Source organism: Xenia sp. Carnegie-2017, unplaced genomic scaffold (assembly GCF_021976095.1).
Source record: "Xenia sp. Carnegie-2017 unplaced genomic scaffold, XeniaSp_v1 HiC_scaffold_6, whole genome shotgun sequence".
Lineage (NCBI taxonomy): Eukaryota > Metazoa > Cnidaria > Anthozoa > Malacalcyonacea > Xeniidae > Xenia > Xenia sp. Carnegie-2017.
In genome coordinates, this window is record NW_025813526.1 from 17,682,222 (window position 1) to 17,816,442 (window position 134,221).

At 32.9% G+C, this 134,221-nt stretch overlaps 10 protein-coding genes and 3 long non-coding RNA genes across 19 annotated transcripts; 7 read left to right on the forward strand and 6 right to left on the reverse strand.

Moving 5' to 3' along the window:
• Positions 1–5,739: 5,739 nt before the first annotated feature.
• On the reverse strand, positions 5,740–11,236 carry LOC124458243. The gene is made up of 2 exons (XM_047008298.1): positions 11,195–11,236; positions 5,740–6,961 (listed from the first exon to the last, which is right to left on the reverse strand). Exon 2 carries the CDS (start codon positions 6,787–6,789, stop codon positions 6,145–6,147), a length of 645 nt encoding a protein of 214 aa, XP_046864254.1. The 5' UTR covers positions 6,790–6,961; positions 11,195–11,236; the 3' UTR covers positions 5,740–6,144.
• Positions 11,237–12,551: 1,315 nt separating this feature from the next.
• Positions 12,552–14,340, forward strand: LOC124457216 (protein ANTAGONIST OF LIKE HETEROCHROMATIN PROTEIN 1-like). The gene is made up of 3 exons (XM_047007497.1): positions 12,552–13,437; positions 13,681–13,786; positions 13,894–14,340. Exons 1-3 carry the CDS (start codon positions 12,893–12,895, stop codon positions 14,014–14,016), a joined length of 774 nt encoding a protein of 257 aa, XP_046863453.1. The 5' UTR covers positions 12,552–12,892; the 3' UTR covers positions 14,017–14,340.
• A 9,799-nt stretch (positions 14,341–24,139) lies between these two features.
• LOC124457419 lies at positions 24,140–44,342 on the reverse strand. The gene is made up of 3 exons (XR_006952569.1): positions 44,329–44,342; positions 34,097–34,103; positions 24,140–24,285 (listed from the first exon to the last, which is right to left on the reverse strand). It is a non-coding gene; the product is annotated as an uncharacterized LOC124457419 (long non-coding RNA).
• LOC124457417 (ETS-related transcription factor Elf-4-like) lies at positions 26,050–36,582 on the forward strand. 3 transcript variants are annotated; one of them, XM_047007679.1, is made up of 10 exons: positions 26,064–26,333; positions 27,889–27,994; positions 29,797–29,950; positions 30,672–30,701; positions 31,560–31,601; positions 31,762–31,809; positions 32,251–32,343; positions 32,462–32,509; positions 33,596–33,652; positions 35,313–36,582. In XM_047007679.1, the coding sequence occupies exons 3-10, from the start codon at positions 29,842–29,844 to the stop codon at positions 35,606–35,608; spliced, it is 723 nt and encodes a 240-aa protein (XP_046863635.1). In that variant the 5' UTR covers positions 26,064–26,333; positions 27,889–27,994; positions 29,797–29,841; the 3' UTR covers positions 35,609–36,582. The 3 variants fall into 3 exon arrangements, with proteins under 3 accessions (XP_046863632.1, XP_046863635.1, XP_046863633.1); XM_047007676.1 differs by lacking the exon at positions 27,889–27,994 and having other exon boundaries at positions 26,050–26,333; XM_047007677.1 differs by lacking the exons at positions 26,064–26,333; positions 27,889–27,994 and adding an exon at positions 28,929–29,022.
• Positions 36,898–42,474, reverse strand: LOC124457414 (kelch-like protein 20). Its single transcript, XM_047007673.1, has 4 exons — positions 41,713–42,474; positions 38,865–39,167; positions 38,563–38,758; positions 36,898–37,686 (listed from the first exon to the last, which is right to left on the reverse strand). Exons 1-4 carry the CDS (start codon positions 42,395–42,397, stop codon positions 37,197–37,199), a joined length of 1,674 nt encoding a protein of 557 aa, XP_046863629.1. The 5' UTR covers positions 42,398–42,474; the 3' UTR covers positions 36,898–37,196.
• Positions 37,496–38,428, forward strand: LOC124457418. The gene is made up of 2 exons (XR_006952568.1): positions 37,496–37,581; positions 38,216–38,428. It is a non-coding gene; the product is annotated as an uncharacterized LOC124457418 (long non-coding RNA).
• Positions 38,811–39,469, forward strand: LOC124457420. Its single transcript, XR_006952570.1, has 2 exons — positions 38,811–38,928; positions 39,058–39,469. It is a non-coding gene; the product is annotated as an uncharacterized LOC124457420 (long non-coding RNA).
• LOC124457416 lies at positions 43,904–67,583 on the forward strand. Of its 2 annotated transcripts, none has more exons than XM_047007675.1 (6): positions 43,904–44,069; positions 46,094–46,320; positions 47,979–48,096; positions 48,358–48,394; positions 48,953–49,082; positions 66,538–67,583. In XM_047007675.1, the coding sequence occupies exons 1-6, from the start codon at positions 43,931–43,933 to the stop codon at positions 67,045–67,047; spliced, it is 1,161 nt and encodes a 386-aa protein (XP_046863631.1). In that variant the 5' UTR covers positions 43,904–43,930; the 3' UTR covers positions 67,048–67,583. The 2 variants fall into 2 exon arrangements, with proteins under 2 accessions (XP_046863631.1, XP_046863630.1); XM_047007674.1 differs by lacking the exon at positions 66,538–67,583 and adding an exon at positions 54,623–55,323.
• A 607-nt stretch (positions 67,584–68,190) lies between these two features.
• On the reverse strand, positions 68,191–82,919 carry LOC124457961 (sushi domain-containing protein 2-like). 2 transcript variants are annotated; one of them, XM_047008093.1, is made up of 17 exons: positions 82,748–82,917; positions 82,083–82,230; positions 79,650–79,933; positions 78,416–78,526; positions 78,158–78,323; positions 77,611–77,859; positions 76,930–77,158; positions 76,469–76,641; positions 76,033–76,171; positions 74,563–74,795; positions 73,739–73,950; positions 73,311–73,524; positions 72,983–73,078; positions 71,662–71,931; positions 71,050–71,196; positions 69,542–69,682; positions 68,191–68,654 (listed from the first exon to the last, which is right to left on the reverse strand). In XM_047008093.1, exons 3-17 carry the CDS (start codon positions 79,716–79,718, stop codon positions 68,476–68,478), a joined length of 2,628 nt encoding a protein of 875 aa, XP_046864049.1. In that variant the 5' UTR covers positions 79,719–79,933; positions 82,083–82,230; positions 82,748–82,917; the 3' UTR covers positions 68,191–68,475. The 2 variants fall into 2 exon arrangements, with proteins under 2 accessions (XP_046864049.1, XP_046864050.1); XM_047008094.1 differs by lacking the exon at positions 82,083–82,230 and having other exon boundaries at positions 82,748–82,919.
• A 5,887-nt stretch (positions 82,920–88,806) lies between these two features.
• Positions 88,807–89,334, reverse strand: LOC124457217. The gene has a single exon (XM_047007498.1). The coding sequence runs from the start codon at positions 89,332–89,334 to the stop codon at positions 88,807–88,809; it is 528 nt and encodes a 175-aa protein (XP_046863454.1).
• A 6,463-nt stretch (positions 89,335–95,797) lies between these two features.
• Positions 95,798–104,195, reverse strand: LOC124457857 (40S ribosomal protein S10-like). The gene is made up of 6 exons (XM_047008029.1): positions 104,132–104,195; positions 102,690–102,834; positions 101,341–101,413; positions 99,949–100,050; positions 99,127–99,239; positions 95,798–95,887 (listed from the first exon to the last, which is right to left on the reverse strand). The coding sequence occupies exons 2-6, from the start codon at positions 102,831–102,833 to the stop codon at positions 95,834–95,836; spliced, it is 486 nt and encodes a 161-aa protein (XP_046863985.1). The 5' UTR covers position 102,834; positions 104,132–104,195; the 3' UTR covers positions 95,798–95,833.
• Positions 104,196–104,980: 785 nt separating this feature from the next.
• On the forward strand, positions 104,981–113,208 carry LOC124458060 (L-fucose kinase-like). Of its 3 annotated transcripts, XM_047008166.1 has the most exons (13): positions 104,981–105,111; positions 107,496–107,546; positions 107,897–107,962; positions 108,041–108,138; positions 108,203–108,237; positions 108,429–108,544; positions 111,048–111,391; positions 111,502–111,620; positions 111,693–111,792; positions 112,192–112,257; positions 112,334–112,393; positions 112,605–112,702; positions 112,781–113,208. In XM_047008166.1, exons 7-13 carry the CDS (start codon positions 111,190–111,192, stop codon positions 112,874–112,876), a joined length of 741 nt encoding a protein of 246 aa, XP_046864122.1. In that variant the 5' UTR covers positions 104,981–105,111; positions 107,496–107,546; positions 107,897–107,962; positions 108,041–108,138; positions 108,203–108,237; positions 108,429–108,544; positions 111,048–111,189; the 3' UTR covers positions 112,877–113,208. The 3 variants fall into 3 exon arrangements, with proteins under 3 accessions (XP_046864122.1, XP_046864120.1, XP_046864121.1); XM_047008164.1 differs by lacking the exon at positions 107,496–107,546; XM_047008165.1 differs by lacking the exon at positions 107,496–107,546 and having other exon boundaries at positions 111,502–111,613; positions 111,686–111,792.
• A 5,579-nt stretch (positions 113,209–118,787) lies between these two features.
• On the forward strand, positions 118,788–120,242 carry LOC124457520. Its single transcript, XM_047007753.1, has 2 exons — positions 118,788–119,479; positions 119,576–120,242. Exons 1-2 carry the CDS (start codon positions 118,798–118,800, stop codon positions 119,584–119,586), a joined length of 693 nt encoding a protein of 230 aa, XP_046863709.1. The 5' UTR covers positions 118,788–118,797; the 3' UTR covers positions 119,587–120,242.
• The last annotated feature ends 13,979 nt before the right edge of the window (positions 120,243–134,221 follow it).

The following is a 134,221-nucleotide window of genomic DNA, read 5'->3' on the forward strand; positions in this document are numbered from 1 at the left end:
AGGTGTTATTATAACACCAATATTGGTGTTGATTTAACAACATATGACCTTAAACATATTGTAGCGTGTTAAATTTACACCTCAGCACTTTAGCACCCAATTAATGGTGCTGAAATAGCACCTTGTTCTGCCACGAAGGTGCTAAAGTAACACTGTTTCTTGGTGTTAAGTGGTTGGTGTTAAATTAACGCCATTAGCAAGAGTTACAATAATTTATAAAGGGCGGTATTTCTGCACCACTCTCCTTGTAAAATCATGGTTGTCAAAATAACACTCATTTTAACTTTTTTAACTTATTTTTATACTTATATCAAACTGCAGCTGTTTTCGTTCTGACACGGATAACAGAACAGTTGACTTATGCGTTCATTTAAACAGTTTAAAAACTTCGTAAAAAATAGCGGCAATACATATGTTATATTAACCAGAGGTGGATTAAGCATGGATTTTATAGGGGAACCTTGGCTTTGTGAGTTCATTGAAACTTAAAAGTAACTCTTCTTCCTGTTCAGGGTCTGTATTATCAATCTCATGATTTTGATTAGCATCGTCGTTCCCTATCAGTATTCTACTCTGCGCTGTTCCTTGTATTGCGCACGATGTTATGTTTTCGAATAAGGTGATTTCTCAATGATAAAAATTTCTTAAACGTCCTGGCACAGCCATCGATGCCACAAACAACAGGAAAATTTGGTTCATCACGATGAACACGGCCAATATGTGTTATTAGTAATTGAAGAGAATCTGAAACGAATTCTAGGCAAATATTTCATCGATATAGACGCTCCATGACATAATTCACTTCAAGAATACAATTCACTTCTGAAGAGTGCCGACTCAACTCTGTTACCATATATGGTGTGAAATGTGATATTAGCGACTATATGCAAAAACGCGGTAAAATGATTATAGCCTACTGTCACTGTCACACTGACTCATATTTCATTTCATGATTTTCATCGTGATTTCACCTGTTTGTGCAGCGTTGTCAAATTATATTTTATTGTGAACTAAACGTAAAAGTCAATATTACCAGGCTAACAGAGCCATTGGATTTAAGTTATTTGCTTTCGACGATCTCCCTTCTTTTCAAAAGGTAAATACAAAGCTTTTTTGAATGTATTTTCTTATGAAATTTCTTGTGACACATACTTCTCCTCGTGCTTATATTTCATGTAGAAATTTTTGTATTTGTGTTTTACAAATTTTTATGCGTTTAAGGTCGGATGGATTCCACGTTGCTTGATAATCTTAAGAAGGCAGGGGTAAAGGACAGTGTAATTTCTGTTCTTGAAGATGAAGAGGTATGTGTATAAAATTAATTTTAGCATGAGTGCATGAATTTTTGCGTGTTGACGTTGTGACTAGACGACTTTTTGTTGCTTTTGTTAACACTGCTTGGTAAATATGGACTCCATACCGAAAAAACAATACTTGAATTTAGTGGGGAAAATTATTGAGGGAAATAAAATGTAAAGATGAAAAATGACTAAGTAATCTAAGACGTCAAGCATTATGAGTGAAAGTTCAACTGCTGTGGTTCCAAACTACATTAGACTATGAAGTAAAAATACCAAATCATTATTATTGCAGCATGCTAAGTTGATGTTCGAATAAATTACTTCATTTTTTTTACTCCGGTCCGCGGAATCCTGGCAAATGTTAAAGCCAATAAATTAAGCTGTTTTAGTAATTTAAAAAAGATATTTGGAAAACGTTTTTAACAAAGGATTTGAATGATAGTTTGAAACTCGGAAAGCGAGTTTTACTATGCCGACGAGCTTGGAAATATCGTGGAAAATGTTAGCGAAAATATAGCAGAAAACGTAAACATGGATGAAAGGGACGAAAGTTTTACGCATGAAATTCAAGATTACATTATGGCACAACTGCCATAACCGATTGACAAAAAATAAATACGTTATTTACCGTTTATATTTTGGTCCGAATAGAAAAATAGTTCCTCTCGACATAAAAAACGGCCTTTGGCCTCTGGCCGTTTGAGACATCTGAAAAACATTTTTACATTTATTTCATGTGCGTTCTGATTGGTCACAGCCCAATCCAAACATCAAATGGCTGCTCTTTTTTCGCTTGAATGGACCTCCCCAAAGTCTCAGTCAGTACAAGCGAAAAAACAACTCGATCAGTATCCTCCTGTACGAACCTCTCACTCAGTCATTAACATATATATATCTTTTTAATTTAATTTTTATTTTTTGTACTTGAATAGTTTGATTCAGCTGGTATTTTAAACAATACATCCGATGAGCTGTTGAAGGCATGTGGCATAAAAGGAGGGCAAGTTATACGAATCAAAAATGCATTGGCAACGATTAACAACTTGGACAAGTTTCTACCATTAAGAAATGTTGCATCCACCATTGAACCATCCACCCAGAAGATCGCTTTATCCACTAGTCATTCCTTTGCCATAAATGACAATGTCAGCAATTCTTCAGCGTCAATTGAAGAAGCTCATTTGTCAACAGGCACACCGTCACCTACAACATCCAGTACACCTCGACATACCATAGCGTCTGAAAAGAGTGATCAACCTTCACCAAGCTTTGCACTTGTGGAAGAAAGGAAACCGAACAAGAACTGGATAAAAGGTTTTAAACTTCCTATTTCTGTATGTTAAATAATATATGTTTGTAATTGATGATCGTCCAGGTTAATACAATACAATGACGTAGGAACCAGATAACAAATACGGCTAACCTGACGTTTACTCCTCATTTGACTCTGAAGATGACTACTGCTAAGGTTGTCGAAACGTCAGTCTACAACAACAAAAACAGTCCTTCTCAGGACTTTATTAACCTGGACGATCATCAATTACAAACATATAACGATACTCCCGGGTTCAAACCATTTACTTTAAATAATATACCTCATAATAGGTCACATTCTAATGTTAAAATTTATCTTTTGTGTTTTACAGTTTTCTCCAAGAGTGAATGAAGCACTGCAAGCAGGAAAACTTAATGGAAACCTTAGGATGAGTTTACTGGGCACATTTGTTCTTCTATTAAGGCTCATACAATGTTTCCATCCAGAGAAGAAAAACAAAGAGTGGCGTCCATGATTGTAGAAAAATATACTTTTCTTGTCGATTCACTTGGAGCTGGTACAGTAAGTCATATTCATATTATTTAATGCATAAGATAATCTTTAGAAGAAATCCTATAGCTTTGCTCGCTATCTCTTATAATGTGTAGCATGAACTTTCTTCGTTACAGGGGTCATGGTTGAAAGCAATCACTAATGGATTCACAAACATGCATAGAAAGAAGACAAATTCAATAACAAGATCTGTTTGTGTGTCTCAAACTACACAAAAGCAGCCAGAAACAAAGATGTTTCTAAGATGTTTTATATATTTAATTATATATATACATTTAACTTTACTTGTTTCATATATAGACTTTTTTATAGTATGTTTTATGTTTTGTATATATTTATATGTGTGAATACATGCATATAAATCATTTCATTTTTTTTTAATATATTTATTGCTCAGCATTTTTGTGTCGCGTGTTTAACTGGCCTTACATAAAACAATAAGAAAAGGGATTACAAAATAACACCGAATTTAAGTGTCATTTTGACACCGGACGTTAAGGGCTAAATTAGCACTTTAACAAGTGCTATAATAACACCAAGAATAGGCGCTATTTTAGCACCAAACTGGGTATTAATTTAACACCAGTAAGAAAATAACGCCCGAAATGGTGTTATTCTGTACCTTTTAATTTAACATGACTTTTTAGTGTTAAATTAACACCTTAAAATTTACAGTGCACTTATTGTTGTTTCGATATTGCAATAAAGTCAACGTTATTAAATGCAATAAAATAATTGGCAAAAAGTTCCTAACAAGCTGTTTCAATAGATAAATTAAACTACGAAGTTAGTTTGTAGTGTTTTCTTGCGGCCATCGCCTCGTCTACCTGTTGCCTCCACTGTAATACTTCTTTCATTCAACTTTTAAGTCCACAGTTTTCCTTTTTCAAATTCAAATTCTGATCTGACGAACGGCAAATCTCGTGACTCAAACGTGCTGTCTCCTTTTTCAGATGCGAAATTTCGTCGATTAAACAATTGTTGTTATTCACCATATAACCCCATTCACCATGAGCAGCAATCTGTACTGTATAATTCTTTCGTCATTTGAATTCCATCATTTAGTTTTTTTTACTTTTTCAGTGATTTCCGTTAGAGAGGTTTCATTTAGACTTAAAATGAGTTCATACATTTGGATGCATGTTAATCTACAAAGCTGGTGATGATGGTTAGGATCACGTTTATTTCTAATATTTTTTAGGGTATTGAAAATATCAGTGAGGATATCATTTGAGGTTTGTCAAAAGCAAGGTTAAATTTGAACACATTGCCTAGCGATGTCTCTCCTTTGAAGGAAATCTCTTGTAATTACGCATATTTGTCGTTTCTCATTTCTCTACATTTACCCTCAATGCTTCTTGGCATATATCATTATGCATGTGCTTTAAATGGGTTTATTGTGTTTCAATTTACACCAAACTTTTACCATGAAAAACGCTCCATGGATTCATAAAAACACTTCAGCATCCTCCAAAGTTTTTGGCGAAGTTAAAAAGTTACTTTTTTATTTTGAAAATTTATCCATTTTCTTTCCTATACAATCAAATCATTCACGATTTTCTTTCAAATCATTCACGTTTTTGTAAACGATCAAACGATTTTACCTAAGAAAACCTATTAAAGTAAACGTTGTTTCTTGAAAGTTTTCTACCGTTACAGCCACTATGATTAATCGATAAAGGTTTTTACAGCTAAAGCAACCAAGATTGTTCGACACACATTTTTCCTTTGTATTTAAGTTTAGTTATGCGTTACGCCTTTATCTTAAGAAAATCGAATGGCAGTAGAGGACAGACTTTTCAGCAAACTTGACTTCAATTATATTGTAACTTGTGTCAATTGGAAGTGTAGCTTCTATAAGCAAGCTATAAAACTATGTTGTACGCTTTGGTTAACGAACCATCAGTGGATTGAAACATGCGCTATACATACAACAATTAAAACAGATCTGTTAATATTAACTCACATTTCCTTTTTTCAAAGCTTCTGATTTTAGTCTTGTATGAGATGCTGGACTGCATTTACCGTTTAAATTTTTCGAAACGTAAAAATGTTGCATACGTATAATATATTATATATTTCAACGGTGATAATTTGAATGAAAATGTGCAATTGCACAGTAAAAGAGCGGTAACTGCTTCTTAAAATGTGTAATTTCCTTTTAAGTAATGTAACCTAATTGATAATTGAATTGTTGTGAAAAACGACAAAAATTCTTCTTAATTCGAAAAAAAATTTTCGCAACAGTTTTATGATAACAAAAATTTCCACAGTTACAATCGTTTAAGATTAAACAATTACTAAGGAATGCAAAGAATAAACACAAACTAGCGAGTAACGTTTTTTGGATGAGTGTCCTTGGCAGTCATAAGATGGGTAAAATAGGTTTTCCTTAAACTAAAAAATGAACGAAGCAAGACAGAGTTAGTAAAGTCATGAAATATCTCACAATATATTATTATCTAGCAATGGTAAATTTTCTTGTGCATTGATTGCTGCTAAAAATGATAAACAAAAGCGTTTTCGAGCGTTTTTAAAGACTGCAAATAGCGCTTTTTTTCGGACTTGCTGCAGTCTTTAAAAAACTCACAGATTTATAAGTAATTGCACTTCAAACTATACTATTACTTATATTGATCATGCAACAGTTACATTTTCACATCTTCATAGCAATTTATAATTTATGTTGGCAAAGGAATGTTATGTGCCTAGCACAAAGTTAAAGATATTTACAAGAATACAGAAAAATTTACTCAAATTTTCTTTTTCTTTTTAGCATTCCCAAAGGTTATACTTAATATTTTTAAACGAACCGCACGATATTATATTCTGTACACTTAATCCATAAACTAATATACCACTTATACATTAGAATAATATATATTAGTCCTCACTTAATCGCCTCAAGCACAAAAGTTTTAGTACCATATTATGAATTTTGCAACCGTTATGCTATATATATGGATTTTGTATGTTATTTTACCAAACTAGAAGACTTCCTTTTTATATACAGTTTTACTTAATTTTTCCACCAAACCACAACTGTGTGGTTGCATTATTTGACGAAGAACAACGGTGTTGTCTATTTCGACAATTGTAAAATCCGAAATTATCTTCTCCTCCTGAACCGTCATCACATTTCATCGGGTCAAAAATACGTTTTTTTTCACAGTAATCCTTGCTATTTTCACTGTCTGTATGGAATATAAAATCTTTGCTTTGCCAAAAAGGAACAGAACAGTTTCTACAAAAGTTGCCTCTGATATTAATAAAGTCAACATTTAGGCACATTGGAAAAGGCATGTCTTTTTTCATAATTGGCGCATTTTTATGTTTTGCAATAACAATATCTGTGGTATTCCAGCCATTATTGCCGTAGGAACATGTGATACACCATAATGTGTTTCCATCTTCTTTTATAGTTTTCATTGAGTTCAAAGAAAGCCTATGATCCTCCCATGTTTCAATCATTTCGTTTCGTGGAGAATTTGTAAAGTACGGACTATTTTTGTAATGTTCATTGAATTCTAAGCTATAAGACATAACCAAAGTCCAAATTCTGTCTGATTCAAAATGACAGTAGACTTTCACTTTGTTATCATCCTTTGTAATTATTTTGTACCAGCCATTCGAAAGACCACTATAACTTTGACAAGACATTGCTTTCTTTTCACAACGCTCACCAACAAATCCTTCTTCACACTGACATGTAGCACGAATCTTACTGTTTGGTGATGTTGATTTTCGGCAATTTCCATTGTTATTGCAAAAATTGGAGGTTAGACAGCAATTTATTACGACGAAGCAGCTTTGTCGATTGTGCTTTGATGGACTCTTAAAAAAGAAACAACTTATACTGAGTAAAGCGTTAATATTTTTTTTATTTTGCAGCGTTTAATAGGAAGATTTAGTATCCTTGTAACGAACTTTGTTTGCAAAAAATGGAGCCACTATTTCTATTTTTTAAATCGAGCTGTGAAAAAATTAAATGAAAGCAACAACTGTAGTTTTGCCATCCCATTTTACCATAGTTATTTATTTTACTTCCAAAAAAAACAGTTATCTTTTATAGAACAATTATGCATTTTTTGAAGAACGAAAATCTGCATTAAAATTGAAGTTGAAAAAAGTGCAGTAGGGTGTAATAACAGCTATGATCGTTCGTTATATGTTTTACTTAGGTGTTACTTAAAGGCTAAGTATTCCTTACAGTCCAAAATATCAATTGTAACAATCCTTGTGACTCAATGAACAATCATATCATCACCCTTGCTCAAACTCGTAATTACGATTGCTACAATGAGTTTGCTTTCATGAGTTTTCAAAATTTATAATTGCCAAATATAACATAACATTGTTTTTCTATCTTTTATGCATTGTATATAAACTTGTTCGTAGTAATTTGATAAGTCAGAAAGTAACGAATCTCTACTTTTTTGTTCTCCGCTCTTTCTCTAATGCAATGTATCTTTGTGTCTACATGTTTACACGTCTTTTGCATTGCTGAATTGCAACAGAACTTAATGCACCACTTGTTATCAAATTCGAAATCACTATATTAAATTAATTCAGAACTTTTTGATGTACTTTTCTTGATGCGCTATGATCTTCTTTCCAAATTGAAAAATTTGCATTCTAACATACCAATGCATTTCTATGTAATGATCTAATTTCATTGAGAGACATATTTTATTTATCAACACTTAGATGTATTTCAACGTCAACACTTAGATGTATACATCAACACTTAGATGATATATCAACACTTAGATGAAATTATAATATAAACGACTCACATTACAATGTGAGAAAACTTTCCCTTTTTTCGTTCATATACAGAAGGACGATAGGTTTTGTGACTTTGTTTAAAATATTCGTGCTAGGAATTCATGCCAATTCCTTGCTTCTTGCTTCAGACTTTATGAAAGGCAAATTATATTGTACCAAAGTGTTCAAGATTGTTTCTGACATTTTCTCCTCTGCTTTTACATGTTGAAAGATTTAGGCCATGTGCCGATCGCAATTTGTCGTCTAGAAATAGCATCGGCATGCGTCCATTGAAGAACCAGCTAAATTTTACAACATAGCTAGTTTATATTTTGTTAAATATTTTGCAAAGGTACGTCATATCTGAAAGTTCACATTAAGGAGAAAATGAGCGTTGTTTGAATGCGTTGTTGAACAACGATGTCTACCACCTCGAAACAAAAAATCGCTACGCTTGCATGCTTGCACCACATAGCCTCGGAATTATCACACAAGAAATGAGTCATCAAAGTTTTTAAAAATATAAAATGCGCACCAGCTTAGAATTGTCAACACAAAGAAATATATACATAAAAGATAAAAGTTTCTCCGGATTTTAAGTGATTTTTATTGAGCTTTCGACTCGTTGCTTCGAGCCTTCATCAGAATGAGGATATTTATTTACACGTGCTTTTAGCTTGGAGACGTTTAGAGCGTCTAATTGGATTAGTGGGTTGATTAATGTGATTGGATGGGGTGAAATGCGTTGCCATGGGTTTTGGTGTATTGTGAATATGATTGGTGTTAATAATATTAGAGTATAGTGTTTTAGTTTTGGTGTTGTTTGTAGTTTTTTTGTCCTTTTTCTTGAGTTGTGAGTATATGAGTCTCCAAGCTAAAAGCACGTGTAAGTAAATATCCTCATTCTGATGAAGGCTCGAAGCAACGAGTCGAAAGCTCAATAAAAATCACTTAAAATCCGGAGACTCTTTTAACTTTTATGTATTAAATGCCGGGATTACAAATTTTCAAACTTAAAGAAATATATATGTATATATATATATATATAACCGTACGTCCTGTGTCCCAAGTGCAGGAGTCACCATTTTACCATGGTGATAGCCGGGAGAGCCCATTGTAGATACACTTTGTATGTACATGTATAAAGACATACTAAACATAAAGACCGAACAACGACATTGGACACAACCAACGTGATCTACATGATACTATGTAAAGATTGCCCCAAACAGTACATAGGACAAACATCCAAGAAAATTGAAACAAGACTCACTGAACACAAAAATGCCATCAAGCGACGCGACACAAAATCACTACCAGCAGAACATAACTATGATACCAACCACACATTTGACTGGAAAAAACACAACTTCTTGGACGTGCACAGACAAAACGCGCACGAGAATTCAAAGAGGCATGGTACAGCAAAGACAACAACACAATAAACAGACATATTGACATCCCCATCATCTATTCACAACTAAAGACAAAACGAAAGCAAGAAACTAATAACACAACGTCTAAAATAAAACACTCGAATTTCATTAACCCAATCCATACACCAAAAACCATGACAACGCATCTTATACCATCCAATAATATCAACTCTTTTACTAACCAACCAATCAGACGCTCCAAACGCCTACAAAATCTTTGTAAATAATATATTCTTACATTCTGACGAAGGTTCGAAGCACCGAGTTGAAAGCTTAATAAAAATTTCAAAATAAAAATGCAGAGAATCCTTAACATTATCATAATATGCCTGTGTTACCAATTTTCAAATATATATATATATATATGCATATATATGACAAAATTGATTTACCTCATTTTGATTAGTTACATTAATGGAAAAATGATTGCATTGATCTTGCTCGTTTTCATTCCTTGATTTGGTAGTTATCGTTGTGGAAAGAAGTTGACATACCGAACCACAAATTTGAAATGATAAACATGAACAGTCTTTTAAGCAATGCTGTAGACATTCATTAACTTTTGAAGTGCTGATGCTTTTAAATATAAATTTTGACTGCAACGAGGCATGCTGAGATTGAAGGTTGACATTTCCATTGGTAAAGATTAAAGTTGGTGTGCACAATATGTTTAAGAGAAGATACGAAATGAGCATTTTCACGTTCACTTTAATCTAAAAAATAAAACGCATTATAATGTTTTGCAAATCAGGCAAATTTTTTGAAATGTTTCATTGCCGTAGTGTCATCATAATTATGTAAAATAAACAATACAAAAATATCTGAAGAAATGCGAGCACATAAAAACGCTTTAAAGCTATCATCAGTAAAATTTTACCACACTATATATAGCGTTTGTAATATGGAGCTCATTATATTAAATCTTGAACCGTATGAACTGCATGCATAGATAAATAAGGTTGTGAATTGATACACAGCAATAAAACGACATTACCAATACTTGCTCTAAAAGTGTAGATAAAAACGAGTCCTGCTTTTTATGCCATGACTAGTTTAAAGCTTTGTTAATTTGTTGGTATATAAATATTAACTGTAGCATTTTATTAAAAAGAAATGCAATATTTTTGCATTAGTCGTATTTATTTTACATTTTCTGCTCATTTCAAATTGCAAATTTTTAATTGTACATGACATCACCAGACTACTATGCAATATAAGGAAATTTTGTTTTTGGTATTTATGAAAGACTTTTCTCCTTATTTTAAATGGAAAAAGTAAACAATAGCTACATGTGGTGGTTATTGTTTAAAAACCTCCGTCTTTTATAAAGAGAACAGCCCCTAACACTGAAATGTAAGTTTATAAGCTATAAATATTTATGTATTAATATGATTAATTGCAAACAGCTTTTCCAGTGAGAAACTCTCTAGTCTGAAACTTGTTTACTAAATCATGGTAAGAAAATTTGTCGTTGAAAAGGACAAAATGGTATTGTTTATTGCATACTATAGTCTTCACGATATATATTAAGTAAATAAATTGCACTTATAACTTTTTATATTTTTCCATAATTTCGTAAAAGCACTATTGCCAATACACATTTAATATACACGACAACTTTTTTGAAAATAAACATGTTTCGACATCTCAAAATACGGAATTCTTTAGCCCTGCTGAGGTAAATGAGCAGTACCGCGAACAATATGCCATTGGTTCTTTTATCAACTAATACATTATTACACAGTAAATGGAATTAAGGCATAGACAGCGTATTCAATTAGGTCATGATTATAATAGTGTTGCTGCTTGATAATTTTTGCAGATTTTTAAAATGAAAGGTGCTATGAATCAGTACTACTTACGTTTTCTTTAAGCGTGTTTTCTTCTTGCATAAGTTACTTACTTTAAACAACTAACTCAAACCAGATGACCGAAGCTATCTGAAGGAAAATTGAAGTAATTGAGAAAATTACTTTCACAAAAATCTTCAATCTGAATGTAAAATTTTCCTTGTGCATGGGCATACTCTCAGTAGAGCATAATGCCAAATTTATATGCTAATAAAATCTATATTTGTTAATTTTCTATTCTACGACTCCAATATAGTATCTAAGACAAAATGTTTTTGCGCTGCAACTTATTTGTTTTTCCATTTAATTTCGGAAGTTTTATGACAAAAAAGAACACTATGATTACTGCAAACTAGATACACTAAACTCTAAATCTTTTGTATTTACCACAATCTCTTAATCGTATACATTTTAAATATAAAATACAAAGATGATCTCTCTTTGTTTATATCAATTGGCGAATATTTGAAACATGATTATCTGGTGATAATTCAAACATATATATTTCGATCTAAACATTTTCTTAAAATAATTTTACCACATAAGTATTTCATTTATTGCTGTATAGTAGTGCTCTTTTTAATCAATAGACTTCGGTATGCATTAACAAATATTTTTTGTTTTTTTATATGGTACGGCACTTATATACTTATATACTTATATACAGCTTAATATGTAGTACCGCGAGCTATACGCCATAAGTTATTAAACGTCTTTTTAAAAGCGTGTGTTATTAAAACTCTTTTTTGATAAACATTTGTGTTGCATTTTACCAGAAAACAACATACAAGCATCAATAATGTACTGACAAATTGAACTGTACAATGTTTTTTAAATGAAATTCGAGCATCGACAAAACATAGTAAGTTTAATAGTCAAGGCAAACTCTGAAATTTAGGCAAAATTTACAATACTTGCATTAGAAGATATTTAAACAAGAATACGAATCATATACCTATTTAGCCTTGATGTTTCTTTCACAGTGCTTACTTTGTCTTTTAATTGCGATCGACGTTAGGAAACCCTGTTAAACATTTTAAAACGCCAAATCAACACAACCACCTGTCTCTCGTCCAATACATAATGTATTATCGTCGCGACTAATGGAGTGTGTAAGTTTTTCTTGTAAAAGACACTGTCAAAAGATTTTTTAAATATTACCGAAAAAGGTCCAATTTACCATGCACTTAAACTTATGTATCTCTTCCAAATTTTAATAACCATTATAACACCATTAACGTATTTCAGCTATTTCTGTCACGTCAATTTGCAATCCATCCGTAAGTTTGACAGGTAGTAGCTTTATTAAGAATTCTGTATAAATATTCGTTTTACCACCAGCAATGTTTGAATTTTCTTAGGGCCTGTTCACACTTAGCTCGCTTTAAGATCGATCCGAGAAGATTGATCTGAGATCGATCTTGTGAATGACCAAGCTCAATTTTGTGAGCGTTCACACTTGACTGACGCTACACGTACGCCGAGCTAGTTTCCTTGACAACAAAGTGTAATATTTATATTATTGCAATCCAAATATGTCGGAAGAAGTGATCGCAACCATTTTCAATATTACATCTGAATACCACAAAAAGATGCGAATGCGTCGTGAAAGAAGAAAGAAATATTTTTTGAAACTGAGAAAGCAGCGAAGTAAAGGATGGGAACGGCCAGTTTTATTTTTTGTTTATTGGCGCTCTAGGAAATAAATTAATGAGTGAAAGCCGTTTCTGGGTGGATGCAAGCATTTGCTCCGATTTCTTCTGGGAAAAAACTATCGATATGTGGAAAGATGATGGGTTGTGGCCAGAAAATTTTCGTATGTCTAAGGGAACATTCGATTTCATATGCGACAAGATCAATAAAACTCTTTTGCGAGAAGATACAAATTTCAGAAAGGCTATCCCTGTGCCAAAAAGAGTAGGAATTTGTCTTTGGCATTTGGCTACCAATGAAGATTTGCGTTCTTTAGCTTGGCGTTTTGGTATAGGAAAAAGTACAGCCTGTGGAATCGTGAACGAGGTTTGCCAAGCTATTTTTGACGTGTTACTGCGTCTTGTTATCAATTGGCCAACAGGCCATAGACTGCAAAGTATCGTTGATGCCTTTCTATCGAAATGTGGCTTCTCTCAATGTGCTGGAGCCATTGATGGCACTCATATTCAAATTGTAGCACCTTCAAATTCTACAAAAGATTACTACAATCGAAAAGGATTCTACTCTGTTGTTCTCCAAGCTGTTGTTGATCATCAATACAGGTACCAAAACGTACTGCTTTTGTCAAGGTTGACTAAATAAGTTTTTGCATCCCTGTTAAGCAGCTGACATTTTTCACCTTCCAACAATTTTTAGATCCCATGGGGGAGTTTAACAGTGACTGATGTAAAATAGGTTTCTTATTAATTTAGACATGTGTTTCAACTAGTTGAGTAAGTTACACAAAGTGAACTAAATTACACACACTTAAAAAGTAAAAAATATATATTTAAAAAATTTTGAAGATTCACTAACATTTGCATAAAGTGGCCAGGTCGAGTCTATGATGCAAGAGTTTTGTCAAACTCTGGAGTGTTTGCAAAAGCTGAAGCAGGAAAATTTTTCCCAAATGTAAGTTTTCTGTTCTTATAATAGAAAGCTTATCTTAGGTCAGAGGCAAATTTTACTACATTTTTGATAATAGCCACTAGAAAATTCATGGTCTTGATATACTCTAGGGAGGAAAAGAGATGCTTATTGGTGATCCAGCATATCCACTGTTACCATGGTTGATGAAGAGGCATCCTAACGATGGCAATCTCAGTCCTGCTCAAAAGAAATTTAATTACAACATAAGTTGAGCAAGGCCAGTCGTGGATTGTGCATTTGGCCGTTTAAAAAACAGATTCAGATGCCTACTTAACAAGAATTATACAAATTTAGATCATTTGCCTATGAAAATTGCATCATGTTGTGTTGTACACAATATTTGTGTAAGTAGAGCTGACGAACTTTTTGCAGATTATGTTGAACTTATTCCTGATGATGAAATTTCAGAATTTGTTTTACAGAATACAGACACAAGTGCATAGCAAATTAGAAATTCTTTAACTGAGTTTTTGATAACACAATAAGCTGATGATAGCTAAATTACTCATGTTCTTAAATTAAATCAAAGTTTGTAATATGTTTGTTGACTTTCAGCATCATGGTGAACATTGTAGAATGGTTGTTGCACAGGCTGAGACCTCATTGCTATTGCATTTGCAAGAAGTGACATTGACTCCTTATAAACATTAAGCTCTTCCTTTCGCAACTCTCGCTCTTTTTCTGCTTCTTTTTTCATTTCTGACAAAAACATTTCATCGGACTCCTTGAGATATTTGTAATGCTCTTTCATTGCATTCTCGAATGCCACTTGCATGACGAAATGGCTTTGCCATTCCCCCTTGGTATTCTTTTCCTTGGCACTGATTTGTTTTCACTTTGAGATGGTAGGGTTTCCTCATTTGCTTCACTAGGTAACTTCTCATCTGCGTTACTGATATCTACATAACATATCTCATAAATGTTACGACGTAATAAAAAAAAAATTAGTACACACATGCAATGCTCTACTATTCACCTGCTTCAATGTAATCGCAATATGGGCAAACAAGTCTGTCATCATCAGCGTATACTGCAGTGCTGTTTCCAACATGGGCTCCAGCTGTCCTAAGCTCCACAAACTCATCGCACTGAGGACATTTTTCGTCAATGATCCTCCCGTGTCCGTATTTTCTTGTAAGCTCGTCTGCTATGAAAAGCAAAACCAATATTTTCATTTGCAAAAAAAAACCACTCGATATCAACTCATCCACGATAACTTACCATCATCATGATGCACGTTAATGCTTTTTATTTCAGCTTTAGCTGATGAACACGTTGATTCATCAGATGTATCGATGACGTTTTTTAGACCCCTTGCTTCTGGTCTGTCACCCAAGAAACTGTCCATAACGTTAAAGAATTTGGGTTCCTTGCCTCTCCCAGCTCCTGTTCGTGATAATGTGTCTTTGAGCTTTTTGTATTCAGATTTCATATGTTTAAATTTAGTTCTACATTGCGTCCAATCACGATCTATCCTTTTTTTTTCATTATAATGCTGATTTTTTTATAAATATCAGCGTTTTTGTGGGTACCTTTCAACCTTTGTTGAATTTGTTCTGTACCGTACGCTGAGAGGAGGGCTAAACAGTCTTTTTCTGACCAAACCTCTCGTTTTTGCGCCATTTTCCAAGCTTTTTTCTTTGATTTGATATTAAATTTTGAGAAAAATGTCTGCGTTTTTGTTGAAACGGCATGGGAGCGAAACTGTTCTATCGAAATAAGCTCACTTACGTTCACATATAAACCGGATCGATCTCAGATCGATCTCAGACCACCTTTCGAAGCGAGCTGACTGAGATCGATTTCAGATCGATCTCAAATTTTTGCGAAGGTTCACACTTAGCTCGCTTTAAGTTAGATCGATCTCAGATCGATCTAAACGACCAGTGTGAACAGGCAGTGTCTTAAACAATGCCGTAGAACCTTTTTACATTACTAATTTTTTTTGTACATCAAACTTTTGTAAATGTACCACTTTGTAAAATTTGTAAATCAGTAATGATATTTCATTAATTATTCCTTTAATTTAAAAGTATATAGCTACCCCTTTTACATTACGTAGCAAGTTTTGTGAAGATCAAACATAGAGGACAAATAGCTAAAAGCCATTATTATTTACTTTGTAAAAAATGTCAGTTGTGGTTGGTCAGCTACCTGCGAATTATTCTCGATGTCTGTAACTATGAATTCATATCTACAAATAATTATTGATGCATTAAAATCTAGATTTCAAAAAAAAATCAAATAATGGTAAAGCCATTAGTTCACGTTCTTTCAATGGTAAAACCTTGGATTTTTGTACGTGCTAAATATGTGTATATCTAACTAAAAATGAAAAAAAAATTGTGAATAATTTTCTTTTATCTCAATAAATTTAAGTAAAGACTCATTAGTTGCTATTTTTCTTAATTTTTGCTAATAAGATATGATTGAAATAAACTCGTTTCAACATTTTTTATTTTCTTTTGTTAATTTTTTAGGTGTTTTATTTTTATAAAGTCAATTAATTTCAACGAAAAACAATTTGGTCTTTTAATGGCTTAAAAAGCTTATTGTGAATTTCTAAGTTCCTTTTCATTGAATTGATGAAAATGCGATTCAATAAAAAGAAACTTAGAAGTCCAAACCGAAAGTTATCCTTCACGGAAAATGTAATTTTCAATACGACGATAGCAATACCTGACAACTTTCACTCAAAGCTTCCATTTAAAGAAATGATGATCGTGAAGAAAGACAAGCATTAAAAAGACGAAAAATTTATAGTTTCTCTCATTTAATGCCATATATTTTATACAAATGTCTATATCAGGAGAACGGTAATCAATGCTTAGCACAGCTGCTTCTTCGACATGCTTTTATCTCTCAAATCCCATGTCGCACGGTTTAAGCCATAACATTACTTCGGATAAATTTCACGATGAAAAATAACAAAGGAGAAATCAAATTGGCTCTGATGTTGGAGATGAATGTTCTGAGTTAATGCCTATTCCTTTCGACTATGCTTCGAGAAATTCAAGATCTCAGAATGACTTTGATATGCTGCAAATGTTTAGAAAAGGAAGGTTTGCTTCACTAGTCAATTTAACTCATTGTTACATACTTCTTTTAAAAAGACGGTAACTTGGTCTTGTAAAAGAAAACTTGTATGTGTCTTGTAAATGCTTTATATACGCTTAAGTACGTAATAAGTTTTACCGCTGTCTCTATGTTATGCGATCAAAAGAATTTCTTTTAGTCTGAAAAGTGTGCTCTTTAATTGCAAAATTACTTTGGAAGAGAAGTTACTTTCTAGATTGAAGGTAAAAAGAAATCCACTATCCAAAATGTATCGAAATTTTACAACTTAAGGGATGAAAGCGAGGTTTGTTTAGACGATACAAATTGCTGGTTTATTAAATGTTGTCTATGCATAAACTATTATACTAAATTAGATAATCACTTTTTTTCGTGAAGCCCATGGTTGCTTTTGTTCATGATGAGAGACCCCTTTTGTATTAGAAGGCTCTCGTTCATCACTAAATGATTATGAAGAAGTTACATTGTAAAAGAAAACAAGTAAAAAGCGTATAAACAGGCTTAGAGTTGTTTTAAATTATAAGTCAAAAAGGCAGAAGTTGTTTGAACCTTGCAGTATCCTAGTATATTTTACTTTCTTTCATGAGAAAAATTCTTGTAAAGAGAAAAAAAGAAATATTAAAAACAAAAATTTAGTTTTGGAATGACGACTTCCCATACCCTGAGATAGATGAGCAATAGAACAACATATGTTAATTAAGCGAACCAGATAATCCTTGTTTGCTATTAAGCACTTGTATGGTTTGCTCGTTATACCTGAGATAAAGTAAATTAGAGATTTAAATAACAAAGGTATAAACCATGAAAAAATGTATAAAACATGTTAAATGTTGTCATAAATTATAAGTGCCTGATGATGGCACAGTGTCAAAACAAGTTAATTGAAACGTTGCTTGGTTTATTTAATTAGAAGAAATCTTGTAAACAAAAACATAAACCTCGACAGCAAAAAACCCCCGTTTTCGGTCCATGCTTCCCGATACCTTGTTAAGCGTAAGGCACTAGAACGCTGCATGTTAACGTTTCGGTAGGAGATTTCGGCCCCTTCCACGCTATCCTACTTGGGGATGTCAATAGCAAGCTTCCGCCCATCAGACCCCGAGATCACCTGCGATAGGCTTTGCTCGGGGTACGCAGGGAGAGTGCGGTCGCGACCCGAAACGTCTGGACCCCTAAGCCACTGCATACATATCGCACCCAGCTTCCACTGCTAGTTGACATCTACAAAACATATATTTAGCTTTATATTTATATACATAAATTCAAAGGCTTATGAAAGTTGTGGTATTATTAAAGTCCCTACTGCGCATGCGCAGATTATTTCTCTTTTAAATTATTACGAAGTATTTTGTTTACTTCAAAATCGGTACTAGGATGTAGTTTGTCGTTGTCATGACCATGAACTTGCTCAGCTAGTCAAGTCGTCTCCGTATAGTAAAGCAGACTGCGCATGCGCGTATAATTTACCAGGAAATTTTAGTCTGAGCAAGCTACTTACTCCATATCATCGATACTCACACATACAGTTAGACGTCGCAATGACGATGAACTTAGATAGTTAAAGTAATTGACTATATATGCTCATAATCATTCTCAATCAATTTGTGACAGAGCAAGCTCTGAAATTGGTGCTTGTATATGCGCTTAGTAAATTTTCGATCATATATGTTTTTGGCATGCTTTTTGTCTTCATATGCATTTTTTACAAATGAATAACAAATTCATCAACACTTTGTTACGCCATCCGTAGTATCCGTGACAATATTTAGAGATGTTTTTATTTCTCTTTATAACTTTGCATCTGCATATTTTGTGCTTAAAGAATGCTCTACTATTTATGAAACATTTTATAATTTGTGGATTAAGGTAGGAGAAACACTTGAAAATGAAACTTCCAACAGTGAAACAAAATCAAGCATGATAGAGCAGAATAAAGGACGCCAGATTGAAAATGGCGTGATAAATATGAACGTAGTTGAAGCACCTAGCGTGCGCTTGAGAGTTTGCATGAGGACTCGTGGGCCAATGAAAACACGAATAATTCCAAGCATGTCCACGAAAATAAAATCTATAGCGAGGACGAGACTCCAATACAAATCAATTCATTAATAACACCGAGTACACTGAAGATATGCTTAAAAAAATTACCCTGTATCATACATACAGTTTGGACGCTAGCTGTCTTACGTAATATGTAGTATTGGGAAAACTGTTCGTGATGTTGATGAAGATGTGTAAAATTAACTTCCAGCGTCGTTCCTTTAAGACAAGAAATCGAATTTCGAAAGTGAAGAGGAAGCAATTACCACAAAAGATTTGCAAGAAGATTCAAATTGTTCTTTGAAAACTTTGTATATACAGATGGAGTATTATGATATATTTAATCTAAGGAATGTTATAGACAAGGAATAGTGCAAAGACCAACAGATAACGTGGACACTTTGCCTTTATATGGTAAAGCCAATAGTTCACGTTCGTTCAATGGTAAAACCTTCGAATTTTGTACGTGCTAAATATGTGTATATCTAACTAAACATGAAAAAAAATGTGAACAATTTTCGTTTATCTCAATAGATTTAAGTAAAGACTCGTTAGTTGCTATTTTTTCTCTAATTTTTGCTAATGAGATATGATTGAAGTAAACTCGTTTCAACATTTTTATTTTCTTTTGTTAAATTTTTTAGGTGTTTTATTTTAATAAAGTCAATTAATTTCAAGAAAAAGAATTTGGAGTTTTGATGGCTTAAAATGCCCATTATGGACTTCTAAGTCCGTTTTCATTGAATCGATGAAAATGCAAATCAATGGAAAGAAACTTAGAAGTCAAAAACGAAAGTTATCCTTCTCGGAAAATGTAATTTTCATTATGGTGATAGCAATGCCTGATAACTTTCACTCAAAGATTTATTCAATTTTATGCTTGAAGAAATGATGATCACGATTTCTTCCATTTGAAGAACTAATGATCGTGAAGAAAAACAAGCAATAAAGTGACGAAAATTTTATAGTTTCTGTCTTTTAATGCCATATACTTTGTATAAATGTCTATATACGGAAAACGGTAACCAGATTCTTGGACATGATTTTGTCTCTCCACATCCTATGTCACACGGTTTAAGCCATAACATTACTTCAGATAAGCTTGACGCTGAAAAATAGCAAAGGACAAATCAAAATGGCTCTGATGTTGGAGATGATTGTTCTTAGCTAATGCATATTTCTTTCGGCTATGCTTCGAGAAATTCAAGATTTCGGAATGAATTTGATATGTTGCAAATGTTTGGAAAAAGAAAGGTTTGCTTCACTAGTCAATTTATCTTTTAATTACATATTTCGTTTAAAAAGACAATAACTTGGTCATGTAAAAAAAAATTTGTATGTGTCTTGGAAATGCTTTATATACGCTTAAGTGCGTAATAATTTATACCGCTGTATCTATGCTATGCGATCAAAAGAATTTCTTTCAATCTGAAAATTGTGCTCTTTAATTAGAAAATTACTTCGGAAGAGAAGTTACTTTCTAGATTGAAGGTAAAAAGAAGTCCACTATCCAAAATGTATCGAAATTTTACAACTTAAGGGATGAAAGCGAGGTATGTTTAGACGATACAAATTGCTGGTTTACTAAATGTTGTCTATGCATAAACTATTATACTAAATTAGATAATCCCTTTTTTTCGTGAAGCCCATGGTTGCTTTTGTTCATGATGAGAAAGCTCTTTTGTATTAGAAGGCTCTCGTTTATCACTAAATGATTATGAGGAAGCTATATTGTAAAAGAAAACAAGTAAAAAGCGTATAAACAGGCTTAGAGTTTTTTTAAATTATAAGTCATAAAGGCAGAAGTTGTTTGAACCTTGCAGTATCCTAGTATGTTTTACTTTCTCTCATGAGAATAATTCTTGTAAAGAGAAAAAAAAGAAATATTAAAAACAAAAATTTAGTTTTGGATTGACGACTCCCCATACCCTGAGATAGATGAGCAATAGGGCAACATATGTTAATTAAGGGAACCAGATAATCCTTGTTTGCTATTAAGCACTTGTATGGTTTGCTCGTTATACCTGAGATAAAGTAAATTAGAGATTTAATTCACAAAGGTATAAACCATGAAAAAATGTATAAAACATGTTAAATGTTGTCATAATTTATACGTGCCTGATGATGGCACAGTGTCAAAACAAGTTAATTGAAACGTTGCTTGGTTTATTTAATAAGAAGAAATCTTGTAAACAAAAACATAAACCTCGACAGCAAAAAACCCCCGTTTTCGGTCCATGCTTCCCGATACCTTGTTAAGCGTAAGGCACTAGAACGCTGCATGTTAACGTTTCGGTAGGAGATTTCGGCCCCTTCCACGCTATCCTACTTGGGGATGTCAATAGCAAGCTTCCGCCCATCAGACCCCGAGATCACCTGCGATAGGCTTTGCTCGGGGTACGCAGGGAGAGTGCGGTCGCGACCCGAAACGTCTGGACCCCTAAGCCACTGCATACATATCGCACCCAGCTTCCACTGCTAGTTGACATCTACAATACATATATTTAGCTTTATATTTATATACATAAATTCAAAGGCTTATGAAAGTTGTGGTATTATTAAAGTCCCTACTGCGCGTGCGCAGATTATTTCTCTTTTAAATTATTACGAAGTATTTTGTTTACTTCAAAATCGGTACTAGGATGTAGTTTGTCGTTGTCATGATTATGAACTTGCTCAGCTAGTCAAGTCGACTCCGTATAGTAAGGCAGACTGCGCATGCGCGTATAATTTACCAGGAAATTTTAGTCTGAGCAAGCTACTTACTCCATATCATCGATACTCACACATACAGTTAGACGTCGCAATGACGATGATCTTAAATAGTTAAAGTAATTGACTATATATTCTCATAATCATTCTCAATCAATTTGTGACAGAGCAAGCTCTGAAATTGGTGCTTGTATATGCGCTTAGCAAATTTTCGATCATATATGTTTTTGGCATGCTTTTTGTCTTCATATGCATTTTTTTACAAATGAATAACAAATTCATCCACACTTTGTTACGCCATCCGTAGTATCCGTGACAATATTTAGAGATGTTTTTATTTCTCTTTATAACTTTGCATCTGCATATTTTGTGCTTAAAGAATGCTCTACTATTTATGAAACATTTTATAATTTGTGGATTAAGGTAGGAGAAACACTTGAAAATGAAACTTCCAACAGTGAAACAAAATCAAGCATGATAGAGCAGAATAAAGGACGCCAGATTGAAAATGGCGTGATAAATATGAACGTAGTTGAAGCACCTAGCGTGCTCATGAGAGTTTGCATGAGGACTCGTGGGCCAATGAAAACACGAATGATTCCAAGCATGTCGATTAAAATAAAAGCTATAGCGAGGACAAGACTCCAATACAAATTAAGTCATTAATAACACCGAGTGCACTTAAGATATGCTTAAAAAAAATTACCCTGTATGATATATACAGTTTGGATGCTCTCTTTCTTACCTAATATGTAGTAGTGGGAAAACTGTTGATGATGTTGCTGAAGATGTGTAGAATTAACTTCCAGCGTCGTTCCTTTAAGACAAGAAATCGAATTTCGAAAGTGAAGAGTAAGCAATTACCACAAAAGATTTGCAAGAAGATTCAAATTGTACTTTGAAGACTTTGTATATACAGATGGAGTATTATGATACATTTAATCTAAGGAATGTTATAGACAAGGAATAATGCAAAGACCAACAGATAACGTGGACGCTTTGCCTTTATATGGTAAAGCCAATAGTTCACGTTCTTTAATGGTAAAACCTTCGAATTTTGTACGTACTAAATATGTGTATATCTAACTAAACATGAAAAAAAATGTGAACAGTTTTCGTTTATCTCAATCGATTTAAGTAAAGACTCGTTAGTTGCTATTTTTTCTCTAATTTTTGCTAATGAGATATGATTGAAGTAAACTCGTTTCAACATTTTCTATTTTCTTTTGTTAAATTTTTTAGGTGATTTATATTTATGAAGTCAATTAATTTCAAGAAAAAGAATTTGGACTTTTGATGGCTTAAAATGCCCATTATGGACTTCTAAGTTCCTTTTCATTGAATCGATGAAAATGCGATTCAATGAAAAGAAACTTAGAACTCAAAAACGAAAGTTATCCTTCTCGGAAAATGTAATTTTCAGTATGGGGATAGCAATGCCTGAAAACTTTTACTCAAAGCTTCCATTTCAAGAAATGATGATCGTGAAGAAAAACAAGCAATAAAGTGACGAAAAATTTATAGTTCCTGTCCTTTTAATGCCCTTTACTTTGTATAAATGTCTATATCCGGAAAACGGTAACCAATGCTTCGCACAGCAGATTCTTGGACATGATTTTATCTCTCCACATCCCATGTCACACGGTTTAAGCCATAACATTACTTCAGATAAGCTTGACGCTGGAAAATAGCAAAGGAGAAATCAAAATGGCTCTGATGTTGGAGATGATTATTCTGAGTTAATGCATATTTCTTTCGGCTATGCTTCGAGAAATTCAAGATTTCGGAATGAATTTGATACGTTGCAAATGTTTGGAAAAAGAAAGGTTTGCTTCACTAGTCAATTTAACTTTTAATTACATATTTCGTTTAAAAAGACGATAACTTGGTCATGTAAAAAAAAATTTGTACGTGTCTTGGAAATGCTTTATATACGCTTAAGTATGTAATAAATTATACCGCTGTCTCTATGAAGTCAAAAACGAAGGTTATCCTTCTCGGAAAATGTAATTTTCAATATGGTGTTAGCAATGCCTGACAACTTTCACACAAAGATTTATGCAATCTTTATGCTTGAAGAAGTGATTATCGCTTGAAGAAATGATGATCGTGAAGAAAAACAAGCATTAAAGTGATGAAAGATTTGAAGTTTCTGTGTTTTAATGCCATATACTTTGTATAAATCTGGAGAACGGGAACTAATGCTTAGCACAGCAGCTTGTTAGACGTCCTTTTATCTCTCTAATGTTTTTAAGTTTCACTGCCACTGACAGAGGAAAAATTGACGCTTCACGTTAAAGATGGACATATAATTAAAAAGGATTGTCTGAATAAGGTTTTAATCGAATTATTGATTGCACGTAACATTTTCAAAGCTCTACGGTGTTTTTTACAAATAAAATTGTGCTTGACACGAGCTGAAGATCGATAAATCAAGAAAACAAGTTTTTAGAGAGCACATGTCTTAACTGAGATGTCGTTGATGAAATATAATTACATTCTTTTTAATATGTCCGGCTATTTTTATCATAGAATTTTGTAATTATTTATATATTTTTTCATTATCAGTTTTTTGTAATCCTGTATAATCTAGTTAGAGGGCCACAGGTTTGTCAGCTTTTCAGCTGTTACGTGTCCCCCTCTTCAAATAAAGTCTATCTAATCTAATTCACCAGTTTGAAAAATGTTCAGACAGCATAATTCATACCAAAACAACCCAGCATAGTCACATAATACAAAGACATTTGGCAATGAATATCATAGAGAAAATGTATTTTGCTGGAGGATAAATCTTTGCAAACAAAAAGAAGAATAACTAATTCTCAAGTAACTTACATACATTCAAGTGTCACAACTCACAACTATATTTTAACAGTTGTATGTATTCTTCAAAAACTTTTCTGAAGAGTTTCACAATTGTTTATATAAAGATATGCTTTAGATCAAAAAGTTAGAAAAGAAAAATTATCACACCATTTGTTTACAACCCTGCAAAAGCAAGATACTACGCCTCTTCTATGACAAATCTTCATTTCTTACCACCTTTATGCTGAAATTGCTGTATCACCAGTAAATTCGGCAATTGCAAATATTTCAATTTAACTTTTGAAATGAGAGCAAAAAGAATGCTGTTTGTTTCTCACCAACATTTTTGTAAAGCGCGAAGCCGAGTCTTGTTAAAATTTAATTTATGGAGAAGAAAATTTTTCTACGGAACAAGCTTGTAGCAGAAATGATAAAATGTAACATGCAACAAAAATATTACACATTAAAACAATCTCGAATTTTGTCTTGCTTGCTTCACTGCAGGGAAAGGAAATCTTTCAAAGGTTAAATAAGGATACAACTTTCTCGCGATAGTAACTTTTAGGTCAATGAGAGTTTGTTACAACGGGGAAACCGAAGAAATCGTCAACTTTGGTGACATGCTGAGTTGGTCTTCCCTCCGTGAGAGGGAAGAAGAGTAAAGGACAAAAGTGCTCACCGATTTGGCCGAGTATTCAGTGAACACTTCTCGACTGTCCTTGACTGACATATCCCCCACAACGTTGATACATTAACACGTAAAAGTTTTAAAATTTCATTTCCCGTCATTAATTTTACAGTAAATCTAAGAAATGACTATATAAAGTGATAATGTAAGAACTATAAATAATACACGCAACGAACAAAGAAGAAACAACAATATTATTGGACTTAATCACGTGTTTGCATTTTTGAAGTTTTATTAATATTATAGTTGATTTCGCAAGTTTCATTGGTTTTTGGTGTGTAGGCGCAGCAGGTTGTGTTACACACACTTGGAAGTCAGCCCTTTACTCCAGCTTCCCGTACTGTGGATTGCCAATGCAAATCACACGTTTTATATCTTTGGTCCAAATAGTAAAATTCAAATACTAAATAAATCTCATTCTTTGTGTATCTGTGACTGGAAAAATTTCACTGTAATCTTTTAAGTCGATGTCCATTAAAATCAAAATTTAATGGTGCTTCACTGCACTAATTTCATTCGAAAATAAGCAAGAAACTGGAAAAAATTTACACGGATTAATGAATGTGGAAGTTAGAGTCTTATTTCTCGCAATATTTCTTTACTAGCAAAGACAATATCAACTTCCCTCTATCGATGTGTGATTGTTTCCCTTTTATTGTTCTATATTGGTTTCCTTTTTACGTCTCGAAAACAATAGTTGAAAGTCCCGTGATCACGAAACACCTACGATTACGTAGGTATTGTCAAATGAGGTTTTTTCCCGCCTACTCCCACGCTTTAAATACAAAACAGCAACAGCGAAATCATGATTGGTTGTTGCATGTCACGAGATGATCTGTGTTTGACCTTTAACCATATATGGTGGACTTTAAATATTCAGCCAATAAGATTGAATAAGTTTAGGCTCGTTCTTCTAGGAAAAACCCTTATTAATACGACTGCACCCAATTAATGAATTGTTTGTTGGTATTCTTAAAAAATATTCAGTACAACATCACGATTTGCCTCCAACCATAAGTCGCATAAGAAAGTGCTATACGAGGGAATCTCGACCATATTAAATCGTAATTGATTGCGATAAGGGCAAAATCAAAGAAAGTCTTTTTAGGTGTTGCTGGATTTATGACATTTAATGCTCCAATGAATATGTCTGAACAAGCCAACGTGATGCAAAATTATTTCTCATTTGTGAACCTACCTCTGTACCAGGTGAGGTCAATACGTAAAGTCTATCGTAATTTAATCAAACGGTAGTGTTGTATTTAGAATATATCGTAAAGTATGCTATCTATCTTCATATTGCTATATATTGAATTGACTGTCTTGTTTGTTTGTTTTGAATAATACAAGCCCCATTCATTCAAATTTCGTTTAATTTAGCTGCATAAGTAGTCTTAAGTACAATTTTTGATTCTTAGTATATGTTGATCGTATTCGCAACTAAGTATCAATTTCACGGTGTAACTTCAATGAAATATTAATCTTCGTGTTCAGTTGACGATATTGTTTATATTATGGAGGTTTGTCATAACATGTAACTAAAAGCTGTTTAAACTTTATTTCACTTACTAGTTAAGTCACAACTGTGCTAACGTTATCATAAGAATATTACCGAGTCTAAGTTCTAATCTACACGTTTCATGTTCTTTTTATTGTTCGATTTTTATGTTAGATTTAAATGACTTTACACAAAATGCGACATACCAAAGACGTCGGTTCAATGCACAAATACAATGCCGACGCACGTATCTTTGAGATTTCAAAAATTTCAGTTGTACAAGTCATCCCTGCCTTTTATATCGAATGGAAGTATCTATACTATTTAAGAGGGTTCAAATTACATCGCCAAAAGTTTGATTCTTGACCTCTTGTCTGATAAATTCAGGCGATTGCATATTTTTGTGTAACAAAGATAGGACAACATACTGGGCATATTTTACCAGGTGTACTAGTGTAATATTTAATATGCTTGTTGCCCAAATTACGTAGAGCGTCGAGAATTGAAATCATAATTTAAAAGTGATAATATCCATTGCAATTTACAACGAATATCCGTATAAATGATATTTGAAACGCGTGAGGATAGTTTGTCATTAATAATTACTAATTCAATGACGCATATCGCATTAAGGGTCTCATTTGCTTGTAATTTCGTAAATCATGCCAAATGTTTATATTACGATACGTCTATACCATATAATTGTCAAACTTTTATGAGATATTTGAATTTAATCGGAAATGATAACTTTGAACTCGAGTATTCTCATGTTATTAGAACTAGCTTATGCAAATTTTAAACATATATGTTTTACTTAAACGTGTATCGTTCACTTGAGTCAAGACTTTGACATTTTCTTACCGAAGGTTTGCGGGCCCTTCCGGAATTGTACGGCCGTTTTTATCGACTTGTTGCATAAATGATTTTAATAGCTACACAGGGTTTTTTTTGTCAACGATGTTTTAGCCTGTGCTGAAATTATCAGGACTTCCGACTTTTATAAAAGTCATGAAAACTAAATTTGTTTTATCAGTTTTTTCCCCAAACACGATCATTGACTGAAAACCCATGATAAGCGGTCGAAGTCTTGTCTGCGCGGCAACTAATGTTTTAAATTATTCTTATTTTGTATCAAATGTCGTTCATTCGTTATAAATATTGGCCTCACAGCTAGTTATCGGCATCTTGCTTCTTCGTTACTTTCAGGAGGAGAGGTGCACAGGGAGTGTCATGTAAACAAATACAATATCTTGAATTTATTTGTAGTTTTATGAGTGGGCTTAAGTAAAAAAAGAAGCAATTGGTTGAATTTAACGCGAAATGCTCATGAGATGTTTTTACGCCTTAAGGAACTAGTCTGTCTTACAGAAAGGTACTTGTTTCATATACGTAAATATTTTGTACAATAATACAAGACCATAAACTGCGAATCACATTAAATTATAGATTATGAGTGACTAATGTACACATTGCACAAAAAAAACATAAGTGCTATTTTATTATTTAAAGAATGACTAGTAGAATATCATGCTTATTGTAACTCCATACGTACTGTACATCATCTTTTTGATATAATTATCTCAAAATTATGTATTCGAATTAAATGAAAACAAAAGACGGCGACATTTTACTTTGTCTTGCTGAGGAAATAGATCATATATGTTCGCATTGTATTATTTTCAAGATATGACCGAACAAGCCAAAGCATTTTGTCAACACATTGTAAATCTGCCGCAATCTTATTAATTAGACCAAGGAAGTTTAATTTTCAATCCTGCTTGAGTTATACCATTTATATAATTATATCCATCTTTTGACAATCTTTCAAACGTTAAGATCACGCCGCGATCACGTCTTATTTAATGATGATCATGCACTAAAATACCTATAGTATATTAAACTGTTCTTGTATTGTTATATAACTGAAATATTTAATGAAAATACCGTATACATAAAATACGACTGATAACTAATAGAATTTTTCGAACTTTAAATAGTCTTTTTATTTGCTTACGACGTTGCCACATTGTGTGACTGACACGTCGTATTTATGTACACATATATTTCCGACATTTTTATGTGATACCTTTAGACAGTATAAAGCGAAATTTTTACCATTTCTAAGCCATGTAGTACTCGGTAGGCGATTAAAATCTAAGTGAATTTTTATTTCGTTTGAAGACTTCTAATATAAGAGTATACTAAATCAATGGTATAGACGGTTGACGTATGACCTTTAATATGATCAGATTTCTATTAGATGTGACCTGAAGTATGAGATATCTGGCAAATAAGGAATAAATACAGGTCAAATTTCTCAGAACTTTTTGCGTGAAATGTTTGCGTGATTTTAATATTTTGTGGGTGTAACATTTGAAAGAAGGGCATATTTGCAGAAAGGTCAGTTTCTTTCGTTCCTTTGGGTTAAGATATTTTGCTTTCACAAATTCAAACCAATGTTAAAATGTGACAATGCGAACTATGGTCGACGAATTTGTCGTGGTACTGAAGTTATTTAAAAATTGAAAGCAAACGCTTCTGTTCGTTGTTGAACATAAACCGTAATTATTACAGAACTCTTTCATATTCTTATATTACAGTCTAATTGACCTGACAAAGTATGGTCGGAAAGATCGGGATAAACTATTTGACAACATGAAATATTTATAATTTAGTGTGTCGAAATCGCTCATTGTTTGCTAAGATTATGAAATATTTATCTTTAATCAAGAACAATGCATCTCTATTTACAATTCTGGGCTCTGCTTGTTCTTATCCCTCCTGGTGTATGTCAACTTTTAATTAAATCTTGTTTATGGCATGGAGTATGATGCTCTGTATTTCAACAGATATTACAAATACAATCTACAACTTGACCTTCTAACTTTGATCGTAGTTTTAACTTTTAAGCAATAGTTGACAGACTTTTACGTTGACATTAAATTTTAAGTACCAAATATTTGTAGATTTTAAATTTGTTTCAATTTAAATATTTTGGGCGTTGTATGCTATTTGTTTGCAAAGAGATGTGAGATGTGTTGGTAAAATAATACACAGTCATGGTATACTCAATTTTTAGGGTTGTTGTGCTTTAATTTGGTTGGCATTACAAGGCTCTTTTTAGTATTTATATTTAGTCTCTAATCCAGTTCAAAAATTGTTTTGGCTTTTAAGGAGGATGAGTTTGATGCAAAGATCATAAAAGCGGTGAAAAAAGAAATGTCGAATGGAATTGGTGCTAGTCCCAGTGCCCCGCCGTTAGTTGCCACGACGGTTACCATGGACACTATTCAAGATTTAATGCAATCCCAAACATCTAGCTTAGAATGTAAGCGCTTGTTTATCATTTCTATTCTTTAATTTATACCTAAAAATGATTAAGAAACTCTGATTAATTGATATTTGTGCGTATAAAGTCACATCTTTCGTCACTGGCATTGCCATGGTCAACAAGTGCCATGATATGGCATATCGTGATTATCATCTCATATTAACCCGACAAATTCGCACGTTTTTTTCTGAAGACATGCGGGAAAGCCTGTGGCATTAGTTTCTAACGTTATTATTCTGAAGAATAGCCTCCGTTTAAGTAGTTTTTACACTTCCTTTTGGCAAGCCTAAGTTCAAGACTATAAGAAATATTGACGTAACAACATCAATTCAGTCAATACATTAAAATTTCAAAGGAATTAAATATTAGTTAGCAAAAATTTAATGATCAGAAAAGTTTGGTCAGGCTGACTTTCACTGCCAGAACCCAATTAAGTAACATAAATAGATCAATGGCGACCATTTAAATTTCAAAGAACTTCATGGAAATCCGTTGTATTTTTTTAAGTTAAGTAGATTTTCTAACTTGAAGATTTCATTTGATTCTCTTACCTCTTTAATGTTTTTATACTCTATGATAGTTGACGCATGCGCCTTGCATGTGTACGTGTGAAATTTGTTTGAAATAGACTGATTTGATACGTAAAAACTTTAAGCTTTCATTTATTCAAATATGCGTCATTGTAGCTTTATATCGTTTTCTTGTATTTTTGTGCCAGATGATGATCCATGCACCGGACCTTTTCAAGGTAAGATTTTGTTATGTTTTGTATTATAATTATATTGTATTGCACTTACCGTTAAAAATAACTATGACGGTCAATGTGCTTTAAATTCTTAATCCGGGACATTTTCTGAATGAAGAACACGTGAATAAACAATATCGACTTAACTGTCGAAATAAATATTTAATCCTTCTGATGAGCTTAAAGTCTCTTAAAGAGTACTTAGAGGAAACTAATGAACATTTACAAGTCCTGGCAAATCCAGGCTTTGTTTTCTTGGCAAAAATAAAAATTCAATGTCAGAAAAATCATATGAATGGAAAACATTACTATATTTGCTCCCACAATTTCTTCGTAACGCAATAAATATTAAAAATTTCATATAAACAGAACATTTTAAAAAAGTAAATATGCATGCCCGGATCAACATGCGTATGCCGTGCTCAGTAAATTATATATACTTGATGTTACAGATATAAAGTTGCCGTGCTCAGTAAATTATATATATTTGATGTTACAGATATAAAGTTGCCGTGCTCAGTAAACGATATATACTTGATGTTAAAGATATAAAGTTACTAAATAGCCTGAATTGAATTATTAGTAAATTATTACAGTTGAATATATTTTAATGTGATCAATTTGTTTGAGAAGAGCATGTTTGAGTTTTGAGTTTACCTGGGGTGTAGCCGGTCCGCTAGTGAATTGTAGATTTAAAAACATAATGATTCATTTCTTTATAAATCTATTGTTGTAACAGTAAGTAAACTCAAATTCCATGTCAGAAATATTTCTGCAGGATAAACGGCGAGTACTTTTATTCGCTCAATACTTTATAAAACAATCAAAGTTAGATTGTCAATTTTTTAATATTCATTGTAGATACTCGTTTTGATCAGGTAGTTCAAGTCCAAAGTACTGCAGGTTAGTGAAAAATCACTTCTCTATATATCACTTGGGTTTACCTACCAGCTAACATGCTCCAGCTCTTTTTGCTTGTTCCTTTCTTGATTATTATCATGTTGACTTCATTTTAACTAAAATGAAAAATTTGTGCATCATTAGTTTTTTTTCTTTTGTGTAGATCGTCTGATTAGCGAAGAAGACGAAATCAGTATTTTTAACATACCAGGTAAAGTTCGTAATTTCGAAGTGAGAGTTGATATGTGGTATACTTTATCAAGAATATTCGACAATTCCCAATAATGCATATCATTTTCCAAGTCTCCACCCATCTTTTTCATTGCTTAGTTAGATGGCTTGTGGTAAGACCAAATTGTTTTTATATATTTACTGAAAAATTTTCATCAAAAACATTTAAACGTTTATAATTTTGCTGCTCTCGCTCAACATTAGCAATTAATCTATACTTGAGTAATTTGTGAATGCATCTATTTATTACTTGTAAAAGCAAGAAAAGCCCGTCAGTTATAATTTTGTTCCCTTCTTTAACCTTTTCTTTAAGTTAAATTTCTTGGCCCTTGCAAAAAACAGTTTTTATTGGCCCTTTAGCGTCGATTTGCTAGATTTCTTATTTAGACAGTGTCATTGAAATCGAAGTTGTTCTTTTCAGGAATTGAGGCCGTCTCAAATATAGAGCCCCCATCTCTCAGCATTGATATTAACTATGACTCTGGAATAGAGGAAGAGATTGAAGAACATAAAAGTAATAATTTTCATGTTGCTCATTCATAATATCTCAGAAGTAATTTGCAAACTTTTTATTTGTTAATATTAACCAATATGCTTTAGAGAAAAATATTGAAAATTTTTGATTTTTTTAGAAAAACCGTCTGGTAAACGAGGAAAAACAAACTTAAGGCGTCTAGATAGTAAGTCGTATCGTATACCTACACAAATATATTTTTTAAGTACGTAAAATAACCTTTTAATATGACCCCCCCCAATTAAAGTTCTGACTACCCCTCTACGTGTTTTTATTTACTCCAGTGTCGTAATTAACAGTTTGATCTATGATAAATTAATACTGACTATGTCAAAAGTGAGCGTGTTGTCACATATGCATTACGTCAAATGATGAATATTCATATAATCGGCTCCGCCCTGCTAATTTTTTTTGAAATTAAAAGTGCCAAGAATTCATATATGTCAAGCTTAGCTGAATGTATGGATATTCACCCCACCACCCCTCAATTAGCGTCCCTATTCATTCATTTATGTTCTGCATTATCAAGTTCTTCTTAAACGAAACAACTTTATACAAAAATTTGAAAGTCGACACTAAACTCTATAATTGGTGAAAACAAACAAAAACTGCTGCTTTAATTTTAAAGTACAGTGTCTTAAAAAACTGCTCATCTTTACTGTAAGCAACCGCATAACGTATGTATTATTGTATTCAACTGCGCTTACAGCATTTTAGGGATCAAGTACTGCTGAACTATAGAAAATCTAATTGTGGACTGGTTTGAGCAGTTTTTTGAGACATCCTGCACTGCGTTGAGCAACAATAGTACGATTGAAACAATGTTATATGCAGTGCGGTGTTTGAAATTAAATGAAGATATGATCTTCGCACTTTGCTGGACAATTTAAGCAATTGTCTCATGAACCTGAAAAATTCACGTGACTCAACGGAATCCCGTTGAGTCACCTAAATTTTCAACGACATGTTTTTCAACGACATGTTCTATATTGTTTAGAAACAATTGCTTAAATTGTCCGGCAAAGTGCGAAGATCACATCTTCATTTAATAGTACGATTCTTAAAGTTTATGCGATAACACACGAAGTTCTAGAAATATTTACTCTGTAACTTTTGATCAATGAGTGTTTAAGAATGCTTAATTTGACACAAAAGGTGCTTTAAATAATCACACGAATACTTAAAATGTTATACAATTATTGGGATGTCAAGGTTAGCAAAAATTATATATGTTTTCTTTTATCAATTGTAGAACTACCAGCTGTTACCGTTACAGTTGACAACGCAGATGAGTCTGAGGAAGATACTGGTACGTAGTTTAATGTTTTACTCACACACAATCATTTTTCATCGTAAACAAATTAGAACTTATGAACATCTTTTATTCGTGTCAATTGCTCGTTGTTAGCCACTGCGCATGCGTTGCTAACCATTTTGTTCTATTTTTCATGATTGATGTGTATATTACATGGATCGTGGCATCGTGCATTCCCAATATCGTTTGTGCTAAAATTTGAAGCCGGAAGTAGAGAGTTATAATTAGATGCGCCGTCATATTTTACAGTCCCACTCACAATAATAATCTATCGTAAAGAGCCACGATAGCAATGAATTTTGGAGCGCATTGCATATATACACCCTAAAAAATCTTTCAACGTGAAGCTAGAAGCATTCTCTTGCGATATTATGTCTCAAATAGTGTTACGAAATTTTTGAAAAAAACTCCTTTCTTAATAATACAACTGCTTCCTACACTTAATCTCGTTAAAGAAAATACGTAGCAGTTTTGTCGATGCGCCATAAGAGACGCTTCTCGCAATTTTCATAGTAGAAATTGATATACTTTGTACGTCAACCTCGTGAAGTGGGACTGCTCAATATGGTCGCCTTCCTGCTTCAAATTTAATAAGTATTGCGCGATCCACGTAATATACATATGAATGTTATTCATACGCGCGGCAAATGCAAAGATAGGTACGCATTGACTACATGTGGTAACCTGTGACATCAGTGGCGGTAAAAGGAAAGGGATTAACGAAATTAGCTCAAATAATTTTACATAACTATTTCATATTAGTTTTACCAATGTTGTTTGGTTTTTAAAAACAGTTTTTTTTTTATACTCTTCTGTAAAATGGCCGAGTAATAATCAAACCATTTTTGCATTTACCCGACGACCTAATATATATTGCATGTCACGTGACTATGACATCGTAAAGTGTATTCTCACAATTACCTTTGCGTTAAATACATAGCTTTTATTGAATTTTTTTTTTGCCACGGATGCAACATCATCATTTGTCAACTTATCACGGAAGTTAGTTTGTAATCAATGAAGAGGACAAATAAAATGACAAATAAAAAATGTTAGCAAAGCAATCCGCGACATTTTCCAGAGAAAGCGACGTTCGTACATCTGTTTATCAACGACGATTATGACAGTCGGAATGACTCTTTATCGATAGCTGAGTTGTTAGCCGCGTATGCGCAGCGGCCAACCCAAAAAAAGGGTTATGACAGCTAAGTTCTCTGAACAGTAACACAAATCTCCATTTTAAAATGTCGAACACTTTTAAAGTTTGACGTTAATATAATAGCTAATATTTGAACAATGCACATCAATTTATTTTATTTTGTGGGCAAATATTTGAGAGCCTACAGGCGTGTCTGCGATACGTACCTGTTTTTTCTATTGCAGTTAAACCTGTTGGCTTCCAATCGTTGTAAATCACGCTTGTCAAATCACCCTTAACCAACGGGATTTGTAATTTTTACATATATATATACGATGGGCTCTCATCATTTAGCAAGTACACCACTAAAAACCTTTCAGTATCACGTAGGGAGACAGGAATTTTTCCCATTTTTTGATCCATAAAATTCAGCTTTATACACTGTTTAAAGCGTGTGCCTTTCTATCACGATACTATTGAGCCATGATTCCAAAACGTTATTTTTATTTTGCTTAGTTTCGAAATTTCAATGTCAATATCTATGGGAGTTTTTGCAAAGTCTACTAAACTGCAAGAAATTCAACAGCAAATACATTGAATGGAAGAACCATCCTGAAGGTATCTTTAAACTTAATGATCACCATTCTGTCGCCAGACTATGGGGAATACAAAAGAAACGAAAGAATATGACGTATGATAAGCTCAGTCGAGCTCTTCGATATTATTACAGTAAGAATATTTTACAAAAAGTCACTGGCGAAAGACTGACCTATAAGTTTTGTAAGTCTGTGTATGAATATAAAAGTAGCTGAGTTGATTTTTACAAGAAACGTCTAACGTTGTTCAGCTGCTTGAACGAAACATGTTTGAAAGCCTCACTGATGTTTAAAGAAACGAAAAATTTAACGTGTATCCATTAACGTAAGTAAAGTTTTGATTCGAGCACTGTTATTCATGTAAAGTTATGTAATTTTTGGTATACTATTTCATGTAAGTCGAAATATAGTTACGATGATAATAGTTCGCTTGGAAAAATAAGAAATAGCGATCCAAACATGTTTTGTCCAACCAAGCTAATTTTTTTTCAAGTTTACATCGCATTTTCTATAAAATTTTATTCCAGTGGACATTTTATTTTATGCATGCAACTTTATAGCAAAGTTGTTTTAAACAACATTTTGTCAAATCTTGACGTTGATTGTCAACACATAATTTAGTTTGAATATTATTCCGTCAAACCTGACTGGAAATAAAAGCTTTGAAGTCCCTAACTTTATACATTACCTTTTAGTGATAATTTATAGACATTGATTCACAGTGAGACAATCTTAACCAAGCAACAAAATACAATGTGCAAAATACAAATCCCTTATCTGATTAACGCAAATGGCCTTGTTGACCACTACCCCCCATCCCCTTTATTTGATTGTTTTTACCTCAAGAATGAAGTTTTTATTGTCTATTTTGATTGCCAAGCTGCTTATGTTTAATAATTTTTTTCCAAATCTTCCATGAAATAGGTAAACCACTTCCCTGTCCTATATTTTATGTGTTGCGTTTGATTAAGTGTATTTCGCGAAAGTCCTGTTTTTTTCATATAAACTGTGATTCAATATATTTTTTTGCAAAAATTAGTTTTCAACGTTTTTTAACTATTTCATCTTCTCGATTGGTTGTTGTTTGTTAAGTTAATCATTATTATTAAGTTAATCGTTATGTAAATACATGTTTATTGTTTTTATCATTATGTAAATAATTCCAACAATAAAAATTCTTAATTAAACAAGTTCTGAGTACTATTTATCTGGAATTCTCGCAGAATCGCCACTTTCTGTAGTTAAACCAACAAAAGCCCTATTATAAAACACTTTATCGCAGATAGAAGCACGCTTTCTCTCTTCACAGGCGAGCTTTGCTCTGTCATGTTTCCGTGAAGTAAGGTGAAACCCAAGATATTTTCTCAAAACAAACACGCCTTCTTTATAGACTGCTAGCCAATCTTTTTATCCGACTAAATCACAACAACTGTTGGAATCACAGGGAAAAAAGTTTTATACCCGTCAGCCAAATACGGCACTTTTTAACTCACGACAGTGCTAAATTCACAACTGAAACAAATAAAATTTATTTTTGACACAAGGTACAATGTATGATGTGGACTAATTTAAAAAAAGGCACAAAATTATCATTGCTTCGAGCGATAGACATATCATAAAAAAAACAAACATTAAAGTGATATATCAGTAAAAACGTTGATTTGCGATAACAAAACTAGGTTTAATGTCTAACGTATCGGTGAAAAAATATTTCAATTTAGTCAAATCATCTTCTTGTTTGGATGTTTCGATTAGGGTACGTCGTTGAACAACTTGGCACAAGGACATGGTTCTCCTATTGGTACTATAGCACTGCCGCACACATACCTTCCATGGCACGCGGCAATGGGGTAAATGAATCCCATTTGTTCTCCACAGCATTGTACACATCTATTGAATCTGTCTCTTCATTCATGAAAGCTCCTCCAATCGCATACAACTTATTTCCAATAGCTGCTGTAGCCGGACTTTCCCGTCTTGTGGGTAATGGCGGAAGTGGAAGCCAGCGATTCATTCGCATATCAAACATTTCCATTGAGTTATGATCTTCGTCACAATTACTACCACCAAGTACAACAATCTGATTTCTTAGTACTGCTGAACCAAAATACCGCCGTTTATAACACATGGATTGACAAACATTCCAATAGCCGACTCTTGGATCATAACGCTCTACTGAGCTTAATATTGTAAGTCCGTTATCTCCACCAATAGCATAAAGAGCACCATTAAGTGATGTCACCTGTAGACCCTCGCGTTTTGTGATCATTGGAGTCACCTCAAGCCAACAATCTCTAGATAGGAAGTATAAAAGTTTATATAATAACCAAAAGAATTTCAGCAATTTTATTGATCGAAAGCTATTATCCATTAGCGTACATACGCATGGAATTGACGTCACAAAAACTAATGCAAAATTATTTGCATATTTACCTGAATCTATCATTGAATGAGCAAATGAAACCATTAAGAATACCTAGTTGAAGCTATTAACGTACTTGAGGAAAAAAAGGAAAAATCCGGTTTTCAAACGTTGATTTGTACTTCGTCATCGATAACACAATTTCAACAAAAGTGATCAATCATTGCTTGTTTATTCTGTTAGCCAATCAGATTCTAGCACGTGACTGGTGATGGTGGTTTTGTGATTGTCTGATGATGGTTTTAAAATGAAACCGAAATACTACACTTTCAATTGTCTTGTTTGATAGCTTGAATTTAAGTTTACAAGATGTCCTTTTTCGGATTATCTTTTATTTTATACCTCATAAATTTGTCGTCTGGTCAAGGATTGTAGTTAATAGCATTTCTTCAATTCTATAGAACATGCAAGCGTGAAATCTGGAAAACCATGACTTTTTAAGTTCGTGGTGGACAAAAAAAGTATGCCAGTTTATCTTGGAAATTTTTTTGATTTTATTATACAAAACAAATTAAAACTGAAGTGAAAAATGACGTCATACCCGTGCATCTATAGTTGTATATAAACAACGGTTAAATGTAATCTATTTGTTCATCAACTGCTATGGCACCATATCCTAAAGAGTGTATTCAAAAAAAATTTACTAGTGGGATCTTTTCAAGAACAAAATGAAATACCCTTTACACATCTTTTTTTCATAAACTAATTGTCATTACTTCATTCATTTAACATTATACAATTCTCCTACCTGACCGGATCATATCTTTCAACGGTGTCAAATTCTGTGTGAAAGAAATCACTACCACCGACAGCATACAACCATCCCTGCATTTCAACCAAAGAGAAAGCATGCCTGTTATTCGCCATTGGTTTGACGAAATTCCAAGAATTTTCCCTTGGATGATAACACTCCACAGATTCTAAAGCAACCGCACCGTCACAACCTGTACGTAAAAATTAATCATTATAAATTGGTTACAAATTTGCGTTGATCGCGTCAATCTGCACACAAGACAATTTTCCACTAAAAATTCCCCACACGTCTCATACCTCCTGCAGCAAATATCAGACCACCATACGTGGCCACGCCCAAACCATCTCTTGGAATGTTGAGGTTAGCAAGGGATGTCCATCTGTCATTATTAAAATCGTAACAATCAACAGTGTTATAAATAAAGCTGTGTATTTCACCGCCGATAACGTATAGATATTTATCGGTTTGACGCTCTCTTTTTATTACTAGAGAATGTAAATCTAAAAGTTCTGGCAGCAATTGAGTCGTCTTCACTTTATTGATAGTCTGCAAACACACAGGATCTGACGCAATCAGCTGGTTTTTCTCGATGCAGTCAACTGAAAACATTAATCAACAGTAAATAAGTCTGGAGTTGAATTAAATGGATACTGTTATGGAATTAATACTGCAGTAATTCTAACCAACATAAAGCTAATAAATCTTAGCGCTAAAATCATAAAATACGGCAAAGCCTCAACGAATTTAACAAGCAAAAGACTTGTTATTTATTTTCAAAACTATTTCAACTTTCAGCAACATTCTTCTCAAGAGGTAAAATTGTGAAAAATTATATTTATGTTTCGTGGATATTCCCCATTTAGCAAGAAAGTTCCCCAGGATTTCATAATATTAAGAAAAATATCCTTAAAAAAAAAGCATAAATGCCAAATCTTTTGTGAATATGATATTATTACGGTGTTTTTCTATATTTCTCATCATCCAGTTCCTTTAAAATTTTATTCAAAAAGAGCCTAGAGTCATGTCTATTTTACCTTCAAAATGAAAAATGTTTTAAGCCCTCAGTCTGTAATTTATACTCACAAAAAACAAAAAAAACGGAACTAATGTTACTTTACCAAAAACAGGCAATTTCATTTTCGCCTTGTTTTTGCATTAATCATGACATCCAGTAACAACCTTTGCTCATTCTACACGGTTTCGGCTTGACACGCGCGCACTGAGTCATATCCACGATCTGAAAACTAATTGACACTAGTAAAGCTCCAGTAACCTCCAGGTACATAGTCGTATCCTAACTACATAAAACCTATCACAAGTTATAGTTCAAGTAACCACTAGTTGTCTTGTAGTCTACAGTTTACTTGCGAGCGATTTTTTAAATGGTGTAATGTATATGGTTGATTTACAAAAGGTCGGAGCAAACCAGGCCGATAATGTTTATCGTGGTATTGAGTTTGAATAAACACTTAGGGAAACAAACCAAAAAGCAGATACCTAGATAACATGCAAATGTTGTTTGTGTGCATTACTACGAGAGTAACAAGCTGGTCTTAATTTATCAGAAATATTATCTGAGCATGCCCATTTCACAAAGATGTAGCAAATGATAACACCAATAACCAATGGTAGATGGATATAGACAAATTTACACAGGGTTTTACACGACAAATGAAAGAGATTATGAAAATAAGATTGTAATAATGAGGAAAGAAGTTGTAACATGAATGATATGCTCCATTTTGTATGTGATTAAACCTTTTCTTAAATATTCATATGTAAAGTATTTGGCTTTAAATATTGTGCTTTTGTTGAAAACTTATTGAAAATACTACAAAACATCATGCACTATTTGCTAATAGCAGAAAGCATCAAAGGTCATTCACCATGTCATTCAACTGCACATAAAAAATAATTATGGGTAAAAACTAGTTGCACATTGGAAGCATTAAAAACTACATACAATTTTTAGACACAAATGATGTTGGTACTGTTAAAGACTGCTTTTTTTATCTCACTTTAATACCTTCCTCTTCTCGACAACAACAAACTGGTTGATAATTTAATGAAGGTAAAAAATTACTTTTAATTTGGTTGTTACTACATTCATGTTTTGGCTTGTCGTTACCGCTCACACATATATCTATTGATGTTTGAATTAATTTAGTTTTCATGAAAAATTGCACAGATATAAGAAGATTCTAGAAAACAATTATGGCAAGATCTTGTGAATATTACCATAAAATTTTGAAAAGTCATGACAAGATTTTGCTAAAACAAGTGAACTTAGACTTTGCAAGTTTTTTTGTGGTATAGTCCAATATCTTATAATACTCTTGCTAAGATACCAGTAACTCAACCTACAGGTACGTAGGCTGTTCCATTGGAGGACAAACAGCAAAGGACTAAAGTACATATTTTTACTGGAAGTTGTTGAAGTAATCAAGCAACATTTTATAAGCAAGCTAAAATGAATCAGATATATTGGCTATAATTTCAGGAGATTTAAAGTGAACTGACTCATTTGAAATGAAAAACAAGTTTTTATAGGAAATGTTCACGGATTGGATTAATGATCATGCTATCTTCAGTGGAAATGAATTCATTTTATTTCAAAAATATACAAGGCATGTTAATCGGATACGTATTTTATACATATGTTAAGTTGTGCCCCACCAATTTCGTTTCAGAGAAATTCATTTGAGGAATTAAAAAAGTTAGGTTGAAAATTATTTATCAAGGCCCAGAGACTTTGTAGTGGTGACAAACTTAAAGATGGATTTCAAAATAGCAAATACCATGGTGAATGGTGATAATAACAAGGTAATAGTTCTTAAAAGAACTGTTTTAACCAATTTGGGTAAGTGTTTTGGTTAAAACAGTTCTTTTAAGAACTGTTACATTGTTATTATCATCATTCACCATGGTATTTGCTATTTTGAAATCCATCTTTATTAAGGACCATTGAATATATGAAAAAACAACCCTCAATCATGAAAGCTCTGACCCTGGAGGTAGTTATTTAAAAATACATTCACAATAAAGTTACCAAAACTACTTTAATGACCAAAATTCAGTAAGGAAAATATTGATGACAGGTTTAAATAACCTAAGGAATATAACATTTAATGTAAAACAGCTTACCTATAACTTTGGGTGGTAGCAAGTCTATTCTCACAAGTTCTAGAATTTGTGGCAAAAATCCTTTTCGAAATTCAGCATCATGATTAACCCAGGACATTGCAATGTCAAAAGCATCCATTTCTGATGGTACATTTAAAAAATCACTTGATAATAACTTTGAAATTTGATCAAATGTTGCCAGATAAAATTCATCCATTTTGGCAACTTGTGAAACATTATATATAGCAAAGTTCAAAGCAGAGTCTCTAAGAGAGGTACAACCATGTACTTCAGCAAAATTGCTGATTCCAAGACAATTGGCTGGCTGAAGTTGTGAGGTCATGTAGTGACAACATTTAGCCACAATGGACTCAAATCCCAAAAGATGGGCAGCTTTTAAAAGAGATTCAACATTTGTTGAATCGAAGTGGATGGTTGAAGAATAACAGTAATCAACCAAGAGTTGAACGACTTGGTAATCAACTTCTTTCAAGGCGACTTTAGATAATGTGCTCTCCATTAAATTACTTGTAAACATAGTGTAGAAATATGGACTGTTTGCTGCCAACACTACCTTATGACACTTGATTTCATTTTCACCGACAACCAAGGAAATATCGCACAAATTACCTTCTTTATATATTTGAAAAAGACTGTTCAATACTAAAGAACAGTGAAAAGCATCCTTGCTGTTTTCCAAAGACATTTTCTGATCTATTTTATAAATAGAAAAATATCGAACAAAGCATGTTTATAGGTTCAAGCATGCTCATTCATTTGTCAAATATTGCGTGCAAACGATCTTGAGAATAACAAAACGCCCACGTTTTTAACGTGTAATAACGTGCAGGTCCACGTTGAGTGATTCACGATACTCGTATTTTTTATATAACAATAATCCAAAGAGGGCACAATAGCTAATTATTAAAGAACAAGTAACCAGCAAGTTAAAATTTGTTGCCACTTTTATTACACATTTACGCATCTTTCTAAAATAAAAAGCAAATAAATTGCTATTGACTGACGTTTCAACATATAAATTCAATTATAATATTACCATTTTCTTTGCTACAACAATTAGTTTTCATGATTTTCAATCATTTCTTTAATTTATGATGAACATAACTTGTTATATGACGTTTGCATGACAGGTGAAATTTTTCATTTTATATTGCAATATGTTGACTGCTTTTGAAGACTTGCAAATTTTACGACAACTACCAAAACGTGAGTGAAAGTGAAAACCGATTCTATGTGATTCAGCGATTGGAAAACATCTTTTAAGCAACACTCGCTGTGCCAATGCTTATTCTGATGAAAACTTTAAAATTATTTAAAAATGTCGCTCGTTATTCCAGCTGCGCGTTATGGAGTCGGTATTAAGTAAATTGACTAATCCTGTCCTTTGCCAAAAAAAGGATTACGTGTTTAATCTCTCTCTGTTTTAAGTGTCATCTCTAAAAATAGGGATGACATTGACCTTTTGCAACATTATAAATATAGCATGATTTGGAGGTTCTCGTTTAGCAGACGTTGACACCTGACGAGTAGTCTGCCGAAATGCATAGTGTCTCTTCCTATTGGGTGACGGTTCATTGCAAGTTATAACAAATTAAAACAGACAAATTTTAGATTTAAAATCATCTTGAAATTGATGGCTTTAATTTTACCCCTGAAATATACGTCAGAAACAACGTACTAATACTTAAACAACAAACAAACTTGATAAAGTAGAGACAGCGTTTATTCAAATTTTACATATACGTCCATAATTTTTTTCAGTAATAATACTTTAAAATGTTTTCTGTTAATAATTTAATTTTTTTGACTTACATCAAATTGTGTTTTAGACTTTTAAACGTTCATTTCAAAGAAGTTGCCACCCGCGTTAATTATGTCAAAATAACAGAAATGAAATTATTTAGCACATAAAAAGTTTAGTGTAAACTTCAATGGGCGTAATAATCAGTTTTTTGAAATAATTTTAAAGATTTTTATTCGTTTGTTATAGCTAATAATTTTCCTTCCTTCGCTGTAACTAACTATTTCCTAAGTCAAAGAACTTATTGCCAATTTTTAAAAGGAATGCAAAAGTTATCATTATTTGCATAATATATATTTTGTTGATTATGATAATTAGCTTACATTAATAAAATAACATTTTAGGACATCATATTACTTTCGGTGGTGCGTATATATGTAACATATTGAATCATACTGTAAAACATCGTCATTGTAAATGTTCATTTTCCTGTTATTGAACATGTTTCCTATTTTATCGGCATGTTTCTTTTTAATTATGACACCAACAAGCTTAGTTGCTGTTGAAAAGGAGCATGGCCCTCATGAAATGACCAAGTTGCGTTTGCTAAAAAGCGGTAAGTTTGAGTAGTAAAGTGAAATAGAAAATAAAAATTTCTTTAAATTTTGTGGAATGTTTACATCGTCTTGCTTGCCAATGGTTTCTTTCATAGTTAGTCAATATGTTAAACATAAGAGAAAGAAGGATATTTTTGCGACAAGTGCAATTCTTACATAATACATAAATGTTGAAAACTTTTAAATTCTGTCTTATTAAGGGCACATCAAAAAAACTGCACAGTTTGAAAAAACATCGCTATAATATTTTCAAAAAACATTTTGTTGAAATACTTGTTAAGCTTCTAACGATTAATCTTTATACAGTAAAATTGTCGCAAACAATTAATATTTTTCAATAGTTGAAATTTGACGTAAACGCAAAATAAAAGCCTCTAAAGTTGAATATCTCTAATGAATTTTTAACATTAATCGCCTTACGAATAAAGGTGTTAAAAATTAAGCAAATTAATATAGACGACACCGCTAAAGAGCAATTAGAAAACATATGTTTATATTTTTGCCACATGTAATTGGAGCTAAAAAGGATTTCAAATCGCGGCTTATTTTGCATATTTCATTTTTGATAGAACTCGTAAATTATGCGTAAACGTGAGTTTAAGTGACTGAACAAAATGGATGGAAGGCTACGTCCTTTGAAACTTTGATCACAGTAACACCCATTCTTTCCACACAATATAAGGATTTCATAATTTTTTACAATTCATAACTTCCAGTCAATTTAGCTTTGTTAAAGACACACATAGATGGAAATATATTTTAAACATAATTTTTTCAAAAAACCAATGGCCTCTGCAGCTAAATAGTCGAGCATACAAGTTATCCCAAGGAGAAACACGTGTATTATTGAATACATTAAGTTGAATTGTGTTAAAATAAGCAAGTTCTTTCTACAATTTTCAGATTCGTATAAATTAAACTATGAACTAAGTGATTGTTTTTGCAGTTTCCATAATTGATATTTTCCACTTAAAAATAGGTATTCAAAAGGAAGCATCATAATTGACAGCAAAAAGCAAATCTAATTAATATGTCTTGCATAAAATACAAGGAGTTTTCAAATTGGCAATTAGCCAAAACGAAAAGTACAAAACAATCAGTAATTTGAATACAAGCATTTAAGTATGAATTGGTGAAATGTTAGGAAATTGTGAAACAGCTGTTTAAGCCAGAAGATAAATTTTCTATTGAAGCGTTTGTGCGATTTTTATAATCATAAAATAAACAACTACAAAAATTATAATGAGAAAGCTTGAGAAAATTTGAAAATAAAATAAAACGTGATACAAGAAAGACAAATTTCACTGGCATCAATTCGAATAAGGGAGCTGAAGATGTTTTAATTTTTTTAATCATAGAGTAGCTAATAATGCACGATTAAACTCATACTCAAGAAAACACAAGACAGACATCAAATAACATGAAATTGTGGGATTGACAGTAAATTGTTTTTATTGCGCCACTATTAATTGTGCTTTAACATACGAATTTGGTCCCTAATCCACTCATTGACAAATAGTCAACCATATTTTTTGCCACATGATCAACGTTAGGGTTTGAAACTAAATTTTCTTATTGCACAAATTATCTGTTCGAAAGTAATCAGCTCTGCAACGCTGTGCATGGAAGAATGTAACTTCTCATTTACGGATATCGAAAAATTTTAGCAAGCCTTTTGTGTATTTGCATAGTTTAATGAACTAAAATATTTGAAGTGTCTTAAACGGTGTGTTTTCAAAAAATGCATTAACTTTTGTCTTTAGAAATTAAAGTCATACAGTCATACTAAAATTGAAAATTTGGTGTTTTTAAGAAAATTTACTACAAAGGATTCTTGCAATTGCAACAATTGCCAAACTTACCTGCTCATTGCTTTTTCAATGCAATTTTTTTAAGTCCTCTCAATGTAAAAATACTAAATTTTCATAAAAAATAAATAAAAACAACAATCTAAAAATTAAAATAGAATGAATAAAACTTGAGGTCTAGTTACACTACTGATTGCAGCAGTAACTGTTTTTAGAGACGTGTCCACTTACTAATGATGTTGTTTTTGAAACAACATACCCTTCTCCATTGTCTTGTTCAATGAAATGTTTACAAGATCCCTTCTGCTCCGGAATGAACGTCCAAGATGAGAAGAAGATTGGAGATATCAATTGCCAGTTGACATATAAAAGACCAGAACACAATGAAAACTGCAAAGACAAGACCTGGAAGTTTTACAAAATACTTCATCCTCAAAGGAAGGTATTTAATTTCAAATGCATTCGTATTTGAAATTTTCCAAGTAATTTCATTTCACTAATATTTAAATTTTGAATATATTTTATATGGATTCACATGAAATTTTGAAATATGTGATGGCATAAAATTACAATATATGCATAATATAAAAGTTTAACTAATGGTTCTAGATTTTTTGTGAATTCCAAGAAAATTGCACCATGCTTATTTGGTGAATGTTTCATTTGATGAAATTTTTTGGTGAAACAAATTTTACGGATATAGCTATTTTTGTTTCTTCTAGTTCATTACAATCTAATGATTAATATATCAGGTTTTATATTGGCCAAGCACTAACAAACAAGAATAACTACAAAATATAATGAATCAACCATAACGGAGAGTTATTTTTATATCTTCTTATTTCCAGCGGTTTTCATTGCATGAAAAATTCATTTTTACTTTATTTATTGCACGATAAGAGTTATCTAATTGGCATATTAGAAAAGTTAAATTTTTGTCTGGATATTAATTTACTTTGATCGATTTACACAGTTATAAAAAATAAAAATCAGTCTCTGCTTGTAATTAGCAGTACGCAGTAAAAGTTGTAGAATCATCGTAGTTTTTAATCGCGGCAAATTAGTCAAGAAAGGTATTGTGTAAGACAGTTGGTATGTCATATGTTTTACCAATGGAAATCCTTTATATTACTTCATTGCTTACCTTTGTAACCTGGTTTTGCTTGCTGATAGCTCCTTCACTGATTTTTATTGGAAATTTTGTGGTAGTAGGCTGATATATTATAGCATAATTTGTCTCACTAATAACAGTAGGTGTCTCCGTTCTTTGTCTTGGATGGATTAAATCGACTATTTTGTCGATAGTGCTGTCGTTTGGGAGGGATTGCAATCACATCTCCCTAAAATTGGCTTGCCTGATCTTTTTGATTATCAGCTGAAGTGAACTTTTTATTCTGTTTGTACATGTAATAGCATGGTTTCGAGAGCAATTTGGGAAAAATTGCACGAGTGAATTTTTCAAAGACTATCAACAAGTGGATGTTTTTTTAATTGAACGAGAAACCATGATATTACATTATAATTATGTAATTGGCTTTTCAGCGTACGTACCTTTTAGCCGGCTCGTATATTTCAATTTCGTCAGATATTACTTTTCACAACACCATAGTTTCCACACACACCGCTAAAATTTATTTGCCAACTCCCCAGAAAGGACTTTTCTGCGAACTATTACAAGTTTAAAAACTATGTAAAAAAATAAGTACTAGATCACAAAAAGTTATTTCAGATAATTTGCATGCAACATATTATAACTATTAGTAAGTTTTACCATAGTTAAGTCAAGAATCTAAAAATTTTGCATTAAAACCATCTAAAATTCTTTTTAAAAATTAATAAAGTTTCTCGATGGATGTTATTTTCAGTAATTTTATTCCACATATCAATAGCTTTAACTAAAAAGGATCGTGACATGTGGATGTTGTACTGAGTGGCTGTTTTAATTTACCGGATTGTTGAAATCTGGTATTTTAACTATGTGTTTGCTCACACGTGTTTGTAATCCTGGAATACGAAAAGGACGGTGCTTGCCCATTCAAACATTTATAAGACATGACCGCGTCGTTTAATATTAACTTATCAGATACTCTTATCTTTAAGATACCTTGCCAAAATTTTGGAAACTCAGTTTTTGATTTGAGAGTTGGACCTGGTGTAAATCCTTACAAATGCAAATGTCAGCCTGGTTTTACTGGAGAATTTTGTGAAAGTGGAAGTTGTAAGTTTTAAAGATTATATTTTACGAAAAGGCTTACCATTGCTAATTGACACAAAAAGATAAATGAGTTTAGTATGTATCTTACAATCCATTAACCATAGACAAAAAACAGTAGGAACACAGAAATACTGGTGTTTATCTAAATTATGAGGCCTATTAACATTATTTTAATGAAAAAAATATGAATGAAAAACATGCTCTCCATTGTGTTATAGTAAAAAATGATCAAACGATTAAACATATTATACTGAATATTTTTAGTCCCTGTATCATGCAAAGAAGCCATGAAAGATACCAGGTAACTATAAACAGCATCCATGACGAATCATAAAAAGTATGTTTTAATTTTAAAATATCTAACAAAAACTTTTTGGCGAAGTTGTTCAATTTTTAAAATTAAGTAAACAAATTTAAAGTGTGCAATTTTCTTATGCTTTAAGCACATTATCCCAATGTCACTCTATTCAATATTTTTGCTGGTAAACATCTCTTGTTAACAGCCTGTGTACATTGAGTTGCACAAAAAATTCATATTGATAGTTTACTGAAAGTAATAACTTAACGCAAAATAAACTATTGCATCATAGGAATCACATTGACATTGGTTTATCATTTTGTCAATAAAGCTTAATTATTACTCTGTCATTAAAACATTTCTAAAAAATTTAAAATACTTTTTTCTTTGTTTTCATCTCCCGATAATAGCAGTTAAATCATTTCACCGATTATAGATTAATAAGTAAGCATAAGGCCTTTGACTGTCAAAAAAGTAAATTACAGTTTTAGAACATACAGAAAATGTGTTTATGCTATGTCTGCAATTTTTGTTCCTAAAATGTTGTTTATTGAAAAAAAGTTTAAAGGATGGAACGTACTTAATCAAGACGAACACTTCAGAATGTTACAGCAAAGTGTTTTGTCAAAGGAAAATATCAGGCTGTTCAGGAGAAGGCTGGACGCTAGTTATGAAAATAGACGGGAAAAAGGTATGAGTAAAATATTTTTCAGCCTTGCTTGTATATATTTTCATAAAGACGTTTTATATAAAAATATTTATAAATATTAACTTGTGCAACAACATCATGTGATTTTATGTATTTTAAGTAGCAAAAACACACTCTACTTCGAAGTTTTTATGTTTTTCACCAATTTTTTTTCACAATATGTTGTCTGTGATTTTTGCATTGACGTCATCTGATGTAATTTATAGAGCATTTGAGTATAACTTACCGCTAAAGAGGAAAAGAAGAGACAGATTTGCTATAAAGCACTCGTCTCGATTAACACTTATCATATTTAAATCTGCATTTATGTACTTGATGAAATGAAATTAACGTTATATTAACCGATATCTTTGTGCCTTGCTTTGCTAGTAAAGCACAAGAAAAGCAGTATTTGTGAAATTTTGATCTGTGTCTTTAGAAAGACAAAATAGAATAAGTTTTGGTATACATTAAATTAACAGAAGGGATTTCGTTATCCACCACAATCACAGCGTTTGTGTTTATTTTTTGTAACTGCGACCTATGGATTGTTTAAATTTGCCATCTCTTTTAAGAAAAATCTTAATATTTTTCAAAAATATAACATAAATTCAAAGTAATCGGCAGACTTAGTTTTTTTTAAGTTGTTTTTACAAAAAACGAATAAAATTAATCAAAGCAAAAGCCAATCCAACTTTGTACAGCTGACCTTTTTGTTTTGTTGCCTGGTTAAAAAATATATTCTCCTTCAAAAAAACGTTTGAAACAGGTACGAGCACGTATCAATCCTATGTAAAGAATACTTTACATACCATTTGGAGCGTAAGACTTTACGATTTCTTAAACTAAATAAACAATTTCTTTTCAATTTTTGAGTTATTAATCATAAAACGAAGTAATTTCTTATACATGGCCAAACTACAACTTAATCATCTTCTGAGAATGTAGCACAAATTACAACATTAATGACAAGTCGTATTTTTTGACGAGATGTTACTTGTTATAAATTGGAGAGACTTAGAGAAAAGACAGCTCAGTGGAAAGATGAATTTCTATTTTGGTTGGCTGTCTGAAGACAGGGGTCATTTTAATTTTAAAAAGAAATGAAAATGTGGTTGTTGAGAATGAATGCAATTCATGCTTAGAACCATCATTTTTTGTTTTGGGTTATTTTGTCCCATAATCAAGTTACTTGTCTGTATTATTCTCGTTTGTCAATGGCGAGTAAATAACTGATTAGTGCCGTTCATCCCAAGACGTGATAAACTTTATAGTTTCGTTAAAGATTGAAAATTACTTCTGATTATGATTTAGGATTGCGAAATTGAAATGGGCTTGTTCATTTATTTTAAATGATCGTAAAAACGTAAGCTTCAGATGGTGTGTCTAGTACCATATACGTACTCTAATCTGCTTCAAAGCCTTTGGTTGAGAGGGATTATGATTTTAGACTTGCAACGAGCAGGGCCCGATTTAGTATAAAAGTATGAATTTGGAGTATGATTGTAAATGTAGATCGTTCATGTTCGTAATGTAACGAGAAGGACTGTTTTTGTTGTTGTTGACTGACGTTTTGACAAACTTATCGGTAGTCATCTTCAGAGTCAAATGAGGACTAAACGTCAGGTTAGCGTATTTGTTATCTGGTGCTTACGTCATTGTATTGTGTGTACAGGAAATGTATATTGTAATTGTGAATTAGTGTGAAGTGAAATGTTTTTAGTTGTGAAGTGTGATTTAGGTGTGATATTTTTAGTTGTAATGTGTGGGTGTCAATTGTGTATTGTTATTGTGAATTAGTGTGAAGTGTAATGTTTTTAGTTGATCGTTTGTTTGTATTCTGAATAATTCGTTTGTAAGGTGTCAGTAATTGCTGTGATCTGTTCAGGGGGGTTTGTACCAAGTTGGTGTACCAACTTTCTAATGTAAGCCGTTGTCTATTGTCAGTACTGTAAAAAATACATTTTGCCGAGTCCCAGTCAATGTTGTGCTTTGTGATTTGGTGATGTTCGGCAATGTGATTAGTTTTGTCTTGTTTCTTAGTAGCTCGTTTGTGCTCAGTAAGTGTTATGTTTAAGTTCCTTCCAGTTTCCCGATATAGGAGGCGTGTCAGTTGGAGTAGTACGTGCACAAATGATAAGTGATTCACCGTACGCTCTACACAACGAAAACAACTATCTCAAACGTGTTTTTGACAAAAACAATTATAACTCTGACTTTATCAAACGCAAAACTTACAAACCCAACGAACCTAACGAAACGAACAACTCAGTGACAACAGCAACGATACCTTATATCAAAGGTACGTCTGAAACTATCTCGTGTATCTTACGACCATAGAACATACGTGTCGCACATAAAATTATCACAACGTTACGGCAAGTACTAACGAACATAAATGACAAAGAACAACCCAACGAACGACAAGGTGCAGATTACAAAATAAACTGCTCCGACTTCCACTCCTCCTATATCGGGGAAACTGGCAGGAACTTAAATATAAGACTTACTGAACACAAACGAGCTACTAAGAAACAAGACAAAACTAATCACATTGCGAACATCACCGAATCACAAAGCACAACATTGACTGGAACTCGGCAAAATGCATTACTTACAGTACTGACAATAGACAACGGCTTACATTAGAGAGTTGGTATACCAACTTGGAACAAACACCCCTGAACAGATCACAGCAATTACTGGAACCTTACAAACGACTTATTCACAATACAAACAAACGATAATCTAAAAACATTACACTTCACACTAATTCACGATAAGAATACACAACTGACACCCACACATTGCAACTAAAAACATCACACCTAAATCACACTTTACATCTAAAAATATTTCACTTCACACTAACTCACAATGTCAATACACATTTCCTGTACACACAATACAATGACGTAAGAACCAGATAACAAATACGGCTAACCTGATGTTTACTCTCATTTGACTCTGAAGATGTCTACTGCTAAGTTTTGAGTTCAGAAACATCATTGATAAGCCTCGATCTACATTTAAAATGATACTTTGGTCACCACTTCCTTAGATCGATATTGGAGTTAAACATTTGGAAAATGTTTTCGATATGAATTGAGTTAAACATTTGGAATATGTTTTACATCAAAGACATCTGGTGTTTCTTCATTTCTGGTCTTGAAATTTGCATCTTTCCTATTTCATCGTGAGGTGCTCTGATTAGGTTAAGTTCAACAAACGTGAGGTATATTGTGAACACGTTCCTCGAGCACGCTGTAGATTTTTAGTTTGATTCGATGATAAAGTGCACTAACTAAAATAGTTCCAAATTAAACGACACGGTGCATTTCGGCAGTCTGCGACAGATTGTTGCATTTTGGAAAATATTTCTAAAATAAATCAAAAAACAATCCGACAATGTGCACTTTTGATATAACTAGTGTTTTTACAAATGTGCCTATCGAAGAAACCATCAAAATCTGTGTTGATAATCTCTTTCACTCGGACATTGCTGTACCACATATGTCCGAGGAGGCTTTAGAGAATTAATGTTAGCTGCCACTAAAGGAGTTGAGTTTAGTATTAATGGCATCATGTACAAACAAATTGATTGGATGGCAATGGGTTCTCCTTTTGTACCAGTACATGCTAATATTTTTGTAGGCTATTATGAGTGTATGATGTTTTCTTCTTCTGGGCCTCCAGAAGTGCTGTGGTACAAACGTTACGTTGACGACACCTTTTTTCTTTTTCGTAACGACAAAAGTCATTAATTATTTTTACATAAACTCTGTTCTCTTCATCCTCCTTTAAATTAAACGTCTAAACAATAATCAAATCGTCATTTAGCGTTTTTGGACGGTCTTGTCTATAAACGCAATGGTCAATTCCTTTCAAGCATTCATCGCAACGCAGCATTTACGGGTTTGTACAGACGCTTTGACTTTTTTCTTCACAGAGATAAAATATTTCTTTAGTAAAGTGTTTAATAAAGCGGATGCTTAGACTGTCATCAGAGGAGTTCATTGAGGGGGATCTCGAATCATTGAAAAAGATATTTCTCTCAAATGGATATCGAGAATAATGCTTAATAAACTTTTTCATCCACACGAAAAATAAATTGAGCAGAACAGGCCTTTTGTACTAGCTGAGTGCCCTGTGTTTATCAAACATCCATCGATGTGTAATGCTTCTGATGATTTTGAAACTGAAACTAAAAATAACACGAAGAATTTGTTTTTTGCAAGCAATGTTATCTTTATATTTTTTTGAAAAGAACTATTCTACCATCCACCCTAAAGGAATTTCTACCGGCACATTTTTTAAGCAGGATAATTTATGAAAATAAATGTGAGTGTGATGCTGGCTATGTAGATAGAACGTCTCAAAGGTTGGATAATAGGATCAAAAAGCATGTACTAACTTCAATCAGAAATGAAACGGTCCCCACAAGACAACAACCAAAACGTGATTGTAAGAAAGTTATTTAATTTCATGTGACTCCGGATAGTTAAATATCTCTTGAATAACACTCATTGTGCTAATTTTTAGAATAACACTCATTGTGCTAATTTTTATTCAGACGATAATTTAAGAATCATTAAGAAATGCAGTTTATTCCTTCAGTTACGCGTCATGGAGGTTGTTTTAATTAAGTTAACCAATCCCGTCTTCTACCGGAAAAAGGATTTTGTTTTTAATTTATCCCTGTTTTGAGTGTCAACTCTCCATTTGGAGATGACATACACTCTTTCTTTGCATTATAAATATAGATGGATTTATATTTTCATTTAGCAGACGTTGACACCTGAGGAGTAGTCTGCCGAATTGCATCGTGTCGTTTAATTTAGAAGTATTGGGTTAGTGCTCTTTACTTAAAACAGTTCTTTTAAGAACTATCAGCTTAACAAATTAGTTTTACCATTCACCAAGGTATTTGCTATCTTTAGAATTACTTTCAGTAAGCACAATGTTTCTATTTGTTCTAAAAAGCAATGTTCGATATCCTTTGAATGTGGAGCTCCCTCAAAAGCTGCCTAGTCTTGACCTCAACCCTGGAGGCGAAAGAAAAATGGTTAAGCATTATATTTTTAGAAAAGGTTTTTTTTGACTACTTTGCTTATATCTGTAAAAAAATTAACCAGAGGTCCCGATGACTTTTAATTCAATCTATGTTCTTGACAAAATTTTAGAGTTTCTCCGAAGAAAGTAAAAATTTTAGCAATTTTGTGGCACTAACCAAAAATGTAAGTGGAAAACAAAACGCGCCCATGTTTTTTAAATGGCTATTGGGTTAAAACCGGGTTCGTATCGGTCAATGCAAGCGAAAAGCAATCTTACCATCACACTATTTGTATCAAGATGACCAAATCAGTTTATTTCTAACTTTGTATTTCCGTAAATGCCACTTTCCTTGTAAAATTTTATATTTCAAATGCTATTTTTCAGTATGCAGAAAGTAAACGCCATTTTTATACATTTTCCTTTCGCTCATGGGGCATGTTAAGTTAAAAATACTAGAGCAATAACATCTTAACCAATATTAAATTTAGAAAACGTTCCAATATAATTCCTCACTTTGGAGCAACAAAAAGAGTTATATGATTGAAAATGGTGAAACAGGATTAGATGATCTTGAAACAAAACTTCCTACTTACTGGAGCACTAAAATAAAGAAGATGTGTGTTGGAATGAAAGTAAACAGTAGAATAAAATTCATAAGTTTTGAAATGCAAGCTGAGTCCTTATACGACCTCATTGCTGACGGAAAATATAGGAAAACCTATTTGAGTCGTAGCCAATGGTTGACATTAGTTAAAAACAGCTTCCTTCAACAATACTGTAATGAAGAAGGCTTTAACGTCGTTGGAGAAAATAGAGGTACCACTCGTGTAAAGCTTGGCATTTTGGGAAATAATGAAAATGACTGTACATCACCTGACTCTTTCATTGGCTTTGGTGGATCACATGAATGTCATATTTGCGCCGTGAACAGCTGTGGTAATTTTGCTACTTGGAGTAGCCAAGACCAAGTAGTTCAAGCAATGGGATACCTCTTTGTTGCTTAATTGTTGCATCAAAGGCAGTGCTTGATATTTTTGTTTTTTTTTTGATTTTGTTTATTCCTTTAGAAATACTAGACTGAATAAAGACTGAATTAAATAAAATAGAAAATTTGCTTTTTATAGTCAATAAGTTGAACGCTGTAAAAGTTATTTATTATTAAAGTACAGAACAAAGTCTTGAAGCCCAAGATCTTGCTGTAAAAGTCACTATGCAATTTTACAAAAAAAAAAAATAACATGAGCCGTCTTTTTTATGTACAGTAGCAAAGATAACAATATTCATCAAAGCTATGATTAAATATGGTTTTTTCCAAGTCAGCAAAGATGAAAAGCTTAATAAAAACAATGTTCAAAGGTGGTCTTTTTCAATAAACTAAAATGCAATTAAAATCGTTTCCACCAGTGCAAATTATTACATGTTTGTAAATGTCGATCGTCAGGTTGGTATAGTCCTGAGAAGGACTGTTTTTGTTGTTGTTGATTGACGTTTCGACAACTTTAGCGATAGATTTCAACTTCAGAGTCAAATTTTTTACGAACATGTAACGATACTCCCGGGCTCAAACCATTTACTTCAGTGCATATTATAGATTGTATTATATTACATATGAATATAATAAGTGGTGTATAAGTAATATGACATCTCGTATATAATTTCGTAAAAGCACTATTGCTAATGCACATTTAATATAAACGACAAGTTTTTTGAAAAAAGACATGTTTCGATATCTTGTGATGCCATCTTCACTATGAGTGAAATAATAAGTGATACAAGGTTTATATAAAAGTAATATGATACATAAATTACAACAATAAAAAGGAAATAAGATAAATTAATGGGGCTAATGAATGAGGTGTCGCCAGTGTCGATGATTTTGAATCCTTAAAATCAAAGAAGCACTCCACATTAACAAAACTAGCCCTGACCTCAATTTTCAAGTTTTTAAATTCAATACAATATTTAGTTTATAATACGCTCGGATGCTCCCCATTAATTGATCTTATTTCCTTTTTATTGTTGTAATTTATGTATCATATTACTTTTATATAAACCCTGTATCACTTGTCATTTCACTCATTCTGAATATCGCATCATGAGATGTCGAAACATGTCTATTTTCAAAACACTTGTCGTTTATATTAAATGTACATCTCGTATATGTTATGATGATTGTACATCCTATCGTTATCTACACGACCACACTCTGAGTCTGAAATGACAACATTGTTTACATTTAAAACATGCAAGCATAAAGGTAAATACACTTACTTTAAAGCTCTTAGTTTTCCACTTTGCGAATGAACGGTCAAGTGCTAAGGAATTGACATTTTACTTGAAATATCTCGAAAGGATTTTCAAATAACAGTAGCAGCTTTCGTTTTACAACTTCAACGTACTCTATTAATATGCAAAGTTACCCCTCTCGAAGCAGAGTACACAGATCGTCTTTGATATTCGTTACATGGCTTCAATTGATGAATGCGAGTTACATCAAGTGATCAAATAACAACATTACGGTTCAAAGCTCAAATGGAATGCACAGGTACCATGTGCCCACAATCACAAAGTTATGGAAAATGCATCGCTCAGCTGCTAAATCTACCGTGACGTGTACCTTTGAACAATTGTTTTGTTGATGTAAAAGTAGATTCCACGATGAAAAAGTACTCACGACCAAAGGATCCATACCGATGCATCGCAAATCTTTTGTGATGTGGCGATGCATCTTCCATCTACGTTTACATTATGGCAATATTATTAAATTACTTACTAATTGCGTATTCACGCTAAAATTTCACTAAATTTTATCGTTTTTCCTTTCGTGATGGAATACGAAAAAATTATTGGAGAACGCAAATATTATTTCTACAGCAATTTTATCTTAAAACTGCTAAATCTAGAAGTTAACTATACAATTATCACAGTCAAATGTGTTTTAAAGAATTTGAAAATAATATTGCTATTTATTTCATAAAAATGCAAACTTGGAGATTCTAATCTCTACAAAATTTGAGCAATGCGTTGCATAGGTTGCATCGGTTTTGATCAGCACCTCATCAATGGCCAGAGGGTCATATGTTACAAACGCTACTTAACTTAATCTTTTACTTACGATTTTGGGTGAAAATTCTGCTGAGAAATCTCTAAACAATGATGGCTTGCTTTTCAACATCAGTGGCTGAAATGTCTCTCGGATAGCAAGGCGAGATCGTCTTCACAAACATTTACAATTCATCCATAAATTTTTCCTCTCTTGAAAAAAATTCACAGTCTGTACAGCAGCATTCATATGAATATATGAGTTTGTAAGAAATTTTCCTAAATTTCTGTGGTGGCTCTGACTGTAAAACGATGAAACATTCAATTCAGACAGTAAGCATGACTATGTTAGTTTAGTTGGCTATCGATCGAAATCAGTCAAACCAAACACAGTAAGACAGAAATTTAAACGAACCAATTACACGAGAGCAATTGGACTCCCTTATCGGTCCGGCCACCCCGCTTATCAGTCGAAAGTATTCCCCATCGTCCACATATCTGGCTATTGACCAATGGAATGGCTTAAATTAGCGTTCCTAACTCCGTAGTCGGTCGAACCAGTCTAGCCACCACGCTTATCAGCCAGTCAGTTATATAATTTTAAAATATAATTCATTTATATAATGCAGTTATATAATATAATTTCAGAAATGCTAAAATAAACTGATCTGTTTGTTAACTTGGTATTTGCGTAAGATTTCAGATATAAAACAGAATTTTGACAATGAGATTCATACGATTATACATCCGCAATTCAATGATCGCAAAAAAATGTAATCATTAAATTTGATAAATAACTTTTAAACTATAAACATCAGTCGCGTGACAGATGTTTATAGACCCTAAATCGCCCCTGGTAAAAATCTTGTTTAACCGATACCAAGCTGTAATTAAAGTAAAACGATGAATCCATTAGTTATAAAATATATTATTTTTTTCTTTTTTAACTTAAACTTTTTTGCTGGTGAGCAGTTCTTTTTGAATGAATGCATAAATTTTCTTTGTTCACTACGGTAACCAAATCCATATTTCTCCTTCGATCACAATCATTTCCTCACAACATGAGCTGTCCCTGACGCTTGATGGTGATTTTTAAAAGGCAATAGCCGCAATACATGTAAAACTGTCAAAATATCATTCTTGCTGCTGACTTGAAACTCAAACAGCAGAGTTTTTTCATTTTTTTTACAAAAGTTTACTATCAAAATTTGAAAATTCAAATTGCAAAAAAACAACTGACATAAAACTAATGGTAGGCAAGCGTCGTGGCGATTGCATATACATATATAAATTTATCTCATATTGCATTTGCAAATCTGTTCTCTAAGTAACATTTAAAAATAAGTATTTCACAAAAACTTTATGTATTTTTAAATTTGAAGTCGGGTACCTGAGTTGCATGAAAACTATTGCTGTTGCTGAGTGCTGACATTACTACACAAGGACTGCAATAATCGACATTTGAAATAACATTTTCGGTCTTCCTAATCAAACCAATCGTCAAATTTTGGGGCATGTTTTAAAAAGTTTTCAAAATTCAGAGCAGAGAAATAAAGAACTTGTCATATGGAGTGTTCTTGTCATATTCAAGGCACGTAAACAGTTTAAGACTTAAAACAACAGTGTTTTTCTGTGCCTACTAAAATATTTTTTTAATAATTAAATTTGTTACATCTATTAGTTTAACAAGATGACCTTTAAATTAAATATCATGTGGTACAAATGATATTCTTAAGCGGCAACCTATGATAACTATTCTCTGCAATGAATGATCCATAAATTCATAACTTCTTGTGATGACAAATAGACAAATTTTCGTCAAGATTCTCGTCTTTAACATTTACTATTTGATCGTTTTTAACAAAACCCCATAAATCCCATCAAAGATATTTGCCAATGTAAGCATTAAGGCGCCTAGCCTCTTCCAGATTTAAAAAAAAAATTTCTTTAACACCTGCAGCCGTTTAGTTGGTATTGATTTTTTCAATAGTTAAAGTTAAAAGAAATGGGATCTAGTCACTGAAGATAATGCTATATCATAAATTGAACCTGATGTAAACGCTTAGACATTTAATAATGAAGACAGTTATTTTGGCTATATTTGTTATAGTGTAAGTGATCATCACACATTATCTACAGTCAAGGCCAGTAAAATATTTAACTCTTTAAAGAAATCAAGCTGCTGGAGAAAGGTCAATGTATCTTTGTGAAGCTGGTAAAGAAATATCTGAGTGCGATACGTAATAAGTATATTGCGATGTGCAATGCACACTAACATATACGTAAGTCATGCGAAAATATTTTAGTTTTTTCATTCTTTCCACTCTTCTCCTTGACAGCAAGTTTTAGCTGTCAGTATATAGTTATAGAAAAAGAATTGTGTTACCGTTCATTTTGAGTTATAACAAATAAAAACAGACAAATTTTAGATTTAAAATTATCTTGAAATTGATGGCTTTAATTTTGTCCCTGAAATATACGTCAGAAACAACGTACTAATATTTAAACAACAAAGAAATTTGATATATTAGAGATTGTTTATTCAAATTTTACAAATACGTCCATAATGTTTTTTTTGCAGTAATAATACTTTAAAATGTTTTCTGTTAATAAATTTAAAATTTTTTGACTTATATCAAACTGTGTTTTAAACTTTTAAACGTTCATTTCAAAGAAGCTACCACCCGCGTTAATTGTATATATTGTGTAGATATTTAACTCTTTAAAGAAATCAAGTTGCTGGAAAAAGGTCAATGTAGCTTTGTGAAGCTGGTAAAGCCATAACTGAGTGTGATGCGTAATATGTATATTGCGATGCGCAATGCACGCTAACATATACGTAAGTCATGTGAAAGTCTTCTAGTTCTTTCATTCTTTCCACTCCTCCCCTTGACATCCAGTCCCAGCTGACAGTATATAGTTATAGAAAAAGAATTGTGTAACCATTCATTGCGAGTTATAACAAATTAAAACAAACAAAGTTTAGATTTAAAATCATCTTGAAATTGATGGCTTTATTTTTACCCCTGAAATATACGTCAGAAACAACGTACTAATACTTAAACAACAAACTAACTTGATATAGTAGAGATATTGTTTATTCAAAATTTACATATACGTCCATAATGTTTTTTTTCAGTAATAATACTTTAAAATGTTTTCTGTTAATAATTTAAAATTTTTTGACAGACATCTAACTGTGTTTTAAACTTTTAAACGTTCATTTCAAAGAAGTTGCCACCCGCGTTAGTTATGTCAAAATAACAGAAATGAAATTATTTAGCACATAAAAAGTTTAGTGTAAACTTCAATGGGCGTAATAGTCAGTTTTATAAGATAATTTTTAAAAATTTTTATTGGTTTGTTATAGTTAATAATTTTCCGTCCTTCACTGTAAATAGCTCTTTCCAAAGTCAAAGAACTTATTGCCAATTTTTAAATAGAACGCAAAAGTTATCATGATTTGCATAATATATATTTTGTTGATTATGATAATTAGCTTATATTAATAAAATAACATTTTAGGACATCATATTACTTTCAGTGGTGCGTATATATGTAACATATTGAATCATTCTGTAAAACATCGTCTTTGCAAATGTTCATTTTCCTGTCGTTAAACATGTTTGCTATTTTATTGCCATGTTTCTTTTTAATTACAACGCCAACAAGCTTAGTTGCTGTTGAAAAGGATCGTGGACCTCATGAAATGACCAAGTTGCGTTTGCTAAAAAGCGGTAAGTTTGAGTAGTAAAGTGAAATAGAAAATAAAAATTTCTTTAAATTTTGTAAAATGTTTGCATCGTCTTGCTTGCCAATAGATTGTTTCATAGTTAGTCAATTTGTTTAACATAAGAGAATAAAGGATATTTTTGCGACAAGTGCAATTCTTACATAATACATAAATGTTGAAAGCTTTTTAATTTTGTCTCATTAATGGCACATCAAAAAGACTGCACAGTTTGAAAAAACACCGCTATAATATTTTCAAAAAACATTTTATTGAAATACTTTGTTAAGCTTCTAACGATTAATCTTTATACAGTAAAATTGTCGCAAGCAATTAATATTTTTCAATAGTTGAAGTTTGACGTAAACGCAAAATAAAAGTCTCTAAATTTGAATATCTCTTATGAATCTTTAACATTAATCGCTTTAAGAATAAAGCTGTTAAAAATTAAGCAAATTAATATAGACGACACCACTAAAGAGCAATTAGAAAACATATGTTTAAATTTTTGCCACATGTAATTGGAGCTAAATAAGATTTAAGAAATGTGGCTAATGCATAGGCGCACGCTAAGCTTTCAAATCGCGCCTTATTTTGCATATTTCATTTTTGATAGAACTCATCAATTATGCGTAAACGTGAGTTTAAGTGACTGAACTAAAACGGATGGAAGGCTACGTCTTTTGAAACTTCGATCACAGTAAAACCCATTCCTTCCACACAATATAAGGATCTTATTATTTTTTACAATTTATCACTTCCAGTCAATATAGCTTTGTTAAAGACACACATAGATGGAAATTTATTTTAAACATGATTTTTTAAAAAACCAATGGCCTCTGCTGCTAAATAATCATGCATACAAGTTATTCCAAGGAGAAACACGTGTATTATTGAATACATTTATTTAAAGTAAATGGTTTGAACCCGGGAATATCGTTATATGTTTGTAATTGGTGATCGTCCATGTTAATAAAGTCCTGAGAAGGACTGTTTTTGTTGTTGTTTTTTTTGTTTCGACAACCTTAGCGGTAGTCATCTTATGAGTCAAATGAGGAGTAAACGTCAGGTTAGCCGTATTTTTTATCTGTTATCTATCACGTACGAATTTGATCCCTAATCCACTCATTGACAAATAGTCAACCATATTTTTTGCCACATGATCTACGTTAAGGTTTGAAACTAAATTTTCTTATTGCACAAATTATCTGTTCGAAAGTAATCAGCTCTGCAACGCTGTGCATGGAAGAATAAAAATTCTTATTTACGGAAATCGAAAAATTTTAGCACACGTTTTGTGTATTTGCATAGTTTAATGACCTAAATATTTGAAGTGTCTTAAACGGTGTGTTTTCAAAAAATGCATTAGCTTTTGTCATTAGAAATTAAAGTTATACAGTCATACTAAAATTGCCAAGTTGGTGTTTTTAAGAAAATTTACTACAAAGGATTCTTGCAATTGCAACAATTGCCAAACTTACCTGCTCCTTTATTTTTCAATGCAATTTTTTTCAGTCCTCCTAATGTAAAAATACCAACTTTTTTAAAAAAAACTAAATAAAAACAACGATCTGGAATTGAAATAGAAGGAATAAAACTTGAGGTCTAGTTACACTACTGATTGCAGCAGTAACTGTTTTTAGAGACGTGTCCACTTATTAAAGATGTTGTTTTTGAAACAACATACCCTTCTCCATTGTCTTGTTCAATGAAATGTTTACAAGATCCCTTCTGCTCCGGAATGAACGTCCAAGATGAGAAGAAGATTGGAGATATCAATTGCCAGTTGACATATAAAAGACCAGAACACAATGAAAACTGCAAAGACAAGACCTGGAAGTTTTACAAATTACTTAATCCCCAAAGAAAGGTATTGAATTTCAAAGGCATTCTTATTTGAAATTTTCCATGTAATTTGATTTCACTAATATTTAAATTTTGAAAATATTTCATATGGATTCACATGAAATTTGATATATGTCATGGCATAAAATTACAATATACGCATAATATAAAAGTTTAACTAATGGTTCTAGATTTTTCGTGAATTCCAAGCAAATTGCACCATGCTTATTTGGTGAATGTTTTATTTGATGAAATCTATTTTGTAAAACAAAATTTACGGATATAGTTATTTTGTATCTTCTAGTTCATTACAGTGTAATAATTAATATAACAGGTTTTATATTAGCCAAGCACTAACTAACAACACTAACTACCAATTATAATTAATCAATCATAACGGAGAGTTATTTTATATCTTCTTATGTCCAGCTGTTTTTATTACATAAACAAATAATTTTTACTTTATTTATTGCACGATAAGATATATCCAATTGCCATATTAGAAAATTTAAATTTTTGTCTGGATATTAATTTACTTTGATCGATTTACACAATTATAAAAAAGAAAAATCAGTCTCTGCTTGTAATTAGCAGTACACAGTAAAAGTTGTAGAATCATCGTAATTTTTAATCTCAGCAAATTAGTCAAGAAATTTATTGTGTAAGACAGTTGGTATGTCATATGTTTTACTAATGGGAATCCTTTTTATTACTTCATTGTTTACCATCGTAACCTTGTTTTGCTTGCTGATAGCTCCTTGACTGATTCTTATTTGAAATTTTGTGGTAGTAAGCTGATATATTATAGCATAATTTGTCTCACTAATCATAGTAGGTGTCTCCGTTCTTTGTCTTGGATGGATTAAAGTGACTAGTTTTGTCCATAGTGCTGTCGTTCAGGAGGGATTGTAATCACATCTCCCCAAAATTGGCTTGCCTGATCATTTTGATTATCAGCAGAAGTGACCTTTTTAGTCTGTTTGTACATGTAATAGCATGGTTTCGAGTGCAATTTGGAAAAAAGGTGCACGAGTGAATTTTTCAAAGACTATCAAGAAGTGGATGTTTTTTTAATTGAACGAGAAACCATGATATTACATTATAATAATGTAATTGGCTTTTAACTTCAGCGTACGTACCTTTTAGCCGGCTCGCCATTAATATCGACCGGCTCGTATATTTCAATTTCGTCAGATATTACTTTTCACAACACCATAGTTTCCACACACACCGCTAAAATTTATTTGCCAACTCCCCAGAAAGGACTTTTCTGCGAACTATTACAAGTTTAAAAACTATGCAAAAAAAAAGTACTAGATCACAAAAAGTTATTTCAGATAATTTGCATGCAAAATATTATAAATAATACAAAGTTTCACCATAATTAAGTTAAGAATCTAAAAATTTGTCATTAAAATCATCTCAAATTCCTTTTTCAAAATTAATAAATTGTCTTTATGGATATTATCATTAATAATATATTTCCACAGATCAATAGCTTTAACTAAAAAGGATCGTGAATGGGGATGTTCCACAGAGTGGCTGTTTTAATTTACCGGATGATTGAAATCTGGTATTATATCTATGTGTTTGCTCACAAATAATAAAGTCTTGGAACACAATTAGGACGGTGCCTACCCGTTCAAACATTTTTAAGTCATATAAGCGTCATTTATTATCAACTTATCAGATACTCTTATCTTTAAGACACCTTGCCAAAATTTTGGAAACTTAGTTTTCGATTTAAGACCCGATCCTGGTGTAAATCATTACAAGTGCAAATGTCAGCCTGGTTTTACTGGAGAATTTTGTGAAAGTGGAAGTTGTAAGTTTTAAAGATTATATTTTACGAAAAAGCATACCATTGCTAATTGACACAAAAAGATAAATGATTTAGTTGAGTTTAGTATGTATCTTAAAATCCATTAACCATAGACAAAAAACAATAGGCAAACAGAAATACTGATGTTTATCTAAATTATGACGCCTATTAACATTATTTTAATGAAAAAAATATGAATGAAAAACATGCTCTCCATTGTGTTATAGTAAAATATAATCAAACGATTAAACATATTATACTGAATATTTTTAGTCCCCGTATCATGCAAAGAAGCTATGAAAGATACCAGGTAACTATGAACAGCATCCATGACAAATCATAAAAAGTATGCTTCAATTTTAAAATATCTAATAAAAATTTTTGCGAAGTTGTTAAATTTTTTTAAATTTAGTAAACAAATTTAAAATGCGCAATATTCATATCGATTTAGCACATTGCCCCATTGTCACTCTATTCAATATTTTTGCTGGTAAACATCTCTTGCTAACTGCTTGTGTGCATTGAGTTGCACAAAAAATTCATATTGATAGTTTACTGAAAGTAATAATTTAAAGCAAAATAAACTATTGCATCATAGGAATCACATTGACATTGGTTTATAATTTTGTCAATAAAACTTAATTATTACTCTGTCATTAAAACATTTCTAAAAAATTTAAATACTTTTTTTTTGTTTTCATCTCCCGATAATTGCAGTTAAATCATTTCACCGATTATAGATTAGGAAGTAAGCATAAGGCCTTTAACTGTGAAAAAAATAAATTACAGTTTTAGAACATACAGAAAATATGTTTATGCTATGTCTGCATTTTTTGTTCCTAAAATGTTGTTTATTGAAAAAAAGTTTAAAGGATGGAATGTACTTAATCAAGACAAACACTTCAGAAGGTTACAGCAAAGTGTTTTGTCAAAGAAAAATAACCGGCTGTTCAGGAGAATGCTGGACGCTAGTTATAAAAATAGACGGGAAAAAGGTATGAGTGAATATTTTTTAGCCTTGCTTGTATATATTTTTCACAAAGACGTTTTAAATAAAAATATTTAAAAATATTAACTTGTACGACAACATCATGTGATTTTATGTATTTTAAGTAGCAAAAACATACTCTACTTCGAAGTTTCATGTTTTTCATCAATTTTTTTCACAATATGTTGTCTGTCATTTTTGCATTGACGTCATATGATGCAATTTATATAGCATTTGATGAAATGACTCGCCGTTTAAGAGAAAAAGGAGAGAGATTTGCCCTTCTGATCTTAAACGAGCTACTAAGATACAAGAGAAAACTAATCACATTGCGAACATTACCGAATCACAAACCACAACATTGACTGGGACTCGGCAAAATGCATTACTCACAGTACTGACAATAGACAAGGGCTTACATTAGAAAGTTGATATGCCAACTTGGAGCAAACCCCTAAACAGATCACAGCAATTACCGGCACCTTACATTCACAATACAAACAAACGATCAACTAAAAACATTAAACTTCACACTATTCACAATGACAATACACAATTGACACCCACACATTACAACTAAAAACCTCACACCTAAATCACACTTCACAACTAAAAGCATTTAACTTTACACTAATTCACAATTACAATATACATTTCCTGTACACACAATACAATGATGTAAGAACCAGATAATAAATACAGCTAACCTGACGTTTACTCCTCATTTGACTCTGAAGATAACTACCGCTAAAAGCAATCTTACCATCACAGTATTAGTATCAAGATGACAAAATAAGTTTATTTTTTTTTATTATATTTTCGTAAATGCCACTTTCCTTGTAAAATTTTAAATTTCAAATACTAATTTTCATTATGCAGAAAGTAAACGCTATTTTTATATATTTTGCTTTCGTTCATGAGGCATGTTAAGTTATAAATATTAGAGCAATAACATGTTAACTAAAATTAAATTTAGGAAACGTTTCAATATAATTCATCACTTTGGAGCAACAAAAAGAGTTATATGATTGAAAATGGTGAAACTGGATTAGATGATCTTGAAACAAAACTTCCTACTTACTGGAGCACTAAAATAAAGATGTGTGTTGGAATGAAAGTAAACAGTACAATAAAATTCATAAGTTTTGAAATGCAAGCTGAGTCCTTATACGACCTCATTGCTGACGGAAAATATAGGAAAACCGATTTGAGTCGTAGCCAATGGTTGACATTAGTTAAAAACAGCTTCCTTCAACAATACTGCGATAAAGAAGGCTTTAACGTCGTTGGAGAAGATAGTAACGCTGCTCGTGTAAAGCTTGGCATTTTGGGAAATAATGAAAACGACTGTATTTCAACTAACTCATTCGTTGGGTTTGGTGGATCTTATGGATGTAAAATTTGCGGCGTGATCAGCTGTGGTAATTTTTATGCTTGGAATGATGACAAACAAGTTCGAGCAATGGGATATATTTTTATTGCTTAGTTGTTGCATTAAAGGCATTGCTTGATATTTTTATTTTTTGATTTTGTTCATTCTTTTAGAAATACTGGTCTGAATAAAGACTGAATTAACTAAAATAGAAAATTCACGATTTATAGTCAATACGTTTAACGCTGTAAAAGTTATACATCATTAATATACAGAAAAAAAATCTTGAAGCCCAAGATGCTGCTGTAAAAGTCACTATGCAATTTTACAAAAAAATAACATGAGCCGTCTTTTTTTTCACGCACAGTAGCAAAGAAAACAATATTGATCAAAACTCCGTTTAAAAGTGGTCTTTTTCCAACGACAGCTAAGATGAAAAGTTTAATAAAAACAATATTCAAAGGTGGTCTTTTACAATAAACTGAAATGCAATTAAAATCGTGCCCATCAGTGTATATTATAGTTTGTATTATATTACATATGAATATATAATAAGTGCTGTATAAGTAATATATAAAATGTGCTGTAAATTTTTGCTTTACATCTTTTTTATATTATACTAATCAAATAAATCACCATTCCACACACGCAATATATTAGTTGCTACTCACAATAGTGACTTTAAATAGAATTAAATGCACTATGACTGATATATATATTAAAACTTTACATTTAAACTATGGCTTGCTTTCATTGGTAGACTCATAGGGTAAAAAAACAGGTAAATTTTTGTAGTCAGTACGTGTAACTTTTTTACAGATGTACAGATTTCATGCATATTCATTTACAATTGGTAATTGGATTATAGCTTTCACTTTTATGACTTACCTCAGACACCGGCAATGGTATGCCCCATCAAGAAATTCAAAGGAGTGTCTCTAATAGTTAATTACATAATTTAAGACAAATGTTTCATATGCGTGTTAAAATTTTAGTATACTTCTATACATGTGAAACAGCAAATTTTTAACTCGAGCGATTTTGTGTAGATGATATTATTGTTAACATGAAGTTCCTCGTGAAAGCAAGATATGGCAAGAGAAAAAAGCTTTCTTTGGAACACTAGAATCGATATTTTCCCAGAACAACTGCTGATGTATCATTTAATCATCTTTTTTTCGCAAATATTTGTTGGAATAGTAAGATTCGTTCAATTTTTTTTTTGGATAGGGATTGTCACAAATCAGCAATCTGAGATTTAAGTTTTGAGTTGTTTTTGATTAATATTATTTGAAGGCTTATAAATACAGTGCAATGTAATTAAGAATATTTGCAATAGCCATACACAATATGAAAATAGTGTTTGTATATAATAATATTTGTACATTTGAATAATCAAGGCACTTGCTATCCAAGTTGAAAAATAAAAATTGAAGGGCTCATTTTACGTGATGCAGAAAGGTTCAAAGCAAAATGATACATCCAACTTTATGTGAGCGTTTTTAAATTGTTCATACTTTACAAAAATTATCTGAAAAACAATTACAATTTTCCTACGCTATGGGCACTATTTACATATGATGACGACATGTAAACACTGCTATCTTTATATTTCCTTTCGCCACTGTAACGGTAGCACAAAGCAATTGTTGCAGCAAAAAATAATATGACCAAAACCGGTATACCAACAACGATCAGATAGAACTCCCAATCTTTTTGGTCTAAAAAATTAAGTGAAAACTCACTGTTAAAAAGTAATTGAGTCTTTGGTTTTTGATTAAAATGTAGCATAGAAAAATTTTAACAGAGTTAATTCCTCAATCAATGCTAAACATGTTAGCAACATAGACTTCTTAGTTTGAAAATTTTGAATTCTGCAATTACAACATAAATCATGAAATGCAGTTGAATTACTCGAAGCTATAAAATGCCTAGTCAAGCCAAAGCTTATAAATTTGACAAAAATTGCAAGCAAAGAAATAGTTATAATTCCTTTTTCTCGATGCATACTCGTTAAAGTGAATGGATTAAACACAGTAGTATCATATTATATGTTTGTCATTGTGGATCGTTCAGACTAGTAGAGTCTTGAGAAAGAATGCTGATGTTTATATAGACTAACAATTTGACAAAAAAATCTTTTTTAGAGTCAGGTGAAGAGTAAATATTACGTTAACCGTATTTGTAGTCCGGTTCAACCTCCGGAAAGTGAAGCCTGGATTGCTAAGTTTAATCTGTGACCATGAAAGTGCACGTAGAATGCTTGTAATCTCCCTTCTCTCGAATGTCCTTGTAGGTAACATAATTCAATTTTTGTTTCTTCAAGGGGCGGAGGCAGAGTTAATTTCCTGCAGCTATTTTGTGCATGATTTCATTAATATTAAGGACTCAAGCCCCCTTTTGGGTGGAGAACAAAAGCAATTTTGAAGTTCCATTTTTTGTAGAGACATTCTAGATAATGGAATTCTAACCAAAACTGAGAAGCCTTTCTACAGATCTCTTAATAGCTCCATCATGGTGGGACTAAGAAAGCATTACTTCAGATGAATTTCAGTTTGCTGTCTTCTTAAAATCGTGTTCATGTTAATGTTCAAATTGTTGTACCTACCACTTTTACAAGCCTTGTACTGATACTCTCCATTAAGATGACGACATTGTTCTCTTATAGAGCAAACTCGTTTCCTCTGTCTTGTGGCATTGCCGTATCTCCAAAAACAAGCACTCCATTTACTCCACTGTTTATAAGAATCTGAAAAACATTGATGAAATTCTTAAGTCAAATAAACAGTAGAAACCATAACTCGATAAAAAATGCAGAGCTAAACAGCTAGATTTTACTCATTTTATCCCGTTTAGAGGTAGTAAATAAAAGTTACTTTGCAAGCATTTAAAATTTTTTTATGGAATTCCTAGTGGCCTGAATAAGTAGGGTGCTTTTGTTGCTCGTTTCTCATAATGTCCATCTGTTAAACTCTAATGCTGGGAATCATATGCATAATTGAATACTCTCTGGCATGATTTTATATGATTTTACAAACTATTTACAAACTATTTATACTATAAACATTCTCATTGCACATTTCTAAAGATCAATGTGCCTCTTAAAGAATGAAGAGTGAAATAAAAAATCTACAAATACACATGCACAATCTTCAGATTGCTTTCCTAAAAATAATGGTGTTCCTTAAGAATAAGGTTTGAAAGAAAAATAAATCAATAAAGATAAGGAAGAAATTTTCAAGAAGAGGTTACAGCAACAATTAAGATTGAAGTAAAGGAAAAAATGAGTGGCATTTGGAAGCATTGCATCAAAATGGAAGCTTCGCTTTTTATTTGAAAGATTAGAGCAAATTTCATAACTAAAATGTTTAATAATTTTTGGAGAGTCAAATGAGTAGAGCTTGCATGGAATAGGAGTTTGCTAGTCACAGTTTATAACAACAAAGTTATTATAAAAGAGTGTTTTAATAATGGAGGAATAAAATTAAAGACACCTACAAATTCAAAATGTGTGAAAAATTTGTTGGATAAAAGCCGAGTAAAGAAGTGAACATAGACAATTTACAGTCTGCGTTTGAAGATGCTCCTTCAAAAATTGAAAAAATGAAGAAAAGTTGCATCGTGTGTTTTAGACTTAGAAAAAGCTTATAATAAGGCTTATAATCTGGAATTTTAGAAAGATGTATGACAGCAGTACATTACTTGTACAAATATGCGAAAACAATCGGATGAGCATTTAGGATGGTCGAAGTTTTTAATGTAGCTAAAGCACGTCCACAAGTTTAAAATGGTCAAAGAAAAGAGAGAGTATATGCAAGTAGATATCAGGAAGAATAAATATGTTGTGAAAATACAGTGACGGGCTGAGAGCAACTTCTCCAGGAGGACCAGTCCTTTACCACTGAAAACGCATCTTAAAAATACAAAACGTGGGCCAAACGGTCATACGCTTTATCAAATTGGAAGACAGCTCAAAGGCTTATTGCGGAATCGTTTATGCCTACTGAAATTGCAGACATTGCGTACAAGAGCAAAAATGAAAATTTTAAACATGAAATAATATTTTGACGTAGTTTTATCGTTCCCAAAAGTAAAACAAAGATTATTTCCACTTACTGCATAATCCAGTTACAATAAACCCAGGTTGGGCAACACCTTGACAATTTATACATGTGGAATTGTCCCCTCCACAAACACCACAATAGTCTGTTTTATTTGTACTGTTCTGAATACCGTCACAACCAAAGTAAAGTGGAACAGATGCTAAAACGATAAAAACGATGTACATATATAAAAAAAGAAACAAGCTAAAACTTGTACAAACTATACAATCTAAAATTTCTAAAAGCTAGTAGCATAACTCTGTGAGTTTTTAGGCCCGATGCATTTCGATAGAAATAATCTATACTAAAATAACGTGCTAGTTGTAAAACTGCTCATATTTTAAGTAGCATTTGCTCATTCAAACAAAAATGTAATTAAATATTGGCAGAACTCTTTAAAATTGCCTGCTGACTTAATAATTTTTGCCTTTCAAGACACTGACGATTTCGAATCATTGCCAAAATCTAAAAAACTCAGGGATAGCATGTGATCAAAATAAATCTGTGATAAAAAGTGCGGAAGCTTGTTGATTTATGCACAAAAACTAAAAGTTTTAACAGTACGGTAAAGTGCCTCGCAGAAAAAGTTGGAGTTTTTAAAAGTTATCATATACTTTATACATACCCAATTTTGAGTTGTTAATAGTTTTTTCTAGCTCTGTAAATGATTGTAAAGTAATAAGACCAATAGCTGCATTTCCTGTAACAGCAGCGTCAAACAAACATTCTTTATTTTGCTGACATATACGTGTTGTTTCATTCTTCAAAGTTTCGTTCATGGAAAGTAAGGAATTTGTCTCATTCAAAAAGTAAGGTTTAAAGTTGTCATCCGTAAACGTGTCATAACTCTTCCCGTAACGATAATTGAACAGACTTTTGCTTTTATTGACCTTCCCTGCAATCAAATAACACACCTAAGATATAGTTTTTCAAAAAATGTGTTTATAATTGGAAAAACTTGTTTTTCTTTCAGTTTCAAGATTATAAAAGACTTAATAAAATCCTTTCTCAACGAAAACCTTAACAAATGTTAACAATGAATTAGTTGGAATCTTGTTACACTTGCGTAAGGTACAATTTATACTTTTTTAGTCATATCATCCACAAGTTCAAGATACGACAATTGAAACTATCAGTTATTAAGCAGCTCAAAAGTCCGGTATGAAATAAAGAAAAAGAATGTCTGGTTTCACTGAATAAATCATTATATAAAGCAAACTTCTTTGAGCAATTTTAAAACTTCAAATTTGGCATTGAAACCAATGTATAGTAAGAGAAATTTCACAATTTTTTACGTTTTTCCCTAGGAGGCAAGAATTCAGAAATTTAATAAATCTAGCATGAAAGAAACTCCTTCGTTTGTTTTATAGCCAGAAAACATGTAAGCTTATTTTCACGTCAATGTTATAAGAATGCTGTGATGAAAAATTCATATACACAGAGTTTTAACAATTATTCGAGGAAAGCAGATCACAAAGAAAGACAATACATAAATTTCATCGATATGTCTTAATGAAACGACTCAATTCCCAAGCAGCCTTCGCTATAAAGCCTCAGACAACAAAGAGCTATTATTAGCAGCAAATTACTTCTCAACTAATGGAGAAAGAAAAAACCCCAGCAGTATTGAAACATGCTTTTCGACAGTAGTGTTTTCTTCAAGTTCAATTGAACCAAAACCACATCTTTGCAAAAACATGCATTTCTTAGCATTTCAAGACCACTGACTTCCTGGAATACAATAGAAAGTTTACAATTGGAGGAGTCACAATTATAACGTTAAAATAATAAGCCGTTAGATCTTTCGTACTAACGGGAAAATTCTTCGAAAATTCAAATAGACTAGTGGCTCATAGAAAAGTCTTGCCAGCACTTGCTCTTCTGATTTTTCAAGTATTTTTATAACAACACACAATATAGTGGAATTGAAAGAAGTGAAAACTTACACATGTAATTGAAATCTTTGTGTATTTGTTTATTATTGAAATCTCCATTTGGCAATTTAGCAACTGCTAAAATTCCAAGAAGACCAGTAAGTTTATCTGAAAATAAAGTAAAAGAGCTAAATGTAGATCAAACAAAACAAATACTTCCAATAAAAAAAAAAATTCATTTATCTATGCACCAAAAGGTTTTTCAAAACAAGAAAATTTAAGAAAGCCATAACGTCGATTAGATCTCAAAACAAGTGATTTTTTATGTGGAATCTAACTTTAATATAAGCTATCTCATATGATTTTTCAAACAGGTCTGCATCAAAAACCCTCCAGATACCTTCAAACTTTTTTGGCACTGAAACTTGACAAGACAGGAAGTCTTCAAATGATTGAGCATTTACAGACACTCCTGAAATAAAGTAGACACCAATCTTTGCACGATTATACCTAATAAGAACTACATTTTTAAAGTCCAATCTTGTTTGCTCATCAAATTCAACTCTTTCATTGTTAATATAGACAGCAAAGCTTTTTCCTTTGTTAAACTCAACCTAAAAGAACAAACAATGAAAATATTGATAAATGATAGTTTCAATAATTAGTCGAAGATTTAGGTGGTAAGGTAGTTTTTTTCATAGGAAAAAAACCTGAATTTAGTGTATAACAGTTTCAAAAACCTAAAAAAAGAAACAATTTTCTAAAATACAGATTAAAAATTTTTTATAGAAAAAAATATTAGACACAAATTTTGTAAAAAATGATTACTTGTACTGTATCACTTTCCATATTTTTAAGAGCAAATGCTTTCAGGGCCGTAGCTTTGGTTTTTTCTAAGCCTTTCATTAACGGTGTCATCCTCCCTTGAAATTCAATGTCTGTGCCATTGTTTATTTGTAAAAGAGTGTATTCCCCATGACCATTAAACGTGAATTTTATGCCATTAAAAGTAGTAAAGTGAGGATCCCCTCTTGTGGCACCTAATAACATATAAAATTTTCTATATCTGTTGAAAAATAAGAAACAGTTTAAATATTGCTTGTGGTCTTACATAAATCTTTTTTTACTGAGAAAATGACAATAAAAGAAAAAAGGGATTGTTAGCTATTGTCATTGGCTTCCGTTACTTGTAAGAGCGAATATGTGGAATTTTTTTTGCACAATTAGAAATATTTCAGTTCTGTTTTGATGAATTAATCCTTCAAATACTTTAGAAAAACACTGTTTGTGTTATAAAAAAAACAAGACTAAATCATTCTAAATCTACTATTTTGAGCTTCATGGAAAAAACTTACTTTCCAAACATTTCCTAAAATTTTTTCACAAAATTGTTAGTAGTTGATCACTTCTTAGCAATGTATTCCGTTGGAAAAAATGTTTTAGAGATAAATCTCATTACATATTTGAAAGATTTCTGAAATATTGTTTTATCCGTTTCTCCATCAAGAAATTAAAATGTTTTGTTAAAAATGGAAATCTCACGCTAATTATCCTCTTACATAAAATTACAAATCACAAACGACCATCAAACTCATACATTAGCGTGTGGTTTTTATAAGCTAAAACATTTAATTTTTCCAGATTATACTTACCAAATAAAAGGGGGCGATAATGCTTGCCGTTATCTGAAGGACGCCTTTGATAATATTTAGCACAATGGAAAATTGAAGTTTTACAGCAAGCAAACCAAGGTAACACATCTTCTTTGAAATGATTCCATAAATTCATTTCAGGAGATGCAAAATTCATAGTTCCTCCCCACGGAGGTCCTACTATTAGTGAACCTTTAGTGCTGTAGCAACATTGTTGACCACCACCTGATGGGCTACGATAAAAATCAACCTGATTAATTTGATTACAATCTTTTCCATGTTCATATAACAACACATATGGAAAATATGATCACGCTTTAATAACTCAGTTAATATTGCTTTGATGTTACATAGCTTTTGCATAATAAATTTGAGGTGAAACTCCATGTATACAGTTTTTTAATTTGTTTTGCTTTAAATACTTTAAAACCCTATGAAATCTCAAAGGTAGAGAACTGTCAAGTTTATTAAGCTATTTTAAATGATAGTGATATTATTGCGCATTATTATGTCAAAGAATTCATAATCAATATATGGGGGTTCCGTTTTTGCGACACCCTGTATAACTGGCACAAAATCATTTGCAGCTTTTAAAACTTTAAAATTACCTTGAGTAATGCAAATCGATATTTATGTTTTTATCTTTGTGTGGGATCCTTGTAACTTATGTCGCTTTTTGTATTATTGCTGTTATTTACACCTTATCTCATTTTTTTTCACAAATAACTTACACATATAACATTCATAAGTGCTCACAACAACATCATGACGATGTAAATAATCAACATGTCTTTAGTGAAGACGTTTTTTTGTTTAGTTCACACATTTCAAATATAAATTTTTTTAGAGGAAGAACAAGGCATAACTGAATTCGGTTTAAGAGGCTATTTTATTATGGTTATAGCTCAACATCTTTTCACGATAGACTGACTGAGGAGAGTTAAAAAAGTTCATTTAGAGCTTACTTACATTTTTTGTTACATTGAAAGTAATATACGGTATTAGAAAATTCAAATAGGTATTTTTATCTACGTGTTGTATTGAATGCAACATATATATACAGATTGCATAAAAGACTGGACAGTTTGGAATATATTTGAAATGTCATTAGCGCGCAAAACTTGTAAAAATCGGTAGTTGAGTGCCAATGTCTCATCTGGCAGTAAAATTGTCACAAAAGATAAATATTTTAAAGCTAAACATTGCGTTACCGAAGCTTTCTTTTAAACTAGCTTGAGCACAAAAATGACACGAAATGCAATTAGAAGACTTAGTGCTAAAATATCGCACATTTTGCTCAAGCTAACAAAGCTCTGGGAATTACGCAAACGCTCGGATTTCAAATAACGAGCTTATTTTGGATTTTTTGTTTCTAAATGCAGTTTTGTAATTATAAGTACTAATTATGCTTAAAGTTGTGATATAAAATGTATAAAATATAGATGAAAATTGACATTATTTTTTGATTACCTGGGAACTTTTGATCGAAAACAAAATGTATTATGAGGATAAGAAATATTGGTGAGTTGTCTTTTAGCACTGGAGTCTTCCATGAATCGCTGATCAGCAGTGACTTGTTGTAAACTTGTCGGGCATGGAGTAAGCTCTTCTATATAGTTAAAGAAATAAATGATTGGAAATTTGCTTACTTATTCAAAAGGAGAATAGTATATTAAAAGCGTATATTATTATAGGGAAATAGTATATTATTATATTTAATATAATCTTCCTTTATTAAACAACACACTACATTAACGTAATGAATTAAGGAGAAATATGTAAAGAAAATCAAAGCATTAAATTAAACCGCTTATTGTAGCTAATAAGCAAAATATAATTCTAAATTTAAATAGCCATAGCCAAAAATTTAGTCTTAATATACATGGCATACGCATCATTCGCATACCTTGTAAATTTCTTGTTTTATTCATATTTAAAAGAGCATGCCATTGTCGGCAGTACGTTTCATTTGCAGCATAAGGCAATAAAAAAAGAGAGCTAAAAAGACGAGTTGATTCATTCTTGTTGTACGACGCACTTATTCTTACGATTCCAATAGAACTGCCAGGATTTCTCTCACTGAAAGTAAAATTAACTGCATCTTGATAAGTTTCTATGAGAAGTTATACTATTTCGTCTAGATACTTTTAAGTCTTCCTTAAAAATAATTGTATTAAGCTCAACTAGGTAAGTTTGCCACATTGTAAATTTCCAATATTTTTTCTTTCGTTTATTTTTTTTAGAATTGATGATTGCAGACATAACTGCTTATAAAAAATCTCGTACTTTCTATGCTTCCGACTGTAAATCCCGATCAATAAAGATTTAAAGCTAACAAAATATTACGTAAGACAAAACATTGCTTACCTTGAGATGTTAAAAACTACTTCATAACTGCCGTTGTTAGAAACATTTTTAAAAGAAGCTAAAGCATCTTGATGGAGAACAAATTTAGAAGAATTGAATATAAAAAGTTCGATGTCTAAACGTAATGCATCGAAGTTCTTTTTATTCCATGTCAAGTTTGTCTTTGTTAAAGATGCCCAATTCTTCACTTCCAATCCTTTTACATCTGGAGGATTTCTTCCAATTGGAACTAAATTAAGAGCAAGCTACACAATATACACTAAGAAGGAATGGTCTAGAAGAAAAGACATTTTAATACGACATGAGAATAATCAATATGATTTTCTAAAGGTAACAAATGATATTTCTAACTGATATACTTTAATATCTTGTTTTTAATAGTCTTTGCTTCTATTTATGTTTTAACTTGTTCTAGTTTGTATTTGTATATTTTTATATTTTTTATTCATATATATTTTATTACTTTTTACAGGGCATGTTTTAAATCTTTGTTTTTATAACACTGAAATAATTTCATCCTCTAAAACTATTAATAAAACCAATAATATTGGCTGTTGTGGGATGCAATTAATAGTATTAATAGTAATAAGAGGCATCCTTTAAGAACATTAGTGAAAATAAACAAATTTACACTGTAGAGCACTAAAAATGACGGCTGCAGTTCCAAATTTTTGAACTTACTTGACCTGAAGTTTCCATTAAAAGTATATGTTATTCCTCCATCTAAAGACAACTCCACAGGAATCCTGCCAGCAACATAGAGTGGTGGTGTGATACAAAAGGCTGCATATTGACTAATGTATTTAGCTGTCGTCTGGAGAGTTTTATTAAAACGACAGATGATATTATTTGTTGGACTAAAGCATGGTCCGCCTAAAAAGACTTTTGTTCCTCCTAATTGAATTCCCGATCTTGGTGACAGCACTAAATCTAAAAATTAAACAAGCTGTCTTATACACTTGCAAATACGTCTGTAGATGTAGAACGTCAAGGTTGGTATAGTCCTGAGAAGGACTGTTTTTGCTGTTGTTTACTGACGTTTCGAAAACCTAGCGGTAGTCATCTTGCGCGTCAAAAAAAATGACTTACAAATAGATGTACAATCAAATGACAAACGGCATTTTAATAAAAAAAAAACTTTCTTTTCTTTCTATATTGAGTAAACCAAAATCTATATATATATATATATACTCAAAATTTTCAAAGGTAATTTGTGTAAGCCACATACTTGTTGATAAACCGCAACCATTATTTTCAATAGTTTCGCCATCAACTTGAAACAACCAAAAGCCAGAAATATTGTAATTGGATGTTGCAGTAATGTTGATAATAGCTGGCGTACCAGAATTTGGAATGTTAAATGATCGATTACCATCACCTGCATTGAAACCAACCTGAAAGAAATTTCGAAAGGTTATTATGTTATTGAATCATTGTTTTGATAGTATACTTAATCAAATTATTTAGCAAAAACCATCAAACTTACTTGCGCATGAAGATGATCGCTATTAGGGCGTTTTGTCCAGCCAATATGATTATAGAGGAATATTGAAAACGCGTGAACCCCATCAGTGGCCAAAATGGTTTGAAATGTGTTCTACATAAAACAACACAACTTTTAAGGCAAAAACAGTTGCTAAAAACATATTGTAAATTGATGCAACTGCTATGCATACGTGAAGGTAATTGAAAAAAAATTGTTTTACTTGTTTCATCTTTAACCTTTCAAATTGCGTTACTAATACATGTTCAAACGTAAAGCTCAGCTGAAAATTGTAATTACTTGCAATATCGTATCATATTTGTGCATTTGAGTTTTGTTTTTCCTTTTCTTACAAGCAACTATCTACAGCCGTTCATCTATATGTACATGTTGAAATAAGTAAATTTTACCAAATAATGAATGCATGACGTGACAATTTTGTTTTAAACATAGCAAAGCCAAATTCTTTTTTTATACTATTAAAAATATAAAGTGATCAAAAATTTCTCCGAAAAAAAGAAAAGTAAAAATTACAGTAGCTATAATCATGACTCTTATCTTTAGAAGTCTGTTGTTTTGCATTTAAAAAACATTGAGGAAATTGAATGCCGACAGGCTACATCACTAATTTTCTATTTCATGACATCACAACTGAATTGCCTTTTAAGAAGATTCTTTGCTGGACATTTAAATTATGAACGTGTCAGGTGATTTAACTGATCGTTTGAACGGTTCGATCAACTGAGATTTGGCATTAGTAGAGCATTTTTTCTCGTGAAGGAAATGTCATGTGATTCCTGACATTCCTTCACATGACATTCCTTTCACGAGAAAACATGAGCCCAACAAAAATGACCTGCTCTCCACTGTGTGACTTCATAGCTCAGTTGGTCAGAGCACTGCACCGGCACCGCAGACGTCATGGGTTCGAATCCAGTTAAGTCACCAGAATTTTTCACGTTCATGAGACAATTGCTTAAATTGTCCAGCAAACTGCGAAGATCATATCTTCATTTAATTTCAAACACCGCACTGCATATAACAATCTTTCAAATGAATCTGCCTTTGCTAAAAAATTTTAATGGTGCATGTACTTGGCACTTGAAAGTAACTTGAAAGTAGAAAGCTACATATATGGAAACGCAATCTTTATGTTGACAAACTATACAATCATGCCAATCAAAAGCCGACAAAAAGATACATTAGCTAGCTGCTTTGGTAAATTATTTTTACGTACATTTATACGAGAATCATCACCGACACTGGGAACATTTGACCATGTCGCAATAAAGACCCATTTTGCCATGAAATTTCTATGACGGACGAAAAAGCTTTGAATATCTTGAGAAATGTTTTTCAGAATATCAGGCTCTTGACTTGTTCTATAAAAGATAGAGCCTCCTTTTCCGGTGTCGACATCCGCCCAGAAAGGTACTATTAAACTACGTTTATCACCAGGAAAAGTTAGTGATAAAACTTTGAGCTTTCTTCATGGAAAGATATCGCTCCATTTGTAAGTACCTAAGAATGTAAGCAAAAAAAAATTAAATCAGGACATAAGTTTTACATACTTGACACAATGCGTATCATATTTAAACTGGAACTATGACATTATTTATTTTTTATAAAGGAAAACTTTGTAACACGGAGTGTGTTTTACGCAGAATTTTAAACGAAATTTTTTATTTGGTAACACTTCACCTCAGAAACGTGTTTACATCTATAAAATAATACTAAAGTTAAGTGTTTTCGTGAAGGTTTTGAGATATTTTTTTATATATTTGACAGCTTTTCAATAAAATCAACGTCCTTCGGGGGAGATGCGGCCGGTGAAATTTTGTAAAAAATCGTAGAAAATGAACTGAAATAACCCTTTCTTTGTCTAAAAGTTGTTACAGCCAGCTACTACGCACCTTTTTGGCATCATTGCTTTGAAATTCAACGATAAAAGTGCTTTCACCAACCATTGGTTATTTAAAAAGACATGCTTGTAGATGTGAACAGCGTCACGCTCTAAAACACGCCGTGCAACAATAGGCAAAAAAATTGAACTTAAATGGAAAGTTTAAACCTCTATAAAGAGATAAATAGTCCCTCAAAGTGATTTCTTTTCTTTTTAAAATCACACCACGCATCAAATTTGCTTAAATGAAAGAAAACACGAAGATCATAGTTCCATTTTAAGTTTTATATTGATATGATAAGAACAATCTTGTGACAATCAATAACCAAAAATCAAATGTTTGTATTCTCATCTAATAGCACAATATTTTTATTACGATCACAAGGTTTTAAAAGAGAAAACATTTGTGAAGCTTCAAGATTTATTCTTACAAAACAATTGGAATTAAACGTTAACATTTAATATTTACTTTATTCGCTTCCTGGCTTTAGTTCTTTGACTGCATGTGGCATTTAAGGTAGACATGCGTGCTTCAACCGTTAGAATCCAGAAAAGAAAACAAAAGGGAAAAGTAATAGGGAAAAAACTCAGGTTTAAGCTGCTCTCCGTGTTGAATTATTTTGTGATTGTAGATATTTTTCAATTCTTACAGCAGAATTTGCTGTAATAAAGCAATCTAGCCCCATTTTATTTCCGATCTCCTTCAAACTGTATGTACATGCATAAACTCCACCAATTTCTATTATCTAAGTTTTCACTTTTCTTTTAAATCTTGATGCTTGTCTAATGCATGCTGTCTTATTTGCTTTCAACACAATAAATTATATTATTAGCTATGCCTTCCTTAGCAGTGAAGTGATTTGATTGGAAACAAATAGAACCTGGAACGTAGCGCCTGAACAGATATCCCAACACGCAGTATACGGCTTGTATAGATACTTGTAAATATTAAAATTACAGTAAATGAATATTTAGTCAGTGGACAAGGATGCTAATTTTTTAGCACTATTATGTAAAAATCTTGATAAAAATTACATGAGGTATGAAACTGCATGAGAAAATAATATTCACGTGATAATTCCTTATATTGGTTACAGCAATTCAAACTTTGTTTGAAGAAAAAGCATAATGAATGAATTGAATGTTTTTTGACACAAAATCAAAAATTTCTTTATTCAAGTAACACAAAAATTTCTTTGTCCCTTTGCTGATTTGCATATTCTTAAGAATTTAGAAGCACCTTTTAAATTTTCGAAATTTTTAATATCACCGGAAATTTTTGCAATCGTATTCGCTATGTTATATCAACACAGCTTTCCGCGTACAGAAATAACAAAGTAAACACTATAATTTATACAAGAAATAAATCCTACGTTTTAACACTTGACCATTTGTTCAATTATTAAAGTATAAACGGGCTTATTTATTATTGGTTTACGTTTCTATTTATGTGTTATGCATTACAAATACGTGTTAGGGATATTACTATATAGCTTCGTAAATGATTCTAAAGACAAACAGCATTGATACGTTTTAAAAGATTATATATATTTATAGATAGACAGACAGAAAAACCAACAGAGTCAAACGTTTTATCTAAGTGTTATCAATGATACTTTTGTAGCCATTTGTATTTATCTACAATGTGAACCTTTCACTCATGACATTACTCATGACATTTCAAATAATATATATATATATACTGAACAAAAATAGCAACTATTGATATTTATATTAAGTTATCGATAGTAAATCATCAATACTTACACGCAAGGTGCTACGAGCTTCGTCAAAGAAGAGAAACGAAGGTGAAAGAGATACAATACTTGAGCCGCCATCATCTTCAAATGTATCATTATTCTCAGTTCCATAAGGATAAAGTTTAGCACGCAAATAAACCAAGTGTAAAAGATTACTTAATATGAATAAAAACAACAAACCGTTTACATTCGCCATGTTGTTTTGACGTATGATGCATATTTGTCAGAGGAGACATCAAATACATGCTGTTGAAGCAATTTAAGTAACAAATTTGAATATGAATGCATTTTAACGTCATAGAAATTACGCTTTGAGCGCCATTTTTAATGATTAATTAAGAAATTGAAAGGGTTTAAAGAAAACAAAAAAAAGATCCCAAATATTGGTGGCGTAGCATGCCAGTAAAGCTCTGTGTACACGAGAGTTAAGTGGAATCTAATTCGTGCTTAGTGGCGAAAGCTAGTCGCTCTCGTGCGCGCGTGCTGTTTCCGGCGTCTTTTACCATTCCAGGCAAGACTTGCAAATATCTAACATGTTTGACTCAAATGAGTTAAATTCTGCGTCATTTTCTACTTTTGATAAAGAAGATGAAATAGCACTTTTATACCTGTTGCTAAAACGCAATGCCGTACAGGCCCATACTGAGTGTAATAACAAACACCATTAATTACCTGTTTGAGAAGATTTTTTCGTTATTTCCTCAAAAGCAGACCCTCTATTGTCCAGGTTTCTTTAATCTGCAGCTCAAACATCATATAGGCATTGTTAATCAGGCCAGAGATCAATTAGTTTATGATCTAAAAGTGCTCCTTCGACTAAATCATGTTGTTTTTACGGGGACGCCATTTTGGTTTGATATGAACTTAATGAGCATGCGCTGTGATAGAAACAAAACAGCAAATTGCGTCAAGACGCTGCACACAAACATATCAATGAAGCATTTCGCCACGCGTGTAAAAAATATCAAACAGGTTACATATTCGCCAGTCATGGCGGATTGATTCATTGTACGCCAATTAATTTTCCCTTAATTTTCAATTCAAATTACATTCAGAAAAACACTATTGGTTTTTAATTTCTAAAGATTACAATTTCACCAATAGATTTGCCTCTAAGGTACTTAGAAATATAGTACGCATACAATGTACATGTTAATGTCTTATAAAGACCTCAGCTTTCAATTAACATCAATGGCGTTAAACTATTGTAATGATTGACATGAGTAAATGATCAATTAAGAAATAAAAGATGTTTACTGAGTTTGCACAGGCTTATGCAAACCGAGGAGACCTTTGGGAGAACTCAGGAACTTATCAGTGCAAGCCTGAGACCGAAGGTCGACGGTGGCACATGCTCAGAGTTCTCACAAACGTCTCCAAGGTTTGCATAAGCCAGTGCAAACGCGAAAGACATCCTTTATTTCTTTTATAAAATAAAAACAATGCGAAAAAAGACAAACATTTTAATTTTAATTGATTTGCAAATTTTCTTTGACTGATTGATGTTTTAGATTGACTTGATTGGTTGAGCTCAGATGCGTTTTGCAATGGCTAATGCAAACTTAGCTCTAGACCAATCAGCACACGAGCTTCTTTGTGTTTATTTTATAAAAAATATTGCGATATAACACTAAAAGAAAAACAACAGAAATTTAGGCCTATGGGCTACACAACTTCTTCTTCTGGGAAATTGGCTATCCACTTTAAAACCAGGTAATGCAAAACCGACAGTACATTTTATGTGGTACTGTCCATGGAGCCAAGTTTCAATTGATTTTTGTTGTCCTTTCCAATCTTGTGACTACTTGTCGTCATCCGCGACTAAGCTCGTTATCCCAAAGTGGAAACTTTTCGATCTACCTCAAGTAAATCGCGAACATTCTAAAACTGGATAGAACTTTTGCTACTGAAATATGACAATGGCCCTTCATTTAGTGGTCGCAAAATATACCACAGAAAAAGAATTTGAACACTGCAGAATCACGCCTTTATAGCTAGCTGGTAACAGTGACGCCTAGCGCTTTGTGCGTACGCTGATAAAGGCCATTAAAACAAGTTCAGTGGAGGGAGCAAATTGGAAAAAGATTGCAATATTTCCTTTTCAACTACTGGAAAGTAGACGGCAGAGCAGCTCCTATTTGGCTGCAAAATCAAAACCAAACTACCAGCAAAACAGTTGTTAATACCAGTAGATACAGAAGCTAGTCACAAAACCATGAAGCGAAGAATAAGATGAATATATATATACTGACAAAAAGCAGCAAATAAAGACCAGTAGCATTTGCGTAATGGAGATGGTACTGGTCAAAAAGGAACGAAAGAAAAAGTTCTCTTTGCATTATATTACAAAACAACAATCGTTCCCAAAAAAAAGGTACTATAGTGAGGTACTGTATGTACCAAAACAGATGGGAAAAATAACTAGGAATTCCTCGTATTTCAAAAAATTAACTTAACTCGTAGAACAGAACAGTTTGTAAACGTTCCGAACGACACTGAAAGTTAAGATGAGGACAATAAAACAAATATAGTGTTGTGTTGAGGAAGGCAAAATTTCAATTTAAAATGGAGAAATGTAGTTCTGTTAAATATAACATAAAGAATAGAGGCATTGAGTTGATAGTAAATAACGCTGAAGAATAAAATAAAGATATTACACTTACATTACTCTAAATATTACAATAGTAAATATAAAATACTGATTTCAAAAGAACAAGAGCAAACATGCATGTATGAATATTTCTGACCTCCCCGTTAATACACACCTAAACACAAAGACTTAAGCATCAAAGATGCGTTGACAGTATATTTTAATCACCATAAATCTATGTATTGAAATCCACCAACTCAAATACAACTCAAATACAACTCAAATACAACATGTTTTTTTATGTAATTTGTAAAGATTTCGGGGAATTCAGAGAACATTTTGGGGATGAGAAATTTACAATAGCCTTCGACTCTCAAATTCAAATGATATTCTGAAAATTTACAGAAAGAAATTCACTTAGTTCAGTTTTACTGTCTATCATTGAAACTGAATTTTATTTATGAACGATGGCTCAAACCGTTAATTTTAAAGTAGTTTATGGTTGAAATCACGCATTGTTCAACCGTTAACCATATAAGAACTACTCAGACGCAAATACACGAAATACGTACACAAGTGGGTAGCCTACGTATGCCAAGTGACCTTAAATTTAAGTCGAATAATGAAAATATAACAGTATAGGTATATTTAATATGTATATACGACTTCTTTGATATTTTAAGAATGTGTTTTGTTTTCACTATTTAGTGAAACGAACACGTAGCTTTCCAGCTCATTGTATGTCACGTAATAGTATTTCATTGTACACATTTCATATGTCATATACAGGCTTGTGTCATTTTTTTCTTGTAAAATTGCGCTAAGCTGATGTAATTTTTTTAACAACTCAAATACAACATGTTTTTTTATGTAATTTGTAAAGATTTCGAGGAATTCAAGAATATTTGGGGGACGAGAAACTTACAATAGCCCTTCGACTCACAAATACATATGACATTCTGACAATTTACTGAAAGAAATTCACTTAGTTTAGTTTTACTGTCGAGCATTGAAATTGAATTTTATTTATAAAAATTTTAATGATAGCCAATTTTTCAATTTATTTTCATTATGACACACCTTTAAATTAAATTAACTGCAAACATTCAGAAGTCTCATATTATTAAAGAAGCATTATCACACCACATCCACCCTAAGCAATATATAAATAAAGCTAAAAAATCTATGTTTGAACAAAAATTGATTCATTCTTTATCCTTATCATAAAATTTTTATCCAATTTCCCTCAGCACAAAACTAGTTAACTACTGACTATTTCCATTAGCATTGACTGCTACCAACAAATTGTACATGCGGTTGAACATTATGCATATGAAAAATGCCTTGTATCTTTAACACTCGATAAGCTTCTTTTCTTAACAGCGGTCGTTTCCAAAAAAATATATAATTGAATTAAAGCTTGCGTTAAGAGTAATGCTTGTTGAGTACCAAGAATGGACTATTCTGTATACAAGTTTGTCTGTTTGAATGAAATACAAGCTAAGCACAAGCCCAGGAAGATAACACAGGTAAAAAATGAAAACAACGAAGGCACAAGATCTTGCCAATTTTGACTCTTGAATAAAACGTTTTTTTTTCTCTTTTCAGTGATGTGTCAGTTCTTCGAGAGTGAGTATTTTCTCTACCAGCAGAAGCAAAACGCTTTCGAACAGCAATGAATATTCTCATGTATGAAAAAGTGTTGAGGATTAAACTTACACCAATTACGAAAACCATTGCAAAGTAATATGCAATAGCTGATATTGTTGCTATAGGAACGCCAAGAAAAAGCACTACCGTGGAAACAGCCATGTAAATAAGGATTTTGTTCTTTGTAAGAGAGTTTCGATGAGTTATAGGATGTAGAACAGCAATATATCTTTCAAATGTTAACGCACAAAGAGACGCTAGAGATAAACCACCAGTAATCAATGCAGTAGAACTAAATATAAATATCTCGGTACAACTAACTTGGCCAACCATTTCAGCGTAAAACAGATATGTGAATAAAGGTATTGATATTGTAACAACACATAAGTCAACCAATGATTGAAGCATGATCAAGAAGAAACACATTTTGCCTTTCAATTTGCGACTTTTACAAAATGTAACGACGCTCACCATGTTTAAAAAAAATCCAGGTAAAATCAAAGCACAGTTCACGATGCATACCGCCAATTGATTTTGAACGTATTTCTGTGATGGAAAATGAGTTATAATGAACGATGGACTGTCAAAAGAAGAACAAGGTTTTATACTAAACGACGTATTCATTTTTACTTTACAATTCGACTTGCTCGTGTTCAGCTGTTCTGTATTATTGAAAATTGCAACCTTTTTAAAGTGTTTAATCATAAATTAATTAGACATGATTAACATAATCAAATAAAAAACACAATCGTGCTGGTTGATGTATTTGATTTATGCAAATATCATATAACATTTTGCAGTCTTTGGCAAACAAGGAGAAATAAAAACATCGAATTTACATCATTATTTTGCTTGCATTTTATAAACGACTTAACGTTTTATCTGTTCAATTTAAAATGATTTGTGTTTTCAAAATACAAGACAAAAAAAGAATAATGATTTAAAACGCGTTACAAATGAATGAGATAATTTACTCAATCCCTAAGCAATGATATCCAGGATGCCTATGGCTATAATACTTGATTTAATCTTTGGCAAGTTTAAACAGGAAGAGATCTTATGAATACATAAATTTGTTGTTTTTCCTCTGGCTGTATTGATAGTGAGATTTTGTAAACTTTTGTATATTTTTAATCAGTTTTATTTATAAAGCTGACATGTCATTTGCACAGTTTTTAATTAAAACAAGAAGCCCATGATGCGTTCACTTGGGCTACTCAGGAACATGTTTTTACGCATAAAAATACTTAATCCATCGGGACAACTTGGTCCCATATATGAAAACCGCCAATTTAAAAAAATCGCATTGTGAACATGTTGGTAGCTGTGTGTATCTAACTGTCGCAGAAAAAATATCGCAGGCCTAAAAACATATTTTTGCAGGAAAAAAGATGGAAAGATAATGTAGAATTCACGGGAAGACTTTATTTCTATGTTTGCACACTTGAATGTACTCTTGAATTAACGTTCTTTGGTGTGAACATTGAAATATGCACTATAGCGCTTAAAATTATTCATGATTTGTGTTAGTTATACATATCCAATAATAGATATGTTTGATATAAAGTACTTTACATGTTTGTAGATATTGTACATTGTCCAGGTTAGTACAGTCACGAGGACTGTCGATGACTGACGTTTCGGTTGTAGTCAACTACACAAAAGTGTAACGATACTCGCGGGTTAAACCATCAATTTTAAAGTAGTTTATGATTGAAATCACGCATTGTTCAACCGTGAACCATACAAGAACTACTCAGACACAAATACACGAAATGCGTACACAAGTGGGTAGCCTACGTATGCCAAGTAACCTTAAATTTAAGTAGATTAATGAAAATATAACACTATATGTAGATTTAATATGTATATACGACTTCTTTGATATTTTAAAAATGTGTTTTGTTTTAACTATTTAGTGAAACGAACACGTAACTTTCCAGCTAATTGAGTGTCACGTGACAGTATTTTATTGAACACATTTCATATGTCATATACAGGCTCGTGTCATTTTTTTCTTGTAAAATTGCGCTAAACTGATGTAATTCTTTTAACAACTCAAATACAACATGCTTTTTTATGTAATTTGTAAAGATTTCAATGAATTCAGAGAACATTTTGGCGATGAGAAACTTACAATAGCCCTTCGACTCTCAAATTCAAAGGACATTCTAAAAATTTACGGAAAGAAATTTTTAGTTTAGTTTTACTGTCGAGCATTAAAATTGAATTTTATTTATAAAAATTTTAATGATAGCCATTTTTTCAATTTATTTACATTATGACAAACCTTTAAAATAAATTAACTGTAAACATTCAGAAGTCTCGTATTATTAAAGAAGCCGTATCACACCACATCCACCCAGAGCAATATATAAATAAAGCTAAAAAATGTATGTTTGACCAAAAATTAATTCATTCTTTATCCTTATCATAAAATTTTTATCCAATTTCCCTCAGCACAACACTAATTAACTACTAGCTATTTCCATCAGCATTGACTGCTACCAACAAATTGTACATGTGGTTGAACATTATGCATATGAAAAATGCCTTTTATCTTTAACACTCGATATACTTCTTTTCTTAACAGCGGTCGTTTCCAAAAAAATATAATTGAATTAAAGCTTGCGTTAAGAGTAATGCTTGTTGAGTACCAAGAATGGACTATTCTGTATACAAGTTTGTCTGTTTGAATGAAATACAAGCTAAGCACAAGCCCAGGAAGATAACACAGGTAAAAAATAAAAACAACGAACGCACAAGATCTTGCTAATTTTGACTCTTGAATAGAACGTCTTTTTTCACTTTTAATTGATGTGTCAGTTCTTCGAGAGTGAGTATTTTCTCTACCAGCAGAAGCAAGACGTTTTCGAACAGCAATGAATATTCTCATGTATGAGAAAGTGTTGAGGATAACACTTAGACCAATTACGAAAATCATTGCAAAGTAATATGCAATAGCTGATATTGTCGCTATAGGAACGCCAAGAAAAAGCACTACCGTGGAAACAGCCATGTAAATAAGGATTTTGTTCTTTGTAAGAGAGTTTCGATGAGTTATAGGATGTAGAACAGCAATATATCTTTCAAATGTTAACGCACAAAGAGACGCTAGAGATAAACCACCAGTAATCAATGCAATAGAACTAAATATAAATATCTCGGTACAACTAACTTGGCCAACCACTTCAGCGTAAAACAGATATGTGAATAAAGGTATTGATATTGTAACAACACATAAGTCAACCAATGATTGAAGCATGATCAAGAAGAAACAGATTTTGCCTTTTAATTTGCGACTTTTACAAAATGTAACGACGCTCACCACGTTTAAAAAAAGTCCAGGTAAAATCAAAGCACAGTTCACGAGACATACCGCCAATTGATTATGAACGTATTTCTGTGATGGAAAATGAGTTATAATGAACGATGGACTGTCAAAAGAAGAACAAGGTTTTATACTAAACGACGTGTTCATTTTTACTTGGCAATTCGACTTGCTCGTGTTCAGCTGTTCTGTATTAATGAAAATTGCAACCTTTTTAAAGTGTTTAATCATAAATCAATTAGACATGATTAACATAATCAAATAAGAAATACAATCGTGCTGGTTCATGTATTTGATTTATGCAGATATCATATAACATTTTGCAGTCTTTGGCAAACAATGAGCAATAAAAACATCAAATTTACATCATTATTTTGCTTGCATTTTATAAACGACTTAACGTTTTATCTGTTCAATTTAAAATCATTTGTGTTTTCAAAGTACAAGACAAGAAAAGAATAACGATTTAACACGCGTTACAGATGAATAAGATATTTTACTCAATCCCTAAGAAATGATATTTAGGATGCCTATGGCAATATTACTTAATTTGATCTTGGGCAAGTTTAAACAGGAAGAGATCTTGTTGTTTTGCTCTGGCTGTATTGATAGTGAGATTTTGTAAATTTTTGTATATTTTTAATCACTTTTATTTAAAAAGCCGTCACGTCATTTGCACAGTTTTTAATTAAAACAAGAAGCCCATTAGGCGTTTACTTGGGCTACTCAGGAACATGTTTTTACGCATAAAAATACTTAATCCATCCGGACAACTTGGTCTCATATATGAAAACCGCCAATTTAAAAAAAAACGCATTGTGAACATGTTGGTAGCTGTGTGTATCTGCCACAGAAAAAATATCGCAGGTTTAAAAACACTATTTTGCAGAAAAAAGATAGAAAGAAAGATAATGCAGAATTCGGGAGAAGACTTTATTTCTATGTTTGCACACTTGAATGTACTCTTGAATTAACGTTCTTTGGTGTGAACATTGAAATATGCACTATAGCGCTTAAAATTATTCATGATTTGTGTTAGTTATACATATCCAATAATAGATATGTTTGATATAAAGTACTTTACATGTTTGTAGATATTGTACATTGTCCAGGTTAGTACAGTCACGAGGACTGTCGATGACTGACGTTTCGGTGGTAGTCAACTACACAAACATGTAACGATACTCGCGGGATGAACCGCTAATTTTAAAGTAGTTTATGGTTGAAATCACGCATTGTTCAACCGTAAACCATACAAGAACTAGTCAGACCTATATACACGAAATGCGTACAATGGGTAGCCTACGTATGCCAATTGACCTTAAATTTAAGTAGAATAATGAAAATATAACACTATACGTATATTTAATATGTATATACAACTTCTTTGATATTTGAAAAATGTGTTTTGTTTTCACTATTTAGTGAAACGAACACGTAACTTTCAAAGTCATTGTATGTCACGTGACAGTATTTTATTTTACACATTTCATATGTCATATACAGGCTTGTGTCATGTTTTTCTTGTAAAATTGCGCTGATGTAATTTTTTTAACAACTCAAATACAACCTGTTTTTTTATGTAATTTGTAAAGATTTCGAGGAATTCAATAATATTTTGGGGATGAGAAACTTACAATAGCCCTTCGACTCTCAAATTCAAATGACATTCTGACAATTTACTGAAAGAAATTCAGTTAGTTTAGTTTTACTGTCGAGCATTGAAATTGAATTTTATTTATAAAAATTTTAATGATAGCCATTTTTCAATTTATTTACACTATGACACAACTTTAAGGTAAATTAATTGTAAACATTCAGAAGTCTCATATTATTAAAGAAGCCGTATCACACCATATCCACCCAGAGCCTTATATAATTAAATCTAAAAAATGTATGTTCGACCAAAAATTGATTCATTCATTGTCCTTATCATAAAATTTTTGTCCAATTTCCCTCAGCACAACACTACTTGACTACTGGCTATTTCCATCAGCATTGACTGCTACCAACAAATTGTACATGTGGTTGAACATTATGCATATGAATAATGCTTTTTATCTTTAACACTCGATAAGCTTCTTTTCTTAACAGCGGTCGTTTCCAAAAAAATATAATTGAATTAAAGCTTGCGTTAAGAGTAATGCTTGTTGAGTACCAAGAATGGACTATTCTGTATACAAGTTTGTCTGTTTGAATGAAATACAAGCTAAGCACAAGCCCAGGAAGATAACACAGGTAAAAAATGAAAACAACGAAGGCACAAGATCTTGCCAATTTTGACTCTTGAATAAAACGTCTTTTTTCACCTTTCAGTGATGTGTCAGTTCTTCGAGAGTGAGAATTTTCTCTACCAACAGAAGAAAAACGCTTTCGAACAGCAATGAATATTCTCATGTATGAGAAAGTGTTGAGGACTACACTTACACCAATTACGAAAAGCATTGCAAAGTAATATGCAATAGCTGATATTGTTGCTATAGGAACGCCAAGAAAAAGGACTACCGTGGAAACAGCCATGTAAATAAGGATTTTGTTCTTTGTAAGAGAGTTTCGATGAGTTATAGGATGTAGAACAGCAATATATCTTTCAAATGTTAACGCACAAAGAGACGCTAGAGATAAACCACCAGTAATCAATGCAGTAGAACTAAGTATAAATATCTCAGTACAACTAACTTGGCCAACCACTTCAGCGTAAAACAGATATGTGTATAAAGGTATTGATATTGTAACAACACATAAGTCAACCAATGATTGAAGCATGATCAAGAAGAAACACATTTTGCCTTTCAATTTGCGACTTTTACAAAATGTAACGACGCTCACCACGTTTAAAAAAAATCCAGGTAAAATCAAAGCACAGTTTACAAGACATACCGCCAATTGATTATGAACGTATTTCTGTGATGGAAAATGAGTTATAATGAACGATGGACTGTCAAAAGAAGAACAAGGTTTTATACTAAAAGACTTGTTCATTTTTACTTTACAATTCGACTTGCTCGTGTTCAGCTGTTCTGTATTATTGAAAATTGCAACCTTTTTAAAGTGTTTAATCATAAATTAATTAGACATGATTAACATAATCAAATAAAAAATACAATCGTGCTGGTTCATGTATATGATTTATGCAGATATCATAAAACATTTTGCAGTCTTTGGCAAACAATGAGCAATAAAAACATCAAATTTACATCATTATTTTGTTTGCATTTTATAACGACTCAACGTTTTGTCTGTTCAATTTAAAATCATTTGTGTTTTCAAAGTACAAGACAAGACAAAAAATAATGATTTAACACGCGTTACAGATGAATGAGATAATTTACTCAATCCCTAAGCAATGATATGCAGGATGCCTATGGCAATATTGCTTGATTTGATCTTGGGCAAGTTTAAACAGGAAGAGATCATATGAAAACATAAATTTCTTGTTTTAGCGCTGACTGTATTGATAGTGAGATTTTGTAAATTTTTGTATATTTTTAATTACTTTTATTTAAAAAGCCGACACGTCATTTGCACAGTTTTTAATTAAAACAAGAAGCCCATGATGCGTTCACTTGGGCTACTCAGGAACATGTTTTTACGTATAAAAATAGTTGCCAAACAGCACAGTGAAATTTACGACAATGCAATCTCATGCGTCGTTCTTGTCATTTGTGACATTTATGGGTGAAATGACACAGGGAAGATTTTGATAGGAAGACTTCGTGTCGGTCTTGCGTGCTTTGTGTTGTCTTGCAACAACGAAAGAAAATCCGAATTTTAAACTCGGGCTAATGTTTGGTTGGCAGAGTTCAAAAAGTGACTAGGTGATAAGAGGGGAATGTTAAAAAGACATACCTCAAGATATCTTAAGAAATGAAACAAGAAATTTCACTATTTTGAACAATTGTGTATATATCGTTCTATCTTTAAAAACCTGTCCCAAAATGGAAACGCTACTTAAGATAACATTTTTAGAACGGTCGTTACAAGTCGTAGATCACGATGCTCGTTTTAGAGGCTTTACTGCACGAGTCGTAAAAGAGTTCCATTTGTTGAATAATTTAGCTTTTATAACAAAGGTTTAAAGCATTTTATTACAAAATTTTTAGGAGAATGTTAATCGTACGTAGTTTATTGTCTTGTAAAAAAAAAGGAAACTTTGAATACGAAGAGACAACTCAAAGAGTTGCTTACTGTAATCCTACATTTGTCACCTGTGGACTATTCTTTTGAGTAGAGGAAGGCCGTGTGAATGTCTTTTAAACTCATTCGATACGATGTGCGGTGTCTTCAGCAATATTTGAAGTAATTTTTGGGTCTAAAATATTTTAGTTTTAGCAGATTAGACCACGGATTTCGAGATAAAACGTTTTTATCAGAGATTATAAAATTAACACAATAAAACGCGTGCTATGCTTAGTCCGTAGCTGTGTTTGCAGTAGTCTGTGCAAACTGTTGTGAGCTCGATTAATTAAATCAAAGAAAACAACCTGCCAATCAAACGTAAAAACACATGTTAGAGTAAAATTAAAGAAAATTAAAATATTTATTTGAAATTTATATGTTCCACATTAGATATTTAAAAGACTTAAAACATTTTTATTCCGTGTTTGCACGCCTTAACTAAACTTCGGAGACGTTTGCGAGAACCCACGAGCAGGTGCACACCCTCAACCTTCGGTCTCGGGCCTTCACTAATCTGCTTTCAAGTTCAATCACGCGTCTCCTTGGCCGTTTAGCATAAGCCTGTGCACATCAATAAGCATCTTTTATATATTAAGTACAATTGATAATCATTTACGCGTAAACTTTTTTCTATCTATCTTTCACGGAAAACGCTACACTGTTTTGATATTATTTTTCGTAAAATTTTTATTACTTTGGGACACGAAAGTATATAAGCAAAATATACTGAAGTTACACAACCAAGTTGTAAACAACTAATTTCGCAATCGGTTTTTTAATTAATGCAAAAACTGAATTATTTATAAAGCAGAATAAATTATGCGACAGGGCACCATATGCCTCATGTATACATATATAATATGAATTAAATGAAAGTACAGAGACAAAATGTAACAATGTTCTACCATTCCATCTAAACCATTCCACCTAGTTTAGGTTCACGAACTGTTAGTTTATGAATTGTTATAGTTTTTTATGTTCTTTATTTGCATGGGAACTAATAAGTTTTTGATGCAGTTATGTTTATGTTTAATTTAGTTGAAGTGATTTCTTTGTATCGCTATTTTGAGTGAAATTAACTGGTAAATAAAGCTTGTTATTATTCACTATTTGAGCATTCTCGGCTGTGATTGGTCAACTGCTTGCGGATAATTCTCGATATCTGCAGGTTATGACGTCATAACCTGCAGATAATAGTTTCTACAAATACGGACGCCATCAAAAGCCAGTTTTGAAAAAAATCAAACAGCGATATTTGTCAGTTTCTAAAAAGGACGAGGAAAACACTAAAAAAGCGGTGAGCCTGGCTTTGAACACATTTACAACATATTTAAACGAGATGAACTTCAATAAACGCGTCTGACAAAAACAAATTAGTGAAGGTTTGAAAAATGTTTTATATTGATATGTTTCGATAATACTTCAGTGAAGAATAAAACAATTATTGAATTCGTTTTTCGCATGACATCAAGAATTATTCAGACCTTGGTCAATGTTATACGCATCAGCTTTGCATTGGAAGAGAACATCCGACTTCGGTCTGAATAATTCTTGATATCATACTCAAACTCATGCAATAATTGCTTATTGAAATCGTCTCATTCATCTTCATAAAATGATTTATATTATAGATTTGAGATCATGCGGCAGAAATTCTGCGGCATAAATAATGCTAAATTTTTTTAAAGCAGATTTTTTGTGTGATTCTTTCATAGTAGAATTTTATTCAGAACAAACAATTTCTTCATTGACGGGCAAACTAAACTGCTGAGAAAAACTTACAGTGAAAGCTTAAATTTCGATTATGAACAAGTCAAATATTTTGTAAGGGTCATTATTTCGCACCTAACACGCTAATTTTACAACTGTCTTCACAACGTAGGTAATTTTGCTTGGAAAAACGTTAGACCAAAAAAAAAAGGAAGGAGTTCTGTATAACGAATTAAGAGATAGAAAAGAAAGTAAATGGAGCTGAGTTTTTAAAAGATATTTAATTCAACACATTTATTTATGATGAAGGTGCACCAAAACCTCCACCACCACGACCAAAGCCACCACCACGCTAAATAAAAAAACACATATCGTTTACCTCAAAATATTTACTTTAAACAAAATCTCAGTAGAGACAAGAGGGAGGGATGTCATTAACAATATTTATTACATGGCAAGCGTCACTTTCGGATAAACGGTGCACTTTGATTGGCTCATAAACATTTTTGCCAGGCCATTGTTTTCCCGTAATCAACCACGGTCCAAAACGCGTAGTTTTACGGTCAAATGTAAGCAAATTTCGAAATGCAAACAGCAAAACGCAATAAAACAAAACCAAAAGTATTTACGAATGTTTGTTGAAGGAAAACACTTGGAAACAGTTTAACTATCCAGACGATACAATTTAAAATGAAAACTAGAAAAGTGAAAGGCAGCGCGTGCAAAACAGCAAAGACGAGAAAGAAAGCAAGCTTTGTTTCAGGTCAAATGATGCCATATAAAAAACTTTCAATAACCTCGCTTTCTTGGTCTTTACTGGGAATATTGGACCTCTGTATTTTTGTACAAACGTCGCACTACGCGCCACAAGTTATTCCTGTTGAAATTCCTAAATTGTTGTAAGTTAAAACGTTTTGCGTAGTTCAGAATGTTGTGAAAATTTTCGAGAAGATTTATCGGATGAACAGTATTGAATCGTTTCCTTTTGCCAAAATCATTTAACGCTTGGCTGAGTCACGGCTACCCGTGCTCGTTTAATCAACTCCTTAGTTTCAACGTTTAGTTTAAAAGAACTAATAAAACATAGATCGTTTAAACATATATGTAATTAGGTCGCGTGCCACAACACAAAGACTCTTTGATTTCCAATCAATGTAGACGAACAATAAGATGAACAAATTGCGACGACTTAAATTTTGTTCACATCGTTTTAATATCATACAAAGTATTGGTGACAAACAGTTAATCCATCCGGACAACTTGGTCTCATATGTGAAAACAGCCAATTTAAAAAAATGGCATTGTCAACATGTGGGTTGCTGTGTGTATCCAACTGTCACAGAAAAAATATCGCAGGTTTAAAAACACTATTTTGCAGAAAAAGATAGAAAGAAACATAATGCAGAATTCACGGAAAGACTTTATATGTTTGCACACTTGAATGTATTCTTAAATTAATGTTCTTTGGTGTGAACATTGAAATATGACACTATATCGCTTGAAATTATTCATGATTTGTGTTAGTTATACATATGCAATAATAGATATATTTGATTTAAAGTAGTTTACATGTTTTTAGATATTGTACATTGTTCAGGTTACTACAGTCACGAGGACTGTCGATGACAGACGATTCGGTGGTAGTCAACTACACAAACATGTAACGATACTACCGGGTTAAACCGTTAATTTTAAAGTAGTTTATGGTTCAACCGTCAACCATACAAGAACTACTCAGACACAAATACACGAAATGCGTACACAAGTGGGTAGCCTACGTATGCCAAGTGACCTTCAATTTAAGTAGATTAATAAAAATATAACACTATATGTATATTTAATATGTATATACAACTTCTTTGATATTTTAAAAATGTGTTTAGTTTTCACTATTTAGTGAAACGAACACGTAACTTTCCAGCTCATTGTATGTCACGTGACAGGGCTCAGATCCGAGATAAGTGAAGTTGTTGAAATTTCTCATAAATTTTAATGATTAATTCCTTATCGCCTTCAATGAAAATAATTTTTTGCTTTAAATAATGTATCATCATAAACTTTTTGTTCAAAGCCTTCTAACGTCTTCCTACTTTTCATATGTCTTCCTACTCTTCATATGTCTTCCTACTCTTCATACGTCTTCCTACTCTTCATATGTCTTCCAACTTTTTATACGTCTTCCTACTCTTTACACGTCTTCCTACTCTTCATATGTCTTCCTACTCTTCATATGTCTTCCTACTTCCTTCCTTCTTCCCATTGTCTACGCTTTATTGTCTTCCCTTCATTCTTCTCTTCGTCTTCCTAATCTTCGTTCGTCTTCCTACTCTTCATACGTCTTCCTACTCTTCATACGTCTTCCCATTCTTCATACGTCTTCCTACTCTCAACGTCTTCAAACTTAGCCAATAACTCGATATGTTTTATGACTCGCGTTGATTTATATACGTACGCGTAGAAGACAAATTTCTAACTAATTTTTCCACGATTTCAGTGCCGATGGCAAACAACGTTTGAAAGTAAATGATTTGAACCCGGGAGTATCGTTACATGTTTGTAAATGTAGATCGTCCAGATTAGTATAGTCTTTGACTCTGAAGATGACTACCGCTAAGGTTGTCGAGACGTCAGTGAACAACAACAAAAACAGTCCTTCTCAGGACTATAGCAACATAGACGATCTACATTTACAAGCATGAAACAACGTTTGATTCTTCAAAGCTAAGATATGCATTTAATTGTATTTCCTGCTCATAATTTGCCATCTATCAAATGTCGATGTTTATTGTCCTGATATCTTTAGACGATACGTAGATCACGAAAATAACATTTGTAATTCGTACATGACTTGAAAGCAAAAAAATTCATTTGCTTTCTAATTGGAAAGAATCGAACATTATATATGTAATTATTAAAGTACTGATATCTGTCATCATTAGTTGTCAGCGAAGGCAGCATTAGTGTATACTATCATGGCGGTCTTTCGTCATGAAAACATACATGCGAAGCTTTGTGAAGAGTGCGAGACATAACTTGTCCAATTAATAATTCGAGCTCATATTCGATTCTACATGAATAGGCTGTGTCATTCAAGTGTATCACAGAATGTTGTTAATTTTAATTAAAAACATATTCATAATTATCGAATACAATTCTTTGTCGACTGCACAAACTTAATACTTGATATCAGAGGCAAATGTACGTTTCTCATCATAACGGATTATTGCATAAAGTTTGATATGTATCATGCGCTTAGAGGATTTTAACACACAGTACAAGTTTTAATGCCGTAAAGCTTCGATCACAAAGCACAAGTAAGCACTAGAGATATGACAAACGCGCTCAACCGCTATTCTTCGTCATAGTTCACAAATCGTACAATCACGGTAGATTACGACAGGCAGAGCGAGACACTTTTTAAACAGCATAGTAAAATAAGTTTTTAAAAATCTCGCACTTGTACTCTGCTCAACAAGCTAACAAAATTGAACATGCTGTAGCAACCTAACCTACAATTAACTCTTGATCGTTGGTAGTATACTGATGAAAACAGAACAGACTATCTAGTCAGCAATGAATTTTAATACTTACGAACTCTGGATTAAAATTTGAACCAGCACCACCTTTTGGTTCGGATGCTGGACCACGTCGATACGCCTCGCGGTCAGCGGTATCAGTTGGTGGTCCTGAAGGTCTTGGTGCTTCTATAATGAGTGGTACAACACAATCAATGTACAACCATTAAGTCAACATTGAACAATAGTTGATCATAGTAAATTATATCATAACGGATGGAACAAATTCTGTAAATGCAAAGACGACCAAATAAAATTGTCCTGTTCCTGTTCCACAATTATATACACCACAATACTAGCAACGTTATTTGCAGAAACGGATATAACAATAGTTATGAAATTTGGCTACCACAATCAGACCTACAAATAACTTTAATGCAGGAGTATTACATCAGTATTTTATGGAACAGTGATTTTCTTAAAGTTTACTTATTTACGATTGCTAATGGCTGTGCAATCTACAAAACATAGTAACAAAAAAGGACACATGACGACACAATTGCCTTGACCCAGACTTCATGCCACGATGGACAAGGTCTATTGTAAAGCAAGTTTAAACCTGCATAACAAAAAGACAATTTGACCAGTTTGAAAATTTTTTTCACCGATATGTTAAACATTACAACTATTGCAGATAGAGGCACTTTAAAAGAAATGCTGCCTCAAAACTTTATTTGCGATACTTTTGATATCGCAAATAAAGTTTTTGCAGATAGAGGCACTTTAAAAGAAATGCTGCCTCAATGTTATTTGCATCTCGAAAGACGCAGGCCATGTAAAAGACGTAAAAAAACAAGTACGAGGCTACAGATGTAAATCAAAAGAAATAATGAAGAACCTTTTGGCCTGGGACGACCTCCGTCGCTTCGTGTTGGTCGGCGAAGCGTCGCCGGAACAATTTCGGGTGGGAGATTTAAATAATCTCTGAGGTAAGTAATACCTATATTCAAAAAAACAACAAAGAAACGTAGAATAATTATGTATTGTATATTGCTATGTGCTCAAATGCGCTTCCCTTTAAGAAAGTACATAGTTACTTTAGAGTTGTTGTTAAAAGCATGCTACCCTAACAAGACGTAAAAATAAATATATATTTTGGTCAAGGGCCTAAAAATCTTTATAAAATTTTTATATAGATGATATTTCAATAGATTTTACATGAGAACGATTTCTTCAATAATGTGAGAGAAAAAAGGTACGTATTAAGTAGATGTAGGTAGCTTGTGAAATTCAGGCATTAGTACAACTTACGTGTACATTATTTTTGCCATATGTATGTAACCTCATCGTTATCAACTTCTTAAAATCTGACGTGTGTATGCTGTTCACAGAACCAATAAATCAATGCACTTGACTTGTACTAACTTATATATACACGATTTGTATAACTGTACATGACTGATACGTTGCAAGTGATTCCAAGAACTTAATTTTATTTCCTGCAGTATACGAGTTTGACTCGTATCATGTTTTATAGTCATTTAGATGTTGACACAGATCAAATTTGCAATTTGCTATTCATAACAAACTACTGTAATCAAAGTGAACAGAGCAATATGTAATCAACGCGAATAAAACTATTGAAATTGACTAAAATACATATATAATAAAAGACTACGATGATTCGTCAGGCAAATTCATCTCGTGTTTACTTCCGTATAAATACATGGCAACCATTTAATATATTTGAATATTATTTTAATACGACTAAATGCCTCCGACGATACTGTGCCGATTGCAAATAACGTTATAAACACAAATGGACCATTTACACATTGAAAATATTTCATTGTATTCAATGCAAAGTACGATTGTCGTTATCAAGCGCTTTGATGTCTTCGACCTTACAGTACAAATTGTAATGCCGTAAAATTTTGATCACAAAAACAAGTGAGCCATCAACATACAAAATATGACAAAAATATAGCAAGGTAATTACTCGAATCATAAAACTGCTCTTGAAAAAGCTCTTTAACACGCGAAACGTGGCTTTGCCTAGGGGAAGATTCCCTGTGGAATGCAGCGAGCGAACAAATAAATGGCAAATGAGAAATTGTTAACAAAACTATTTACAATCTGAGATTATCTGTCTACAATATTGTCCGTAGAAAGCGACGAAAGGGACCATTCTTCGTCATCGTTCGTCTTCCGACTATCACCAATGATTACGATAATGATTAGCCGCGCATGCACTGCTGCTACCCACAAAAAAAGTATAAAAACTTCATACCTTCATTTGTTAAATACCAATAATAGTGTTTCCACGCAAATTGCTCTTTTACATAACCACGTGATCTCAAAGACTAAAACATATAGAAATAAAGGCATCAAACACGTGTATGAAAAAGAAAAATAGAAACAATGGGATGACAAAAAACTTTAAAAATCAAAGCTTTACAGATACAAGATTTACTTTATTCAGACAGTAATCAGGTAAGGGATAGAATAGAACGATGTACTTAGTACAAAACTACGTAGACTGTAACTTGTAAAAGAAGACTATATTTAGCTCCATTCGTGACTATATGTAAAACCTAGGTAGTATGAAAACTGAGCAGCTGGGAAAACGTTGCTAAATTCGTAAGTACAAGGTTTGCAAAGACTTTTACATGAAGCTTTATTAGGATTAGCTTGAGCATATAAATGACACACCTAAAACGCAAGTAAGCACACACTTGCAGTTAAAGTAGGGCACATGCTGTTCATACTACAAAGTTTTAGCAAGTTCACCTAATACATACACAAATATTGGGTAATAAATCACAATGAATTTGGTATTTTTTCCCTTTCGAATGGCCACTATTTTAAAACATGAACCAATTATTTATATTGAATTAATATAAACTTAAATTTATGCATAACTGTTCATGATTACAAAAAATTTATAGAATCCAAAATACCAATCAATTTGAAAGCTGAGCATTTGCAGTGCGCACAGGAATAATTTCCAAAAATTTCTTAGCTTGAACAATGCATGGCTTAATTTAAAATGTACTTCATCCAATTTTTTTAGAGTCATTTTTTTGGGGGGCAGTCTGTTTGAAAAGTGCTTATTTATAACATGAAATATTATCACACTAAAGTATGCTTATTATTTTCAACAGTTTCACAGTCTGATGAAATATTGGAACTCAAATCATAACAATTTGCAAAAAACAATGTTTTTGCAAATTGTTCTTACTGCTACATTTATCAATGTTCTTTAACTTAAACGTTTTTAATTCTTACATTAAATAATCTATAGATACATAATGTACAGATTCCAAAGTATATTATTATATGGCAAGCGTCACGCCTGGCAAAATAGAACGCTTTGATTGGCTCAGATAATTTTCATAATTTTCTGTAATGGATCATGGTCCAAAGTGAGCAATTTTACAGTCAAATGTAAACAAACTTCGTAAATTAAACAGCAAAATGAAAAAAAAGGAACAAGAAAACATTTACCAATGTGAGTCAAAGGAAAAACACTTTGAAGACAGTTCAATTATAAAGACCATACAACTTGAAGCTTTGCCATTCAACAATAAAAAACAATACAATTTGGAGCTTTGCTTTGACATTTCCCTTAACATTTACCTGCATTGCCTTGATAACCTGTAAATTAGGTACAGTTTCAAGATCTGGATGTCGTGGTGCATTGAAATCTTTCTTTGCTACCATGACACCTTCTTTGAAAAGGTATTCATATATACTGGTGCGGTTCTTCTTAGGAATCAACATTCTATAAAGAAATAAGTTAATAAACACATCAGCTTTCAATCAAAACGCAAGAAAGACACTTGCAAAAAAATCTCTATGATACTATGGCATTGTGGTTTAGAGCACTCTTTGCTGATGTTCCTAGTGCAGTCAACACAGGTTTAATAAACTTAATACTGTTATGTACAATACACTGCAGTGAATAATTTCCGACTTTATCCAAGGATGGCCCAGTTTGACATTTGTAACACATTTATAATACTTGGTATGCATTGATTAAGTACTTGGTAAGGAACTTTCAATAAAAACAAGTCATTCAGTAAATAAATAAGTAAAAAATATATATGTATCTCTATAACAAACATACGTTGGAATTGTTACAATACATTTCACAGGTCTGTTTAATTAGCTGGCTATCAGAAAAATAATACAATATCACATAATGTAAAACAGTTCTTTTAAGACAAAATTAATATCCCTTCTCGTTTATTCATTGAATTGATAAATAACTGGACAAAATGGAAGTCCATACTTCGTATTTGAAACAAGATTATGCCCATAATGATTCTTAAAGAGCATTTGGAGAAATCGTACAAACATAATTTATTAAAATATTTTCTTGAAAACAAGTAAAAATTAAGTTCATCACCCATCCATTTTAAAGGCAATCTTACAAGTTGGAGGATACCACATAAAGGTAAAGTTAGTTAAAGTAAAACATTATTTAGTTCTCAATTATTACTTCGCTAGTATCATTTAATGGTCAATATAAACAACGAAATATAAAAGACAATTCATGCTATATGAGTGGAGAGTAAGTGGAAAGGTATTCTATCATCTAGCCTATAATTCGGACAGTTTATCAACTAAAGTCAAAATTTGGCATTTGGATTAATTCTCACATTACAATCAATGGAAGTTGAATCAAGCTTAGTGTAAATAACTAAAGAAATAAAGTCCAATTTACACCCAGATTGCTATCATTAAGACTGAAACATTTCTCCTGATCATATGGGCTTTGTCTATTCTACGTGTTACAAGAATTAACAAAATTGCTTCGACAGGACATTATTAATATAGGATTCGTAAACACAGGATTGAAAATTTTATTTATAGTAAACATGTTATAATCAACTACTTTCTCATAAGGCAGTATCCATGATAATAAGAAATACAAAAATGCATTTTTAACGATGATATTCCAACAAACTTTAACAGAAAACACTAAAAACCTTAGCCCACAACTATCGTGAAACATTCATGGCAAATTTATTGAGTGATGGATACAATATGAATGGATTTAATAAAGAAAAAATCACCTTCGTGCTGTAGTTATTCGAGACGAATAGAAAGAACTGTCACGAAGCGGGGGACTGGTTTAGGCAACAAAATTTTAAATACCATCTCTCAGGATGTGGCGAGTGCAAGCTTTTCGCTACAATTATTGTGGTCAAATAAACCTGCTATGTAAACATGTTCAACACTCTGACTGCTATCAGGAGGAATCTCACATTACTTTGAAATATTTGAAAACTTGAAAAACTTGATTTCCCTGACTTTTTGTGAATGCTCGGATTTCTCTATAATGAAACACAACAGCATAATATTTTAAGCTACAACATTACTTTCGAAGATACACTGAATTTAGGAGAGCATCGTCCAGTAATTTGCTTCGTGTAGGAGTTTCGTAGGCGTAATAATTCAGAAAATTACGTTGAATAACTTTGACCAATCATCATAAAAGAAGTTTTTAAATTGCAAATCTACGTCGTGTGGGAGTGCGCATCTAACTGTTGCAAATTATGGAATTTGGAAGTTTGTTCATGATGTCACTACTAGCTAAATTTAGTTTGCTGACCAAAGTTCTAAACTAGTTTATTCAGTCTATGCATAATGTTGCACGACTAGCTTTGCTGCTATTATGTTGTAAAACATTGCTTTCATAATGAGCCATAAGACAATCGCTGCGCCACTACGATAATGCTACTAGTTCCCTCTTAACACCAGCATATTGATCCTAATACTTATCAACAATTTTGTGGCTTAATTTCACGTTTCAAACGTCTTGACAAATTGAAAATATTTGAGAGATACAATAGTTGCTGTTTTGCATATAATCATTATTTCCCCGTGATCACATTTAAATAGTTTTAATTCCATAAAACTATTCACCGTTGTCATCTTGCTGAGATCTTTTTAAGTTTCTTAAATAAAATCTGATCAATAACAACACTGCAAAGCACTAGTTGTGTTTGGTTGAAGGATCAATAGCAAGAAAGAAATTGATGACAAAACATTTGTAAGTTTTGCGTGGTTTATTTTATTTGTTATTTTTAAACAATAATGCGATAAAAACAAACTTTTAAAATTTTCCTTTCATTATACTAGTGATGACAACGTAATTTTACCGCTTTATTTAATCTAGCTTTACGGCTTATCAAAATAGTCGCTTTTATTATGTCAAGCAAATGTTTCTTTCACCTTCTTTGAATATAAAATTGTATGCTGCGCACAAAACTTCTTTCACATAAAACAATTATCTGCAGTGATGCAAAGTTTCTATATTAATTCATATACGAATGTAGCTAAGCTGCGCGCAATTAAATTTTCTTGCAAGACGATAATTCATGTAGTATAGACTAAAAGGTTTCGTGTTGTCATGTAACAAATATTCGTTTGCTGGCACTTCTTACTCTTCTTAAGATATGAATTATGTTGTGTCATTTTAGACATATTTACATTAAGAATTTTCTAGATATTGTTGAATTATTTAGTAACTGACATGTCCTTATTTTAGTTTATCACGTCTATTTCCTCGTGTAAAATATGGTTTTATTATTCGCAGATATTGACTAATTTCTGACTAAAGCTAGAGTTCTAGAGAAATCTAAATAATAACAATTCATAAGGAAGGCGGTCAGAGTTGACGCTTCATTAAATGCACCTTACCGGGAAAACAATTAGACAAATTTAAAATACTGAGAATTTAAAAACAATTATTTCTTCATCAAATCAATTACGATAAGGACAACGCATGTCGAATAACTATGTAAGTCAATGTAAATGCTAAATGGTAGAGACGCGTTTAAATCTTTCAAACACAAAATGGCACAAGTCAAGGTCATTTTTTGTTTTTCAAATTTATACGTATTTTAAATAAAAGTTCCTGTTCAATAACTATTTACATTTTTCATGTTTCAAATTACCTATAGATGAAAGTAAAACAATTGGTGAAAAACAAGAAATTGCGTGGCAGACACGAGCACGAAGTAGCTACTAGTGTTTCCTAGCAATTTCAGACGCGAATTTCTAACATGTGCTATACCATACATGGAGTCAGTGATTGATTTTGTCCTAAAACTTTTCTAGCCATCTTCAATAAACCTTTCATTTATTCTTGCTGCTTTCCTTAAACAACAAAACTTTATTGAAATACTTTTCCCTCAATTTCTACCCTCTTAACCATGTTAAACTGTCCAGGGGCGGCTCTAAGGGGTATCAAGTGTGGCACTGTGCACGGTCAGAATTCGAAAAAAATGTCGAAATTTAGACATATAACATATATTTCCTTAGTTTATGCAGCTTATTGAGTATAATTTTTAACCAAAAACACTAAAAAAACATGAACTGCACTTGTTGACGCAATGAAAATTTGCATTGAATCGACTGATTTATTAGTCATCGTATTATTCCGACGTTTAGATTTGTTTAATGTAATCCGATTATCCTATAGGCGACGGCAATCTTACCGTTGGACACGATCAGTGCGCGTTTTCTTGCCCAATTTCGGCATTTTCAACCACAGTGACGTAATTCTAGAGGGTGTCCAACCAATTAAAGATCACAGTTTTGGTCACCTGATTGTAGCAGGGCACAGTTGGCCACGGTTTCGCATTATTTATTGCGCAATTTCAAAGTAACTACACGGAGTTAAAAATAACTTAATCCTAATATCAAATTACGAGTGCCGTGTGTATAGTCAGTTTATATTCGGACAATATTACTTCAGGTCCACTGAAAACACCTTTGAAAACGCTTTTCTCTGATTTATCAAAATATATGTTGTTGATATACACCGAGTACTCTCATAATTTTTATGTAGTTTGAAAGTTGATGCAAGTTTGTTATTTGTCATTTCATTCTTTGAAAAATTGTAAATACTTCTTTATGTTTAGTACACAGGCTGATGGGAACTGTGTGTACAGTGCATGCTCCATTTCAATGGTAGGGGATGAAAGTTTATCACTCTATGTTGCCTTACCAGCATTGAAATTTTTTAGAATGCCAAATATTATGCTCACCATCCATTAATTTATAAAGAGCATAAGGATGGGGCATTTACATGTTTTCAACTTGCATTAGCTGTGTGCTTGCCTGATACTGCCCTTTCAGTATGTGAATAACATAGCCATATTGCAGCAGCTGTGGAAAAAGCTGAGGATAATGCACAGAGTTTTATGTATTTGTTACATCCTGCATTATTGAATCATACTACCCGATGGGAAATGATTCTTTACCAGACTTTGTATTCTCTTTGAACATTGCTCGTATTATCATGTTCCATGCATACTAAGCATTGCACACAGGAAGAAAAATGGTGCGGTTATTTTTGTAATGTATTGTATTGTTCTTTTACTTTTCATTGAAAAAAATGACGTGCTTCATCTTTCTATTGCTACCAAGGAAAAATACTGTGATTATGACAATGGATGAAAATGTTTTGATTTGATTATGGTAAGACTTGGCAAACACAAAGTAGTATTTACGGACAAAATTTAAAATTGGCCAAAATTTAAGAAATTTTTTCCCGTTCAGTTCATGAATAGGGTTTTCCTTTATTCCATCATATAATTTTCCAGAAAGCAGGAAATTGCTTTTCTGTGAGTTAAATTTTATAAAATTTTCTGGGGGAACATGACCCAGACCCCCCTAGCGGTCGTTCGCACCTTCCATGATCGCCTAGACACGGTCAGTGCATGGCTCAGATCCGCCCTTGCTGTCCATCGCAAGTAACTAAATATGTCTACAACTTTATCTCTAATTTCTGTATCTCAATGTTGAGAAAATACTTTGAAACATTTTAGAAAGTGCAATGAAGTGCAATGAAGTGCAAGAAGCTGAACGAAGTTGGGTATGCGCCTTGGCACCAGGTTTGACTTAGATACGACTCGTCACTCATCTTTAGTTAACAATTAAATTCTGAACAAAAAGGATTTTTTTAAATGCAGCTCGCATTGATTTGGCTGGAGGCTGGAGTGACACACCACCAATTACAAATGATGTTGGAGGTGAAGTGACAAATATTGCTGTAAAAGTTGATGGCCAAGTGAGTAATGGATAGCCAAATTTGTATTGTGTGTTTTAAATTAAAATCGTGTGTTTTTTTGCAGAAACCTATTGGAGCTAAAATCCGTAAAATTGAAGAGTAAGCCATATTATATAAAGAAGTATATTAAACTCATCGTCGTTAAAAATATTTAGCTATTTAATTATTCCAAGTTCTTCGTACAATATACCACAAACATAAGAAAAACCGTGTACTGTTTTTTTGTTGAAACACAATCTATAGTTAAGATGGGGGATATGCCTGCCCAATAAAAACTTGTTTGTTTGTAGGAATGAATTAGTTCTAGTCATACTTAGTAAAAAAAATGCTGATCCGAAAGAGTCACATAGAATAGTTTGCAAGGAGTTGAAAGACCTGGAGGATCGTAATGAACCTAAAGCTGAAGGTATGTTTAACAATGACAAGAAAGATAAATGTTCACAAAAATATTTAGAGTTATTCTTTATTATAGATTTTATTTCTATCATTTTAATCGTAAAAAGCTGAAGGAAGTAACTCATATTTATTAATACAACTGCCAGCTTATGCTGTATAAGTTGAATCAGCCTTAAACATTGACCTCTAAAAATGTTGAGAGGGGGCAATCAATTCATATATGTCATTATACATTATACACTACATATGAATTAATTACCTATTGCAAACTCATAATATTTGCACACTAATCTAGCATTAAAAAATCTCAATAATGTTTAAGAACTTTAACTTTATTGTTCATTGTTAAACTTTCATATCTAAAATGGGAAATTCATTATCTTGTTAACTCCAGAATGCACCTTGTCAAGAATGATTAATTGGTTCTTATTAGGGTTTGTAGGCTATAACCCTAGCCCTTTACTAAATTCCTATTGAGTGACGTATTCAGCGGTCGCTTTGGTCGGGCACAGCAATCAAAATAGTGCTTAATTTAGGTAGGTTTCAAAAAATTTTATCCATTTTTCGATAATTTGCAGAGTATAATTCATCTTTTTCTTGGATATCGATTTTTACAAAAAAAAACAACAAAAAAACACAAAATTGCTACTTCGTCAAGCTCTCAAAATTGTGAGCGCTAGATAGTATATTTTAAAGCAATTTTTCCGTGTGTGGTCTGGAATGAGAGTTGCTTCTTTTTCGGTTATAGTCAACGACTGCTTTGCTAACATGCAATATTTTTTCAAATGATATTTCATCTGAATTCAAGTTTTTATGGCTATTTACTTTAATTCTTTATGCAAGAAACGATAAATACTTTTCATAATTTTATAAATACCTTAAGCTTTTTTCTGAAGGTAAAATTTCTAATATTTTTGTTATGTTAATTTCAAATTAAATAACCACATTGAAGATATTTGATAGAAGAGAGGAACTTTTTATGCTGATACATATGAATGATTGATTCTATCACTTTGCCATTTACAAAATAACCTTAATAAATACAATTAATTTTGTTTTGGGATGCAGTAACTTTTGTACAGAGCAATATGCATCAATATAAACAAGTACTACAGCGTCTGAAAAGAAAACAACTTTTGAAGTTTTTGAATGAAGTAAAAAAGGAGCCTTGTTGTATTCAGGAAATGTCTACTGATCATGATAACAAAAGAGATGGAAGGAATCCGAAAGATGAACTAAAGATAGAGAACAGAAGAAATAGGCTTAAGAAAAAGATGCTCAAAACAGGCAAAAATTGAGAATGTGTTGTATAGCCAATGATCTTTTCCATAATGCATGTGGTGTGAGTGATGTGCTTCTATGAAGAGCAGTAGTAGTACAATTCTCAAATAGATTTGAAGGAAGAGAGTAGCCTGTAGTCATCCATTGCGAAGCAACAGATTACAGTCCAAAAACTAAATTTAGGTTACTTGAATTGATGTTGGTCAAGTTGATAAAAAATTCTTTGTATTTTATTGCTATTATGTTTACAAAATCAAAATTTACTCTGATTGAATGCCCCGGACATCTCTGGTTAATCTTCAATCTAGAACATTCAGTAATTGCACCTCTAAACCAGATCACTTGATAATCTGTTGAAACCGATTTGAAGAGATCGTTAAAACCTATCTATAGCAAGAAAACGTACAATTAAAACATCAGCTAAGGTTATGTAGATGTCGTACTTCACTACATTACATGGTGACTAACGAGCTCGAACTACCCAAACAACCTACATAGCTATAAGAAAATACTTCCTATTTTCTCGTGAGCTATCCTTTATGCTCATTTGATTTATAAACGTAGCATCTGAGGCGCCACATGATAAAGCATGAATCAATATATATAATTCAGCGTAACCGCTTTTGTAACATGGACCTGGCAAGAGTAATTACTTTTTCAAATAGCTACGGCACGACAAATATATAAAAGTAAAGGACATCAGACTGCTATTAAGTCTATCGTAAAATCTTGTACAAAACGCTCAACAGATATACAAATTCCATAATTTTAAAATTTGAACATAGCGATTTGAAAATAAAAGTCTCAAGTGAAACTAACAAGTCAGTATAGTGAAGTTTATCCAAGAAAAAGTAAAAATAACACAATTTAAAGTCAAAAAATTATAATGGTGCTAGTGATTCTAAAATTCAGTATGAATTTTTTCCAGTCAAACTAAAATTGCAGTGAAAAACTTAAATATATATTTAAAACTTGGTTGTTGTTTCAATTGGCTTTTACATACATTACTAAAAAATAAGTGCGATTGATCATTCGTAAGTGTTAGATATTTAACATTATTATTGTTAAAAGTTGATTGCCTCTAAAAAAAAAGTCAGTTGTAGGTAATGTGTCAAAAACATAGTTTGGTTTGATACAAGAATAACTGACATACAATGTGATTCAAGTTGTGTATCGTTTTTAAAATTATTTGAGATAAATGATCAATGAACCAATTACATCTTATATTTTAGGTGCACTACTTAAAGCAGCTTTCTTGTGTACTAAAGTTGTAAATATCGAATCAGAAAAACATTAGCTGACCAACTGCGAGAAGAAGGATATAACTGCGGTTTTGAGTTGCACACTTGGTCAAATTTACCACAAGGCTCAGGCATGGGAACAAGTAGTATACTTGCTGGCGCAGCTTGTGCTGTAATTGGGAGGATTACAGGAAAAAATTACAGTGAAAAAGAATTAATAGATCTTGTGCTAAAAGTGGAAAAAGAAATGTCAACTAATGGAGGTTGGCAGGATCAAGTTGGAGGGTTGATAGCAGGTGTTAAATACACAAATTCGCCAGCTGTAAAAGATGAAGAACCAGCCGGCGTCTACAAGCGATTGACACATTTTTTTCAAACCATTTTTCAAGTTGGAGGGTCGATACTAGGTGTGAACTATACAAATTCCCCAGCTATAAAAGATGAAAACCAATCCGCGTCTATCCAAAGCAATTGTTAGTTACTGATGACAAATTGAACAAACTCTGCAGCAGAATGGCTTTAATATTTACTGGAGAAACAAGATTAGCTAAAAATGTTCTTGAGGTTCTATTGAAATTTTTTGCACAAATTGAAATTTTGATTTGAACATCCTGGTCAGTATTTTAATATTTACAGAATGTAATAAAACAATGGGAAAACGGTGAGGACAGAATAAAAGAAAACGTACAAGAACTGAAACAAAATGCAAATGAATGTGCCGAAGCTTTGATTCAAGGTAAGAAAACCACCACATAAACTCCAATTTCATGTAACAACAGAACGCTATCTACAGGTGCCAAAAGTAGAATTTTCTTAATTGCGCCCATTGAATATAATGTGTACTAATAATGCATAAATATATTTTGGATAGTTTGTTATTATTATAGCTTTGCTTAATTCAGTAGCAAATTTAGAGCTCCTCAAAATGAATTATTGTTGGTACATTTTAATTTAAAAGCAGCTACTTTAGAAAAACATCTATGGTTTTGTGTTTCTAAAATAATGTGATTTTATCAATGAATTTGTCTTCAGGAGGCTTACAATTGTAAATAGATGCAATTGCAGTAATTTATTTCAACGAACCCTAAATATGGCTAAATATTCGACATATTAGAACACATGCTATGTTTTATAGGTAATATAACCAAGCTGGCAGAATGTCTGAACAAATATCGTGAGCAAAAATCAATAATGGCGCCCGGTTTGTAATATTTGACAATTGTAATTGCAAGTTATATGTAATGAATTACATGAGTTCTTTCTGATAACATGTTTAGATTCTGAACCAGAGGAAGTTCGCGACTGTTATAAAATTCTTAACAAGCATGAATGTGCTGGTAAGCCTTTTTTACATAAAAGATAAATATTGATGCTCAATCTTTGTTACATATTTAAGATAAGGATATTGATTATTTTTGAAAGTAATTCACATCATACGTTCCTGTCGTACAGCATGCACAATGTTTTGAACATTTATGTTAACATATACTTAATTTTGTGAGTGTCCTGCAAGAAGAATTGAAAAGCAATACATATGATGTATATTAGGTTACTGCTTGGTTGGAGCTGGTGGAGGCGGTTATTTGGTTGTTATCACAAAAGAAGGAAAAACGGTTGAAGAACTGAGAAAATTAGTTTCACCCAAGGTAACGTTACTCGCATAAATATAAAGTAGTTTAGAATTCTTCACTAGAAAAATAACCTTATGTCAATTTTATTTACAGTATGAAGTGAACAAAATACAAATAGATAACGAAGGTTTGGTTTTCACCTCTCATGCAGACTGGGTGGAGGAAACCAAGAAACTAACACAAGATTAAAAATTGTGGAGAACAATGTAGCTGCCAGCAACACAAGCGCTAATGGATTTCTTTTTTTGTTGGATTCATATATATTTCTGCACTATATTCAATGTTAAGCTCCATCGACATCTTTTGTTTTCAAGAAATATAAAAATGCATATATGAATATGATCACTCCTTGCATATAACGACACTGCCCAACGCTAAATCACTGCACGATTAACAACAATTCATTACAGTTGGACTATAGTGCTTTAAATACTCTTTATCCTTGCACAATCCATAAAAATATTACTATTTTAACTGTGTAGTCCTTGCTCCTTTTAATAAATCTAGTTCATTAAATGAAAGTGGTTGCTACTTAATTGAACGGTAGACTTTTGATCATATGAATTTTTATTACAAACACAATTTATTGAAGCCGATTTATGAAATGCTAAAGCTTTTCTGTGTTTATAAAAGTACACATGAAACAAAACGTAAAAATATCCCAAAGTTATTGAAAATAAAATACAAATCACAACAAAGTCGATTCATTCCATAGTTCCTTTTCAAGAGTTGTTTAATTTGATCTTTTCGTTGGTCCTCATACTTAAATCATTACATCTGATGGAAAATCAAAATCTTTCTCAAAGAAAAAGGAAAACGGTAAAATGCAAAAAATTATTAAACCATCCATTTAATTTTTTCCTGTCTTTCTGCTCAACGAAATTCATATCTGATAATGTTATTTTACCAAATTTTATATTTATTTAAAGATATGGACTTTGTGAAAAAGTTCTATGCTTATATTTCTCTACGTATGAGTGGTTAGTAAACATTTGCAGTTGTGTCAATATTAGTAAATTTTATGAAGAGTACTGCAGAAATTTGTCTCGAACAAGAGACAGTTGCCAGTTTATGCCAAATATTTTAGGCTTGACAACTACTAAGTTGTTAAATATGGAGAAATTTAATGCAAAATTTTTAATCGGTCATTAAAAGCATACTGCATAATCTTTTGCTATACAAGCTACTGTTATTCAATTCCTTATTTAAGTTAAGTTAATAATCTAGCATTTAGAAAACAGAATAAAAATTTTACATTAAACAAATAGATAAAATATTTCAATAGCCTTATAATACATAGTATTAGTGCTTTTCAGGCTTTTCTCATAGAATTCTTTCATTTATAAAAAAAATGTGAGAGGTGCTTGGGTGGAATAAATGGTGGCGGTATTTTGATTATTATAAAAAAAACACAAAAACTTGAAGATACTAAAAGACCATCCCATAAAGTCGGTAAAAACGTCGGTAACCCAACTCGTGAATAGAGTTGTCATTCATTCTCCTTCAGAAAAGTAAACTCGCTTCATTTTCTATTTATGTAGTGTGCAGTACGCGAAAAAATTAGAATACAAATCTTTTTATTTTCATTACACGCACTTACGAATATGACCCTTCACCAAATCTTCGATCTTCATATGCTTACACAGCTTAAGATGAACATAATTCATAATTGCTCATCTTGCAATCCTGAAAAATAATATCATTCTGATTGCAAGGTCCTTGTACTTGTAAGAATATACTATTCGAACATGTATATTAAGGTGGCGGCTTATTAATTTAAGAATCGACTTTTGGTCAACTGATTTTTTGTTTCTGACAAGGTTCGAAGTATATTTGAAACCGAACATAAAAGAGACTTGAAACAGGAAAAATATGACAAATTTCATTCTTTCCTCAGCATTATTTCGAGCACTTTTGACTAATTTGATCTTTTCGTAAGCATTCCTCACAAAAAATTATAGTAGCTGAAAAGTTTTTGAAACAATAATGTCTGAAAATATGGATTTAGTATATCCTTACTTTTCCCACACATTAACGACACTACAAGTTTAAAATCAGTGTAACCTAAACTATCAATAAATATGTATAAGTTAATCACGAATCCCTCAATTTGTAGAGTGGGCTGCCTCTTATTACAGCGTCGATGCAATTAAGAGAGTCCGGTCAAACATAGATATTTTATGGCGATATGTGGCTTGTTTTCTCCTTCCTCGGTGCTATACTTTTATTAAACACTCAACTCGTCTTCGAAGGTTTTTGTTAGTTATAAAATGAAATTGAACTGTATTCCTGGAAAAGAGATGAGCTTGGAGAGAGAACAATGGAAACGTCATGCAGTAAACATAATGACTGGAAGTGGTAGTTTAATGATTGGTATTAATATCAGCCACGCTATGTCAATGCAGTTTCAATAATTTTTAGCAGCAAAATAGAAGTTAAAGCTTTCAAATCAGTGACGCGACTTATGTTTATAGTTCAAAAACGATTTATCAAATTTAATCATTACAATTTTGTTTGATCATTAAATTTTCGTTCTGTAATCTTTTGTATTTCATCGTCAAAATTCTGTTTTATGTATGAAAACTTATACAAATATTACCTTAGTAAAAAGATCAGTAGATAAAAACATATCTAGAATTATATTAACTGGCTGACTGATAAGCGGGGTGGCTCGACTGGTTCGACCGATAACGGAGTTCAAGAACACTTATTCAAGCCATTCCATTGGTCAATAGCCAGATCAGTGGACGATCTGGAATTATCTCGACAGATTTAGCGGGGTGGCCGGAGTGATAAGGGAGTCCAACTGCTATCGTGTAAATGGTTCAGTTAAATTTTTGTCTTACTGTGATTGGTTTGAACGATTTCGACTGATAGCCAACTGAACTAACATAGTTGAGCTCACTGTCTGAATTGAATGTTTGATCGTTTCATAGTAATTTTGTAAAGCATGATAGAAACTAAACTACAATCAGATGGAATTCATGGAAATCTTCTACAAATTCATATATTGACATGAATGCTGCTGTCCAAACTGTGATTTTTTTCAAAAAGGTGAAAAACTTATGGATGAATTGTAAATGCTTGGCAAAGACGATCTCGCGAGCGACATTTCAGTCATTGATGTTCAAAAGCAAGCCAGCATTGTTTTGAGTTTTCTCAGCAGAAACTTACATCCAAAATCGTAAGTAAAGGAAAACTGAAGTGTATGCATAAATGTAAAACATCAAAGTCAATTTATGCGAGTATGTGATGCGATATATGTTAATATGGCGTATGGTAAGCACATTGATGCTTCTAAAGTTGTTGTTGCTGAAGGACATTTAGCTATGATTTTTTTAGTGTTTGGGGAATCGTGGCCGTTATATGGCAGCGAAATCCTACATTTCTGCAAATATATTTCAATGGACAAAAAACCTGTAGCCATAAGGCGCCATACTATTATTTACTTTATCATAAACAAATGTTTGGGGCTTTTCAGTTTATGGACATTGCTTATTCAATCATTGGGCAGTTATACTACACATTGTTTAAGATTTGAGAAAACTAACATTGACTACATGAAAAGATGTTTACTATAACCTGTGATTTTGAGTTTTTATCATCCATGAAGCATTTCTTTTGACAATTTGACTGGAATGGTATTAAACCTGAGTATTTCACATACATGAAATGTTGTCCCATGTCACATATTGTCTCCTTTTCTAACTAAACACCTCATGTAGAGATGTCATGGTGTGTTGATTAACAGATCATACCAGATTGCCTTCCATAAATTCCAAAATGCTATTGATGTATGAAAAGCATTTTCTATAAAGTAAAAATGTGTTCCTTTGTATGCAAATAAACCTTGAAATTTGGCAAAACAGCAAAGTATTTTTTATGATCACTAGGTAATTTTTCTGCTGATCAATATAATTTCTAAACTAAATTATTTCAGATTTACATTTAAACGAGCTTTGATCATATGAAAAGATATTTATCATAACCAGTAAGCATGACACATGAACCAATTTTAACAATTATGTAATTATATGATAAAAGACATGATGGTCACATTCTGTTTGTATAGGCAAATACAATGCTACTGGTGACTGCTATATAGTACACCTTGCATATACTTACAGAGGATAATAGTCTAGTGAAATGCCTAATAAACATTAATAGCCTTAACCTGTCCACATTTTCACTCATATAATTTTTGCTTAACCTTTGGCAGAAAAAAATTTTGAGTTTTTTCTCAAAAAGTGAATTTGCTGGCACTGTATGTGGAGATGGGTAAAGGGTTTCAATAAACTTGCATGGATTGAAGTCTGAGCTTTTCTACATCTATGAACTGTCTCTTGGAGCACCAAATTTCTAACTTAACTCATTACATAGAGGTTTGAATGGGGGTCTCTAGTGGGGTCTATGCCTGACAACTTGGTAGAAATTTTCAAAGACTTTATCTTTGTTGGAATAGCACTACTGTAAAAAAAATTTACGTTCCTAGACATGCTAATGAGCCATATGTTTGAAATGATAATGAGCCTAAATATTTGGCAAAACATTTAATTTTGGTTCACTTCATTTTTTTTTTGAAAAAACGTAAGCAAAATGTGTTGCTTTTACGTAAAAACGATGCCCACAAAATACATTTTGAATTGCTCTAAAACGCTGAAAATGGCATTTCCAAGGCTCTGAAATTCAAATTTTCCAGGGGAGAATGCCTCGGACTTCCCTAGTTGTGGAGCGCCTTCGGTATTCCATGACTGATGTTTGAAAAATCCTAGATCCGCCCCTTATAGACACCAGGTATATGATATATTATTATCTCTAAATTAGTGAAATGTTATAATTGAATTTTACAACTAACACCGAGTTTATAGCTGTTATGTTTCTTGAGCATAGGTTGTTTGATTAAATTGGCTTTTTCTATCTCATTGTTCTTTAGAGCGTGTTTTATATATCTGTTTTTAGTTTATAGGTATATTTTTGCATCATTCTTTTGGTTGACTCATGTAAATATGAATCCCGACTGCATCTAATTATTGCTTTGGCTCTCTCGTTTGTCTACAACCAAATGAATAACCCAGGTATAAAACAATTTGTATGTCAATGAACCACTTACATCTAGGACTTTAAATTTATTATGGCTAATTTGTTTGTATTATACTATGAAAATTGTATATATTCTTAGCCTACTGAAACATATTAAAAGCCATCGATAAGCTACATATCTCAAATATTCTGAGTTACTCCCAAAAGACAGAAGAAGTTGACAATAATATTATTGCCTTGGCCATTAATGTACCTATTGATGTAAAGGAATGCAAGACTTCGCACCTGTATCTTATCTCTAAAGAGCTGATTTTCTAGTTCAGTAATGTCGGTATACAGAATATGGTTAATGGTTACGATATTCTCAGCAACTCTGTGACAGTCACAAGTTACTTCAACACCTGTGGTCGAGACGTTAATGCAGAAAGCTTGATTGTCAAGAGTTACGCATGTTCAAGCTTATACTAATAATCGAAGTGTCCAACATTTAGCGCAAAAACGGCTGAATAAGTTTAATTGCTATTTATATTCATTATGCCTGTCAGCGAGATCAGTTACAAACTTCGTTTACGAACTTTATGACAAAATTGTGTCCTCCAAAGATTTATTAAGCAATATTTCTACTGATAGTAATCTTTTTGATACTTTTTCAAATTTTGTTGAATGAAATGCATTTTCGACACAAAATTTACCGATAAAGAAGCTTCATGCTTACATTGGTTTAAATTAATATAATACACTAGCGTTGTGTGTTACGTGTGTACATCTTATGACGTCACGAGCCATTTGTAGAAATGCGCATCTGATGGTGATCTTTAGCGTTAAATTAAACAACTAAATCAATATAATTTATGCTGAATCAAAAATGCTCAAATATACACCAAAATGTTCCTTAGAGTATATAATTTTCGTTTGGCCAAAAGAAGATTGGGTGAAATTTCGCCGGAGTTGCACTTTAAAGTCAAACTGCGTCGTATTTACCAAGAACTCATAATTTATTCAACTCACGTTGCAAACTCTTGAATTCATGCTGTGAATTCTTGATACGCTTCGTCTATCATCGTACGATAATGGCGACGCCGACAAAACAACAACTACGCAAACGAGATCTCGAGGAAAAACTAGGCTTAAACGAAAACAATATCATAAAATCAGGCTTCGATCAAGAAACAATCAGTATTGTTTGGGATATAGTGAACAAGAAATACGACGGTCTACGCGCTCATCCTTCGATCAATCAAGACGAGAACACTTGGCCTGACTGGGTGTTCTTTCTTGTCGTACATAACATTCATGCAGCAATATGGGCGATTGAGGAAAAGCATTTGAGAACAGTTGAAATGATTAATCAAGATTTTCTTACCCCTTACGACATTGCCAAATGTGTAAAGAGAAACTCCATCGTACATCGTTTTCACGTTGTAATACGAACAGACAGACGGTATTATGTACAAACAGACGAGTTGAATTTCCAAAGAAAGGATCCAGAATTCGATATATGCCTGTATGTTGGCCCGCTTAACTTATCTCTTTTAGGAATCCGAGTTATAATGGCAATGATTGCAAAACAGAACTATCTGTTGCTTCAGAGTGATTGTCTACAATATTGTAAGGATTTTGTGATGGTATATTTTGATTTGATGGAAGAAGAATTAAGTCCGGAGCACGTTAAAATTTTGGAGGGGCTGACAGTTACAACAAATGCATTGTCTGCTGCCAGTGAACGAAGCAGTCGACAAAATCCCACCGCAGGTTGGTCGCTGCGTTCTTTCCTGAACTCTACGGTTGTTCAAGTGTATGTTGGCATGATTCTTGCTGGAATGACGCTGTATTTTTTTAATCTTGCAGTTGGGAAGTAATCACTGATTTTACAAGCAATTTGAACTTTTGGATAGGTTTCTTATCCGTAGGTCGAAAAAGTTCCTTTAATTAGGCAATTTTGTCGGTGTTAGTCTTTCTGTAATCAATTGCAATAAGTGGACGAAACATTTTAAAATCAATTCCTCAGTAGATATAATAAAATTGAGATTTTTGCGCACATACGGTAATACAGAAGACATTTTTAGTGACACAGTTTTCAATATCACACTTTAATTTCATAAAGAAGAAATACTCAGATACAATCAACAAAGTAATAATAATGTAAAAATTTTGTCACGTATATGTATGCTCCCTTGAAAATTCAAGATAATTTTGTATGGTGATAATGTCGCCATTATAAAACTCTGCATTTATTCATTTATTTTATTTTGTGGTTGTTGCCTACATTGCACTTAATCTAGTCTAAACTAGATTACTTAATTTGAGCTGAAAACGCACAACATTGACAGTGGATTCTAATTACACAAACAATAGTTCTACACAAATATATATCCAGATAATAATTACTGCTACGATACACTATATACATTTTCACCACAATCTACAGATAATTTATAAGCATGTTAAATATAAAAACTACACGATATATATCATTAAAAACTACTATTGTATGTATATACATGCACTTCGTTCATATTGAGCTCAACATTTTGGCACATACTGTTCTCTTTGCTGACGTGCGTAACAAGAAAGTGTACTGCTGTTTCTAAAACAATTCTTTATGAGATAACAAAGAAAGCTCAGTGTTGCCTTATTCTCTTAAAAGTAAATTTTACTCTTAAAAAAATGCCATGATTTCCATTCCATATTGACTTCTACCTTCTTTGGCATCTTTTAAGATGCAATATCTACTATATACAATAATCACGTGGGTTCCTTACGCCTTTATAAACCCGGTCAACAGAATAATGCAGTAATTAGTTCGGAAAATATTTTTATAGTAAAATAGCTTCAAAAAGTCCGTTTCCCTCATAGAGCAATGAAACAGCGTCTTTGAATCCCGCCTTTCTATTTTTATTAATAAATTTTCATCCATGTTCATATAAACGTCTTTCTGCGTCAAACGACAAAATCACCAACAAAATCGCATTAACACTAAAATTTAACGAATAAAAAAACACAGCATCAGTATAATGGAATAGTTCAAATGTATAGAGACGGAAAAACATCACACCTTCATCTGCTTTAACGTTATAAAGTTATACCCTTCAATCTTCCAAGATTTTCTTTCCAACGCATTAGACTTCGCTAAAAACTACGACAAGACCACGAACGACGAAAAACACATCATCACACACGCAAAAAATTCCATGGCAAAAGAAAGGCGAAACTACATTTGATATTACAATGGGCAGCCTCGACGGCACTGAAAACTGTGAACTAGTGGGAAGCTAACTTTTCCATCAGCTACAACCATTTAACATCAATGCAGGACTTTACTGAGACGATAGACATGCAATCTTCAACGCTTAACCCAAAGACGTTGAGTCAACAGTTTTGCCACATCCTTAGCCAGAAGGGAGTACGCATTAGAATGGAAGCCAGCAAAAAAAACACAGACTTAGTGTGACTGCAAGTTAGACTGAATTTTTGGTCTCATGATAAGAATAATTAATTCAATGAATTAAATGAAGATAGAATATGCTTAGGTGCTGACAATAATGGTAAAAGAGTCATGTAAAGAATTGCATAAAGCCAACTTTGTACTGGTTCTTATAGTAATGCGACTGTAGCTTTGAATTCACAAAGCACAGCACATGTCCTGTTCTTTTTCCCCAGTTTTGTCAATTTTATTGATGGCAATCACTGTAGTCCTTGGCCTCAGATTGAAAATGTTGCCCCAAAAACATTGACTTTGGTAAACCGTACCAGAAGCACCGGGGGGTTGGGCAGGTGTTAGGGGTAGTACCTCTGTACCCTGGGCAGCCGCATGCATTTGTGCATGGCTCAGAGCATTGGCCCTCACCACCTGTCTAGCTCACATATGGCTCCAAGTAGTTGCTTGTGCACGGCAACGGCCATCCCCCGGTAACGTCCTCGGCTGGACGGCGAAACTATGTGAGCGGGCTGCACTCTGGATTCTCCAGGTGTAGGCGGGTGTCATCTCACCCAAGTGCATGAAGACCTTCCGGCAATGAAGGCCGACGACTCTACCATGTTAGCGAGTACCACCTGTGTCATGGTCGAAAAGTCGGCGACTAATCTGGCTCACCATTGCCTATGGCGATGGAAGGGTGGTCAGACACCCTGACAATACAAAAACAACAACTGTCTAAAAAGCCACAGGCACTATGGAGTCTTGTGACCATCTGACACCTGCTTCCAGCAAACCCCCACTGCCTTGTGGGAAAGGTCTTTGCTAAGACTAAAGGCTAAAGGAAGGTGAACCTCAAACAACTCACTACGGAGATGGGACCCCGTAAAGGCAACCATGTTCAGTCAACGACAACTGGATTGGCAGTCCCTGCAGTGGAGTATTGTTGCCAGCACGTCCTGACTTGTTCTTGCCCGCTGGAGAACAGCAGTGCCCCACCGAGAGAGTGTCCTGGTAATGCAAAGCCAGTGCCACTTAACATTTTGCATGCAGTTCTATGGAAATGAATAAGGAAGCTAGACATGATACCGGCTCGAACGTCGCCCGGGTTACCAAGGTTCGCGCTGGTCCGCTCCCGCTCCGGCGACCAGTGAGAAGTAAGCTAGGACGCAAGGTGGACCGCAAGGAGGACATCAAGAAACATCTGAGACTCGCAGGATGGAACGTGAGGACGCTGCTTGATCGACCTGGATCTAAACGACCGGAAAGGCAAACAGCGCTAGCAGCAAGGGAGTTGTCAAGGTACAGCATCGACGTGGCAGCACTGAGTGAAACCCGGCTGGCTCTAAGTGGCAGCTTGGTTGACCAAGGATACACCTTTTTCTGGAGTGGAAGAGAGGAGAGGGAGAAAGAGAGGCTGGAGTTGGTTTTGCTATAAGAAACCAAATTGCCCAGAAGTTGGAACAAGAACCGGTAGCTGTAAGCGACAGAATAATCACTCTACGCCTTCCTCTGCAGGGGACGGTGTGGGCTACTTTTGTTAGTGTCTACGCCCCGACCATGACTAACCCTGATGAGATAAAGGAAGATTTCTATCAGAAGTTGAGGGAAACTATCAGAGAAGTGCCCAGCACCGATAAGCTCATTATAGCCGGAGACTTAAATGCCAGAGTTGGAGATGAAGTGGAAAACTGGCCTGGAGTATTGGGACATTATGGCGTGGGCAAGTGCAACACCAATGGAGAACTCCTCCTAGCCTTGTGCTCTGAATATGGTCTGGTGATAACCAACACTGTTTTCAAGCATAAGCACACCCACAAGACGACATGGATGCACCCGAGGTCTAAGCACTGGCACCTCATCGACTACGTGATCACTAGGCAGAGAGACCAGAGGGACATAGTCAACACCAGAGCATTTAGAGGGGCTGATTGCAACACAGATCATAACATGGTGCTGTCCAAAATCGCCTTCTCACTAAGGAAACAAGTCAAGAAAACTGGAGGACAGCACAGGTACAATCTCAACGTGGCCAGACTGAAGTGTGACAATGTGCGCAAAGACTTTCAGAGAAGTATGACAACATCACTACAGGAGAGCACAACAGGAGACTCGGATGTTGTAGGGAAGTGGGAGACGTTAAGGGATACAGTATTTAATACAGCAAAAGAAATCCTAGGCAAACCGAAACGCAAGCACCAGGACTGGTTTGACGAAACAGACGAGGAGCTAAACAGACTATTAGAGGAGAGGAACCAGGCAAAAGCAAGACAGCTGACTGTAAACACCAGGTCTACCAGGGCAAACCTTGCATCAGCACGCAGCAAACTACAGAAGTACACCCGACAGAAGAAGTCTCAGTGGTGGGAGACCAAAGCAGAGGAACTGCAGCACGCCGCAGCAGAAAACGACATGAAGTCCTTCTATGGAGGTCTTAGAGAAGTATATGGCCCACAAAGAGAGGTACTGCCCAACTGCTCGCTCTTGATGGAGAGACTGTGTTGACAGACAACAAGAAGATACTGGAAAGATTTGCTCAGCACTTCGACCAGTTGTTAAATCTGCCTGGAAACGTGGATAGTGCTGCTCTTGCGAGCATCACCCAACGTCCAACAGTCCACGTACTGGATGAGCCCCCAAAGATGGATGAACTTCTGAAGGCGATCGCAGCAACTAAGGAAAGCAAAGCTCCTGGATGTTGTGGGATACCTGCAGAAGTATGGAAGTATGGTGGTACAACACTCAAAGAGAGGCTGCTAGATGTGATCGGAGATATCTGGATAGGAGAGAAGATTCCACAAGATTGGAAGGACGCGAATATAGTCCCTATATTCAAGAAAGGCAGTCGTAAAGAGTGCGGCAACTATCGCGGCATTTCTCTACTCTCAATCGCTGGGAAGGTGATGGCTCGAATACTCCTCAATCGTCTGAACGAAATGATAAGTCCCAGAGTAATTCCTGAGACCCAGAGTGGATTTCGGAGTGGGCGGAGTACCATGGATATGATATTCAGCCTACGACAGGTTCAGGAGAAATGCACTGAACAGAACATGCCCCTCTATGCAGTTTTCATAGACTTTACTAAGGCCTTTGACACTGTCCCTAGAGGCGGCTTGTGGGCAGTACTGAAAAGTTTGGCTGTACGGATAAGATTATCAATCTCGTGAAAGCGTTTCACGAAGGAATGCAAGCTAAAGTCACTCGTGGGAGCGACTGCTCTGAGGGATTCGCTGTCTCAACAGGTGTAAAGCAAGGGTGTGTGCTGGCTCCGACACTGTTCTCATTCTACCTGGCTGCCATGCTGGAGGTTGCCTTCGAGGACACAAGGGAAGGTATCTACATCCAGACTAGACATGATGGGAACCTATTCAACGCCTCACACTTCAAAGCTAAGACACGCACAACACGTCAGCTTGTCAGAGATATGCTTTTTGCAGACGACTGTGCTCTGGTTGCTCACAGTGCAGCAGAGATGCAGGCATTGGTGGACAAATTTGCACAAGCTGCCGCTATGTTTAGCCTCAAGATAAACATCAAAAAGACTGAGTGCCTCTACCAGCCAGTAAAGCTTCTACTCCCTCCCCCAAAACCCTGTGCAATCACCATAGACGGACAGCCTCTTGTCCAGACCACAGACTTCAACTACCTGGGTAGTACAATCTCCAGCAATGCTAAGATTGAAAAGGAGCTGAGGAACAGAATGGGAAGGGCGAGTGCAGCGTTCAGTCAACTAAACGATCGGCTATGGCAAAATAAGCATGTCTCGACCAGAGTTAAAGCCAAGGTCTATCAGGCGGTGGTGCTGACAACACTCCTTTATGGAGCGGAGGCATGGACAATCTACAGGCTTCAAGTGAAGAAACTGAGTGCGTATATGATGAGACAACTGCGGGACATTCTGAAGATATCATGGCGGGACAAGATCGCAAATGCTAAGATTCTCCGTCTGACTGACCTGCCACACATGGCTGACATGCTGATTCAAAAGAATTTAAGATGGATTGGTCATGTCCATCGTATGGAGAGATCTCGTTTACCACGCCAGCTATTGTACAGTCAACTAGTAGAAGGAAACGAAACCAAGGCCGACCTCGACTCAGACTCAAAGATGTCATGAAACGAAATCTAAAGAGGAGAGACATCAACGTGACAACCTGGAAGCAACTGGCTGATAACAGACCGGCCTGGAGAGCTTCAATCCAACCATAGAACAGTCCTCGTCGCTTACGACTGACTGCATGATGATGACCTCAGCACCAAACACAACAGCCTCCTTAAACTTATGTGTAACTACAAAGTCTGACAACAACACCCCCTGATGAGCTTAACACAACAACATATAATATGGTGGAAGCTTGCAAATACATGACTATCCAGATGATATCAAGAAAAAAATGGAGTTATATGTATAACGTATGCATCTCATTTTTGTCCGCTTGTGAATAGAAGTCAGGTTATATATGTTTGGATTGCAAAAAAATTTACATTTTTTCTATTAGTTTGAAATTTTTTAATCTGAGAAATGTCGTGGATCTAGACTATTTACATCCATGCATTTGCAAATCATGTGCCTAGTAGTGTCGTGGATCAAGAATATTTACATCCATGCATTTGCAAATCTTGTGCCTAGTAGTGTCGTGGATCTAGAATATTTACATCCATGCATTTGCAAATCATGTGCCTAGTAGTGTCGTGGATCAAGAATATTTATATCCATGCATTTGCAAATCTTGTGCCTATTAGTGTCGTGGATCAAGAATATTTACATCCATGCATTTGCAAATCTTGTGCCTAGTAGTGTCGAGGATCTAGAATATTTACATCCATGCATTTGCAAATCATGTGCCTAGTAGTGTCGTGGATCAAGAATATTTACATCCATGCATTTGCAAATCATGTGCCTAGTAGTGTCGTGGATCTAGAATATTTACATCCATGCATTTGCAAATCTTGTGCCTAGTAGTGTCGAGGATCTAGAATATTTACATCCATGCATTTGCAAATCATGTGCCTAGTAGTGTAGTGGATCTAGAATATTTACATCCATGCATTTGCAAATCATGTGCCTAGTAGTGTCGTGGATCTAGAATATTTACATCCATGCATTTGCAAATCATGTGCCTAGTAGTGTCGAGGATCTAGAATATTTACATCCATGCATTTGCAAATCATGTGCCTAGTAGTGTCGTGGATCTAGAATATTTACATCCATGCATTTGCAAATCATGTGCCTTGTAGCTAGATGGATTCAACAATCAACATCATAAAAATTATTTCAGATGTGTGCTCGTGATATTGAATAATTATGTTAATCTGTGTTTTTCTTACTCAATACTTACATCAACTTTTATCAAAATCTTCTTCATATTTAATAACATGAACATTATAATTAGAGTATGCGAGCCTCGGTACTATTGCCTGGAACTGAGAAAGATGCAATAAGGAATGCAATATACTGGAAGTAGAAGATAAAATATCAAAAGTTGGCTTGTAGAAGAAACATAAAAACTGAACTTGATAAATGCACTTTAATTATTAAGTAGTATTTCTTTTATAAGCTGAACCTAATGTATGAAAGCCATTTAAGTCAAAATTAAAGTCTGTGTTCCTGTCTCTTTAAAATATTTATATATGCAACACACCAAATATTATCACTGACACATCTTATTTTGAATAGAAATTTTTAGAAATTCTGACTTTACATGCTTGATACAACATACCCTAGTTCACTCCATCGTGATATTGATTAAACTTTGTTATAAAATACAAAACATAAACAGTACAAGTTTTCCTTAGTTTAATTGTTTTCTTCAAACTATATGGCTTTTTATGCATGCCCTTACCTGTATTTGTGTATATATTTCTTTTTATTGTTATAAAATGTATTAATCTCTTTTTAAAATTTGGCATTGATTATATGAAACCCTCCCTGCTTTCATGACCTTTTATTTTCAATTTGGGGCTATTTAATGCGTAAATATCTTGGGGCTAAGAAAAATCTTGCTTTAGCTACAAAGTTTTTCTTCTTCATAAAATCTAGTTTCAAGATAAATTTCTCGAATGGAGTTTATTTTTCTTAAGATAAATATTTTTACTTAGTATATCTTCTTTTTATAAGAAATCTAGTAAGACAATTTTCTTATAGAAGGGAGAAGATAATGTTTTATGTTTGTAAATGATGATCATCCAGGTTAATAAAGTCCTGAGAAGGACTGTTTTTATTGTTGTTGACTGACGTTTCGACAACCTTAGCGGTAGTCATCTTTAGAGTCAAATGAGGAGTAAACGACAGGTTAGCCGTATTTGTTGTCTGGTGTTTACGTCATTGTATTGTGTGTACAGGAAATATGTATTGTCACTGTGAATTAGTGCGAAGTGTATTGTTTTTAGTTGATCGTTTGTTTGTATTGTGAATAAGTCGTATGTAACATGCCGGTAATTTCTGTGACCTGTTCAGGGGGGTTTGTTCCAAGTTGGTATACCAACTTTCTAATGTAAGCCGTTGTCTATTGCCAGTACTGTAAGTAATCCATTTTGCCGAGTCCCAGTCAATGTTGTGCTTTGTGAGTTGGTGATGTTTGGCAATGTGATTAGTTTAGTCTTGTTTCTTAGTAGCTCGTTTGTGCTCGGTAAGTCCTATGTTTAAGTTCCTGCCAGTTTCTCGATATAGGATGCGTGTCAGTCGGAGAAGTACGTGCACAAATGATATGTGATTCAACGGACGCTCTACACAACGAAAACAACTATCTCAAACGTGTTTTTGACAAAATAATTTATAACTCTGACTTTATCAAACGCAACACTTACAAACCCAACGAACCCAACGAAACGAACAACTCAGTGACAACAGCAACGATACCTTATATCAAAGCTACGTCTGAAACTATCTCGCGTATCTTACGACCATACAACATACGTGTTGCATATAAACCAATCACAGCGTTATTGCAAGTACTAACGAACATAAATGACTAAGAACAACCCAACGAACGACAAGGTTCAGTTTACAAAATAAACTGCTCCGACTGCCACGCCTCTTATATCGGGGAAAGTGGCAGAAACTTAAACATAAGACTTACTGAACACAAACGAGCTACTAAGAAACAAGACAAAACTAATCACATTGCGAATATCACCGAATCACAAAGCACAACATTGACGGGGACTCGGCAAAATGCATTACTTACAGTACTGACAATAGACTGGCATAAAAGTGTTTGTAAATAAGATGTCAAGAAGGATAACTTGTCTTGTTCGATTTCGTGTGTAAAGTTAACGCTTTGGCGTTGTTTGTTCATGTATACGTAAAATAGTATTATGCTTTATTTTTTATTATGACAAATACAAAATTTGTTGTCAACGTATCTGCAGTAGAATAAAGTTTTGTGGTTGCTGTAGCTATTGTGACAGTTCTAATTGTGAAAACCCATAAAATGCTCGTTGGAATGGGTGTTGTCCCCCATCAATTTGGTCGTAGCACTTATTGTTGAATAAAAAATAAGTCTATATAAAGCAATATATAGCAATATCTATGGTTTCTCTCAGTGGCATGTTTTTAAAAAGGCTTCCAACATCGTAGCTAAGAAATAAAGAACTTGTCATGTAGAGCGTTTGTTGTAATAATTCAAGGTACGTAAACAGTTTAAGTCTTAAATGATTGTATAGAGCGCTTCTTCAAAATAATGGTAGATCAAAGACAAAGCTTCCTTTGTTATTTGTCAGCCATTTATTTATTTATTTCCTTTATCTCGGATAATAAAGACTAAAAACTATCCATGGGTATGAAATCAAACACTTTCTATCGTAAATAATGTAAGTTAACTAATGGAGAATAAACATAGTCATCATCCTTTATTTGTTATAGCTAATACGTGTTGCCTTCTACGCTAGTTGTTAGATAAACAAATTTAGCAAACGAAGAATAAAATTAACTTTTAAAAGAAATCTTTATCAACATTTCAACAACTTTTTTGTCAATTTGCAACTGAACAATTATTTTACTATTGTATACATTTAAATATTTTAAAACAACAAAACGTATTGCTACTTGCTTCGATGTTCTTCATAATTTTACAAAGATTATCTTTGAAATGACAGTTTGAACTAAGGATCTAAAAGCAATCACAAAAAATGACACAGCATATAAAAATTAAATTGTCGATTAAAAACTTATGTTATGAGATTTTTTCAACAAACAATAACATGTTATTTACCGGCTTCAATCTAGATTTGTACGGAGAAAATATTTTAACGAGGTCTTAGAAGTAGCAATTTTTTTATTGTCCTTATTTTTTTATTCTCATAATGAAAAGAATTGCTTTGCAAAATAGGTAATGCTGCTTGATTTTGAGACTAAAATTGGATTTTTTTCTACAAATTTCACTTCGTCTCGACGGTAAAAGTTACACGCGTTATGATTACTACCATTTGATTATACTTCTAATACTCGTTTAACAATTTTCATCGCTCTGAAATCAACTTTAAAAATTTAAATTTCACCTTATTAACCAAGAGATTTCAAAATATCTCATTTTTTGGCCAAGGTCATAATATTGTAAAAAGCAGCCCGCTAAAGCAAACAATCAAATTACTGGGAATCAAAAAACATCGTTTCACATTCAATGTAGCCATAGGTAATTTCATATAAAGTACTATATGAACTTACTTATGGCTACATTGAGCATCCCAGTTTGCTTTAATCATACAGATTTTCTAAACATATATGCTTACTTCTCAGATCAATTATCTTGTATGTCAGAAGAAAGCCACTCTTAACAATACTTCTGTCCGTCTTAAATTGTACAACGACATTTCCGTTTTTGAAGATCATAGGACGACTATTGATAATCGATTTATCACACGTAAAGTTGGATTTGACACCATCTGATAGTGACAGTTTATCATAACCGCAAGTTGCATGGCCTACATAAAACAAAGACACTTTATTTTATTGTTGAATTCTAATTCTATTGACGTAAAACTGTACTTGATTTGAATTTAGTTTAAAATAAGGAAGAGCCTAATTACTCGTGCTCTGGAGGGGCACGAGTAGAGGTTTCGGCTTGTGGTGCCAAGAAATTGACTTTTTGACCAAGAATGCTTTTTGATTTCAGAATATGGTGACTGTAAAGAATGACAAAATAAAATTCTTCAACAATAGAAACATTGAAGCTATCCTTTTTCGAATAATTATACGAAAAACGCGAAATATATACGCACAAAAGACAAAGCTACGTCACAGCATAATACACGGTGCGAAATATACGTTTAAATACAATATGAAAGCAAGAAATATCATCGATATTTTGACTTTGTTGTTTACAAATTTTTACGGCTTCCTTTACTTAAGAGATTTTTCATTTAAGAGGATTAATAGTACTTGTAACGCTTCTCTTTTGCTGTTATTTAAAGTGTTTATATTACGAATTTTAGCCCCCCTTTTTTATTAGGTAAATTGAAAGACCTTGTTTCAGTGATTTTAAATCTGCAATTATAATTGAAATTAGATTGGCGAACGTGATTTTACGGACGTTCAAAGTCACGATTTTCAGCATTTTTTTTGCGAACTTTTTGATCGGTATGCTAATGACTTGTGACGTTGAAAGTTGAACACATATATCAACATGGCGTATTCTATTAGTAATCTTAATAAGAAACGCGGAGGAAAACGCTGTGTTGCTGGCGGACCTAATCAAATTAGTTGCGCCAATGATTCAAAAACCGAAGGAATGTCGATGCATCTGTTTCCTAAAAAAGAAACAGAGCCGCAAAGACATAGAAAATGGGTAAATTTTGCGCGTAAACATAGACCGTGTTTTGAGGCTTCCTCTACCTCGTGTCTGTGTTCTGCGCATTTTGAAGATTCTAGTTTTGACCTTATTTCGAGCGTGCAAGTCAAGCTCAAAAGAAGGTTGAAGAAAGATGCTATCCCAACCATTGACGTGGCTGGGATTCCTGAACCATTACAGTACGAAATAACCGATCGAAAGCGAAGACAAGTAAGTTTACGCTTGTTTATGTTAATTTTTCTTTTGTCATATGTAAATTCGATATAAGTTTTGTAGATTATTCGACGTACTCTCCATAAGCCGTCGCTGAAGGAAACATGTTCTCTCGATTAGGAAGTACCATCTACTAGTGATGGAGCTGAGCATTTTGAAGTATGCACTGGGAAAGCAAACGATTCGCTATTTGAAGAAAAACTGCATGCAGTTGGTGAAGATATTTGTGAATCCCAGTCTCCATGTTAATCGTGCCATCGTCTTAAGAAAAAACTTACATCTTTACAAAAGACTTTAAGCTGTTACAAAAAGACAAAAGCATCTTTGAAGAAAAAGGCCCAGAAGTTGCAAAATGAATATCAAAGCGAAATCAGGGAAAATCGTAATATATCCGTGGTGACCATCATTAATATAGACGATGAAATGCAGGGGAGTGCTGAAGAGCTTTTCGAAGGAGAATCATACATGGACTACTCCTCTTTCAAAGAGTCTAGTCAGAGTGAAGATTTAGATGAAGATACCACAAGTAATACATCAAGTTATGCTATGATTTAATTCCATATATTTTTTCTTTTGTCTTTTTTCCCAGACTGACATTGATGAAAAGATTTTCTTTCATCTAATTCTTTCAGCTTAACCTCTCAGTAGTTGCACCAATTTGTTTTTATTGTTTACTCTTGTTTCAAACCATTAAACTGCATGTCAACGTATATAGTGCATCCATGTATCTCCTATTTGGTTTTCATCTAGGCATATTTCCTGACCATTCTAAACTCAGCAAAGAAGGTCAACAGTCTCTACAGTGCACAAGTTAAAAGACCTTTCGCCCCTCTGATGGTATGTAACCTTTTGTGTTACCACTTGGATATGCTTTCCGAATAAAGTGGTAAACACAAGCAGGTAAAGGCCGAGTATTCTCCCATCCCATAGACCCACAAAACCATCGCGTCAACCATCTGTATGCCACAGCTCTCAAGTACCTGAAGTAAATAAAAAGGTTGGACTAATTTGTGTTGATGAAACAGTGTTGATGATAACATTGTTTCTCATACAATTTACAATCTTACATATTTAATGATTGTGATGGTTGGTAGCGATAAGCACGTCCATTCCTATCTCTCAATAGTGGCCCGACGTTTTCAAGGACAGCCTCATGAATTAAAGGCCCAAATTTGGCATGCTGTGTTATGCATGATATTTTCTCAATGCTGCCATCGGATGTCATTTTCTGCAAAGCTGGTTCTATTTCCTTACAGCATCTGTACTCTAATGCGCCTTCTAACAAATCGGTATGACAGCACTGACAATTACACCTGAAACGTGGGAGCATTAAGGTTTATAAAGTAACTTTATGTATATTACAAACAGGAGAAAACAACAACTTACCATTCACCGAGTGAAATTACGCCATCACTTCGTTGTTCTAATGTCGCAGGGACAATTCCATCGGGATTATCTGGAGTATGCACTTCATCACCATCTCCTGCGAGCGGTTCATCGTCATATGCGATGTCTTTTAAATGCTCGACATAACCCACGGATTCCGAGCTCGAATCAGATACGCATTCAGACATCGAATTCGAATTATCTGAGCACTGATTTGAGGCCATACTTTCCGGAAAACTTGTTTTTAATATTTTATTGAAAATAATGTCATTATTTGTTTTTAAGACAAGAAAAACGACAACAAAATCACCTCCTATAATATAATATTATATTGACGGAAACAGACGTGTTCAACTATCTACGTCACAAGTATCAATATGGCGTCGTAAAAAATTCGCAAATAATTTACTTTCTCAGTTTCATTTGCATTAATGTAAGAAAATTTTAACATCTCAACAAACTGTAGAAGATTTGGTCACAGTCCAAAGTAAATATGCAAAACCATAAATAGCTTAAATTCTAAATATATTAATAACAATGTTCTATGACACGAATTTCTAATAATTAAAAATTCAGCATTATGCTTGCTTTGTGATTTACAATCAATCAAGAATAATTAGTGTTCTTGAAAAAAATTTTTACGAACTTTAACATTTGGGAGCTGAAACTATGCAAAAATAAATAAACTTACGTTCTATATCGTAATAATTGTATACGATTTCGACTGCTTTTTGTGGTGGTACAAGAATAGTGACACTGCATCGTAATCGGTGGGTGTAGTCATTAGGAAATCCGGGAGAGTGAATGCGACCGCTTGAGTGAGACAATGATGCAGAAGAACATACGTTACTTGTTGGAGGCAAATCATTTCCTAAACACACACAATTAATTTATCTACTAATTAAGTTAGTTTGTTGCTCAAAAACTTGAACTGCATTGTAATATAAATTTTTATAATTTAATCAAGACACCTATGTATTTTTTTAAGTCTTTATTTTATCAAAATGTATTTTTTTTAAGTCAGGTTAGTTTCAAAGAAGACATTCTCACAGAAATATAGGAAATGATTTTCTAGGTTATCCAGATTTCTCAACAAGCAGTAATCATATAACGGGGCTGTTTGTATGAATTCACACCTGAAATGACAGATAACCAGTGTCAGTTTCTAACGTTTTCCAGAAATACCCCATCCATAGAAATACCTATTTGTTTTTCTTGAATAACATAGTTTCATTTAAAATGGTATCTGTTGTGCTTGTGACAGGGTTTAGTAGTTCCCGACTCATAAAAAAGCTCGATAAATGGCATAGTTATCTATGTAGCTATATGCTGGCCAGGGATATCTTTTTGCTTTATGTATAAACAAAATATAATGCAAACATACGGTGGAAACTTGAAAATTTGAGAAAAAATCCTTCAGAAGAAACCAATCCATTCGATTTAAAGATTACGTTTACAATATTGGTATAAGGCACGAAAGTTAACGAAGTTTCATGACTGCAAAACTGTTTTGACGTCCCACCAGAGATAGTAAGAGAAGCCAGGCATAATTTTTTGCATCCTGTTTAACGCAAGAAATTAAATCTTTTAAAGCTATCATGTATTTGCTGTTTGATGTGGTTATGCACAATATTATCTACTTAGTATAAATTCAAAGTTATCGAATAAGACCGTACCAAAACCGATATAACT

Bases quoted from the DNA above. Each gene is read 5' to 3' on its own strand.
- LOC124458243 (XM_047008298.1), bottom strand. From the start codon at position 6,789: ATGTCTTGTCAAAGTTATAGTGGTCTTTCGAATGGCTGGTACAAAATA.
- LOC124457216 (XM_047007497.1), top strand. From the start codon at position 12,893: ATGAGTGAAAGCCGTTTCTGGGTGGATGCAAGCATTTGCTCCGATTTC. The intron at 13,438-13,680 runs GTACCAAAACGT...AAAATTTTGAAG, and splicing joins GTTGTTGATCATCAATACAG to ATTCACTAACATTTGCATAA. The intron at 13,787-13,893 runs GTAAGTTTTCTG...GATATACTCTAG, and splicing joins CAGGAAAATTTTTCCCAAAT to GGAGGAAAAGAGATGCTTAT.
- LOC124457417 (XM_047007676.1), top strand. From the start codon at position 26,247: ATGACATTTAATGCTCCAATGAATATGTCTGAACAAGCCAACGTGATG. The intron at 26,334-29,796 runs GTGAGGTCAATA...TTGGCTTTTAAG, and splicing joins TGAACCTACCTCTGTACCAG to GAGGATGAGTTTGATGCAAA. The intron at 32,344-32,461 runs GTAATAATTTTC...TGATTTTTTTAG, and splicing joins AGAGATTGAAGAACATAAAA to AAAAACCGTCTGGTAAACGA.
- LOC124457414 (XM_047007673.1), bottom strand. From the start codon at position 42,397: ATGTCTTTGGAAAACAGCAAGGATGCTTTTCACTGTTCTTTAGTATTG. The intron at 39,168-41,712 runs GTAAGCTGTTTT...TAATGTTTTCAG, and splicing joins GCTACCACCCAAAGTTATAG to TTGACTGCATCGAGAAAAAC. The intron at 37,687-38,562 runs GTAGGAGAATTG...CTTCCTATCTAG, and splicing joins GAAAGATATGATCCGGTCAG to AGATTGTTGGCTTGAGGTGA.
- LOC124457416 (XM_047007674.1), top strand. From the start codon at position 43,931: ATGTTCATTTTCCTGTTATTGAACATGTTTCCTATTTTATCGGCATGT. The intron at 44,070-46,093 runs GTAAGTTTGAGT...AACTGTTTTTAG, and splicing joins GTTGCGTTTGCTAAAAAGCG to AGACGTGTCCACTTACTAAT. The intron at 49,083-54,622 runs GTATGAGTAAAA...TATTAAATTTAG, and splicing joins TGAAAATAGACGGGAAAAAG to AAAACGTTCCAATATAATTC.
- LOC124457961 (XM_047008094.1), bottom strand. From the start codon at position 79,718: ATGGCAAAATGGGTCTTTATTGCGACATGGTCAAATGTTCCCAGTGTC. The intron at 73,079-73,310 runs GTATCTGGAGGG...CTTTATTTTCAG, and splicing joins AGTGCCAAAAAAGTTTGAAG to ATAAACTTACTGGTCTTCTT. The intron at 71,932-72,982 runs GTAAGTTTTCAC...ATTTGATTGCAG, and splicing joins CAAAGATTTCAATTACATGT to GGAAGGTCAATAAAAGCAAA.
- LOC124457217 (XM_047007498.1), bottom strand. From the start codon at position 89,334: ATGGCTGTTTCCACGGTAGTGCTTTTTCTTGGCGTTCCTATAGCGACA.
- LOC124457857 (XM_047008029.1), bottom strand. From the start codon at position 102,833: ATGTTGATTCCTAAGAAGAACCGCACCAGTATATATGAATACCTTTTC. The intron at 101,414-102,689 runs GTAAATGTTAAG...TATATGTTTTAG, and splicing joins AGGTTATCAAGGCAATGCAG to TCTTTGAGATCACGTGGTTA. The intron at 99,240-99,948 runs GTTCTTCATTAT...CACTCATTATAG, and splicing joins AGGTCGTCCCAGGCCAAAAG to AAGCACCAAGACCTTCAGGA.
- LOC124458060 (XM_047008166.1), top strand. From the start codon at position 111,190: ATGGGAACAAGTAGTATACTTGCTGGCGCAGCTTGTGCTGTAATTGGG. The intron at 111,392-111,501 runs AACCAGCCGGCG...ATAAAAGATGAA, and splicing joins GCCAGCTGTAAAAGATGAAG to AACCAATCCGCGTCTATCCA. The intron at 112,703-112,780 runs GTAACGTTACTC...TTTTATTTACAG, and splicing joins GAAAATTAGTTTCACCCAAG to TATGAAGTGAACAAAATACA.
- LOC124457520 (XM_047007753.1), top strand. From the start codon at position 118,798: ATGGCGACGCCGACAAAACAACAACTACGCAAACGAGATCTCGAGGAA.